We start from the raw sequence: 125,847 nt of genomic DNA on the forward strand, positions 1-125,847 counted from the left end.
AAAAGACTTTTAAATATCCGGATAATCTCAAAAAGCTACACGGAGCTGTGTGATTTTAAACATAGTGTGTATTCTGCCTAGTGACTGGTGAGAAAGCAGGCTCAGGGACACTAGTGGCTGGTTGACACTGAGCTGGCCAGCCCTGGGCTCTAGACCATTCAATGACAGTCAGGGACTCTGTGGTCACAGTGGACCCGGTCCCAGGTCCCGCGTCCCCCACACAGGGAGACTAAGGGGTGGTGAATAAAAGGGATTCTTTCTCTGGCAAGTTTTGTTTCCCCATTGTGATTATGAGATTAGAGAGAAGAAGGACAATAGGAAAATCTTCATTTGAAAGTCGGAGGAGATAAAAGGCAGGGGAGAATTCGAGAAGGTAGGAAAGGGAGTGAGACCGGAAGGCGGAAGGCGGGGTTCCCGGGAGTGGGGCGGCCTCCTCCGTCTGCTGTTACCTCCGCGTGCTCTGCGGGATTCCAGGGGAGGTTGGGGGTGGGGGGACCAGGAAGGGTATGGGATGACACCAAGTGAAACCTGAAGAAACGCAGCCCTGCTGAGAGAAGTGAGCTGGAGAGGGCCGAAAACTGCCTCCCGGCTCCTCGCCTTGTGGCTTATCCGTGGGATGTTTAAGGAGTCAGTCTACCGGGAGAGGAAGGGTGCTGCCCGGCACAGAAGTTGGGGCGCTGAGGACCCCAGCGCGGGTCACAGGACAGTTTGACTTCCATCAGAGCTGGCGCCAAATTTCTCCTCGTCTGCACCACCAGGCCTTGCGTCTCTGCTTCTCCAAGGAGCCCAGTCTTTGGCGCGGATGGAGGCGGCCACTGCTTTACGCTTCTCTGCGCCCCGCTCCCTTCTGTCCTTCATGTTGGTCAGCTGCTTGGGCCTGCTCTCAGGTAGGGACTCCTGTCTCGAGCTCCCGCCAGCTCCTCAGAGGGGAAAGCGCGGCCCTGCAATCTACACCGAGGAAGAGCGAAGAAGGCCTGCGGTTGGGGTCTGGCAGCTCGCATTCTGCGTGAGCTCCTGGGATGTCGACCAGCGCGGTCAGATAGCAACCCAGGGAGAGCCACAAAGGCGGGCTGCATGTAACAATTTTAGGTTTTCCAGTAGCTGCCTTTAGAACAGCAAAAATAAACATGAAATAGATTTTGATAATGCATTTTGTTTAACCCCAAATAACCAGAATATTGTTATTTAAACTTTTAATTAATGTAAAATATGAACAGTGAGCTATTTGACCTTTTTTACTCTAACATTTCCAAATTGTGTGTATTTCACACTTACAGCACATTCCAGCAGGCACTGGCCTGTGGCTGCTATAACGGACAGCCTGAGTGTTAGGGAAAGTCGAAGCACAGGGTCTGCAGGAGGTGCTCTATGGACTCTGGTCCCAGGTCCACAGCTTTCCATATGGGAAGCATGTATGTGCTCCAATAAATATTAGCCTCACTGGGTATCCCCACCAAGCGTCTGTGGCTGCCAGCCAACCTCAGCGGCCTGCCCCCAGAATCCTCTGGTCAGGAAGCCCCTGTGGCCTTAGGAAGATTACTTCTGTCCCCTGGAATATCCGCTTCCTTTCCTGCCTTAGATCTTTGATAACTGTGCCCTCTGATTCTGCTCCTTTATTGAACAGCCCCGTTTACTGTTGTGGGGCCAGCTGGCCCCGTCCTGGCCATGGTGGGAGAAGACACCATGTTCAGCTGCCACCTGTCCCCCGAGAAGGACGCAGAGCACATGGAGGTGCGCTGGTTCCGTGCTCGGTTCTCCCCGGCGGTGCTCGTGTATAAGGGTGGACAGGAGAGGACCGAGGAACAGATGGAGGAGTACCGGGGAAGAATCACCTTGGTGAGCGACCACATCAACACGGGGAGTGTGGTGCTTGTCATACACAATGTCACAGCCCACGACAACGGCATCTACCACTGTTACTTCCAAGAAGGCAGATCCTACGACGAGGCCATCCTGCGCCTGATGGTGGCAGGTGAGTCATTGCATTTTGCTGGTTGCTTTTTTCAGGGTGACCCTTAGGGGAGGTTTCCCTCCTCACTCAGGCCCTGTTGCAGCCCAGCAGACTTCAAACAGGGAAGGTGGTGGGACGCCTGTGTGGCTCAGTGGGTTAAGCATCTGCCTTCGGCTTAGGTCATGATTCCAGAGTCTTGGCTCCTTGCTCAGCTGGGAGCCTGCTTGTGCTTGCTCTCTCTCTGTCAAATAAATAAAATCTTAAAAAACAAAACAAAACAAGAACAGGTAAGGTGGGGGTGCCTGGGTGGCTCAGTGGGTTAAGCCTCTGCCTTCAGCTCAGGTCATGGTCTCAGGGTCCTGGGATCGAGCCCCACATCGGGCTCTCTGCTCAGCAGGGAGCCTGCTTCCCTTCCTCTCTCTCTGCCTGCCTCTCTGCCTACTTGTGATCTCTCTGTCAAATAAACAAAATATTTAAAAAAAAAAAAAAAAAAGAACAAGTAAGGGGGCTTCCTCTTCCTCAAGGACCAAATGAGTGGGTTTGCCCTGCCACACTGTAGGGCATCAGTTCCTGAGAAGCACACACAGCACTCCGCTGTAGCCTTGAGCCAGAGAGAGTGTTTAACTCCTACAGATAATCCTTTTTTTGTTTGTTTTTTAAGATTTTATTTATTTGATCGAAAAGCAGGGGGAGCAGCAGAGGGAGAGAAACAGGCTTCCCACTAAGCAGGGAGTCAATGGAAGGCCCCATCCCAGGACCCTGGGATCATGACTCCAGCTGAAGGCAGACTCTTAACTGACTGAGCAACTCAGCCACCCCGCTCTTCCTCTTTAATAGATACTACAAATTTGTTTTCCAAATTTCCTTTTAAGTGTTTTTTTTTTTTTTTTTTTTGAACTTATTTGACACAGAGAGAGAGTACAAGGAGGCAGAGCAGCTGGCAAAGGGAGAGGGAGAAGCAGGCTCTCCATTGAGCAGGGAGCCCAATGTGGGGCTTGTTCCTAGGACCCTGGGATCATGACTTGAGTGAGCCAAAGGCAGCCACCTAACTGACTAAATTTATAGGGGTACCCAGGTGCTCCTATAAATTTGTTTTCTAAAACGCCAGTGTACACTCTTAGCAATAGCATATGATGCTCCATACATTTTTCGTCAAGTCCAAAGACAAGTGTTTCACATTTGATTTCAATCCATTCTTTCTTTTTGAAGAAAGATTTTTATTTATTTGAGAGAGAGAGGGTACAGGTGTGTGGGGTGGATGGGGAGAAGGGCAGAGGGAGAGGGAGAAGCAGACTCCGTACTGAGCAGGGAGCCTCACTCCGAGCTCAGTTCCAGGAGCCCAAGATCATGACCTGAGCCAAAGACAGCCACTCAACCAGCAGAGTCAAGCAGGTGCCCCGCCATTTCTTCTTTCTAGTCAGTTCCCATGACTGGGAGGATGAAACCCCATCCCAGATCCTTTTCACTCCCTTTCCTGCCTTTTCTCCTCTGCTCTGATAGCCTTCTACATAGTATGCATTTTACTTAGCTATCTTGCTTATTACTATGTCCCTTCTGCTAGAGGGATATTTACTATTTTGCTTCTGTTGTAAGCCCATGTCTAGAACAGAATCTGGGGCATAAGAGCTGCTCAAGAAACAGTAACTGAATGAATGAATGAATGAATGAATGAATCTGTCCCCTGAAAGCTGCAAGTAGTCATCATACCATGCCTGCGCTGGCTCCATTCAGAGCGCGAGATCCAGCCTGAGCCTGAGCCTGAGTCTGTGGTCGTACCGTATTTTTCATCATTGTTGATGTGTGTGTTAGTCAGGACATGCTAGGAGATGCGCTGGTAACAAGCAGCCCTCCGAACCCAGTAGGTTAAAAGAACAAAGGTCTGTTTCTGACACGTGAGACATGTCCTCTGGAGTCAGATGGGACTCTGGTTTTCACGGACCTCCCTCAGGGATCTGGAGCTTTGTCGTTCACCTTAGCAGAGGGAAAGAGAACCTGGCAAATACCTACTGCCTGTGAGGAGCTCTATGTCCTTCTGACTGGTATCGCATTGACCAAAGCAAGTCACATGGTGGTCCTTCCAGTACGGGAGAGGGGAATTATGATCCCAACCACGTTGCCCAGGGAAATGACAATTTTTTTTAAAAGATTTTATTTATTTATTTGACAGATAGAGATCACAAGTAGGCAGAGAGGCAGGAAGAGAGAGAGGAGGAAGCAGGCTCCCCGCTGAGCAGAGAGCCCGATGTGGGGCTAGATCCCAAGACCCCAGGATCATAACCTTTAAAAAGGCCAAAGAAAAAAAAATTCAGAGTGGGAAAATTTCTTTATGCACTCCCTCACATCACAGACATTCGATACATCGTTCAGAAAATACTTAACAGACCGCTTCTATGTTTAAGTCACTGTTCCAAGTAACAGGTCAAAACACTGAAGAAAAGACGCGAAGGTTCCTGTCCTCATGGTGCCCATGTTCTGCAGAGTGCAGAGAGCCAATCAATACAGTATTTAAGAAAAAAATGTATATAATATTTAAACTGTATCCTAGCTGGTGGTGAGCACTGTAGAGAAAATAAAGCAGAGAGGGGCTGAGAGTGCAAGGTGGGGGCTGGGAGAGTAGCTCCCCTAATGGGATGGCAGGGGAGCACAACCAGAACGAAGTGAGGGTGAATTGTACCCCTCGGGGCTCAGAGGACCCTGCATGAAGTCCCAGCACAGCACCCGGCAGCTGGGGTCTGGAGAGGGGACCATAGACTTTCTCATCACACTCTGACTGTCGGAGTGAGAAGAGCCACTGTCCGTAATTGCATGGGGACAACATAGGGACGTCCCTCATCTTAATAGTAATTTTGTCGTTTTTGACCTTTCCCCATATGCCACTGTATTGAGAGTGACTGACACGTCCAGATGATTTCTTTAAAGCATGATAAAGTATCAAGCCCGTTGGCCCCACAGGAAAACAAGAGAATTTGACCAGAGGATTTGGGCAAGGCTTCAGAATAGAAGTGGCATATAAACCGGGATTTCTAGGAGTTTATTAATAATGGTTTTAAGGTATGAATGACCTCACTCTTGAGGCCAGTGTATTATACTTTAAAAGAAATGTTTGAAGGCTGGAAGAGCTTTAAAATGCACCTAAATAAATCAATGGCATTTCAGTCAATCTGACTAATGGAAGTAAGGCTTAGAGGACAGGGGGTAAACATGACCTTGGCCTGGCCTGCCCCAGTCTGAACTGAGTTGTACAACTGTTTATTGTTTTTGTTGCTTGTTTGGTTGGTTGGTTGGTTGGTTCACTGGCTGGTTGATTTTGTCTTTTAATTTTTTTTTTTTTTTTTTTTTAGATTTTATTTATTTGACAGAGAAAGATCACAAGTAGACAGAGAGGCAGGCAGAGAGAGAGAGAGGGAAGCAGGCTCGCTGCCGAGCAGAGAGCCCGATGTGGGACTCGATCCCAGGACCCTGAGATCATGACCTGAGCCGAAGGCAGCGGCTTAACCCACTGAGCCACCCAGGCGCCCCGATTTTGTCTTTTAAGTCTGTTGTCTCAAACTTGCCATGACTGAACCCCATGGAACCCCATTTTGTAGAATTTCCTTCCAACTTGCCGAATTCTTTTGAATCTTAATCACAGTTCAGTTTCTGCACCAGCCTGTCAGTGTGCAGTTGTTTTTTTGTTTTTGTTTATTTCTTTTCGGCAAAAATCAGATGGCGCAGGTAGTGCTGAGACTTACATGATTGCTTTAATTTTGTCTTTTGTCTTTTAATTTGTTTTCATTTTGTCTTTTAATTTTTTGGATCACCGTAACAAAGGAATTAGGTAAAAGAAGTTTGGATGTGAGGCTTCTGTGGCTCAGTGGGTTAAGAGTCTGCCATTGGCTCAGGTCATGATCCCAGTGTCCTGGGATGGAGTCCCGCCCCAGGGCCCTGCTCAACAGGAAGTCTGCTTCTCCCTCTGCCCTTCTCCCCCACCCCCAACTTATACTTGCTCTGACTCTCTTAAATCAATAAAAAGATTTTAAAATTTATTTATTTGAGAGAGTGGGGGTGGGAGCAAAGGGAGAGGGACAAGCAGATTCCGTGCTTAGTGTAGAGCCCCACATGACTCGATCTCAGAACCCTGATATCACGACCTGAGCTGAAACCAAGAGGATGTTTCACTGTCTGCGCCACTCAGGCACCTCAATAAATAAAATCTTAAAAAAAAAAAATGATTGGTTGAGGTTGTGTTGTCCAAAAATAAACAGGAATTTTATTTTGCTGAGCTGTTCTAAGATAAATCTAATTTAATTTCATTAAGAACTTTGGATGATCTCTAGACCCCCTGGCTGAAGGGGCAGAAGTCTCCTAGGTCTTGAACCACTAATCTCTTTTATTAGAGACTTTTTTTTAAGATGTTATTTATTTATTTATTCGACAGAGAGATGCAGCTAGAGAGAGAACACAGCAAGGGGAGTGGAAGAGGGAGAAGCAGGCCTTTCAATCCCAGGACCCTAGGACCATGACCTGAGCTGAAGGCAGACGTTTAACAACTGAGCCACCCAGGCGTGCCTTTTATTTTTTTATTTTTTTAAAGATTTTATTTATTTATTTGTCAGAGAGAGTGAGCACAGACAGAGTGGCAGGCAGAGGGAGAAGCAGGCTCCCCGCTGAGCAAGGAGCCGGATGCGGGGCTCGATCCCAGGACCCTGGGATCATGACCTGAGCCGAAGGCAGAGGCTTTAACCCACTGAACCACCCAGGCGCCCCCAGGCGTGCCTTTTAAAGACAAGAATAAGTTGGGAAGAGCCTGGACTCGGGATTTTCTGTGACGTTCTGCTGACATTGAGGAGGTGATATTGTAATCCTGAGGATCCCAGGAGCACCCAGATCTTTCTAATTGGTAGATGTTGTGGAGAGATATAAGGACATCCCCTGGCTAATTGAGACTCTGGGAGGTATATGTCTCTGAACTGGGGTAGGGATTGGTTCTGCATTCTAGTTCTTTCTATTCTCTCAGAAACCAACTACTCCTGATGACCTGTGGTCACATGCAGCCCTAAGCCGGGAGAGAAGGGACTATGTCTTGATGTCAGGAAGTTTCCCAAGATTCTGCTGGCCTGGCAGACTTCTGTCCTTATCAGATTATTCCCGAGCTTTGGGAGACCAGCACTGTGAAGAAGCCCTCCCAGGACGGAGAGTGAAATCTTCAACCTGCTTGTTTTGGGTCAGAGCAGAGACACTCACCCAGAAGTGAGACAAGCAGACCCTCTAACTGAATGAGTCAATCGGCAGTCACTTGGTCGGAGACAGACAGGTGTGTGCCACTGTGATGGGGTCACGGGTGGAGCACGAAGCCAAGTACATTGTCACCTTGCCCTCCGAGAGCTCCCGATTTATTGGCATATTGGTTTCCTGATGTCCAGCACTAGGGCCTTCTTCCTTCCTCTCCTCCATCCCTCCTTTCCTCCCTCCCTCCCTTCGAGGACGGGGACCTGTGGGAATGCAGGGAATACACCCAACCAGTTCTCTGGCCACTGGCCCCTTGCTGCCTTCCCCGTCCTTGGCTCTCCCCGTGGAGAGCTGATCTAAGACACTTAGGCTGAGACACCATTGCCTCGTTAGCTGCTTCCTGGTGTCTGTCCCCAGGCCTGGGCTCTAAGCCGCTCATTGAAATGAAGAGCCAGGAGGATGGAGGCGTGCGGCTGGAGTGCACGTCCGGAGGATGGTTCCCGGAGCCCCATGCGGTATGGAGGGACCCTCACGGTGCGATCATGCCGGTGCTGGAGGAGGCTTACATGGTGGACACAGAAGGCCTCTTCACGGTCACCACGGCCGTGGTCATTAGGGACTGCTCAGTGAGGAACGCGTCCTGCTCCGTGGTCAACACCCTGCTTGGCCAGGAGAAGGAAACCATGATTTTCATCCCAGGTTGGTTCCCTGCCCTCTGGAGGCTCATCACGCCGAGGTAGGGTCTTTGGACAGACCGGAGCCTAGAACAGGGATGGGGAGATAGAAGCAAGGGGCCCTGAACCCCAAGGCCTCTCCTCCTGTCTTGTCTCAAGGAGAAAATCAAAGTCTTCTCTGAGAGTTGTTTCTCTGTCCTGGTCCTTATCCTGCAACATTTTTTTTTTTTTAAGTTTAAGTAATCTCTGCACCCAGCATGGGACTCGAACTCATAATACCCTGAGATCAAGAGTCCTGCACTCTCCTGACTGAACAAGCCAGGTGCCCCCTGCAGCCATTTTTAAACATTTAGAACAATCATAAATGGAGAGTGGTACAGGCAAGGGAGCCCTACACTCAGGGGGCGGGGGATTTTCTATCTACAGACATGCAAGAATTCATCCAACAAATACTTAAAGTATCACCTGTGTTCAAGGCACTGTTCTCAAGACCGAAAATAAATCAGTGAACAGAATACATAAAGATCCCTACCATCCCTAACATTCTAGGGTGGCAGAGAGCTATAACTGAAATAATTTAACTGTAGATTATATCAGATGGAGATAAGTACTGTAGAAAAACTTAACTGGGGGAGAGGACCGGAAGTGCTAGGGTATAGGGGAGTTGTAGTTATAAAGAGGATGGTCAAGGAAGTCTTCACTTGAAAAGATGGCAGCTGGGCAAGTAAGGAAGGAGCTGTGCAGATACTTGAGTTGCTTGCTTGTCTGCAACCCAGGGAGCAGGAACAGCACATGCAAAGGGCCTGAGGCAGGAGCATGTCTGGCAGCTTTAAGGAAGCCCAAGGGGCAGGTGTGGCATGTGGTCAGGCAGGAAGAGTTGGGTGAGTCTGTGTGACACAGGGTTTTGAGCAGAGAAGTAGCAGAATCTCACTCAGCCTGCTGGGCTGACAGATTGCAGAGGGTATGGACAGAGGCAGGGATTGGGGAATTGCAAGCTTTCAGGCAAAAAGGAGTGGTGGTTCATGCAGGGTGGTGGCTGTGGTGATTCATTGGTGGCTGTGTTCACCCTGGTCCTTCCCATGGTGACCCCAGGGGTCCCTGCTCTTTTGGCTCCTGGGCCCCCAGCCCTGGCAGCTGCTGTGGGATGAGCCAGTGCAGAGTCAGGGTCTCTGTCCCGGGTTTCAGAGAGAGGAACCAACAGAGCGGGGACCCCAGGGAGCACTTCCCATGGGCATCGTGAGGGGCTCTGTCATCGGGGGTCTCCTTTCTCTCACTGAATGGGACTCTTCCGGTTCCCTTTTCAGAATCCTTTGTTCCCAGCACGTTTCCCTGGACGGCGGGCCTCGCTGTTCTCCTGCCTTCTCTGCTTCTCTTCACCGCCGGGAGCATCTGTCTCATCAGGAAACTCCACAGGGGAAAAGAGGATGAAAGAGAAGAGAAAGAAATTGCATGTAAGGAACTGGAGACAGACCAGATGGAAAAAGAGAAAGAACGTCAAATAAGAGGTAAAAGAATAGGAGGATAGGTCCCTGTCCCACAGGGCCACAGTTCTGGCAGCTAGAAGCCTGGGGACAGGGAGGAAATGACCAGAGGCTGCATCAAGGGGACCCCGTGGCATCCGGGGATCCCACCCCCCACTTCTGCCTGCTTGCTCCCATTCCTGCGGACTCAGCACCAGGCTGCCGAACAGACACAAACCTAATAAGTTCCCATAACATCCAGCCACCAGCGCATGGATTGTTTTTGGAATCTCTAGAAGCAGTGTGTGGGGAGGGAAGTGTTCATGAAGGGTCCTCCCTCCCTCGTTTAACACAAACTCAGATTCTCTGATTTCTTCTACTGAAGACATGAACTGGTTTCTGTCTCTTTGTCAGAGCAACTTGAAGAAGAACTACGTAAGTGTACCATTTCCTGAAGTAGTCCTTGCAGGTTTGCGCTCTGCTCGGTCAGCCAGCAGCTCCTGAAGCTCATCTGTCTGTCTGTCCCATTGCAGGATGGAGAAGAACCTTGCTCCATGCCGGTGAGCACCCTGGACAGGCCCTCAGCCCTCTCCCCAGCCAGCAGGACCTATTAGAGGAAGTGGGCAGGGGGCACTGGGCAGTGGAGGGGCTGGGATGCGATCGCTAGCCACACCCCTGCAGCACTGGGTCCCAGCTCCGCCGTCAGGGAACCCAGGCGATCTTAGCATAATTTCATCTGTTGCCAGAGCCTCATCCTAACGAGCACTTTACATCTTACAAGTTCACCCCTTCTGCTCAAAAGCACCCAGAATCCAGGCTTTACCAGTTACCGTGGTACTCCAACCTTTCGTCTTTAGGTGAATTTCAAAACTCCCAGTCAGACATCTCAACAACGTGGGGAGAGGAGAAAGTCACGTTCACACGACAGCAGTGTAGACCAGCTGAGTCGCAGGCAGGTGGTAGTACGTGGGCGATCTGCAGAATGGCAGGGCTCGGAAGCCTTTCCTACATCCAGAGAGGTCAGACCCTTGCAGAAGCAGGCTGTGGAGACGTGACCCTCCCTTTTTCCCTTGGGAAGGGGGTGCCCTTGGGCGTCATCTCAGTCAGGAGTCAGCTGGTGAAACTGGTGGAACCCCGAGAACCCATGAAAGGAACTTTGACGACCCAGGAATCTGCAGGGGAAGTTGGCATTAATTGCTTCACTGGGAGAGGGGGCAGGGTGGGCCTCTTGGTTGGTTTAAGCCAAATTGGAACGTTCCTGACTAAGGAGAGTTCCAGAGACCATATGTCTTGACTGGAAAAGGGAGCAGAGTGGAGAATGTTGAGAGAAAGCGGGAACCATGAATTTCGGTTCCTTTGCTAAACTTCCCACGTTTTTAGAGCCCAGATGATCCCCTACTTGAGGCCAGGCTCCTGTCGGACGGGGAGGCAGTGCAGTCTCAGGGGTTCTGTGAGCCAGCTGCCTGGGAGTTGTGATCAAGGGGCCTTCCTGGAAAAGGCCGCCACACAGGGGTCTCCCACCACCTTTCTGGGACCTCCCTGGGGTCCAGGAATAGCACCATCCCCCGAAACCCCAGGCCTAAACCAGAGACTTATTCTGCAGCCGATGTGGTCTTGGATCCGGACACCGCTCATCCTGAGCTCTTCCTGACAGAGGACCGGAGAAGCGTGAGACGAGGCCCCTCCAGGCAGAGTGTCCCCAACAACCCAGAGAGATTCGACTGCCGGCCTTGCGTGCTGGGCCTGGAGAGCTTCTCCTCAGGGAGGCATTACTGGGAGGTGGAGGTTGAAAACGTGATGGTGTGGGCTGTGGGGGTTTGCAGAGATAGCGTTGAGAGGAAAGGGGAGGCCCTACTGGTCCCCCAGAATGGCTTCTGGACCCTGGAGATGTTTGGAAACCAGTACCGGGCCCTTTCTTCCCCTGAGAAGATTCTCCCCCTAAAAGAGCGTCTTCGCCGGGTGGGCATCTTTCTGGACTATGAAGCTGGAGATATCTCCTTCTATAACATGAGGGACAGATCACACATCTACACATGTCCCCGTTCACCCTTTTCTGGGCCCCTAAGGCCCTTCTTCAGGCTGGGGTCTGATGACAGCCCCCTCTTTATCTGCCCAGCCTTCACGGGGGCACGGGGGGTCCTGGTGCCGGAGGGCGGCTTGGTCCTCCACAGGACGGGGACCCATCGTCCCAGCCACCATGAAGACTTTCCTGGCCTCAGAGCCAAGTAGAGAAACCTTGGCCGTCTCAGCTACCAGAGCCCAGCACCCCGGAAGGACATGGGCTCTCCTTTCCTGTGTACCCATGAAAGGACTGAGGGGAGGGAAGCCACAGCTGGAGGTCAGGGACCAGGGAAGCAGCCAGGGAGGTGAGAGCCACCAAGGGCTGCGGGTGCTGTGGGCCTCACCCTCACAGCCGAGGGGCTCAGGAGCTGATGATCCATTTCCACCCCTCCCCTGAGCTCTCCAGACCACACAGCAAAGCTCTCTCAGCCTAGAACTGAGCTGAAGAAGGATGAAGACACATCTCGGCCTGGCTCAGGTGTCCCCTCAGTAAACTGGGAGTCAGTACTCCATTTTGTGTATGGCCTGAGATTTAAGGTCCCTACTGAGCAGGTGAGTACTGAACCAGGTAGATCCCCAGTTTCAGGTTCAAGGGGAAAAGCAGCACTTTCCAACTTTTTGACCTCAGGCTGCCTTTAGACATTAAAAATTATTGAGGGGGGCACCCTGGTGGCTGAGTTGGTTGAGTATCTTACTCTTGGTTTTGGCTCAGGTCTTGATCTCCGGGTTGTGAAATTGAGCCTTTCGTCCAGCTCCGTGCTCAGAACAGAATCTGCCTGAGATTCCCTCTACTTCTCCCTCTGCCCCTCCTCCTGCTCCTCGCTGTCTCTCTTGCTAAATAAATAAAATCTTAAAAAAAAAAAATAAAAATTATTGAGGACCACAAAGAGCTTTTGCTCATTTGGGTTTTATCTGCCAGTATTTATGGCATCGAAGATGGAAACAGACATTTTAAAATGTATTTATGACACACATTAAATAGCAATAATAAACCCATTATAAGTTAATATAAAAAACATGTTTTACAAAAATTGTTTTCCAAGGTAAAATAAATTGTATTGAGAAGTGTGGCATTCTTTAAGTTTTCTACAAATCTAATATCTGGCTTTTCCTAGAAGATGGGCTGGACCCTCACATGCGTGTCTGCACTGAATGTTGGGGCATCCCAGGCTGGGTCATCTCTAGAAACTTCACTGTACACTAGTGAAAGAATGAAAGCAAAAACAAATAATGTCATTATTATTATGTAAATAGTATTAACCTTGCAGACTCCTTGAAAGTATATCAGGGACTGCCCCCTCACCCCAGCCAAAATCTGCAAATCATAGGTTGAGAACCAGGATAGAGAATCCTGGAACAGAGTCAGGTATCTAAAGTGATGGTTTAAGTGACAGTAATCCAATTGTAAAAAAGTAAGCTGAGAAAAAGAATATTTAATAATTTAAGGCAGGGGCACCTGGGTGGCTCAGTCGTTAAGCGTCTGCCTTCGGCTCAGGTCATGATCCCAGAGTCCTGGGATCAAGCCCCACATCAGGCTCCCTGCTTGGCGGAAGCCTGTTTCTCCCTTTACCTGCTCCCCCTGCTTGTGTTCCTTCTGTCTGTCTCTCTGTCAAATAAATAAAATCTTAAAAAAAAAACAAAACTTAAGGCAGTGACACATGGCCACCTCTGGAAAGTATGGGGCACTGAACTAGGTGAGTTGGTAAGATGGAAGACTGGGTTATCAACGTGAATGTGGTGTTTTTATTTTCAGTTCTCTTGTTAGAATATTGTTTGAACAGGTTTAACCAAAAACACAGGTCTGCAAGTCCAATCGGAGAACCAGGGCTGCTCACGATTAGGCAGGCCAGGTCCAAAGACCTGCCAAGAGGGTCCTGGGCTTCGAGCAGGATAGAAATCAAATGTGAGCTGGGAAAAAAGTGAGAGCCGCTTTACAGAATAATGTAAGTGACAAGAGTAGAGCAGGCAGAATGTCTGGGAGTGTCTTCTTCCTTTGGGGATTTATGTTGGAAAGGGGTCCCAGGTTCCTGTTCCTTAAGGAATCCAGGGTAGGGTCCAATCAAAAGCATCAGGTATTATTCTGTAAATCACCAAAGGTCGGGGATGTTGACACCAGTGAAAACGGAGATTTGTTTGGAAGCTAATGCCCTGAAACATTCTTCTCAGATGTTATCAGGTGTACAGGGGCCTAGGAGGAAACTCAGAATGATGCACTTTCTTGCCTCCCCCTTGGAGTGGGAACAGAGCTGGTTTGGCTCACTCAGATGCAAGGTGAGATACAGAACATGAGTACGTGGGGCCTGGCAGAGAAACAGCAGAGACGGAGACTTCCTAAAATGCAGTCCCTTCAGCTTCCCTTTGTCACCAATAACTCCTGTGCTGACTTTGAGCAACTTACAGCCTTGCAGTGTTCTGGCGTTCTGTACAGTGAAGCTTTGAGCAGGTTTGTGTATCCATCAAACGAGTTCGCTTATGGCCAACTCAACCCTGACCACCTCAGAAAGGTTTTGGCTCTTTCTGAGAGTCGAGTGTATGTTGATGGAAGGAGGGGTGGGGAGTTGGGCTGGGGGGTATATGTGGGAAATCGCTTATAAAATTAATAAAATCACTTGGGATAAGCGTTTAAATTCCTCCAAACTAACTTAAGATAGGAAATGAGAAGGGGGATGAATGGAGTTAGGAGCTGAGTCATACGGGGGCCCCGGGCAGGTGGCCCCCAGAACGTTCTGATTCTTTCCTAGTCCTCAAGGAAGTCCATCACTTACCCCCAGGAAACCCTAACTTTGCCATTAAAAGTGGTCCCGAGATAGAATAGGGGCTGTATTCCGACCCCATCCCTTCCTACCCTAACCGCAAAGCCCAAGGCTCCCAGCATGCCACCTAAGAAGAAAAGGTTGAGCAATCTTTTTTGAGCACTATCTCATAGGAATGCAGAAGCACGATGTTTGCCAAAAAGAACTCTGCAGGAGAAACCGGCCTAAACCAGCCCGTGCCGCGGTGGACCCCGGCGCTGACCCTTCACCGGCTCCTCTCGGTGGATTCCGAACTCTCGCGGCCGAGGGGGTGGAGACCTGACATGCTAATGAGACACGCAGGGCGGGAAGGGGCGGGGCCTGTGCAGCCCAATGCGCTTGCGCAGCTTCCCGGCTCGGCGCCCCATTTTTCCCGCCTCAGCTTTCCTGCAGAGCGCCGTCTGTTCGGGGAGCCGGCGGGCACTTCCAGTCTCATCCCCCAGTAAATGCTGCCGCATTTTTCTCGGCCTCATGTCAGTTTCTGTTTGCGCTGAGAGTCACAGAGCCCTGCGGTCGGGAACTATTCTGGGGACCACGCAGGGACCCTGAGAGGGAGCCCCGGTAGTCCCCGAGGACCTAAAGCCGGCAGACGGCAGATGGAGCCCCTCCGACCCTTGGGACTGGTGAGCGGCCTGGAGCTTTAGTTCGGCTTCTCGGTAAGTTGTGACTCCTGCCTCAGCGACTCTGCCCTCTCAGTCAGGCTCGCGCACTGCTTCGCCTGTTTTTGCCCCTCGGTCGCTTGGGTTTGAATTTTCCGGCGGAGGAAGGTTTTTTTGGTCCCGTGTTCCCGGGCCGAGTGCCCCCTGCCCCCTGCCCCCGGATTCTCCCCTCCCTGATGTTGATCCCCCGCGGGTCATTGGAGGACCCTCTGGTGGGTTGAGCCCGGTCTAAGTGTCCCCTGACCCTTGACTCTCCCCGCGCCAGTGTTGGTCCCCTGCGGATCACTGGGGGACCCTCTGGTGGGCTGAGCCCAGCCTGAGTGTCCCGGGTCCCCTGACTTTCACCTCCCTGGCGTTGGTCACTGGTGAGTTAAGCCCACCCTGAGTGTCCCCTGCCCCCGTGGCTCTTAGCCCCTCCCCAGCTTTCTTTCTGGCTGGTCTGTTTCCTGGGTTTCTTTAAAACCTGGAATTATATCCAGACTCTCAGTATTTTGGGGTTCAGATCTGTGTTCTTTATTCTGTTGTCTCTCCGATCAGGGGTATCGCCCTGAGAAATCTCATTGTTGTCTTTGTGAAAGTGGGGTGTGAGCTTCCTACCATCAGTCTTGTCTTGTCCCTGACCATCCTTTCTTTTCCCTTTTTGTTTGTCTGGTGAACATCTGGTAATTTGTTATTCTTCTAAGAGGGAAGGGAAATTCTTGGTGAGCCATACATACTTGGTTGTGGCATGTGGTTGAAGAAATACAGACCTTGATCCGGATTCAGGGACTTCAAGGACTAATCATTTTCTATACTGGAGAGCCACCTTTTTTTTTTTTTTTTTTTTTAAAGATTTTATGTATTTATTTGACAGAGAGAGAGATCACAAGGAGGCAGAGAGGCAGGCAGAGAGAGAGGAGGAAGCAGGCTCCCTGCAGAGCAGAGAGCCCGATGCGGGGCTCGATCCCAGAACCCTGAGATCATGACCTGAGCCGAAGGCAGCGGCTTAATCCACTGAGCCACTCAGGCGCCCCGAGAGCCACCTTTTTTAAGAAATCAGGCTTCCTTCATCATACTGGCCTTCCTCTACCAAAGGCCCACATGGGACGAAAAAAGGTCCATTATTCTTATAGACCTGAAGTCCCATGGATTATTACATCTGCTAATCAGCTTTCACCTTTTTTAATATGTCACCAGATTTTGTCCAACTTCCCAAGCTGGGCAACACCCTAGAGGTGATAAAGAACTCCCTTCTAGGAAGGGATTAATTTAAATTGGATGGTTTAAAGAAAAGGAAATTATTATTATTATTTTTAACACTGGTGCCAATATAACTTGGGAGGCCAGGAATAGTGGCCCCAAAATGGATCATTAAATTTTAATACTGTGTTGCAGTTGGGGTTGTTTTGGGAAAGATCTCAGAAGTGGAGAGAAATACTAAGACCCCAGATTCAGGGACTCTTGTAGAGTCTCTGAGGCCTTTGTTGCTACCACAGGCACCCACCCACTCACTGCTGGGTTGAAACCAGACATTTTATTTTATTTTATTTTATTTTAAAGATTTTATTTATTTATTTGACAGACAGAGATCAGAAGTAGGCAGAGAGGCAGGCAGAGAGAGAGAGGAGGAAGCAGGCTGTCTGCAGAGCAGAGAGCCCGATGCGGGGCTCGATCCTAGAACCCTGGGATCATGACCTGAGCCGAAGGCAGAGGCTTCAACCCACTGAGCCACCCAGGCGCCCCGAAACCAGACATTTTAAATGATCCCCTGTTCCAGGCAACTGGGACCTAGTGCTCCTTCACTGGAGTCCCCTCCCAACCCCCTCTCCTCCTGCAACTTTGACTCCAACAACCTCCCCTCCTTCTCCACCAGTTCCCCACCTCCTTATTCCTATGGAGCTGCCCCGCCCCTCCATCCTCCCACGCCCTCTCTGGAGTGAGCCCCACGAACACCCACAGCAGGACCACAGACTTGGGCCCCAACAGGATCTGGTTCCCATTAGGGAAGTGCCATTCCTGAGGGAGGGGTTCCTGTCTCTTTCTCCCTCACAGACCTGGGACTATGTAAGGGAAGGTTTGGTCGTTCTTCCAAAAAACCGTCTCCATTTAGGGATGCATTTATTAAGTTAAATCTAACATCCCTCAGCTGACAGATGGCATCACAGTCGTGTCTCACTGTTGCACCCTAGATGAGCAGGACGGGATCCTTAGGAAGGCTGGGCCTTCTGCTGACAGTCAGGGGGGTCTGCCAACCCAGGAGACAGAGCACTTTGGGTAGGAGGAAACCCTGTCCCTCACCGGGACCCACGCTGGGATCCTGAGGGCAGAACCGACAGGGTGCTGGTGAGGCCCTTCATTACCTGCCTTTCTGAATGGTTGAAACCAGTTAGTTACAACCAAGTGTGGGACAGAACTCAGGAGGAGGATGAGAATCCAGCTGTCTTTCTAAACTGGGGCTAGAGGCTTTCCGCGCGTGCGCGCGCACACACACACACACACACACACACACACACACACACACCCCGGGGAGACCCAGAGGCAGCCGAGCCTTTTACCGCGCGCGCGCACACACACACACACACACACACACACCAGGGGAGACCCAGAGGCAGCCGAGCCTTTTACCGCGCGCGCACACACACACACACACACACACACACACCAGGGGAGACCCAGAGGCAGCTGAGCCTTTTACCGCCCCGCCTGCCTCTGATATTAGGGGGAAGCTAGGAAAGTTAGAGGCCCGCTGTCAGACCCTGCTGTCAGCCTTGGTGGAAGAGGCCTTCAGGGTTTTGAATAACTGAGACAGGACAGAGGAGGCCAATACAGACAAAAGGTTAATGAACGACGCACAGATTTTGGCTTCCCTGATACAGCCGCCACCTTGGGGTGACTCCAGGAAGCCCGGAAGACCACAGCCTGAACCATCTGAGCAGAGCAGAAGCTGCCTGGATGGAGCAGATGTGCCTGTGGCAGGTGGGAAGGCCAGGGGAAGGGAGCGGGCCCCATCCTGTCCATTCTCTCAGAAGTGGGGCCACCCCACCACAGAGAAGAGGCGGGAGGACGTGCCCAGCTCCCGTACCCACCGGTCCCCTCACCATCACGCTGGCAGAGCCCAGGGCCACCTCTGATGTGGCAGGTGGAAAACTAAATTCGTGGTGGCTGTGGGAGCTGCTGCCTTTGTCTTGCCTCACCCTGTTGGCCCCTTTATAACTGGGACGGACGGATGGACAGACAGACAGACGAATGGATAGCCAAAGGTAAGACAGCTTAGTCTCCCTATGGCCTGTGAGGCCCGATCCAGTGTTTTTACTTATTCCTTTTTGAGGTCCCTGCTGTTGGGGAGAGATCTGCTAAACAATTCTGGAACCACAATTTGTCCTTGAGAAGGGTCATATTAAAATGGAGATAGAATAGAAACCAGGAATCCATCCATGGGCACTGCCGAATGGTCCCAGGTCTGAGCTCTCAAATATTGCTCTGAACACAAAACCAAGGAGATCCATCTGTGTGGGATACTCATGTCCGGGCTGAGGCAAAAATGTCTCCTCCAGTCAGATAAAGTTAAAACCCAGTGCATGCTGTCCTTGGAAAAAAACCATATCCCATAAAAAGTAAATCTTTAAGAGGAATCCAGCTGTTAATTTCAAAATTTCTCAAATATGGACTATCAAGCCTTATCAAGCCCCATGTGATGCCTCACAGTGAGGCAGCCAGTGGAGAATTTTGCCTTGTACAGGATTTGAGGGCCATAAATAAAGGAGTTGTTCCCACACACCCCGTAGTACCCAACCCATATACTCTGCTTACCCAGGTTCCCAGCTATGTTTGAGTTCTCACTGTCCTAGACCTGAAGGATGCCTTTATTATTATTATTATTATTATTATTATTATTATTCATATTCCTTTATGAGGAGAGTCAATATTTACTAGCCTTTGAATGAAAAACCCCTGGTACTCAAGGGACTGCTTAGTACATCTGGACTTTAGAGATCACCTATTTGGAAAGGTACTAGCAAGAGAGTTAACGGGAATTAAAAGTGAGACGTGGGATCCTCTTACAGTATAATGGTGATTGGTTCATAGCCAGTTTGACCAAGCAGACCTCTGACCAGAATACTCTAAAAACCTTAAATTTTCTATTAAGGGAGGATATAGGGTTACCCCATCAAAACCACAACAGGGCCAACATTTGGCTTCACTCTGATACCAGGCCATGGATCCCAAGAGGACCATCAGCGCCTTGCCTGTTCCCCAAACCAGAAGGTGACTCTGACTTTCTGGATACAGCCGAGCTCTAATTCCTTAATTATGGCCTAAAGGTGGAGCCCCTTATAGGCCTTGAAGAGGGGAGAAAGGGGACCCCTACAAAAGACTGATGTTAGTGGGCCTTTTTTTTTTTTTTAAGATCAGAGATCACAAGCAGGCAGAGAGGCAGGCGTGGGGTGGGGGGAGGGGGGAAACAGGCTCCCCGCTGAGCAGAGAGCCCGATGCAGGTCTCCATGCCAGGACCCTGAGACCATGACCTGAGCTGAAGGCAGAGGCTTAACCCACTGAGCCACCCAGACACCCTATTAGTGAGCCTTTTGAAAACCTTGAAAACTAAGTTGGATGGGGCCCCTGCAGTGGGGCTCCTCAATTTAGATAAGCCTTTTACCTGTATGTCCATGTGAGGCAGGGGATTGCTTTGGGGGTCCTAACTCAAAAGCTGGGCCCTGATCAGAGACTGGTGGCCTATTTTTCTAAATAACTAGACCCAGTTGCACGGGCATAGCCCAGCTCCCTCTAAGCTGACCCTGAGTCACCATCTAACTCCTCATCAGGTTCAGACAGTATTAGAAATTAAAGGGCACCATTGGCTGACCAGAGGAAGGCTAACTAAGTATCAGGCCTGTTTGCTAGATACCCAGATGTTATTTTTAAAGTATGCCAGACTTGACCCTGCGACGCTGCTCCCATCTGCAGAAGATGAGGGTCTGGAGACGATGGCAAGACATATTCTAGCAGACCTGACCTTCAAGACAAATCCCTCGACCATCCAGACTGGTTGAGGCGGAAAGCCCACAAGGGCCACCTCGATGAGATGAAAGGCCACTGAAAGTGACTTGACATTTCTCCATCAAGTCACTTCCACATAGCTCTAAGAACTACCGCAAGACTTCCGAGCCAATCAGCAGTGAGAAACTGTGAAAAATCTCTAGTTTACCTATAAATGACTGTTCCAACAAAGGCCGGGCACTCAGATTTTGGGAAGGATCCCGCTGAGCCTGCCGGCGTTCATAAAGCTGTGTTCTCCCATCTCTCCGTGTGCCGCTTGAGTTTCCTCGGTCGCCTCAGATTTTCCGCGACATTTGGTTCCCTGACCGGGAAACCCAACCGCGCTGGCCCATTGTGCCACCTGTATGGGACAGGAGACGGGCCGTGGAGGGCAATGGAATACCTACCCTAGGGTTTAGGTGCGCCCCGCTGATTTCAGCGGACCCAAGGCTTGGTTCTCCTGGACAGCCGCGGCTTGCCTCCACCCTGCGGGACCAACAATAGGAGACCGGGGACAACTGACCAGATCCACCCATTGAACCAGGTAAGCCCCAGGGCCACTGTCCAAGCCAGACCCACCCCTGAGGGTGGAAGAGGAGACTGATCACCTCCCATCAGTCTGGGATACTCAAGGCGGGTGTCCAGCCTGTTTGAATCTGAAGAAATGCTTGTGTGTATGAATGTCGGTACAATTCCACTGCTTTGGCAGTCTGAGTCTGAGTGGGCTGTACCCCGAGCCTCGTGGAGCATCATACGGCATAACGGTCATCTACTCCACAAAGTAGCCTGTCCCAGGGCTTATACGGATAGACCTTAGCTAAGATGCTCCTAAGTCCCTTAAGGGATGCGAGCAGGACAGCACCTGAAAGTACCCCACCCTTTGTTTGCGACACTGTTCACGATGGGTGGGAAACGCAGCAAACCCACTGTCTTAGATTGCATGCTTAAAATCTTCAGGAAAGGCTTTAGTGCTGACTATGAGATACATATGACCCCGGGAAAGCTGAGAATTCTATGTGAGCTGGAGCGGTCCACTTCTGATGTTGGCTGGCCCTCAGAAGGAACCTTAGACCTCCCCACGGTCCAGCGTGTTTACCGTGTGGTCATGGGAAATCCAGGACAGCCGGACCAGTTCCCATACATCGATTCCTGATTAGAGATAGCCAGGACCCTCCCCCCCGGGTACGGTTCTGTACCAATGGCAAGGGACAGGGCAGGATTCTAGTTGCACAACCGACTAAAGGCATCCGAAATAGGGCTATACATCAAGGGGACCCGGAAGACTAGCTCCCACCGCCTTATGGGCCTGCGACCCTCTCAACTGCCTCAGCCCTCCCAACTGCGCCTGAAGTGGGACCCAACACACCACCACCTTCCGTTTCACCACCAGACATAACCTCTCCGCCTTCTCCCTCCTATGCTGTCAGTCGTCCCACCGATGCCACTGGCCCCACCAACAGCAACAATTTCCCCACCGCCTCCGACTCCCCAGATGCCAGTAACCCCGCAACCAACACCAGCCTCCTCGCTAGCTGTTCCTAATGGGGACCCCTCCCTAGACTCCTTACTAACTGTTCCTGATGGGTACCCCTCCCCAGACGTCGAGCCACAGAACATCACATCACATCGCCTCTGAACGCGAGAAATTCCACTTACTGGATGCCCCTCCGAGAAACTCGAGGTCCTGACATAATTGGAGTAGATGGTACCCCCCAACCAGGCAGACCCATTATCTACTACCAGCCCTTCACCACCACAGACCTCCTGAATTGGAAGCATAACACTCCTGCCTATTCGGAAGAACCACAGGCAGTGATCGACCTTATGGAGTCTGTGTTCCAGACCCACCGACCAACCTAGGAAGACGGCCAGCAGCTCCTTTGCACCTTGTTCAACAGTGAGGAAAGAATCCTCCAGGAGGCACGTAAATGGCTCAAAGAGCTGGCACCAGTTGGCTCCTTAAACCCAGAGGGATGGGTCCAAGAGTCTGCCCTGGGCAACGGGCCCGGCTGGGACTTGAACACAGAGGAAGGCCGGAATGCCATCAAACACCACCAAGACGCTATCCTGCGGGGCCTCCGCCAAGGAGCCGAAAGGCCTCCTAATATGTCAAAAACAGCTGATGTGACTCAGGACAAAGAAGAGTCACCCGGTAATTATGAGCGGCTCTGCGAGGCTTTCCTCATATATACTCCATTTGATCCAGAAGCACCAGAGAATCAACGAATGGTAAATGCAGCATTTATGGCTCAGTTAGCCCCTGACATCCGCTGCAAACTCCAGAACTTGAGGGTTTCGCTGGGATGAATCACTCAGCTATTAGAAATAGCAAACAAGGTCTACCGCAACCAAGACACCGAAGCCAAATGAGAGGCTGAAAAGAAATGAAGTAACAAGTAACTCTGCTAGCCGCAGCCCTTTAGCAAGGCTCCCAACCACGTGAAACAACAGGGCGATCAGAGATGCGACCTCAGCAGCGCAGAACCAGTGTGGATTCAAAAGGGGGACCAGTGTGTGTATTGCAAGGAAATGGGGCACTGGAAAAATGAGTGCCCGATTCGAAAGCCCAGGTCAGTCAAGCCCTCCACCCAACCCAAGACCCAGGCAAACCTAGGTCCTGACTTCACTGGGCTGGCCAGTATAGATTCAGATTCACGGAGACCGGGCTCAGTGATACTACGCCCCCGAGAGCCCACAGTTAATATGAACATTGGGGGCCAATACGCCCCCGAGAGCCCACAGTTAATATGAACGTTGGGGCCAAAGATCACTTCCGTGGTCGACACCCCGTAGTGACCACCCCAGTGGCACCCCTAACAGGACAAACCATAACCATCATGGGGGCCACGGGGGACAGAGCCACAAGTCAACCCTTCTACCAATCCTAGACCTGTAAACTAGGAGGACATGTAGTCTCCCATGAAGTACTATATGTCCCAGACTGCCCAATAGCGCTGTAGGGAAGAGACTTACCTTCAAAATTACGGGTGCAGATTTCTTTCGAGCCATCAGGACAGGCCACCATGAATCTAAGCCCCACTGAGCCCGGGATTATCATGTCCCTAAACACACCCCGAGATGAGGAATGGAGAGTATTTGAACAAGACCATCCTGAAACCAACCCTGAAGCCTTCCAGACTGCAGCCCCCAATGTATGGCTAGAAGATAACCCACCCGGGCTTGCTGTCGGTGGACCTGTTATTATAGAACTACAAATTGGAACTCAACCCCAGCTACAAAGACAATATCCGATCTCTCAGGAAGCTCAGTTGGGCATACAGGCTCATCTGCAGTGACTGAAAGAAGCTGGCACCCTTATTGAGTGCCAGTCCCCCTGGAACACCCCGTTGCCCCCAGTCAAGAAACCTAATGGTGACTACCGACCCGTCCGGGACATGTGTGCTATACATCAAGTTACTTAATCCATACATCCAGTAGTGCCCAACCCCTGCACCCTTTTAAGCCATATCCCACAGGACACTGCCTGGTTCACCTGCCCCGATTTAAAGGACGCCTTCTGCATTTGCTTGGCCCCAATACGGCAGCCCCTATTCGCCTTCGAATGGACTGATACCAGCACAGGGCGCCAGATGCAGCTAACCTGGATCCGGCTCCCACAAGGCTTCAGTAACTCACCAACAATATTCAGTAAGGCCCTGGCCTTGGACCTGGCTGACTTTCCCCAAGACCAGACTGGTTGCACAGTCCTCCAGTATGTGGACGACCTCATCACCAGCCCGACTGAAGAGACCTGCCATTAGGCAACACTTGTCAAAGAGAGGATATCAAGTCTCTTGGGAAAAGGTTCAGCTATGTAGACAAGAAGTTAAATATTTGGGATTCATAATAACTCAAGGGAAGCGAGCCCTCGGCATAGAATGAAAGGCTATAATAACTAGCTTCCTGCGCCCACTACTAAGCGGGACCTACACGAGTTCCTAGGGACCACAGGATTCTGCCGGCCCTTGTACAGTCTGCTAGCGGGACCAGAGACACAACCTTTACAATGGAAAGACACACAAGAAAAAGCCTTTAAGGAACTTAAGGACCTACTTGGAAAAGCTCTAGCCCTGGGCCTATCCGATACCAGAAAACCTTTCGGCCTATATGTCCATGAAAAGGATAAAACAGCCTTAGGTCTTCTAGACCCCTGGAGAAAGCCAGTTGTGTACCTGTCCAAGAAATTAGGTCCCATCACTTCTGGATGGCACCCTTGCCTGCAAGCCCTGGCAGCCGCCATACTCCTTCAAAGAAGCTGACAAGCTGACTCTTGAATAGCAGCTAACAATAAAGGTTCCCCACTTAGTAGTAACTCTAATGAACGGCCAAGGTCAAAAATGGATATCAAATCGCAGGCTCACTCAGTATCAAGGACTACTGGAAAATCCCCACATTACCTTGCAGACTACAGGCTCTGAGTCCAGCCACATACCTTTTGACAGCAGAAGGAGAACCAGAACATAACTGCCTGGAAATCATTACTGAAGTATATGCCACCCGTCCGGACCTCAAGGGACTCCCCTTTAATAACACCAACCCCGCCCTATACACTGATGGCCGCAGCTTCCTGAGTAATGGTTCAAGGAAAGCGGGTTATGCTGTCACCACAGCGACGGAGGTCCTGGAAGCTAAAGCCCTTCCTGCAGGATGGTCTGCTCAAAGGGCTGAACTCTGGGCCTTAATACGGGCGCTTACATTATCGAAGGACAGAAAGGTCAACATATACACTGACTCGATACACCTTTGCCACCTTAACATGTGCACAGGGCAATATCCAAAGAAAGGGGGCTCCTGACATCAGAAGGAAAAACCATCAAAACAAAAAGGAAATCCTCCAGTTATTAGAGATGGTATGGCCCCCCAAAGCCTAGCTGTCATTCGGTGTCAGGGACACCAGAAAGGGGAACATGAACCTGCCACCGGGAACCGCCGAGCTGACCAAGCGGCCAGGGAAGATGCACAAAACGGACAACCTGCCACCTCCCGTCACTCCCTCCGTACAAAATCCCACATATACGGCTGCCGAGGATAGTTGGGCCAAGACTGAAGGAGCAGTCCAGCACCCGCAAGGATGGTGGATCCTCCCTGATGAGCGATTATTCCTTCCGGCGGCCCTCGCTCTTCATGCGGTCACGGAACAACATTCAACCTCGCACCTGGGAAAAACAGGACTCGAAAAACTTCTGGCAAAACACTTCTACATCGCCAGACTCGCAACACTGTGTAAGTCGGTCATGGACCGTTGGGTCACTTGTGCTAAACGTAATCTAAAACTGGACTCACTCCGCCCCCTGGGCTACAGCACATAGGGACGGCACCGTTTGAAGATTTCGAGGTAGATTTCACTGAGATGGTCCCTCACCGAGACATCAAATGTCTCTGTCCTAGTGTGCACCTTTTCGGGATGGGTTGAAGCCTTTCCCACTCAAACTGAAAGGGCCAAAGAAGTCACCAAGGTACCGCTCCAGGAAATTGTCCCCCAATATGGGATCCCGCTCACCATTCACAGCGACAGTGGCCCTGCCTTCATCTCAGAAGTTCTACAAAGACTAACTTCAGCCCATAACAGCTCCTGGAAACTCCATACGGCCTGTCGACCTCAGAGTTCAGGGAAAATAGAGTGCATAAACTGTACCCTAAAGGAAGCCCTCTCCAAATTACATGCAGAAACCTCCCTGGGTTGGACAGAGTTACTCCCCTTATCACTCCTCCGTTCTCACTGCACTCCACAGAAACATGGATACTCTCCTTTTGAAGTACTCTATGTCTGACTGCCCCCCCCTTTTTAATCCCCACCCCTAACAATCTCAATGTCTTAGGGGATACACATCTCCAAAGCCAACTAAAATCCTTAGGACCTCCTTACAAAAGCATATGCCCACCTGTTGGAGCGAGCCCCTGTATCACTAGGAACTCCCATCCATTCCTTTCGCCCTGGGGATGAGTTTGGGTAAAAGATTGGAAACATACACCGGTCCGTCCAATGTGGACTGGCCCACACACAGTAATACTTAGAACCCCTTCTGGCCTCACACCATGGATCCACCATTCATGAGTAAAAAAGACCAATCCAGACCAGACCTCTTGGACTTCACATCCATTGCCATCGAACCCCCTAAAAGTTACTCTCAAAAAGGCCCCCCACAGTACCAAACTAAAAACTGGGGAATCCAGCCTGGAGTAACACTTACTCTCCTCCTGGAGACCCTAGAGACTCAGGCCAGTATCCACGTCTAGACACTGACTAGGGAATGGATGGGGCCATCTGGGGGGCAGGAGGGGGCAAGAAATTGTTAATGCCAACCAGACCGCCTCCCTGACCCAGTGTCCTGCCTTCCAAGTACCACAGTGTCAGCTCCTGCCTTGGCCCTGGGCAAACCCGTGTCGCCCTGGGGACAGTATGTACGTGTGTTCAGGAGACGACAGCGGGATGCGGTGGTAAAGCAGAGGGCCCTTGTTCCCAATGGAGATGTGAAACTCTCGCTCCCTGGACAAAAACTGACTCACGTCTCACTGTTTCCCCTCTTAAAACTGGAAATCCAGCAGCAACTCTGTCTCTTAGTCCATGGGGGTGCAGAAGTGCTTATTGGGATCAACAGAGGTCCTGGGCACTCCGGCTGGATGTCACTGGAAAGGACCCAGTGGCTATACTCTCACTCCGATGTAAGGGGGGACAGACTTCTATTCCCTCCTGTGCTCCCCCTGGTCCCCCTGTTGCTAACTATACTCGCCAACTCCTAAATACCACCTATCACTTTTGGCTTAATTCTACGTCTTCTCCTATAAACACTGCGTGCTGGATCTGCCTCCTCTTAACTGATTCAGGTTTCGTCGGCATTCCTGTTTCCCCTGGATGGTTGATGTCCAATGGATTCCAAAACTTTGGACCAGTACATTTAAAAAGAGTTCCATTAACCCCAGCACCCAGTCTCACTTGTTTCCTCCTCCTGGTCTCTCTCAGACCCAGATAAATGCGGCCATGAATTGACGGCCCCACTCCCTTACTGCACCCCCCACTCCGGCATTTTCCTTTCCTGCCTCGGCCTCCTCTTGAGATGTTGTAATACTAACGAACCCATTTCTGGTTGCACACTTGTCTTCTTGTCCCCTTCTGTTGCACTTTACTTGGACTTGCAGATCCAAACCCGAATAACCTCTGGCATACAGGACTGACGGGCCATAACATTAACTTTCCTGAGAGCCCGATGCGAGGCTCGATCCCAGGACCCTGAGGTCATGACCTGAGGCGAAGGCAGCGGCTTAGCCCACTGAGCCACCCAGGCACCCGAAAGATTTTATTTATTTATTTGATAGAACCAGCAGAGGGAGCAGGAGAGGGAGAGGCAGACTCCCTGCTGATCAGAGAGCCCAATGTGGGGCTTGATCCCAGGACTCGGGGATCGTGACCTGAACCAAAGGCAGATGTCTTAGGGACTGAGCTGCCCAAGATCCCCAATCAGCTGTTTAAACAGGCCACCTGAGCTCAGGAGCCAGCTCAGATTACACCGCGAGTTCCCCAGCCACCTTCAGAACCCCCTGATGGAACAGGAGGAGGCAAGGAGATAGGAATATACAGAACGAAGCACTGGGTGGCTTATGAGAGAGGACAGCATTCTCATTCCCGAAGCCCAGCAGTAAAAGCTCATTCAACATTTCCATGATGTCACCCATTATGGAAGAGACCTCCTATAGGACTTGGTGCAAAAGGTCTTTTCAGGATAGGGACTTAGACTACAAAACAAGTTACCCTCGCCTGTGACTTAGGCACCCAAAGCAAACCACAGACCCATCCAATCAGCCCCCACTTCTAACACCAGCCCAACACCAGGGGATGTATCCTGAGGAAGATGGGAGAAGTAGTCTTTAGTCTGCTGCACCATGAGCCTGCCACAAATACCACCTTGTGTTTGTTGATACTTTTACTGAATGGGTAGAAGCCTTCCCCACCTGGTCTGGGAAGGCAATAGAGATCTATAAATTCCTTTTAAAAGAAAGTTCCCCAGTTTGGGCTCTCTAAGTCTCTCCAAAGTAGGTGACTCCTTCTTTTACAGCTGAAATCACCCAGAGCCTTTCAGCTGCCCTGGGAATAAATTATAAATTGCATGCTCCCTGTCCCCCCTATTCCTCAGGAAGGTTGAAAAGATGAATCATGGGGCGCCTGGTTGGCTCAGTGGGATAAGCCTCTGCCTTTGTTTGGCGCAGGTCATGATCTCAGGGTCCTGGCATTGAACCCCACATCAGGCTCTCTGCTCAGTGGGGACTCTGCTTCTCCCTCTGTCTGTCTGCCTGCCTCTGCCTACTTGTGACCTCTGTCTGTCAAATAAATGAAATCTTTTTTAAAAAAATAAGGAAAAAAAGATGAATCATACCCTAGAAAAGACTGGCAAAAGTGTCAAGAAACTCATGAGCCTTGCGTCCAGTTGCCTCCTACCACACTACCCAGGATTGCCACAGTCCCTAAGACTAAACTGAGACTCAGCCCATTTGAAATGACATGGCACACCCCTCCTCGCCCCCCATATTTTACTGGTTGGGAACATAAGCCAGAGCTTGCATCATTTCATTTGGGCCAGGTGCAAAAAGCCATTGTGGATTATGCTAATCACATGCTACCAGCACCCCCTAGAGGTCATTTAGAAGTGGCCCTTTCTCCTCCCCGCCACAGCCCCCCAACCTGTGCAAATTAATCCAGGGGATCAGGTTCTCCTGAAAACCTTGGAAGGAGGGCTCCCTGGAGGATCAGTTGCTCCCCAAGTGGAAAGTCCCCTATTAACTGATTTTAGCCACCCCAAGAGCAGTTAAGCTGCAAGGAATCCCTAGCCGGGTACATCTTTCTAGGCTAAAACCTTTTTCTCCTGGACATCCTCAGAAATGCCCAGAAGGCCCAGAACCATCGGACTCATGCGAGCCTGTGGAAGACCTCAAATACTTGTTCAAGAAGCGACCCTCAGAGTCAGATAAGTGTTTAAACCTTGGTGGTTTGGTTTGCTGACGTTGCTTTTTGTTGCCTTTGTTTTACTTTTCCCTTCTCTGTGAGTACTGTTTCGGGTCATCTCCCTGGGAAAGACCCCTTTTGCCCCTGCGGGGTCTAGAAGATCAAAACCAATGATGGGACTGATGAAGTGGACTCTTCTCTTGGCCCTTCTCCTGGGGATGAGTTGGGAAGAAAATAACAAAGGCGGGGAAACCTGGAGAGAAAACGCAATTGTCAACTTTTCTAGCATTGTGGCCTCAGGAAATAACCTCTCTAATTGCTGGATCTGTCATCCTCCCCCCCAAGACGCGGTTCCGAAGCTCCAGTTTGTACCTGTCAATGAGGATATTACTCTCACCTTGACTTCTGGTCCTATTAGGAGCACAGCCCTTCTAGTAGTAGAACTCGATGATCGCGACGATATGAAGTGTGTCGGGCTTACAGACTCTTGGAACCAGACCGGTCTCCAGGTTAAGCGGCCTCTTCTCTGTCGAGAGCAAGGACAGCCCTGTTGCCCCTGCCAGACACGCACCTGCCTTACCAATGTGGGAAGCTTGCCCTCCGTTTATCCTATGTCATTTTCCTCTTCCAGCTCTTCCTGTACTCCCAACCAGACCCACTGGTGTGTGGACTCCTCTCTCCTCTCCCCAGACGACCAACCTAAATTCTCCTGTACCTACTGGAAAGGAACAGCAACCCCTTCCTGGAGGCTCACTTATCAGACACCATCTGCCTTCGATAGCCAGGAGGGAATAGAAGAGGATTCAGAGCTCGGTGGGGGGCCACTGGACGGAGGGCCTCTGTCCCCCAGATGCAAGAGTACACCGAACTGGGGTCGCCTTTTACGAAGTTGGTTTAACTCTTCTTCACCCCGCCAAGCTTGTACCCCACCAGGGTATCTGTTTCTCTGCGGTCCACCCCAAAATAAGCTACCCTACGAAGGGAGCCCTAATTCCTCCTTCTCCAGGCCTCCTCAGGCAGTGGCCTACTCGTGTGTAGATAATGTTCACTTCCGGGGAGAATGCACTTTGGGACGATTGGGCCCTAAAGGGTTAGGTGCCACTATATATAACATCACCTCTCAAACCAGACGTAGGAGAGCACTTGGGCTTATCTTGGCAGCAACTGGAGAAGCCATAGGAATGGCTGCCCCTTGGAGGGGGTTTGCTTATCATGAAACAACCTTAAAAAACCTTACCCAGCTCATAGAAAACCTGGCCACAAACACTGGTGACAGCTTAGAGAGACTCCAGGAGTCCCCGGATTCCGTGGCTAATGTACTTGACACGCGGTTAGCTCTAGATTATCTTCTGGCCAAACAAGGGGGGATCTGTGCGGTAGTCAACAACACTTGCTGTGCCTACATCAACAGCTCTGGGGAAGTGGAACCAAATGTCCAGGAGACTTACAGACGAACAAGATGGTTGCATGGGTTCGATAATCACACTGCCCAAACTATGGGACGCAGGCAGAGGCTCTCTGCCTAACACTCTGTGATTCCTCCCTTTCCTGGGCTTTCTTGTGATCGTCATTCTTTTGTTATTATTCAGGCCCTGCCCCTTTAATCGTTTGGTTAAGTTTGTGTCTTCTAGATGACAGCAGTTTCCTGTGGAACTGTGGTAGCACAAGGGTCCCACATAACCGGTCCCAAGAGGAACAACGTCCCTATAGGGCATTAGAGCATTTGGAGAGAGATTTGTCCTCCTCCAACGTAGGAGAGGGACAACACCCTGCTCAGCAAGAAGCAGTTTCAGAAGGTGAGACCTTCGGCCCCTAGTCCCTAGGAATAAGTGGGTAAAATCTCTCAGGGGGGACTGAAATAGAATGGGGGGGGCACCTGGGTGGCTCAGTGGGTTAAAGCCTCTGCCTTTGGCTCAGGTCATGATCACAGAGTCCTGGGATCGAGCCCCACATCGGCCTCTCTGCTCAGCCGGGAGCCTGCTTCCTCCTCTCTCTCTGCCTGCCTCTCTGCCTACTTGTGATCTCTCTGTCAAATAAATAAATAAAATCTTTAAAAAAAAAGTAGAATAGGTGCTGTGTCTGGGACCCTATCCCATCCCAATCACAAAGCCCATTGCTCTGCGTATCACCTAAGAAGAAAGAAAAGGCTGAACCAACCACTCGTTTTTGAGGAGTGTATTTCAGGGATGCAGAAACGAGATGTTTGCCAGACAGAACTCTAAAGAAGAATCCGGACTAAACCATCCTGTGCCACACTGAACCCCAGCGCTGACCTTCCACCTGCTCTTCCCTCCAGACAATCCTAAAGACAATCGTAATACTCGGACAGTCCTAACATTCTTGGCCCAGGGATGGAGACCTGACATGCTAATGAGACACACGCTGCCTGTGAACGGGTGGGTGTTATCCACAGCGCCTGTGCGCAGCTTCCCGTATCTCCCCCCTCCCTGCTGGGAGGTCCCTGCTCTCCCGACTCATCCCCTTTGCAAACTTCCCGGCCTTTGTTCCCAGTGCTGCCTCCCGGGTACTGCAGCCTGAGCCTCAATAAACACTCCCTAAATCTTTTCTTGGCCTTGCGTCAATGTCTGTTTTTCTGAGAGCCAAAGAGCCTTGGGGTTGAGAACAATCCCACCCAGTCCTTTTTCTTGCCTTTCTCCAGTCCCTATTCTCTGGTGATGTGGATGCCTTTTTCACTTCTTAGTAGAGGGAGGGTGTTTTTCATATGGGAGATTTGCTTCCTGCTGTCGGTGGGACGCAGGAGGGTATGAGTGACCTTGAACTCAATGTTTTCTAAGTAACTTTAGATAATCAATATTCCAGAGGGGTACGTCATGGGGGCACCCTGCTCTTTCTCCCTAGATCATTGTGGCGGGGGAACTAACCCTCCCCATCTTAGGTTTTCAGAGGACGCTAGCAAAAAGATTAACAAGAGAAAAACAGCGCATCACATGAGAGGAGCCTATGTGAAAATAACTCTGAATGGCAGCTTAGAATCCCGATTTATTTATCATCTTCAATAAAGGACAGTCAATTTACAGAGAAACGGCAGGACAAAGGAATACAAATTTAGGCCGCAATGGAAGGTAAAAAGAAGGGAGGGAGTCAGAGAAAAGTTTGCAGATTACTCTGGTTCCTCTCTGGACAGGTATATGTCAGTCTCCAGTAAAAGGAGAATTTATATCCAGCCTTTAGGCAAAAAGGGGGGAAGGTAAAAAGCAGTGTTGGCTGTTTTTTTCCTTTGTATTTCTTTTTAAGATTTTTTTTTTTTTTAAATTTTGGGCACCTGGGTAGCTCAGTGGGTTAAGCCTCTGCCTTCGGCTCAGGTCATGATCTCAAGATTCTAGGATCGAGCCCCCGCATCCTCAGCAGGGAGCCTACTTCCCTAACTCCCCCCAACCTCCTTCTCTGCCTACTTGTGATCTCTGCCAAATACATAAATAAAATCTTTTAAAAATTTTTTTCATTTATTTTTGAGAGAGCATGAGCAGAGAAGGGCAGAGGGAGAAGCAGACTCCCCACTGAGCAGGGAGCCCAGTGTGGGGCTCAGTCCCAGGATTCTGAGTTCGTGAACTGAGCCGAAGGCAGATGCTTAACCGACTGAGCCACCCAGGCACACTGTTATTTTTTTCCCCAAACTTGAAAACCTTTAATTTATACAAGTAACTATTAAATACAAAAAGTAGATTAAAACAGTTTTTTTTTTTTTTCTGGCAGAGTTTAAATGCACTTAATGGATATTTCCCCCAAAAAATGCAGTTTTACTGCAGTGTTCAGAACTAAAATACTGAAGTCTTTGCCTCTAACTGCAGTGGCTGCTTCTTAAATTACCTTTAGCTCAGGGACGCCTGGGTGGCTCAGTCATGATCCCAGGGTCCTGGGATTGAGTCCCACATCGGGCTCTCTGCTCAGCGGGGAGCCTGCTTCCCTTCCTCTCTGCCTGCCTCTCTGCCTACTTGTGATCTCTGTCAAATGAATAGAAATCTTAAAAAAAAAAAATTACCTTTAGCTCAGAAGAATTTCTGTGACAAAGTGGCATGTTTGGGGTGGCCTATTCTGCTACCTTGCATCATCGGAATTTCTGGGGTTTCTTTTTTCTCCCTTTCATCTTAAGATTGATTCTCTGCTCATTGGTCATCACATGCCTGAGGCTTCTCATTTGGACAGTATTTTTATTTTGGAATGAAATGGGGCTGGGGAGGGGCACTCAGGGAGGAAGGATGAGTTCGATTGCTTGTCATGGGTGTTTGTTCCTTAGACGTGCTTGGATTCCATACCTTTTAAGATGACTGCCAGTCAAAAGTCATCCCAACCCAGAATCTAGAAATAAGATTCCAGGTTTTTCAAAATTGGAAGGGATTCAGGGTGCCTGGCTGGTTCAGTCAGAAGATCATACAATTCTTGATCTTTTTTTTTTTTTCTTAAAACAGGCAAATTTGCTCTTTTTTTTTTTAAGATTTTATTTATTTATTTGACAGAGAGAAAGAGAGCGCGCACTAGCAGGGGGAGTAGCAGAGGGAGAGGTAGAAGCAAGTTCCCCACTGAGCAAGGAGCCCGATTCAGCACTTGATCCCAGGACCTTGGGATCATGACCTGAGCTGAAAGCAGAGGCTTAACCATCTGAGCCATCCAGGCGCCCCCCAAATTCTTGATCTTGATTGAAGTTGAGTTCTGGCCCCACGTTGGGTATAGAGATTACGTAAATAAGTAACCATTTTTAAAAAATTGGAAGGAATTCTCGAGGTTATAAAATCCCAAATACCTTTAGATCTGAAGGAGAATGTGGTCTCTGATGGAGAAAGCAAAAAGCAGGTGTGACCACTGCTGTCAACACCAGACTAGACCATTTCGTGACTGTGGAGACAAAACACATCCCCTCTGTAATCAGGCTGGAGCACAGACAAAAATACAAGACCACTTGCAAACCACAAAGAGGACCCCAAATGTCTGTCTCGGCTAGCTGCTGCTTTACCAATTACAATTTTAACCCGCTCTGTTCTACTTCCTAATAAAAATTGGAATATTGGATCCCAGTCACCTGGTTTCCAACAGCATCCATCCAGAGCAACCTTTCCAAACCCCCAACCAAACTGAAATCCTGTAAGTTCCTCCCATGCCCTCTCATTGAATCATCCCACCTCCCAGCCCCCCGACTGTGTGCGGGATCCATGCTGCTGGTCACAAGTACCATCACATTCAACTGGGTTCCAGGTGGGCTTTAGGGGGTCCAGCATGACCACAGGCAAGTCAGAACCCCATCAACCTCCCAGCCCTCATTCCCATCCTGAACTTGGCTCCAGACTTTTAGGTAACTTCCCCAGGTACAGCAACATTTCTTAGCAGCCAGAGCCAAAAGGAACTTCCTGCAGATTTCTAAGAACTTAAAATGCATTCTTGTTCATAATTTATTGATCAGTTTTCAGTAATTGGGTATTCACAGAAGGGAACAATCACTCCATTGTGTGAATCATAAGCACATTCCATCCTCCTTCCCACATCTTAAATCTTAATTACTTTAGTTCTGTTTATTTTCCAGAGAAACTCCTAAAAGAGCTTGGAGAATTCTGGGGTTATCCCACATTTTTCTTTAAACAAGGCTTTACATCTCTTATAAAACCTCCGTTACTGCAGAATGGAAAAACCACGATTGTACACACATCAGTGACTCTTCATTACTCTGGGATTCTGGGCTCCTACTTACTGGATTTGAAGCCTCAGGATACATGAAAATGAAAAATACTGATAGCATTTTAGCAATAAGAGCAGAGAGAAGAGAGCATAAATTGCCTCAGCTCTCTCCTTAGGAGACATATAGGCCTCTTGGAAGGTGACCCTAAAATTAGTGATCTCATGTCTCCCAGAGTAACTTGAAGGCACACTCATCCGTAGCTGATAATTAGGAAAGAAGTTGAGGTGGGAAGGGGGTGCAGGCAGGAGGGTTCTGGCCACGGGCTGGGAGTGGAGGCCAGGGAACAGACTGGAAAAGGTCTTTTCATGAGGATAATAGACGATTCTTAGCATAGTGTCTCATTTCTTTGGAGAAAAAAGAGGAGCCTTCACATTCACTGTCTCCCTCCCTCCCTCCCTTCCCCTCCTTACCTCTTCTCAGTCTCCCTCTGTGTGTGTGTGTGTGTGTGTGTGTGTGTGTGTCTGTCTGTCTTGTCTGTCCATAATCACCTGCATACACTTTTCTGTGATATTCACCCTGAAAGAGCCTCAGCCAAAAAGGGGCTAAACTCTGTTTTTTCAGGTTTTTATAGCCTCCCCGCAGAGGGTGAATGCATGTAGCCATGCTTTGGAGGGTTTGCCTACCAGATAGCTGGAAAAGAGGCAGGGGGAACATTCTGGAAAGAACTCAAAACGTGGCCCACGCAACCCTGACCCTTTCCCAGGATCCTCCTCTTTCCCCCTGTTCGGTCCAATTGCACTTGGCCGGCTCCAGAAAGTTCCTTGTCTGCCCCTCCTCTGTGTTTCCTGGAACTCTCCATTTCGAAAGCATTTCCAGGAATATGACTCAAAGATGTCCCCACTCAACCAGACCTCAGTGTCTTCTTCTCCCCAGGGCACACTTCATCTCCATCCGCCTCCACGAGCCCCTCTAGTACACAGAAATCCGTCCGTATCGTCTCCAGGTCTCCCCACTTCCTTTCTAGCCGCCCTTCCTCCATGCAAAGCCTGGTGTGGCAACTCACGTAACTTGAACACAGGCTGGGTAAATAGGGGATGGGATCACTGGTACAATGTGGACATACTATTAGGTCACTTCTGATTATCACCAGCGTGCCAACCATGCGTGCCCCAGGAAAGAGCGTTTGACCACAAAGCTCCCTCGCAGGCCACTGCATTCAGTACGACACCTGCTCGGTGCCCATTCGCTCTCATCCTTTCTCCTAGCTCGGTTCAGCAAAAGAAAGAAGCCCGAGACCCTGAGCCAGAGCCGCCCCTCAGGGCCATCTCCAGAGTCATGGAAAGCCCAGAACCAGAGCCGCCCCTCAGGGCCATCTCCAGAGTCATGGAAAGCCCAGAACCGCCGCCTCACCTGCGGCTTCTGAAGAAGGATCGAGGTAAAGCTCTGCAGACCAGCAGCCGGGGTCGGACTCGGATCCTGCTCCAGGCCGACCGGATCCGAATCTGCTGTTTAGAAAACCCTCCAGGGAAGCATAGGCTCAGGTAAGTTAAAGATTCATCCGGTGTGTCTCGAGGTGGAAACGGTACCTGTGATCTCTGTCAAATAAATAAAATCTTACCAAAAAACAAAATAAATAAAATAAGCAAATCTCATATAGAATGAAGCAAAATGCTGTAATTTACTTTAAATTTATGGATAATACCCAAGATAACACCCGAGGTGGGTTTTTTTGTTTTTGTTTTTTTTTTTAACCTGAGTTGGGCAGTGCTGGGAGCTCCTTCCTAAACCCCCTTTGGTTATGGTGCTCAGATGGGGCCCCAGGAAGGTGCAACAAGGGAAGGAAGGAAGGTCTAGAAGACTGGCGGCACATGCTTGCTTCCGGAAGAGGTTGCCCTTAAATGGGCTTTTGAGAGAAGAGCAGGAGTTTGTCTGCAGATAAGAGGAAGCAGATGCTCTAGGAGGAGAGGCAACAAGCAGGGCCATCTGGAGGCCTGAAAAGGTGTTGTGGGTTGAGCCTCGGGTGGTCCTCAGAGGGGAGGGGGAAGAGGCCGAGAGGAAGGAAGCAGGGAGACCGCTAGACCCTACAGCATTTTCTTCACTGTCGTGTCTGAACTTGGTGCTGGGGTCACGAAGGGAACCTGTAGGGGTTTTTAAGCGAAAAGTGACGGGATCAGATGAGCACTTGGGAAGAGTCATCCTGGAAGTCTGGCAAGTCAGCTGGAGTACTGCTCTTCTGTTAGTCTTACGCATAGTCTCAATTAAAAGGCAAAGTACAGATTAGGGTGGTGATTAGGTCAGCCACAAGGCTGACATCTTTTTTTTTTTTTTTAAGATTTTATTTATTTATTTGACAGAGATCACAACTAGGCAGAGAGGCAGGCAGAGAGAGGGGAAGGGGAGCAGGCTCCCTGCTGAGCAGAGAGCCCGATGCAATGTGGGGCTCCATCCCAGGACTCTGGGATCATGACCTGATCTGAAGGCAGAGGCTTTAACCCACTGAGCCACCCAGGCACCCCAAGGACTGACATCTTTGATTTATAAAAAGTGCATACAGATTGACAAGAAACAACAGTAGAATCTTTATGGGGCGAAAATGGACGATTTTCCTGAAAAGATCACTTCCAGAATATATTAAATGGTTAATATGAAAAAGAATCAGATTCAGCCTCACTGCCATATAAATGCCTATCTATCTGACCGGTTTCACCCCTCGCATTAGAGATGTGGGCTGTCCTGGCCATCAGCATTGGCAGGAATTAGATGAGAAAGAAATTTCCATTAAGGGTGTGATCAGTTCAGGAGGGAACTTGGGCAAAACACTCCTGATTCAGCTTATAGACCTGATGACTGTATTTCTGGGAATTTATCAGAAAATTTGTCAGGAAGTTATCAAAGATGTGGACAGAGACTTATGTATAAAGTGCACTAGTTATAGTGGGCAGAAAAGAAGAAAAAAGAAAAGGAAAAACCCACCCAAAAACTCACTAAGATGTCCCACCCTCTTGGGAATTATAGGAGTTCATGATATGATATGGAGTAGGCTTAAGCAATGTTTCCAATTATGCAAATCTTCGTCAATTCTGCCAAAACGTGAATTGAGGCTATCATTAGTTGGTGACATTATGAGTGATTTCTACTTTTTTAAAAATGTTTTTCCAGGATTGGGCAGCCGGCTTAGTCAGTAGGGCATGCAAGTCTTGATCTTAAGCTTATAAGTTTGAACCCTACATTGGGTGGCAGAGGTTACTTAAAAATAAAATCTTAAAGGGACACCTGGGTGGCTCAGACAGTTAAGCATCCAGCTCTTGATTTTGGTTCAGGTCATGATCTCAGGGTCACAAGATGGGCCCCGAGGTGGGGCTCCGGCTGCTTAATGTTCTCTCTTCCTCTCTCCCTGCCTACCCCTCAGCTCTCATTCTCTCTCTGTCTCACTCTCAATAATAACAATAATAAAAATAAATAAAATATTTTAAAAATCAACATGTTTTTTCCATATTTTAAAATTTTTCCATACCAGCAAGAAACTGAGCCCCAAATAAGGAAATGCAGGCCGACTTGCTTACAGGGAGGTAACTTCCAGGCCTTGGAAACTGAATCACACACGCATTCCCAGCCTGCCTTTAAATTTTCACCTCAGGTCCACAGTAGGATAACAGTTTGCCATCTTCTAAACCCCTGTGGTACTGAGCACTTTACTTGCGTAATCTCATTAATCCAGTGCATTTCCAAAGAGGCATTAATAATGACATTCCTAATTTAGAGGTGGAAGAAGTGAGCTTGAAGAGGTGAATGAACTGGTTTAAGGTCTTAGGATCTCTCTCTCTCTCTCTCTCTCTTTTTTTTAGATTTTATTTATTTGACAGATCACAAGTAGGCAGAGAGAGGAGGAAGCAGGCTCCCCGCTGAGCAGACAGTCCACTGCGACATGGGGGCTGCATCCCAGGACCTTTGGATCATGACCTGAGGTGAAGGCAGAGGCTTTAACCCACTGAGCCACCCAGGTGCCCCAAGATCTCCTTTTAGTGTTGTCTTGACCCTCTTCCTTTTTCACCCGACGGCCTTTGTTTTAGTCCAGCTCATCCACATATATTCTGGTCTTTGAGCGGAAGACCACAAATGCAGACCCCTCATCTCTCTGGGAACCCCCCCACCCCCCAAAGTAAATGCATCTGGGACCTGGGGGCAGGCTTTGCTGAGAGCACCTCCCCCTTCCTTCTTCCTGCCCTTTAACTTTGCCCCTGGGGCCAGGAGCAGCTCTGTCACGGTCGCCAGGCTCCCTGGTGCCTCTTCCTCCAAGATCCGAGGTCAGTACCTGCGCCTGCCCTGGCTCCCCTGAGAGAGCCAGCAGCCAGGAGGGCATCTGCTGTCCTTCCTCCCCAGTCCTGGGCCCTCTAGCCTGGACCCTGTGCTCTCTCCAGCTCCCCTTTCTTGTGCCTTCTCCTCTCGACTTTCCTCTTTTCTCTTCCAGTTCAGTCCCCTGGCTTCTGTCTGCCTGCATTGCTTCGTCTTTATGGTCATTGCAGAAATCGAATGTCAAAACTACCGTGTTTGGGGAAAAAGAGGCTTTTTGTAGAGCGGTGGTTCCAAGACTTGTTCATTGACAGGCAACCCATTACTGGGTACAGGGCCTCGCAATTCCCTTCTCCTAGGATTGTCTTGGGGTTTTAGGGCCTGTGATGTGTTGGTGTACATGCTTGACCAGACCGGGTGGTGGGTGTGCGGTGCCAACGTCTGGACCGATGGAGAGTCTGCAGTGGGAGGAGGCAAGGGGGAGGCTTCGGGTGCAAAGATCTAGATTGTCCCAAGTTGGAAAGAGCTGGAGGGAGGACGCAGCAGAAGGGGGTTGAGGAAGCTTCGTGATCTGTGCATTCATCTCCTAGGCTGAAGTTCTGACAACCGGAGGCCACCAGCACCGTGGGGCCCCAGGAGGGCTGGAGATGGCGGTTTCCCCGAAGTCCTCCCTCCATGGCTGTCTGCTCATCCTCGCTTTCCTCGCGCTGTCCAAGCCGGACTCTGGTGGGTCCCGCCTGGGTCTCCCTCTCTGCGCCGCCTCCCCAACCCAGGCTGAAACCTCTCCTACAGGGGAGGCACCCGCGTGGCTCCCGCTAGCGCCCTCCGCGGGGGGTCCGGGTGGACTCGGAGCTTCGGTCACGGGGACCGACTCGGGTCGGTGTCGGTGCTCAGCTCTCTCCGCACACCCCATCTGCCCGCCTGCTTTTCGCAGCCCAGTTCGACGTGATCGGGCCGCCGGAGCCCATCCTGGCCGCGGTGGGTGACGACGTCGAGCTGCCGTGCCACCTGTCCCCAAACGTGAGCGCCGAGCGCATGGAGCTGCGGTGGTTCCGCGGGAAGGTGGCGGCCGCGGTGCTGGTGCGCCGGGACGGACGCGAGCAGGACGGGGAGCAGGTGGCCGAGTACCGCGGAAGAGCCACGCTCGTGGACCACGACATCGCGGCGGGGCGCGTCGCCGTGAGGATCCACCGGGTCAGGGCCTCGGACGACGGCGAGTACCGATGCTTTTTCCGGCAGGACGGAAGCTACGAGGAGGCCAGCGTGCACCTGAAGGTGGCCGGTGAGCGCGCGGGGTTTGGCTTTCTCTGGTGACTTCAAGGCGGGGTACCTTTTCTTAGGGCCCCGTGACTTTGGAAACCACTGGATTCTTTGCCTAAATCCCTCTTAGGATGGAAAGGGTTGGCAGGCCTGGAGTGGTTGGTGACGGGCAGGTTGAAAGTGGGCGCAGAGCATTCCCCATGTAATTAGTTAAGTAAATGCAACATCCTCCGGGAGTGCGCCTTAATATGCTTGACCCAGTGTCGGAACTGAACACCTAAGTCGTGTCCGTTTTACACCTCCCGTGAGGCTGTGGTTCGCATCCTTTGAAGCTGCTTCATGGATTCATACCTAAGGTCGGATTTCCTGAGGTCCTAGAGCCGGGCTGCTCCTTAACATTCTTGATCCCCCGAGAAAAGTTTTTGGTTTTTGTTTTCTTTTTGGCATCAAGCCCAAGTTCGTGGTGGAAACCATAATGGAAATGGTAAGCATTCAGGAGGAAAGCCTGCATTGAGCTCTGACTTTCCCACTTACTGGTGAACGGGAGCAAACAAATCTCTTTCTGAGCCTTGTTTCCTACTGCAGAACTGGGCGCGCATCTATCGAAGATTTTGCAAGAATGAAATAAAGTTAGACAATACCTAAGAAACTGCCTTGTCGAAGCTTGCAGAAGCATTATACACTTGTGAGATATTACTGTGCCTCAGACTGCCCCATAATTTGCAGCATACAAATGCATTGCCTTTTATATATAGATTAAAATAAAGGTAAAGTTTAAAAAATACTGGGGTGTGATTGGGGTCCCTGCCTCAGAACAGGGTGTCCCGTGTGGTGGCAAAATGTATAACTCACATTTCCTTTTTAGGGAATTAGCTTAAAAGTTGATTATAAAATCCTAAAGATGTAGTGGTATAAAACTGTCGTTATCTTTATGAGTGATAGATATCTTTATTTTTTAAGATTTTATTTATTTGACAGAGAGTGAGAGAGCACAAGTAGGCCGAGCAGCAGGCAGAGGGAGAAGCGGGTTCCCCGATCCCATGACCTTAGGATCATGACCTGAGCTGAAGGCAGCCACTTAACCAACTGAGCCACCCAGGCGCCCCTGGGTGATAGACATCTTTGAGATTCTGCTGAAAGTAGGAGCCCTTTTTATGAAAAGAATCCACATTGTCATGTAGGCACACACCCTGGAACTTGGATTTCAAATAACAGTGTGGACACGTGTTTGAGGACTTTTCTCTGCAGCTTGATGTTTTTCTGTACTCTACAGAATTGTAACAAAATAATCAGGCTGAAGACAGAAGGGAAAAACAGCTTTATGTTGATATATGTTAGACATAACTGCGTGTGGGGAAGACGAGGTTGAAACCCATTTAAGAAAATTCCTGTATCAGTATCGCGGGTAAAGGAAACTTAGACCGTCAGCTACAATCTCAATGCAAAGAACCTCAAATCCCCTTTCTCCTCAAGGATTCTCCTTCTCTGATCATCCTCAAATACCCACTCCTAGTTCTCCTCCTCAAAGTCATTTCATAATACCTCCAACCACAAAGCCCTCTCCCCTCTCTGGAGCTCCCTTACCTGCCTCTAAGCCATTGAGCTCGCTGCTCCTGCTGATTAGAAAAGCTCCCCATGTCTGTCCGTCAGACTCCTGCCTTCACTTCAGACCCTAACTCCCAATATGGCATCCCTCTGTGATAAGGTTATGAAATGCCTTTTACTGATCCCACATCTTCTGTGTGTCGTGAAGTAGGGGATAAGGCCCTCTCACTCCCAGTCCCTGTGCGCTTCTCTTTCTCCGACTGTGTAACCCTGTGATTATAAGGCTCCCAGAAGGGTGTCTGCTGAAGGACTAAGGCCAGCTTCTCTTGCCACAGCTCTGGGCTCTGATCCTCACATCCATATGGAAGTTCGAGAAAATGGAGAGATCCGGCTGGAGTGTACCTCAGTAGGATGGTACCCAGAGCCGCACGTCCAATGGAGGACGTCTGGGGGAGAGCAGTTTCCATCCGCCTCAGAGTCTAGGAATCCTGACGAAGAAGGCCTGTTCACTGTGGCAGCTTCGGTGATCATCAGAGACCCCTCCATGAAGAATATATCCTGCTCTATCCGGAACCTCCTTCTTGGCCAGCAGAAGGAAGTAGACATTTCCATACCAGGTCAGTGAAATCGATGCTGGGGTCCTATCGGACACAGTTTCAGGGCCCCTATTACCTGGGACACCTGCCCAAGGCCTTCATGGTAGTTGTCTGCTGTCCCCCCACCAAGCTCCTGACCTCTGACAATTTCATTAGAAGAGAGAAGATTCTAAATGCATAACATCGGCCTCGATCTCAGTGAAATTCTGGATTTTCCATTTTAGGAGATATATCTTAGATACAGAAGCTTTGTCTCTGGGACCTTCTGCCCTTGAGTAACAAGAAAACCCATTTCCACCCTTGCCCCTCTGTCTTCCTTCCCATGCTAGAGCTCAGGCTAGTTTCCAGGGTCCGCGGGAAAGCAAATATTCTCATTATTCACCCCAGTGCTATCTCTGGTTCAGGTAGGAACCTCTCCTTATTCTTTGGTCATTTAGTCCCATTCTGTCACACACGGAGGTCACATTTTCCCTTCCTGATTTACTTCCTACATCCCCTTGGCTCCCATCCTGCGCTGATAGTTAAGAGAAATTTCCACATTAACATGAATTGATCCATTACTTTCTTTATTTCCCACGTCCTCTCCCGAAATGACGCTTTTTTTCTTGCCCATGATCAAAAGTTTATGGGAAATCAGACACTGAAATAGGTAACTGTTGTATGCCTTACAGAATTAAACACAATTACATTTTCTTAGAACATTAACTGGAATTACTGAACCAGTAAGGCTTTCGGGAATATAACAGAAGTTCAAGAGGTTGTGGGGACCATTAGTGTTGCTTTCTTCTAAGTGAACACCCTTCTGCGAGTCTGGCCTTTCCTCCTGATGCCTGGCCCAGCACTGTTGATCAGCCGATACGAAGAACCACCGTCTGAGCACGGCTGACATCCAGGGTAGTCTTGTAGCAACTCGACATTTTCCATCCATAAAATAGGAATTTGGGCTTTGAACTAGCCTTTTCTTTTTGTTTCGTTTCTCTTAGGGTTTTATTTCTCTGACAGAGAGTGAGAGCACAAGCAGGGGTGGGGGCAGAAGGAGAGGGAGAAGCAGACCCCCTGCTGAGCTGGGAGCCAGATCCCAGGATCCTGAGAGCATGACCTGACCTGAAGGCAGATGCTTAACCAATTGAGCCTCTCAGGTGCCCCTAGCCATTTCTTTTTATGTTTTTTTTTTTCTCTAGCCCTTCCAAGGGCAGGTTTAGTAAATCCCTAGCCAAAGGCCTGGCCAGTCCCCACCTCTAAGTCCCCACCTCACCCCTAGTGGGCAGCATGCCAACAGGCCCAGAATTTTTCAAAAAACTTTAGAGCAGCAGCCTTGGAAGTTCTGTTGTTTGCGCTGCGAGGACTGGGAGAGGACCAGGTCATCATCAGAAGCAGAGCTGGACCTGCTCGGAGTCGCCCAGCACTCGTCCTTCTCGGGACTTTTGTTTCAGCTCCCTTCTTCCCACGGTTGACTCCCTGGATGGTGGCGGTGGCTGTCATCTTGATGGCCCTAGGATTTCTGACAATTGGGTCCATAGTTTGCACTTGGAGACTCTACAAGGAAAGATCCAGACAAAGAAAGGACGAATTCAGCTCTAAGGGTAAGTCACAGGCTGTTTGTCAGGCGTGCTACCAAGTGGGGTTGGATCCAAGTCCTTTGGGATGGCTGCCAATGGGAAGATCCTCGATTCCAGAATTCTGAGAGTCCAGGGAGGGGGGATTATAAGGCACCGGAAGCCACTGATACCCAATATGCAGGTCTGGGGTGTAGAAGGAGTCAAAGGCAACGCTACCTGAGATATCAGACTGCTGTTCCCTCACTGCCTCCCCCCCACCCAGACTCCCTCCTCACTTCTAACTCGGTTTCCCAGTAAAGATAAAAGATCTGATCCCAAGCCAGTAGGAACTTCCTGCACATTTCTTAGGAAAAAACCCATAATCCTTGTTCCTCATTTATTGACAAAGTTTCAGTAATCCCGAACTGACCTTTTACTCCTTTGTGTGTCCCTCACACCACTTTTCTCCCCCCCCCATGTCCGCTCTCGAAGGTCATTAAGGTATTTCTGTTTGTTTTCCAGAGAAACTCCTGGAAGAGCTCAGTAAGTTCTCTCTTCTTGTCATGAATTCAACAACGAGGTGTTCTCTCTCTTGTTAGAAAACCCGGCACTGACTCTCTCTCTTTCATTGCAGGATGGAAAAAGGCTACGGTGCACGCAGGTCAGTGGCTCTGAACTTCTGAGACTTCGCAGGGGCTCTGAGGCTCTATCCCTCAGGGATTCGAAGTCCTGTCATACTTGGAAATAAAAACACTAACCCATTGTTGTGGTGAGGATACATAGGGGAAAGATGATGGCGAACGGCCTCCACATTTTCCTTGAGGCCCATAGAAGGCCCTTGGAAGACATTTAGAAGACAAGCCCCTCTGACAGGGACCCATTAGGCATTGGTGACAGTCAGCTCGCACATCACCCCATGACTGTTGACGGGTGACAGGAGGAGGCCAAACAGCTCTCCTCCTGAGGGGGCCTGACAAATTCTGGAACAGTCCTCTGTTTTTTTTTTGGAGAAGAAAGAAGAGGTCTGTGGCACCTCACGCTCGCTGATGCTCAGACTTGTTCTCGTCTCTCTCTAGTGGATGTGACTCTGGATCCAGACACCGCCCACCCCCACCTCTTTTTGTATGAGGATTCCAGATCTGTCCGGCTGGAAGATTCACGTCAGGAGCTGCCTGAGAAACCAGAGAGATTTGACTCCTGGCCTTGCGTGTTGGGTCGTGAGACCTTCACGTCAGGGCAACATTTCTGGGAGGTGGAAGTGGGAGACAGGGCTGACTGGGCAGTCGGGGTGTGCAGGGAGAATGTGGTGAAGAAAGGGTTTGACGCCATGACTCCGGAGAATGGGTTCTGGGCTGTGGAGTTGTACGGGAACGGATACTGGGCCCTCACCCTGCTGCGGACCCCTCTCCCCCTGGCAAGGCCCCCCCGTCGGGTTGGCATTTTCCTGGACTATGAATCAGGTGACGTCTCCTTCTACAATATGACCGATGGGTCCCCTATCTATACTTTCTCCAATGCCTCCTTCTCTGGCCCCCTCCGGCCTTTCTTCTGCCTGTGGTCCTGTGGCAAAAAGCCCCTGACCATCTGCTCAGTCACTGATGGGCCTGAGAGAGTCACCGTAGTTGCTGATGCCAAGGCTTTCACTAAGGAGATCCCGCTGTCCCCCATGGGGGAGGACTCGGCCTCTGGGGATACCCTCCATTCTAAACTAATCCCTACCCAGCCCAGCCAAAGGGCACCTTAAGGGATATCCCAGCCCAACTGCTTTCCTTTGTCCTGAGCCCTCCCCTCTGTCCCCCCGGCACACCAGCTGCCAGGTCCACCCAGGCCCTGTTTCTCCCTGTTGAGTAGGAATCAGGTGGTCTCAGGGAGGTAGTGTTGTTGCTGCTAGAGAGTGTGGGGTGTAAGGCCTTCCTCCTCCGTTTCTGTGCTGATACTCAGGGCAGGGACGTGACTCCAAAGCTGCTTCTAGCATTCTCCTATTCCCAGAGACCAAATCCTATGGGAGGAGAGAGCGCAGCGATCAAGATGGGGTTAGGCTGGCATGGGGTTATGCCAGAAACATCTGGGTCTCTAGAATAGGGATGTGTAGAGGAACAGGTTTTAGGCAAGCAGGGAACCCAAAAGGTTCTGGGAAGAGAAGATTCAAGGCTGAAATCCCATAAAAGAACTTGGAGAGACATCACAGTGGAGGACTGTGAGGGGAACCCAAGCCAATGATGAACACCTGGCTGGCTTCTAGCCTTTCTGGGCCTATATGTCCAGCCGTCGAAGACGCATGCTGGAGAGTAGAGGAAACTGGCCCTACTAGTGTGGGATCTGAGCCATTGGCACGGGGGCCCGGGAGGGGATGAAATGAGCGAGGCTGGGGGCCAGACTGAAACTCTGATCCAGGAGAAAACTTCAGATGAAACGCAGTCTGGGTGGCTGGCCTTGCCCCTGATCCTGTCTGCCTCAGCTGGCCTGTTTCCCCCTGACCACAGGGGTCCTTCCAACCTCACGCCACAGACCCCACGCAAGTTTCCAGCTCTCTTCCTCTTTTTGATAAAGAATCTGTCCATCCCAGAGGCTTTCCGGGACCCTCCTCAGTGACCTCACCTCTTTATCTGCCAGGGTCGGGCCTCGGGGCCCTTCAGCCCTCCACTCAACCTCTGGGTTAAACCCCCAAATGCACCTTCAGTTCACTCCCCCCACCCTGCGTCCCCAGGACTGCTTCTCCCCAGGCCCCAGACACTGCTCCATCCCTGGGTGGGCCCAGTGAGGCCGAGCACACTCGCTCAGTCTGCACTTTCCTGACTACACGTGGCTCATCATGCCCGCAGACTGCAGATTTTTCCAGGCTCACACCTGCCATTTCCAGAGGTTTTTTTTTCCAGTTTCCAGAGTAGATGTTGCCCATGGTCTTAAGCTAATAAATAAGTCTGTTGATTGCTAAAGGCGGCATCGGCAACTTTTCTTTATCCTGACAAGTGGAAGTGACATAAAAACAGCAAAGCAGCTGCGTGGGAATGCAGCTGGCTGGCCACCGCGGGGCTGTGTGTCCAAGACTCCCCTGCAGGCGGGGTGGCGGGGTGGTTGGGGGGACCCCACCTCTCCTCCTAGAAAGGTAACCGGACCTGGTGTAGGTGAGTGAGGCTACCTCAGTACTTTTCCAGGAGGAGGCAATAGTGGGTAAATTTTAAATGGTAATGCCTTGTAATTGGAAAACTAAAACAAACAAACAAAAAACTCTGGTGATCTTTAGAAACCCCTTTTCTGAGGATTCCTGTTTGAAGAGCCTTCGAAGTTACCAAGATGACATCTGTTGGCTTGGGAGAGTCTTAGGCATGAAGAGGGTCAGGAGAAGAACAAAGCAACTAAGAGGGCCCCCTTTAACTTGGCCCGAGGGCCTGCACCTGGAGAACCAGATAGGGCCCCCTTCCTCTGTCATTTCATGGATCCCCAACACCCAGGGTCCTCTTTCCCATGCCCCTGCCTCAAACACATCTCACCACACGCTGCCCACCCCATGCCACCCGTCCCTCAGGGTCCCCTGGGAGAAAAACATTATCCAGCTTTAGGTGTTCATTTGTGTTCAAATTATTCTTTTAGAAAGTCAAAGAAAAGCAAAGTTTAAATTTCTTTAAAAATACTTAACAACCTCGGGCAGTTGCTCTGGTGAGGTAAGGTATAATGTGGAACCTGAAATGTACACGTGAAATCACCCAGAACAGAGGGGACTGCCCCAAGAACCCCTCTCTGAGAACAGAAAGATGATCACAGGTTTTAATGGTCTCTGTGACTCCTCTCCCCTTCCCTCTTAAACTCCCCAAGATCCATGATTTCCTTGACCATTCAAGGAAAATGGCCACCGGACAGAGTATTGAGGGGACAGTAGATTCAGTGGAAACATTTGTGTCCCTTTCCGCCCCTCCCACCTTCCCCAGGATTATCCTCTTCGCATGAGACACTAATAAGGAAGAACTTACCTGATGAAACTTGAGGCTCTCTTTCCAGCTGGCACCAGCTACCAGGGCCTAGAGGAAATGATCAGTGTCGGCAGGTCTGGCTTTATTTCCCACTTTTCTAAAAGAGACGACAGTGGTCATTCCTGGACCTCTAAAACCCAGTAAGTCTATCTGCATCCTTGAGAGAGATACTTGTCTTCAGAAAACACTTACATACCATCTCCTCCCATACAACCACTCCAATTATCCGATTTTAACCTTCTCTCCAGATTGTTTCCATCTTTTCTCCCAGAGAAGTTGGGCTCTGGCGTTTCAGGTACCGGGGAGCACCTTCCTCGGTGATAGTCATCGTGGCTATCGGCAACGAGTCACGTGCAAACGACGGCACAGGTGGGCGCGCACACACGGAGCCTACGCGCGTCGCCTGCAAGCGCGCTTTGAGCCCCTGCACTCCGATGCACACCTGTTGGGGCCAGAGCCCTGTAGCACAGAGGCCGGACACTTCTGAACGTGGCTCTTCCACCTTGCCCTTAAAAGAAAGATTCACCCTAAAATAATGATCTCAAACTTGGGTGCACAGGAGTATCCCTTAGGGATGGAGGGGAAATCTTACCAAATACCATTCCCAGGTCGCCTATCCACAGGCTTTCCCGTTTCACCTCCTGCTGATGGCAGAGCGGGGCGTCTGTGAAGAGCTACAGGGCTGTTGTGCTTTAAGCGGGTGCCTTGCACGCTTGGGCACGGCTGGGAATTACGCGGAGCGCCTGCTCCCGCGCACGGCTGGACTCTCCCCCAGGCGTCCGATTCGGTAGGTCGGGATGGGACTGGGAATTTGCCTTTAACTGGTTCCCTGGGGATGGGGATTTGGTGCATAATTGGAGAGGTGAAGCACTGGAGTTCTTCCACGGAATTTAGACGTAGCCGTGAAGCGCCCAGGAAAGCACGTTCTCGGGTGCACAGAGGCGAGACGACGGGTCTAAAATCCGCCCGGCGGTCAACGACTAGTTCGAGCTTTGTCTGAAACTCGCGCTTCCGGTCGGTGCTCTTGTGGGCACCGGGTCCTGACCGTAACGCCGGGCGAGAAAACCCGAAGCAGGTCCCATCTGACCTTAGGTACGTTCGGAAAGTGGCTGCAGAAGACGCCTGGTGTCAAGGGCGCCCCCCGCCGGGTTTATGAGATACAGAAACTACTCGCTTTTTGTTTCCTTTTGAAACTATTGCAGTAAAACGTCCGTACAGCAACGCCCGCAAATCCTCAGGGCATAGAGCTAAATGCACTCAGAACGAGAAGCCGGACCAGCCGGTTCCCGGGATGGGGGTCGGGAATGGGGGTGAGGGGCTAAGCACCGGCTGGGAGGTTTACAGGAGAGGCTTGGGAGGAACCTGCGAGCACCTGCGGGCCGGGCCTCAGCCGCCCTCCCCTGCAGCGGCCTATCGCCTCCGGGGACAGCGAGTGTACTTCGGCATCGCGGGGCCTTTCACTGTCTAACTAGGACGCCGCAGAGAGGAGGGAGAGTGCCCTGCCCGCACCCAGCCCGCCCCTCCCGGGCGCCTGCGATCGAATCCGAGGTTGCACGGCAGGTGCCCTCCGGCCGCCCGTCAACCGAGCGCTCCGGGCGGCTCTCCAAGGCGTACTTTCCCTCCCTCTTTCACCGGAGTTCTCGTGTCTTGAGCAAGGGGAATAGTGTGTCCTCAGACCCAGAAATAAATTTGGAGCAAGCTTTCCACCCGCCGGGTCAGGATGGCCGAGCGGTCTAAGGCGCTGCGTTCAGGTCGCAGTCTCCCCTGGAGGCGTGGGTTCGAATCCCACTCCTGACAAGCGGTCATTTTTCAATTGTTAAACTACTGAACGTATCCCACCACCTTTTCCTATATTCCCCCACCGAGGAACGATTAATTTTTAAAAATTTCTTATCATCGCTCTAGAATTAAGCACTCTGTACCTGGAAGACTTTAAAAAACTAGTAATTTTCATCTCATCTCCTCTTTCTTATATTCGAGAAATTGAAGGAATGTCAACTCCTAAATTACACTGATGTTCCCAGGGCCCCTCTTTTGTTTTGTTTACTTACAGATTTCTTTCTAATACCCTTTTCTCGATCTCATTTCCCATCCACCACCCCCATAAGAAATTACTGGAGAAAGGTCATCTTTTTCTTTCTAAATGTGTTTGCAGAACATATATTTTTTATTTTAGTGCTTGCCTTTTAATTCATATAAATGACGCTGTTTCATGTATCCCATTCTATTTTTACTTTATTCCTGTCCTACTAGGGTGTTTAGGTTTATTTATGTTGCTAGACTCATCGCTTTTAATTGCTGCACAGAGATCTGCAAGCGTGTTTGCCTACTCACACAGGGATGACTCCCAAATCGGGCCCCACGCCTTGTCACCACAGAAAAAGGTGCCATCAGTGAATATTTTCGTAGTACTCCATTATGAAGCTTTCCTTACATACAGTGGGAGCAAATGGCAGGTCACGAGGACCTAGCAGTTTGCAAACTTTGCACTTCATAAAAGGATCCAGGACCCAGGGAATGTGATTTAGAAACAGAAATTCATGTTTGGTGACATCTTCGGAAATACTCCTCAAGTTCAAGTTTCCTGATGTCCAGCCTGTTTATCTTAAGCATTAATAGCTAGTTACAAATATTAGCATACAATGCTTCTATTTTGAACTCCAAACTTGGGGATATTATTATTCTTACCTGATTTATTGCAAAGCCATAAGTAATGAAAAATCTCAGGTAACTAGAATCTCCTCTTCACCGTTCCTTTTTCAAAAAGAAATCCAATATAATACCTACTTACAAAGATGGAAAACAGGGTGAATCTGTTTTATGATCACTGATATTCAGAATCATTCAGCCTTCTCCTAAATTCCTCAAAATTCACAGAAACGTCCATACATACACTGAAAGAAAAGTGAATTGGTATTTTGTAGAAAGATGATCATCTACGATTATCATCTTTCTAACCTTTTTAAGGTTAGAAAGGAACGCCATGTGTTCAGTCCATTTCTGCCCATTTCGAGTCCCCACTTGGGTCTCAGCAGCATAGGACAGAGGAGGAAATGGCAAATAGGTGCAAAGCGGAGAGGCATTTAGAGATATCCAGAGGCCCAACAGGCTGATTCACTGCAATTCAGGCTACATGGGCTCACCCCTGACTCTGCCACTTCTGAGCTGTATGACCTTCCAGGCTAGTGACTTTGTACCCCTGTGCTTTGATGCCTCCTCTTTAAAGTAGGGGAAATAATGGAACCTTCCCTTAGAAGGATGCAGCGGGCATTGCGTGACTTAGCATATATCAAGTGCTTGGCAAATAACAAACGCCTGGAAAAGAATAAACACCAGATAAATGGTACCTTTCCCCCCAGTAGGGCTCGCTATCTCTGGGGCCTGTGTGGAGCTCTGGAGATCCAGAGACAGCCCTTGCCCCAGGAGGTAGACAGGTTGGCAACAAAGTCAGATAAAAGGCAAGTGGATGAGTGTTGCTATCCAGGGTCAAATGGGAAACACAGTCCCTTCTTTCTCCATCTCCTCATAGGAGAACCACAGCAGTCCAGCTAGAGACTCGACTTACTTCACAACCAGTAAATTCAAATGCCACACTTACTGCTTTGGTAACACATGGTCTGTTTGAAAACAAAACAAAATCCCATGAAGCAAAAACAAAACAAAAACCCATGAAACAAAACCAAACCAAAACAAAACAAAAACAAAAACCCCATGAAGTACATGATACTTAACTGTCAGGTCAAGTGCATCTGGGGTCTTCATGAAGCCACACATGGTGAGGATACTCAAAGGCCTTTGGTCATGTCCACACAAAGAAGAGTTTGAGGTGCAGACACACCTCCTCCCCTCCTTGCTTCCACTTACCCACCCTGGGCATCCTCTTTGTAACCTCTGGTCACATGTCGTTCCCTTTGCCTGGAGCACTTTGTCTACCTCTTCTCCCCAGGCTGCAGAAGTTGGTTAGAAGTCTCACCTGGAATATTCCATTGCCTCAGTAACCAGTGCCCTTACCTCAATGGTGCAGATCATGCAATCTATTGAGGGCCTCTGGGTCAAAAGCATCCCAGGAAAGGCATTCCTGGACCCTGATGGAGCGGGAGAGTGAAGCTTAAGTCAGATTCAGTAACGAGGTAAAGTCATGGTCTAGTGTTGGCTTCTGCCGGGTGACTCAGCTGTCCTCCACATTTGATAGACGTCTGTACTCGAGACCTGGAAGAAAGGCTTTCATGAGCGGAGGATGGGAGGATATAGTGAAAAATGCCTTTCCATTGCTGTCTGATGCCTATAAAGAAAAGTGGGAGTTAAGTGGCAGAGTGAGTGGAGGAATTCTCCCTAAGAATGGAGTTGTTTCCTGAACTAGTCCTCAAAGTCCTCGGACAGTTTGTTTCTACAGATAGGACAAAAGATCATAGTCAACCCTTGACAGTCTACATAAAATAATGTGCTCTGAAGGTAAAAGCCGGCTGGTGGAACTTTCTGCACCCAGTGGTGGGGAGCTTGGTGGTGGGAGATGAGCAAGGGGGTTGCTAACAGCTACAGTGAGGTTCCATTTCTCTTGATTTGGTTTCTGTAGGGCCCTGGCTGCGAGTAGAATTCCAGACTACTTTTCCACTTCCCTTTTTTTTCCCTCCCCTCCTGGAGAGTTTGGGAGTAGGCGCCTCAGCTCTTCTGGATGTCTTCAAATCAGCCTGGAAGCTGCCGTTTTCAGGTCTGGCTGTTCTAAGGGACTAGCCACTCTGATGATACAATCAAGTAGATGCTTCTCCCTGATGACTGCTTTTCTGAAATCTTGGTGACAAATATGTGTTCCTGTTTGATTTTCCCTTCCAAAAAACTCCGGGCACAAAACCACCTTTTAAATTACTTACTTAGGGCTTGTGTTATGTGGCTGGGTTTTAGTGGCTGCAAACAACACATTTATCAATCATGGCTGAGGTTGGCCTTTCTAAAAATACCGCCTGCAGATTGTGAGTGCACATCCTCTTGGAATTCCCTCAGGAAAGAGAATAGAATGACCTGAGATGATGCTGTTGCTTGTAGTTTAAACCTGGTGATTTTGCGTGCTGCTTTCCCCGGTTCCTTTAGTAATGTGCTAAAATGTACTACATGAGAAATAAAGATGTTGACATCAAGAAAGGTAGAAATTCTCTCTCCCTAAAAGAGCGCAACTTCATCTTTATGCCTTCTCTTTGCAATCAAAGGGACTACCGTTAGACCCGTATAAAACGCTTGAATTAAATTCCGTAGTGGAATTTACCCCTAATATTACAAACTTTGAGGGCTCGTCCTCTTTGTTGAGGGTGGGAAAACCACAAAAGGCCCCGCTGGGATTCGAACCCAGGATCTCCTGTTTACTAGACAGGCGCTTTAACCAGCTAAGCCACGGAGCCGACACGACTACTTGGGTCCAAATCTACAGTGAAAAGGAATGATCTTTGTTTTCGTTGGGTGTATTTCTGGGTTTTTTCACCATTGAGGGTCAGGAGCAGCCCAGGTGCTTCTCCAGACCTTAAAGATGAAGCAGTTCCCGCTTCGCCCCCGGAAGACCTAAGAAACCGCGCAGCTACAGGAAAACTGAGTCTCCTTCCCCCGGCGCCAGAGGCGTCTAGTCCCAGAAACTGCCGGGAGGGCGGTTCTCCTGCCTCCAGGAGAGTGTGACCTGCGGCCTGAGGCGGGGAACGCGCTCTGCTCACCCAGAACACTTCCAGCCCTGAGAATTGGTCCCTCTGGAAGCGAGCTCTCGGTCCTGTAGTTCAGCGTTTAATTAAAAGTCCAGTCATTCCTTACCCCATTTCTTTCCGTAAAATTGCGTTTCACCGGCTTGCTTCTTGCTTATAATGTTGGCTGATGGAATTCCAGAGTCACACCTTAAAAATACAAGACTTCATATTTAAAACCCAGTCTTAGACAGAAAGGAGCGACCCCCCCCCCCCGCAACTAGAGAGGGAGAGAAGCCTTCTAGTTCCAAAACTTGTCCAAAGGATCTGTTTGATAAGGTGTCAAATTGCGAGCATTCAAAGAATTTCTATATTGTCATGGGGAGTTGTGTATTTGTTAACTGTTTTTCTACCCTGTATCAACATTTGAAGGATTTCGCTGTCACACTCTAAAAGGCAGCAGTTGGCCCTTAACCTCCCCCTACATGCATGATGGGGAGTGAGGGGATGAGTGTGAAAACCCGACCCTACTAGATTTCTTATTTCAGTAAAACAAAGTCTCTGAACCAGTTTGAGACTCCATAAAGTAAGCACCTATTTAATACTGGAAGATTAACCATCATATTATTATTAGTGTGCTTGGAGTCAGTATAATCACAAACAGCACAGTCTCTTCTCCAACAGCTTTGACCTAACTGTGGCAGGCAGAAAGACAGTAGAGCCAACAGTATTTTGTTTGGGTTTTTCCTCTGGTGAGTAGCTGTCAAAATGTGCATAGCAATTCTTGGAAGTCAGCTGTTTAACAAGCCAGACACAAATCTTCCGGGGGGGTAAAACTAAGACTTAGAGCAATCGTTTCCAGAAATCTGGATGTGAATTCTACCTTCTACTCAATTCCCAGTGTGACTAGCAAAGACCACGGAAGGGACTCACACTGGCTCTGTTGAACACATCTGAAATTGAAGAAGGTGCAGATCTCCGTGTCATAGACTGCTGACAACAGGCGAGGAGCAGATAGTGCCATTTTCCATACACTTGAGAGAGAAACCAGAAGGACAGTGTACTGAGACACAGAGGACAGAGGGGAGTCCAGCACTGTGATGGTTAGCCTGATGTGCTCGCTCGGCTAGGCTATGCTATACAGTTATTCAGCTGAACACCAATCTACAGATTGCTACAAAGCTATTTTGTAAATATGGTTAATATCTACAATTAGTTGACCATAATATGTATAATATAATATAATATATAATACTATACTATCTACAGTTAGTTGACAGTAATATGGGTGAGCCCACCAGCTGAACCAATTAGTATTTCCAACCAGTTGAAAGGCTTTGAAAGTAAAAAGGAAGTTTTCCTGAGGAAAAAGAAATTTGGTTTTAAGACTGTCGCATCAGATCCTGCCTGACATTTTCTAAAGTACAGGCCCTCCCAGCAGAGTTCAGACTTGCCAGTCCTAGAAATACTATTCACTCGTTCATATTCTCTTACTAGTTCTGTTTTGTTCTGGACTCTGTTTCTCTGACTGGTACTGCCGCTGAAGAAAAGACTGGAAACTAGAAACTCAAACTTTCAGAAAAGAAGGCATAGGAGAAAGCTCTCCAAAAAGGAAATTAAAGCCTGCCTCAGCTCAGGCCGAGTTGTGAACCTGGCAGAGAGGTTTGAAGCAGCAGGAGAAGCTTTCAAAATCTGCACAACAAAGGGAGGTGTTTGTAGACACTGAGGAGAGCAAAGGTGGACCTGGCCTCCAGTTCTCTGAGCTGAAGCCCATTTGAGAGGTGCAAGATGGAATCAATGGCTCCAATGACACCTTGGGATCTGCCCTGCCCATGCTGGGTATGTGATTAGCATAAAATAGAACCAAGAATTACCTGTTTGCTTCACTTCTGAAAATTCAAGCATAATTGTTCATGTGTCCAAACTTCTCTTTAGAAATCTCCTTTTGCTTCTTATAAGAAGGGGATAGTCTCTGAACTGGGATGGGAAAATACATTTTTATCTTGACTAACTTGTTACTGAAATTATGGGTTTTCTTCGACTATGAATGTAGGCAACAGATCACAGTTGTATTTCAGCCTTTTTGACTTTATCACTTTTGGAAATCACAAATATTTTACATCAAAGCACAGTTGTTACAAATTTCTTTAAATACCATTTATGCTCATGAGTGCTTTGAAATTACAGTATTTATTAGACCTCCTGCTGTATATTGTCATTTAGTGCATTAATAAAGGAGAACAAGTATTACCAGATCATACATTTTTAATATTTTAATAACATATTCCAATACAATTGATTGCCCTTTGACATCTTCTGTATTTATCTTTTTCGTTATATTTAAAAGTTATTTTGTGAGGCAGCCCATAGCCGCCAAAGTGCCCTAGGGGTGCAGTACAACACCTCGTCAGAAGTCCCCTGCTCTACTGTCCTGGGGGAAATTCTCAAGTAGATAGACTTTAATGTTATGCAGAAAGAGTAGCAACATGTATGACCTTCCAAAGGGCTACTGACAGGAGCTGAAAACAACTATTTTCTAAACTCATCGCGTTTGTCCTCAATATCAGGCAGTTTCACTCGGTCTGTAAACAACCCTCAGCATGTTCTTAGCGCTCCCCAGGCGTGGAGATAACAATTACTTCTCCGAAATACAGAGGTCGACTTCGCACACGGAAGAGATGCTTCTGTGCTTGCTGAGAAAGCGGACGCGCAAGAGCATCCATGTGCGTGCGGGCTGACGCTGCTTCCCCAGCCTTCCCGGCTTGTTAGCTTTCCTTCAAGGGCTTATCTTGATTATTTTACTTAGGTAGTGCTTCGTGATCGTAAGCTTCGCGAAGGGCGGGGATCGTATCTCTTTTCTCCTCGGATCGGCTTCCAGCGCCTCGAACTGCAGGTAACACAAGTGGGTGAGCTAACGCGTGGATGCGGGGGCGGGGTGGGGCGGGCAGAGAGGACGCGGCCTCCCGGCGCAAGCAGAAGGCTGTAGGGGACCCGGCGGCCTGGGCAGCGGGGAGCGCGGCCCCAGTGCGAGCGCGCCTCGTCCAGACCCGCCGGCGCCTGCGTCCTCACGAAGGCGGACAGGCGCCCCCACATCCTCGCGCGGGCCAGTGGCGCAATGGATAACGCGTCTGACTACGGATCAGAAGATTCCAGGTTCGACTCCTGGCTGGCTCGGGGCGCGCGGTGCTCTTTTACTCCTTTCCTCTGCGCACACCGCCGAAGAGCTCCATGGAGTCCGAAAATTGGGGCGAAGGGAGGTTTACCTGCAAGTTCTCCGGAGCAAGAAGCCGCCGCTTTTAGCACAGATGGGGTCGTCACTCCCTGTCGAGCCGGGTCCGCGTCGCTTAGCTGCGCGCGGAATATGCAGGGTGCCGGGGCATGCCCGTTGCGGTCGAATTTCATAAAGACCGAGGACTCTCTATTGTTTTCCTCCAACTGGTCATTTTCAGAATAAATGGTTAAAGATTTAGTTTTAGGTTTGTACACTGCAAGGCCTTGATCTGCGTCCAGTGGCGTGCTTTGTGTGAGCGCTCGAGGTGCAAGGACGCCCACACATAAAACACATTCATCTGCAAGGACGGGAGGGCGTGTTTTGCAGGGACAACTCCGTTCTGGGGCAGTATCTCGCCGTCGCGTTTCCGTAGTGTAGTGGTTATCACGTTCGCCTCACACGCGAAAGGTCCCCGGTTCGAAACCGGGCGGAAACAAACAGTACCGTCATTTTTAACTAATTAAAATTTTTTCTTATGCATTAAAAATATGTATATATACATACATTATATATATATTATATATATATATAATATCTCCATAAATACGTTCCCGCCTCTGTTGTCTTGTGACCCGGCCGCGGTGCGGAGGCGGCACCGCCCGAGGTGGGTCGGAGTCCCGCGGCCCCGGCGGCGGCCTGACGTATCGCGAGGGGAGAAGCGGCTCTCCCCCGCTCCGACGCGAGGCGGCCGGCAGCCCGCAGCCCCGGAAGCGGTTCCTCGCCGCCCGCCACCTTCCTGTTCCCGGCAGGGCCCGCTGCGCGCGTCTCCCCTCCGCCCCACGGCCCGCGCCGGCCCTGCCCCAGCTGAGGGCACCCGCGCGGCCCGGGTCGCACCTGGGCGCCCGCGCCTCTCGGACGGCCGCGGGACTCGGGTAAGCAGCGGAGGCCTCCGCGCGCGCCTCCCGACAGTGGGGTGGCCCGGCCGCCCCCCGCGTGCTGGGGACCCTCGGGCGGTCGGGCCCGGTCGCGGTGAGGGCCGCCGCGGCCCGCCCAGCCCGCCTCTCCTCAAACGGTACCGCTGGCGGCCGGGAGCGCCAGTCTCTGGCAGCGGCGCCCGCGGCAGGCCCAGGGCGGAGTTGGGGGCGGCGGGGGCGCGGGCCCGCGGCTGGGAGCGGTCGGGCGGGTGGGCCGGCCTGGCCTGGCCGCGGCCTCGCCGTCCCCGCTGCCCTGCTCCGTGAGGCCTCGCCTTCGGGAGAGCCCACTCGGCGGACGCCCAAGGCCCGCGGCTTCCGCCACTTGGCCCTGTGCGCTCCCCGCCAAAAGAAAGAGAACAAACCCAAAGTTAAGAAACGGACCAGCTGTGGATTCCGCGTGTTGCCTCGAAGCTTGAGGAAAGCCCCTGCAGCCCCTGTTGAAATTCAGATCTGGAGCCCTGTGTGTGGCCTCCGACCTCTGGCGGACACACGGCCTGCTTCCGTGGTCACTGCATCCATCAGGGGCTTCCCCGGTGCAGAAGTCTGGCTATTCCCTGACAGCCTCGGGTGTGTCCTCAGGGTTGTCTTGGATGTATTACTACGACTACTCCTGCTGCCGTGGTTTTCATTCCTGCTGCTGCTGCTGCTGCTGCTTTGAGGGGTTAGCCAAGCCTCGTCTCTCAGGCCCCATTTCTCTACGTTCCCTGAAATGAATGACTGCTATGAATATGGTGCTTTTACGGCCATGAAAAAAGAAAGGGCAATCTTTGCCTCATGAGCTGTGGTTTTGTTTCTCTTCCCCTCTCTCCCCAGCTCCATCTTCCCGTCCATTGTCCTGCCTTCTCAGAGAAACCCTTGCTTTTACCATCTTGTTAATTTCCTTGTTAGCGAGACAACGGTTAGCTTTGGTATGTGCTCCCTAGAGTTGGATCTGAGACATTTTCATTTGAAGTCTCTTGTCCACGGCCCAGAAATACAAGTGAGTTAATGTGGTGCCCTGAAGGGACGCATGGGTCTCAGGGGCCTGGGAGGTGCTGGGAGATGTGTCCTCTCCCTTCCCTCTGTGATGCCAGTGGGCCGGAGTCCTCTAGCTGGGAAACGGAGTGTGCCCCAAGCCCACCAGTGGCAGATGGGTGACCGTTTCACTGAAAGCCTATGGCTCTCTGCTGCTCTTCCAACTAGGTATTTATTTATTTATTTATTTATTTTTTAAAAGATTTTATTTATTTATTTGACAGAGAGAGATCACAGGCAGGCAGAGAGGCAGGCAGAGAGAGTGAGAGGGAAGCAGGCTCCCTTCAGAGCAGAGAGCCGGACGTGGGACTCGATCCCTGGACCCCGAGATCATGACCTGAGCCGAAGGCAGCAGCTTAAACCACTGAGCCACCCAGGCGCCCCCCAACTAGGTATTTAATGGCAAAATGCAGAAGGAGACCTATGGTTTCAGACACTCTGCCCTTTCTCACCTCTTTCTACCACCCTTTCCTCCCCCAGTCTCCCTCAATGCCAAACGGAGGCTGCCCACTGTGGCTGACGCTTCCTTTGGAAGGTGGAGAACAAGTGGGCTCTAGATTGTGGCCGATACGCCACGAGAGCTCTTGCTCCTGTGGCACTCTGCACCCTACCTACAATCTTTTATTTTGTTATAGGCTTTATCCTCTCTTTCCCAAGCTTGGTGTTAGCAGACTTCTCCCGGGTCTTCCCTGCAACCCCGAGGCACAGAGCGAAGAAGGTGGCCTTCTGACTTTGGGGGTGGGATCAAGGCTAGAACCCAAGTTAGAACTATTTCCCAGAAATCCGGGTCAGTAACAGTCCAGGGAACCAAAGGATGCTGCTGAAATGTGCCTTGTACCCGTTTGCTGGAAATGGGGTGGGGTGTGTGGGATGAGGTAGGATTTTCTCCATGGATACTGGAGTCAGGCCTATAATGAAAAAGAAAAAAAATATGGGAAAAGGATTTTGAGAGCTATGCAAAACCTCAAAATGAATCTAATCCGAGATGTGTTGTAGGTCCCTAAGGTCTTTACATTCCTCCCTCCTGTGGTAGTCCGCTAGGGATGCCACAACAGAAAGCATGTGGTGAGCCATGGAAATTTATTTTCTCACCGTTCTGAAGGCTGGAAGTCCCGCATCGAGATGGTGGCACTTTGGTTTCTTCTGAGGCCTCTCTCCTTAGCGCACAGATGATCAGGTCACCTTGCTACCTCTTCGCACGGTTACCCCTCTGTTTGTCTGTGACCTCATCTACTCTTATATTGGATTGGGACCCACCCATATGACCCCATTTTTCCTTAACTATCTTTTTAAAGTCCGCATCTCTAAATACAGTCACAGTCTGAGGTCCTGGGGGTTAGGACTTCAGCCTATGAATTTGGGTGGGTGTTTGGGGGCACAAATTCGCTCACATCTGGGGACTGAGATCGACGTATTAGATATATTATTGACAGAATTTGGAGATCTCCCAGCAGTTAACCTCACAGAAGGCTGTAACACACCTGCATCTCCTCATTTTACTCATCATTTGCTATTTTTATTGCAGATGAAATAGACTCTTTGCTTTTTATTTGACTTTTGTGTTTTTAAAGCTACTTCTACCAGTTAATTTAAACTTCGTGGGTCTGTTTCTAATGAAAACGTGCAGGTCTTCGTAGCTAACAAAAGTATTTTTTAAAAAGGCTGGAGCAGATGTTCCCTCTCCCCTGAGGCTGCTGAGGGAGAGAAACTTTCCACATTAGAAAACAAGCAGTCTGGTTAAATGAAGAGTTAAATTGTGAACTTTCACAGGAATTTCAGTCCAGTTCTTTGCAATGCGAAGATGAATGATTCAACGCTTTCACTATTTTGTTTGTTCTGTTCTCTGTTAATATAATTCTGTCCTTGGAAGTGTTATTTTAACAAAGAGGAATTGTTAAATTCCTAAAACTTTAAAAATTGTTGCCATGTCTCGATAATTTCTTGCCCTGGTGATTGCATTGAAAGGCCTATCTCTGTGTTCCCAAAGTTATATAATTACTTATATGTTTTATCTGCCCGTTCATAGTATTTTTTTCTCTCACATGCATGATGGGATATTTGTAGTGCTGTGACTTCTCTATTTTATTGCCTAACAAATTATTTCCCCCCCTTTTTAATTCTTAAAATATGTTTTTTTAAAATTAGTAGACTTTATTTTTTTAAGACCAGTTTTAGTTTTCCAGACAAATTAAGCAGAAAGTAGTTTCTCCTGTTCTTAAAGTTTCTCTTATTAATAACAACTTACACTGGTGTGGTACAGTGGTTATAACTGATGAGCCAGGGTTTCCACATTATTCTTAACTGAATTCGTTGTTTACTTTAGGCTTCACTCTTTGTATACAGTTGAGTTTTACTAAATGCATAAGGTCATGTATCCACAATTATAGTGCGTACAGAATAGTTTCATTGTCCTTAAAAGGTCCCCGGTACTCCACCTCAAGGAATTTCTTTTCAGTTAACACCACCCTATGGTGAGAACGCTGCCCTCCCCATCCCTCCTTGGCCTTCACGGAAATGAAATGTCTTTTATCCCACTGGCCCTTTTTCCTTATTTGTGTATCTGTCTCCTAATTTGTAAGGTCTCTGGAGAGTCAGCCCGTGGTCTCCTGATAAGCTTCCTAAAGGTGAGTTTCAAGGAACTAATCCATATTCGTGTACTTAGATACAGCATCCAGACAGCGGCCTGTTTTTCTTGAATTTATCTTTATTGTTACCTGCTGTGTTTCGGCCTTTGACATGTGGAGATCATGACCCCCCTGCTTGGGATGGACTGCAAGGGATCTAACATGAAGAAGACTGAGCCCAGGAAACAGACTGTGAGCATGCCCACACCAGGACTTGGGCTAAGAAACACAGTTTTGGAGTGAGATGGAAGGAGAATGGTATGGAGTGTCCATTCTTTAGGGAAGTGTGTCCTAGAACAAAAGCTCACCCTTTGGTTTCCTCTCTCATTCTCTGGTAACAGAAAGGTCTCTAAAAATATATGCAGAAGGTTTAGAGTGACATTTTCATTTTCTATTCAAGCTGGCACACCTTTGAGAATGAATGGGAGCATTATAAATAATTATGCCAGGGCAACAGGTATAAACCACGTCACCCTAACACTAGACAGATGATTTTCATGCCATAAAATCTCTCTCAACGTTGGTCTGCTCATATTAAGAACAGCTGTCTTTTCCTACCTGTTCCTTTGTGGGCACACCTTTACCATAGCTAGAGTTGCCCCATGTGATCTCTGGTGTCTTTCTCAATTATTTTCCTTCAAAATTATTTTCTTTATTGTGTCAGAACTTGGACTAAAAAAATAAAAGCCTTTTGTTCTGTAAGGATTGTTCACACATTTCTTTAGTGATACATTTGGGAGAGAGAAAAGGGGGAATAAATTAGGCATAAATTCGTCCAATGTCTCAGGAAGTATGTTCTCGGCAGAGAGCGGGCAGAGTCTCCTGGGTCGGAATGGCAAGCTGCCTCTGTGGCAACAGAGACTTTTCAGCCCTCAGGAATTTAGAATATTTAGAGGCAAGGGAAGAGCACAGTAAGGGAAGAGAAGGGTCCAGCTAATTTCACATTAGCTTTTCAGTGAGTTGCTTTCAGCAGAGAATATAAGTGTTTCTCCTCTCAATTTCGCTCTGTCCCCAAAGTTTCTTACAAGGTTACCAAGGGAAAAATACTGACTGATTCAAGGTTGCTTCTCCTTCTTTATACAAACACATTTCTCCCTGTATTGCACATGAGAGAAAGAAAAAATGCAGAATGTCCGGTAATATTAGTCATGGTGAAAAAAATGGGGAGAAAAATTGATAAATTTGATGTTTTAGCACCATTTGTAGGTGCTCACTTTTGTTAGCCAAGGAGCATGTTTGCCCACTGTGTATCCACATAGTGAGGTCCGGCAAAAACAAGACAGAACAAAACAGGACTCCGGAGCAATTTAGGGACAAGATAACACTTTTTTTTTTTTTTTTCTTAAAACACTGTAGAGTGGGACAGGGCATACGGTTACAGAAACCCCCAGGAAATGGTTTTGAGGGTGGGGCAGAGGTGTGAGTAGCTAGGCCTGGCTTAACGCTGTAAAAAACTTTACACCGTGCTTGTGCATGCCAGCCATCGGCCCAGGTCCTAATGACCCAGACTAAAAATAAATCACTTTCCATTTTGTGTGTCCCTGAACCTGTCCTTTGGGCTACATACTTTTTAAAAGTAGTTTTTATTAATTCTTGGGCAGAGACATAAAATGTCTCTAGAATCTAGAGAATAGTACACCAGCCATGTTGCCTTCCCTACTCCACCTCTGTTCAAGGGACAGAATGCTACCCCTACCCCTTTCTCTGGCCCCCCTTCCTCTCTCCGACCACCATCCCTTTCTCAACCCCCTATGATGTGACTACTGTCCCAATTTGTATCTTTATCCCTTGTTTGTTTGTGGGTTTTTTTTTTTTTTCAGTTTTACTACATGCTTATAGCCTAAACAGGTCATTTACTTTTGTACTTGGAAATGGATCTGTACTACACGTATCTTGCAACCTGTCATTTTTGCTCAATAGTGTGTTCTTGATGATTCATCTGTGTTTTTGCCTGTCACTGTTATCTATTCATTTCTGCTTCTGAATAGCATTCCCTTTCAGAGATGCTACTAAACGTATTTACTCTCTTATTGAAGGCCAGTGGGTGATGTCGTGTTTTGAAATTAGAGTCACCGTGCTCGCTTTGGCAGCACATATACTAAAATTGAAATTAGAGTCACCATAAGCATTCTTGTAGGGATCTCCTCTGCATGTCTCCAAAAATGCCTGTAGGGAAACACTCAGAAGTAAAATTGCTTTCAGAATGTTTTCAGATTTAATACACTAATTTATACACACAGAAACACACATCCCAGCAGTGTATAGCATTTTAATTGTTTCACATCTGCTGAGCCCTTGATTTTGTCAATTTCGTTTCCACCCATTCGATGGGCATAAAGTGTTAGTATGCATTTCTCATATTACTAATGAGGTTGAGCATTCTTTGTTTATTCACCATTTATGCTACTTCTATGAAGTACATGTTTACACTTTTGCTCATTGTTTTAAGATTTTCCTTTTGTCCTTTTCTCATATGTCTGTAGAAATTCTTTATGTATCCTGGATTCAAATCCTTTGTCAGTTCTGTGTGTTAGGAATATCTTTGTCCTGCTTATAACTTATCTTTTTACTTTTTCATACTATCTTTGATTTACACAAATTATTCATTTTAATATAGCCAAGTTTGAATTTTAATGTAGTTAAATTTGTCAGTTTTTCCCATTTGGTTGACACTTTTTGTGTTTGTTAAAGAAATCTTTCTAGGAGCAGTGTGAGGAAGACAGAAACCGCCCCCTCCCTGGCCTGGCCAAGCCACCTGCCCAACGCTGCTGCCACCATGCCCAAGAGAAAGGCCAAAGGAGATGCGAAAGGTGACAAAGGGAAGGTGAAGGATGAGCCGCAGAGGAGATCGGCACGCTTGTCTGCTAAACCGGCTCCTCCAAAACCAGAACCCCGGCCTAAAAAGGCCCCTGCAAAGAAAGGAGAGAAGCTACCCAAAGGGAGAAAGGGGAAAGCAGATGGTGGCAAGGAGGGGAACAACGCTGCAAAGAACCTAGATGCTTCCACAGTCCAGTCACAGAAAGCAGAAGGCAGTGGGGATGCCAAGTGAAGTGTACTTTTTTGATAGTCTGTACTTCTAGTGACTCTACTGTTTGAAATACTATTTTTCTTTAATCAAGTTTTATAAAAATGTAGAATTTGGGTGTTGTTTTTTTCCCTCCAAACTTACTTTGTTAGCATACAAGACGCATTGTTGTTGTCCTTTGTGGAAAGTGCAAATACCACTAATAGAATGTCTCAGAAGCTGGCTTGAAATGGGGGAAGATGGGATCTTCTGTCCTTGTTTTTGAAGATTATTCCTGGTTCCCAGGAGAGATTCTCTGACATTCACGCATGTCAGCCACTTTGGCTTAGAAGCCTTACAGCACAGAGAAGCAAAACTTCATGTCTTCTTTCCTGGTGCCATCAGCATATACTTGATCTCCTGAAATAGTTGTGATGTGGCCTTGGCTCCCCTAAAATCCAGTGCTGGGTAACAGTACTCAGGCTTCCTGGTGATAACATCAAGATGGTGTTGCTCAAAAGAGCCAAGATTCCTGTTTGTAGTTTGTAGATCATTGCATTGATGATCTTAGAGTTTTTAGTTCCTTTCTTCCGTGTCCGAGTTGACCTGTGAAAAGATCTTACATGCCTCTTGTGAAATATCCACCCCTTCTGAGAACTCCCGCCTTTTCAAACACAACAGAAGACTGTTGACTTTGGGGGGAGGTGAGTTTGAAAGTTGTAAAATGTTGTGGATTGTCAACCCTGTCCTCCTGGAAATAACTGGTTTTGAAAAGTATCTGATAAAGCTGAATACAAATTAGCTTGGTGGTAGGAGGATCATTTCCTACCTAAAGTCATAGAGATATTCTTTCCTGCATTGTAAACCTTTTATAGTCTTGCTTTTCACATTTGTCTTTAGTCTGCTCTGAACTGATTTTTGTGAAAAGTAGGAGATAGACGTTCAATATAGTATTTTTTCCATATGGATAAGTGGTGGTTGTCCCAGCACCATTCTCCGAATACTTTATTCTTTCCCACTGATCTATAACACCAGCTCTTTCATAAGTAAAGTCCCTGTGTGGGTGGGTCTGTTGATTAGTTCTTTTCAGTCAATTTGTCTAACCTTGTGGCCGTACCATATAATCCTGAGTACTACAACTTTAGAAACAGGTCTTCATATCTCAGGACAAATCCCACCTCCAAAAAAATCACCACCAAATTTTTCTTCCTTGGGAGTATCTTGGCTCTTCTTAGCCATTTGCTCTTCTATACAACTTTTAGAATTAGATTGACAAGTTCTAAAACAACACAAAAATGTTGGAATTTTTATTGGATTTGTACGGAATTTATAGACTAAATAATACAATGTTGAGTCTTCCAATCCATGAACATGATACAGTTCTTCATTTACTTAGCCTTTTTAAATGTCTTTCAATAAAGTTTTATAATTTTCTCCATAAATGTCTTTTGTTAATATTTCCTAGGGACTTTATACTTTTTGATGCCATTCTTATGGTGTATTTTTAGTTACTACATTTTCTGTTTTAAGCTAAAGTTGACGTTTATATCCAGCAAACTTGCTAAACTCTCATTAATTAATATGTCTGTATGTTCTTTTGGGTTTTCAACATAGGTAAACTGTATATTGTGTATGTGCAGACAGTTTTGTTTCTACACAGTTTTATTCCCATTTTTACTCTTTTTAATGCTAGGAATTGTCCCACTGCTGGGGGCATAGCAGTGAAAAAACAAAGTCTCTTCTTTCACCAAGCTTATATTCTGGTTGAGCCTGGGGAGAGAAGTAGAAAATACACAGATTTATGGGAGGATGGGCCTTAAGTAAACAACTAAAAGTGGGTGCAATTTCGATAGGGTGGTTAGGGAAGTCCTCGATGATGAGATGATATTTGAGCAGAGCCCTTAATGAAATAAAGGAGGGGATGTCAATATGTGGGGAAAACACTCCAGCAGACAGGAGGTGGACATGTGTTTGGCTGTTTGGCTCACTGAGGAAGAACAGGAAGCAGAAGTGAATGGGAAAGAAGATGGATAAGGATGAAAGCTGATACGATTGCAGAGATAGCTAGAGGCTAGGAAATGGAAGATGCTCCAAGCTGTGATTTTCCCTAAAGTGATGGGATACCATTAGAGTTTCCAACACAGAACACAAAGTGTTGAGGGTGGGGGGTGGACAGTAGGCTGTCAGGGGAGGGCAAGAGTTGAAGGAAGAAGACCAGTTAGATGACTGTCACACTAAATTGCAAGAAATTCTACTTTATCCTGTTGTATTACTGTCCTTCCCTCTGTTTAACTATTCCCACTCCATTTTCTTTGGCAAACAGCAAACATGTATCTGCTTTCTCTTTGCTAAGCAACAGGTCAGGACCAAAGAAAAACATCCCTGTCCTCAAAGTCCAAAGTCAAATGCAATAAAGTCACCACAGGGTACTGTGCTTAGTGTTGTGGTAACAACCGCAGGAGCCCTGTCCCTGAGGTCAGAGCATAAAGGGGCTTTAGTGAGAACTTCCTGGGTCATTTTGATACTGAAGCAGCAAGATGAAAACAGGAGTTGGTCAAGCAAGGAAGGAGTTCGGGAAAGCCTTCTAGTAAGGGTAAAAACATCTGCAAAGATGTTAAGAGAATATGGTGCATAGAAGATGTTGAATTGTTGAATCAGAAAAGATTTAAATGCATAACCAAATTCTAGTAGGTTTTTAAAAAAATAATAAGGTATTTCTTAAGTGCTCATTGTTTGCCACTGTTTCTGTCCAGTGATGCATATAATTTTGTTTCCACGACCCTATGAGCTGAATATTACTATCCCCATTTTACTTTACATTCAGTGAAACTGAGGCAAAGAGAGACTAAATAATTTGCTTTGAGATCAGACAATGAATAGAAAAATCCAAATTAAGACCCAGGTCTACAACTCCAGGGCCTAGAGGATTCCTCATTGTTGAAAGATCAGCGGTATAAATTTCAAATGTAATCCATCCAGTTTCTGAGTAAAGGAATTAGGAACAATGAAATGCAAGAAATAATAATGCTGTGGCTAAACAGTTGTAATTTCCAGTGAAGAAGGATAGTATTGAAAGGACCCTAAATTCCAGGGGGACGTGGTCATATGGAATTTAGGCAGTATTTCTCTAGCAACATAAAGCAAGAAAGGCTTATTTTTTCTGTACAAAGATGCTAGTATTTTAGACAAATATTTCTAAGCGAGGAAGAGCAAATTAGGAAATAATAAACTACACTATAAACCTCCTTGTCCACTTTTCCGGTCCACTTGGCACTTACATTCCCATCTGTAAATTCATAAATTAACATCCCGATTTATGAATATTTTGAGAATTTGGGTGTCTGATACCAAACAGACTGAGTGATCCATAATTAAATTTCTGGCCCTCAAAACTGAGGCATGGGTTCCCGGAAGAGCTGGAAAGACGTGGGAGGGAAACTTCTTTTCCTGTATTCACCCTTGTCCCGCATAGTTCTGTTGGCTGGTGAGCTGCGGCGGCCCCTGGCCTCGTCATGAGAAGGAATTCAAGGACAGACTCGCAGCACAGCGGACGGGCGACACACGTGGGAAAGTTTATTTTAAAAAAGTACAATCTCCAGACTTGAGAGCACACAGCTCAAGAGAGAGAGAAGGAGAGAGAGCGAGAGCGCCAAGCTGTGCAAGCCTGGGTTGTGTTTCTTTGACAGACAGTTGTTAACCAGGGGGCGGAGTATCCCTCACTTGGGGCGGGAAGCAGAGTTTCCCGCTTTTTTCCTCCTCCCTCGCCCAGGGGTTTCCGGTCGTGGCGCCGCCATCTTGGGCCTGCCTGGTGGGATCCGGCTTCTGGCGGACGCTGCCCAGACGGGCCCCCGGCCTTCCCCACGGCCGGCCGGGGCCTCCTCCTTGCCGGCCTCTGGGCCTCCCGCGAGAGCCTCACTGCCCACTGTAAAAGTCCTGTCCCGCAGAGGCATCACAGGGATCTCTGTGGTACCCGCGCCGGGCCTCCGGCGGCCCCATCAGGCCGCTGCACGTGCGGCGTCCCCGTGAACGCCGAGGGCCCGACCGCATCCGCCCGGGGCGCGGCCGGCGAAGCACTTCCGGCCCTTCTAGGACCTTGGGCGGCGTCCGCGGTCCCTACCCGGGAGCGAAGGGAGGCTGGGGCCGTGAGGATCCTTCCCTTATCACTGCTCGGACCCCGCGCAACCCTGCTCAGGCGTGGGGTCCTGGGCGCTCACCCCAAGTCCCCTTCCGCGAGGGGATGGTGGGAACCCGGCGTGTCTCGCTGCGCGGCCTCCGCCTCTGTTAGCTTCCCCGGGGCCCGCTGGTCTCCTGAGGCGGCCCGGGGAGCCCTTCCCGCGACTCTTTCTAAAGAGCCATACGAAACCCCTCGAAGGACGAAAGAGCCAGTCGTGCGACACAGCAGTTCCCGAAGGAGTGAAATAACTAGTGACACGGTGTGAACGCACTGTCCCCTCAACGACGAGACCCGTCTCAGGGCGCGTCACTCGAACAGTGAGTCCGCGACGTTGACGTGCTCTGGGGGGGGGGGGGGGGCGGGGTCCGGGGCGAAGGGCCAGGAAAGAATTCTTGAGACGTTTTGGGTGCCAAAAGGTGTTTCTGTGACAGCACAGGGTCGGGACCGTGGGCAGGAGGAGCCGCAGCTGTGATTGTGAGGAGGGACCGAGGAGACACGTTAACGTTTGTAGAGGGCGGGAAGGGAGAGCTAAGGGAAGTTTCCGGAATTTCTGGGCGCTGAGAGCAGGGTGCCCTGGGCCTTGGAGTCTGGCTGTTGTTAAGGTAGTTTTCGGTTGTTGAAACACGTGCACATTAAGGCAGCGCGAGTTCCTTGAGGACTGTCAGGTGCTGCGGGTTGTAAGGAGATTCATTAATGAATTAGTTTCAGCCACATCCTCTGTTGCCTGTGTTGCCCTCCTCGATGCGAAAATGTCAGTCATTTTCCTTGGTGACAAAACCACAGGAACTTCGGACCGTAGTTTGTTCCCTACATTCTTACGGGAAGGGTATGCCCCATTTCAGTTCAAGGTTTGAGATTTTGAGAAAGTAGATATTTTTCCCATCCAAGTTCACCACTCGCCAAGCTAAGAAAACCAGCAAAGGTGCTGCCCACAGTGTCTGGCTCCTTGAGGGCTCCCCGACCCCCAGAGATGTAGACACTAGTGATTTAACTATTACTTTTCTTGGGCATGGTGACATTTCTTATAGGTGACCATATGAAGTTTTGAGGGATCCCCAAAATAAATCAGAATTCACCCCTTAATTCGGTCATTTTTTAAAATTTATTTTTTTTCCTGAGGTACAGTTGACATACAATGTATTAGTTTCAGCTTGTACAATGTAATGATCCAGTATTTGGGAACATTGTGAAGTGACCACCACAATGTCTGGTGAACATCTGTCACTTTACATAATGCCAAAAAAAGTTTTGTGTGTGATGAGAACATTCCAGATTTACTCTCTTAGCAACTTTCAAATATGTAACACAGTATCGTTAACTATTTTAATTTTAGTTACTTATATATATGACTAAATATATGTACTAAATATATAACCCACCTATATTTACGTATATGTATGAATTGATTTAGATAGGGGTGCTGAAGAATGTTGTCCACACCCTTCCTTCCCTGAAGGAAGAGAGCGTGGGGTTGATGAGTGCTAGGAAATGTGAAGGGTCAGAAACTTTACCCAAACTTTGCAAGCTAAATTTGCCACACACGGTTTCCCAGATGTTGATGTAACTCACAAGACTCCTGGGTTAGGGACAATGGAAAGTCTATTATTCTAGTAATAGCACTAGCCAGACTATCAGCATTTTTTTTCCTCTAGTTTCCTGGCTTTAATTCTCAGAGGGAAAAACCATGACATCTCTGCATTCAGTGGGTTCTAAGAGAGAAACCCTAAACTGTGGATCCCCGTTACTTTATAATGAGCAGTAGGCATGCCTGTTGTCACTCTGGAGAGACTGTCTTCCGGGGGTGTTTGCTGTATAAGCATCCTTAAAAAGAAAATCCAGAACAAAGAGCATTCAATGCCTTGCTAGCAATACATGCAGAAATGTGAGAGATTCATCAAAGAAGGATTATGGCCCAACAATGAGTTGCTTTCACTCATTGAAGTTTTTTCTTTTGTTTTCTTTCTTTCTTCTTTATCTTTTTTTTTTTTTAAGAAGTGTGGCTTGGGAAATTGAAATCTGAATGTTTGCCTAAACTCACTTGCCAAATAGAAGGGACCCAGGGACACTCCTAGTAGCTGTTTCCTCTGGGCACCAACCTCGGGCTGCTGGGTTTCTTGAGTGGAGGCTGCCAGCCACGCATTTGGCTTTGTCTGGTAAAGCAGATGATTAGCACTAGTTGAGTTTCAGGTGGTTGAAGGTTTGTGGAGACAGGTTTAGAGATCGGACAATAGTGTAGAATGGAATTACAATGTGTCTGTTTCCTTAATGCAGTGTCAGGTTATAATGATGTGATATGTAAGTCCCTTGTCTCCTGGAACTGGGGTAACATTCTTGGCGAGTCTGTCATTTGACCAATTGCAGCCAGGCGGGCCCTTGTTGTTGGAGCACAGATAACAAGCAGCACAGCGGGGCTGGGTTTTCAGCTCACTGAGATCCAGAATGGAAAAGTGGAAATGGTTGTCTTCTCCTTCTGTCCCACACTTCCCCTCAAGACAGAGAAAAGAAAGGGAATCTTTCAACACTCATCTAAGTAGGCATACTGATGTACTGATAAGTCCTTTGTCTTCTTAAACAGTGTAGCTGCTCAACAACTGATTACTGCTTAGCACATTCTCCGAGACCATGCTGGAATCATTTTGGAATTAATGTGACTCCCTCCCACTGCTTATTTTAAAAGGTTGTGAGAGACAGTTGCCCTGTTGTGATTAATTAAAGTTAATGGAGGTTTCTTTCCTTTCGAAAAAGCTCTGAGTATTGTAGAGAAACCATGGGGTCACAACCCAGTGGACTGCCTAACAGGCAGGAAAAGTTTTCAAAAAGTGATGGCCCTTCAAGAAGATATTTCTCCTGTGACTCTAGTAGCAGTAATAATAATGATCATATTGGATTTTTTTTTTTTTTTCCCTGCAAAATGCTATCCTTTCTCTGAGGATTGAGCTCAAGGCCCTCATATTATGAGCCCAACATTTGGGCAATTGATAAGGAATGTTCTGTCCTTTTTTCTCAGAAGTTTTGTAGCTACTTTGATGATTTTTCATAGCAGTGTAAAATCCACTTTCTCTGTTATCTCTGGATCCAGTGGGATGAAAATTCTGCTTTGGGCAGTGACCAAATGAAGTCTCAGTCAAGGGCTGCTGCGTCCTGTCTCCTCAGTGGTTCCTAGCAGGGCAGAGATGGTGTCTGTACCAGTGTGCTCAGGGGACTTGAGGTTTTGGGTCACTCAAAGAAGGGGACTGGGATTTAGGGAAGGGGCAGGGCAGGCATGTTGCTCGGCACAGGACCCCATCGCCCTGTACTATATGTTACATTGCATCTTTATGACGACGCTAAGCCCGGTGTTTCCCGATGAGGGGAATGTGAAATCAGTTTAATGATGGGTAGCTCCCAGCATGGTAAAGAATGGGATGGAGTCTGAAACATCAGAATGCAGTGCACGTGTGCGAGTAAGTGGTAATTCAGGCAATTTTTGTTCCTGCTACATTTGTGTGTCTGGGTGCAGATGTAAACTCAACTTCAAACTGGACATGGGCCAAAAAGTTTGGAAGCTGCTGACCTGAGTTCAGAGTGACCCCTGTGGTTTATCTGGGTATCCCCGGGGCTGAGCAAAGCAGAGGGTCAGAAAGGAGCACCTCAGTGTGGGCAGAGGGAGCAGTTCTGTGTTTTTGTGGCTTTTCAAATAAGAGTTTGACTTTTGATAATTTGTGGCCATTGTTAATGAAACTTTCATTTGTGCTCTAGACAAAATGTTAAAGCGCTGCGACACCTTACTAAAAGGCTCTTCTATTTCCTGAACAGGTCCGAGGTTGTGATATCTGTGCCATGCTCAGAATCCCCTCTCATTTTTTAGTTAGCCTGTGATTTGAGGTTATCTTTCCTGTTAACTACTTACTGGGTTAAAAATGTAAGAATAGGCAAGAAAAGCACTAACGCCCGAACAGGGACTTGAACCCTGGACCCTCAGATTAAAAGTCTGATGCTCTACCGACTGAGCTATCCGGGCCCACAAAGAAGACGCCTTACATATCAGCTATAGTCAATTTATCTACAAACTTGCAAGGAAATTTATGAGTTTATCGTGTGATTCTGGTTCAGAGCCACTCATTCAGGAAATGCTTATAAATACATCAGTCAGCATAGAAACTCAGTCACAAGGAGGGAGCTCTTTAATACTGAGATCTGTGTTATATTAAATATAATATTGCCCCAAATTCTTTTTCTATATAAAGTATAGCTGTACACTATATGTATAGGTCAATACTATATATACAGATATATACTATACCGTACAGAATTCAGTGCAGTCAAGAACTACAGAATGCTGGCCTTCAATTCCTAGGCTCCCCAGAGACCAATCTCAAATATTCTACATTTGGGCTCAAAGAGAGCATTTTCCAAAGGAACCTGAGCCATCGCCAGTGCTTCTAAGGTTTAGACAACACTTTGGACACCTGAGTACAGGTTGGGAATGGAGTGGTTTGATTTTGTGTGGGTCTCGGCTGTCTTTATTTATTAATTTTTTAATTTAAATACATTTTTAATTTTTGAGGAGTTTTAGATTTACTAAATTACAAAAATATACAGAGTTGCCATATACCCATTGTCCTTGGTTATTCACATTGTAAATCATATATGCATTTTAAGAATACTAATGAGAATACTGTGCACATGTAATTACAGATATATTTCTCAGCTTAGAAAGATAATTCCCAACATTCATTTGTCCCCCAGGGTCCTATCTCTTCATCTTTCCAGGTAAACACTGTCTTGAATTTGGGATTTATTTTCCATCTCATGTTCTTTATAATTTGGCATCTATTACAGTGTTTGTAAGTTTCTGAACAATATACTGTGGAAACCTCCATGATGAAATGCAAACTTAAGGATTTATTAAAAAAAAAACACACACAAAACCCATCTCAGGTTTATTTAGGCATCTCTGTTTACTTAATCATCTTCTCAGTGGCCTTCAGTACCAGCACATTTTGGGCATGAAATTCTACTAATCACTGACCACATGCCCTCAAACACTAGGGTTCCCTAACATTTGCAGGCCTGGGACCAAGGGTCCAAAAGAAAGCAGGAGACCTGCTGCTGACCTACTCCTTCCTCCTCTTCCCAGCTTTGTGCTCCAGAGACTCCATCCTTTTGGAAGCCAGCTTAGGGGTTTGGGGCTGGGAATTCGGGATTCTGGGAGTGGACTAGAGGGCATTGGGGTGACTAACTCTTTCTAGTTTCAGTACTGGACATCCTGAGTCCCAAGGCAAACTGTGACCCTAGAAGACCTGCTTCATGTGGGTAAGAGGCCCCCGTGTTACTGGCATCTGTTTTACCTAGGTGGAAGACTTTTCTTAGGTCATTAATTCCTCAGCCAATTTATGTTCAAGTCAGTAAATATCCCATGTTGTGAGACATTTCTCGTCAGTTCTCTACCACTTGTCTCTCAGTTCAACTGCAACTTTCCTGTGATCTTATCAGCCTATAGACAGCCTAGCATGGCTGTAGTACCCCTCACTTGTCTTTAAAGTAAAAGAAAAAAAGGAAAGAAAGAAGCTCATTTTATTTTCAAATATTTAAATTTGAGTTAGATAACATATAGTGAGAAAGAAGCTTTTGAATAGTGTCCCCCTCTCCCTTTTCTCATCAGATTTTTAGGTATTCTGTTCCATCTTTTGGTCTCCAGGTTAAGTGCTTGACAAGGGTCCAATGTCTAGAAGGCTTACTTTACTTGGAACACTGATGTTATCCCTTTAACCATTTCATGATTTTGCTAAATAAGTAAAGGAAAATGTAACTAGCATTCAAAAAATTTTATAGTTGCTGGGGACAAAAATAGGATTCAAAGAATTGGGAAGAGTTACAAAGATATATGTTATAGGGTTGGGGATGTAGCTCAGTGGTAGAGCGCATGCTTCGCATGTATGAGGCCCCGGGTTCGATCCCCGGCATCTCCAAACCGTTTTAAGCTACACAATCAGAAACTATGTTTTTAAAATGTGGAATCATTAGACTTCTATCCTCCTATTCATCAATTTCCTACAGTATTCTTCCACCCACTTCATTTAGAGTTGTGTACAGAGAGAGGGAAACATTTGGGGATATCTTTATCTGAAACCAATAAAACTGGAAACGTAGATAAAAACACCCAAAGGAGAGATGACGGAAGCAGAGCAGCCTGGAAATCAGCCCAGGACCCATTAATATCAGGCAGTTTGTAGTATCTGGCTGGCCTTAAGGCAGAGATAATCTTGGCCTGAAAACACGGGGGGGGGGGGGGGGGGGGGGGGGTAAAGGGTTATTGCTAGAGTCTCGTTGCTGGATCATGGCACGAAAAAAAATAAGACAACTATTGGGAAAAGGAGGAAGTCTAGCTGGGTGGGTCAAAGTAGAAGTCAGCAGCTCGGATGATGTACTGTGCCCCTCACAGATTAAAAAGCAACAGTAGCAAGAATACCTTCTTACTAGAACTTTGGAGCCAATTTTCCCGTGGTTGGCCGGTTAGCTCAGTTGGTTAGAGCGTGGTGCTAATAACGCCAAGGTCGCGGGTTCGATCCCCGTACGGGCCAGTGATTTGTTTTCTCCTTAGCCGCTTTTGGGTGGAAAAGGGAAGACAGTTTAGTGTGTCCCCACAAGGAGCTTTCGGGTGGAAAAGGGAAGGCAGTTTAGTGTGTCCCCACAAGGAACGTTTTGCCACAAGTCCAAACCATCCTAGGAGAACTCCGGGAATCCCTCTTAAGCCAGCGTGCCCGGGAAGCAGCCGAAAGGCAGCAGACTCCTGAGGGACGATTAAATCCGTTAGAAGGAAACATGTCACCTGTTTGTGCGGAGTCCTAAACACTGCCCTTGAAATAGTCCAGAAACAGGTTTCCGCCATGCGGACCCCTGTGAGATGAGAAGACAGGGCTCCTTTTGCTGACTGCTTGGCTGAGGGTTTGGGTTTGGGTCCAGCAGCACGCAGGGCAGGGGGAGTCCGTCTAGAGGCAAGCGTGTTCTCAGGGAAGGGAGGACTCAGCCCTTGCGCCCCGTCTCCGTGCGGATGCCCGCAGCCCCGCGGTTCTGGCCGTGTCCTGGGTCAGCCTCCTGTCTCACTGAAGCCAGCCCTCGGCTCCCTAACTCTGTGTCTCAATCTTACTGGCACAGCCGATTTCCTTTCTTCATTCGCGACCCCACTGATTTCGGTCCCGTTGAGGGGCTCCCACGCGTCCGCTCTGGGCCTGGAGAACCCCGGGATCCAGCCGACAGCTCCCCGGCAGTCGGGGGCGCGCGAGTGGCGGGCCGGCTCCCGCTGCCGGGCTGGGGGGCCTCTCGGGCCTCGCCCCTGCACGCCAACAACGTGCAGGGGACCAGGAGCACCGGCGGGTGCTGTCTGGACAGCCGCCGCCGTAGTCTTGTATGGAGCAGGGTCCGCACTTTGCGAAGGCGTCGCGGGCCCCTTACAAGGATTGGGTGGCGAGAAGAGTCGGGGAGGTACTGGGAGCTACGTTCTCCCAGTTTCAAAAGCAGAAGGGGAGAAGGGAGAGTCCAAAGTCAGTTATGGTTGTATGCACCTAAACATGATTAAGATACACACACATTTTTTTTTTTAATTTTTTTTTTTTTACTAAATATTTAATCTATTCAGAGAAAGATGTGGTATGTGTGGCTCGTTGGTCTAGGGGTATGATTCTCGCTTAGGGTGCGAGAGGTCCCGGGTTCAAATCCCGGACGAGCCCTTCTTTTGTTGCCCTCCCATCGCTCAAGTTTTACTAACTCAGCGTTAAGTCCTAAACACAAGACAAACGCATACAGCCGCCATCCCATCCAGCGGCTGTACCTTCATGTGGAAGTGTGTGGGCTGCACGTGCACTCCATGCCAGGAACTGGCGTGGTGATGAACTTAAAAGGGACAAGCACTTCTCAGTTTTACCTTTTATTCCGTGTTCTATCAGCGCTAAAGTGATTTTTGCAAAGGCTGATGTTTCTGGTTCTTCTAGATGTTCCAGCACCACGGTTGTGATCGTGTGAAAGCACAGGAAGACGATGGTCACCTCTCAGTTCGATGTCATCCACCATTCATGCATCACTTTTTTATGGAAAAATAAACCTGAACTATAGAGTTGGGGTTTTGGCAACCTTTGTACAAGGGATTTCAGCTTTCCTTGTTAGCACAGTGTTGACTGTTCCCCCATCTTTTGGGGGATTGGGGTTCTACTTCCTTATTGGGAAGGGGAGCTTTCCCCTCACCTCCTGCAGGTTTGGTTCTCATTAAGCACATATTTAGCATCTATTATATTTAATGAACTTCTGCAGTCAGTGGTAGACAAAACTAAAAAAAAAAAAATCACTGGGTCCTGTGTCAGGGGTTGTCAAATATTTTATATTGAAATGAAATTGCACCTCCCCTCCCTTCTCTGTGTAAGCCTTGATGGCAGAGAAGTACAAAACATTTCGGGTAATGCTTATATGCTTTGTTTTTCATATCATCCTCAGAAGACAAGATCAGACAAAAATGTAGAATTCTGTGTTCCTAGGGGGTCAAGAGGAATTTGTATGTCCTCATAATAGATTGAGGGAAGCATATTTCTAGCTGCCCGGCTAGCTCAGTCGGTAGAGCATGAGACTCTTAATCTCAGGGTCGTGGGTTCGAGCCCCACGTTGGGCGCTTACTTTTGCCCTTAACTGAATTTGTGTACATTCAGAAAGGAGGTCCCACACCGCTGTCAAACAAGAGGAGTTTTGGAGATCAGCACTTCTGAGGTGTGGAATTAATGGAATCACGGTGAGTGGCCACAGTTCATTGGCTCTGCAGAACTCCTGGGACCCGCTCTCTTAATCTTGCAGATTGGGCTCCTCGCCCCCTGGTGGGAATGCATTTTTTTTTTTTTCCTGGCCGCTTAGAGATTTTAATACTACAAGTCTGTGGTAGGCGACTGGCTCTGTACATTTAAGCTCCTCAGATGATTCTGAAGTACTACCCCCCGAAAAAGGGTTTAGGATATGGGGAGAAGGATGCAGAGATGTTGGATAAGGTAAAGTCTGAAGGTGGAGAAACAGTTCAACCACAGGGACCAGTTTGATGGGCAGCATTGTCCACGCAGTTTCGAGAATGGTGACTCCACTTTCTGGCCCAAGCAAGTGTCATTTTCCCCTTTCTTTTCTTTCTTTTTTTTTTTTTTTTGGCGGGGGCTTCCAAGGTAGAGTTCAGTGATTCATCAGTTGCATGTAACACCCAGTACCCATTACATCACCCACTTACCCCCATACCCCTGCCCCAGCAACCCTCAGTTTGTTAACTAGAGTTACGTCTCTTATGGTTAGTCTCCCTCTCTGATTTTGTCTTATTTTATTGGGGGTGAATTTTCTATTACCACTGCCTCACACACCTGTTCAGTTCCTGTTCACCACACCTGGACAGCAAAACAGACCTCCCAAAACAATGTTCTTTCCAACCTTTCTTCATATATGACAAGTGGAAGAACCAAACAACCCACAACAAATTGTAGTTGCCTACACAATGGAATCTAAAGACTTAGGCTTGTTTTTCAAAATCCAAACTGCATTTCTACCTCCAACTCATCTGAACTCTCCACCCTCTCGAAAAAAACCTGCCCTGTCCAAACCCTGATGTTCGTTCACATCGTGCCTACCGTGTACCCTTTTTCCGCCTACAGATCTATGATGGTTGTGGACGAGATCAACTCTGCTCTGCGCAGGGGCGCTACTATCCCAGATATGAGTGGACTTTGCTGTTACTGAGTGGCCTGAAAATCATTCCTATGGTCAAACTGACCGAGACTTGTTTTGTGAGATTTCCCTGTCCCTCTGTGAACATTCCACTGTGCCGGTCTCCCTTCGGCATTCCTGTGAAGCCATCGTGGGCTCACTAGCATTGACTGACAAAATGCCCCGGCCATAACGGAGAAAGCACACACAGCACACACATACGTACCTCTTCCTTGACTCTAAAAGCCCAATTAGCCGCATGGGGTCCTCTCTCATCGCTAACACTGTCCTGATGTTCTCTTCAGGCCTCAGGACCGTGCAGCGGAGCTGCTGTAACTTGGGTATCCGGATCTGGCTGTGCATGTGAATCATCTGGTGAGTTTCAAAAATTTGGTTCCTGGGGGCACCTGGGTGGCTCAGTGGGTTAAAGCCTCTGCCAGGGTCCTGGGATCGAGCCCCACATCCTCCTCTCTCTCTCTGCCTGCCTCTCTGCTTGCTTGTGATCTCTGTCAAATAAATAAATAAAATATTTAAAGAATTTAAAAAAAATTTGATTCCTGGGCCCCATCTCAGCCGCTGTGAAGCTGAATCTCTGGTAGTTTAGAAGCTGGTGCTTTTGAGGTGCTTCTTTCTAATGTGATGGACATGGCAACTTGGTGGCCTCGTTAGGCTGGAATTCCACAGGGAGCCAAGGTCTTACGGGAAACAGTGATTCTAGGTGTGTAACATGAGCTTTTGGGTTCAGAAACTTGATGTTACGGGTTTTTCTGCCCCTCTCTCTCTCCATCCCTCTTCCCAGTTCAGGTAAACTCTGGAGGGATGAGATGCTGACGACCCAAATGAAACCTACTTGGCCATTTATTCATCCCACACATGTACTGCTCGCTTCTGTGTCAGGCATTGTTTTGGGTGTTTGGGGTTTATCAGTGAACAAAGCAAAGGTCCCTGCCCCTTACAGTCCATGGGGGGAGGCAGACAGTAACAAATATACATACAAGTCAACTCAACTTGAAGTTAGATGTGGTCAGCGTGCTGCAGAGAGCGGAGGCTTGTTGTGGTAGCAATCAGGGCTGTCGGGTTAGCTGTCCTGAAGGGGGCATTTGAGCACAGAGAAACCACACTGCTTTTTTCAAGTTTCTAAATAGAGGGATCAGGCAGAACCGAAGGCAGGAGCACGTCTGCAGTAGTGTGGCTGGAACAGAATGGCTGCAGAGAATGTTTGGGGAGGAGGTAAAAATGTGTGAGACCTCACAGACTTTGTAAGGATTTTGAATTGGGTGAGACAGGGTCTCTGAAATTTTTGTGCAGAAGGGTAATAGGATCTAATCTACCTTTTAAAAGAGTGATTCTGGCTGTTGTGTTGAGGACAGAGCTCAAGGGGCAAGTGGTAGAAACAAGACACCGGTTGGGAGGCTTCTGGCAACCAGTGTCGTCAGACCAGAGTAGTCACAGAGCAGGAGTGGAGAAGTGAGTGTCCGGACATACGCAGAAGCGTATGTCTGGAAGGCCGTTCCAGGGCTTGCCTAGTGGCCATGAAGGATAGTCAGGTATCACTAATTTAGAGTGCCAGCTTGATAAACTTAGGCCAAGAAACAAACTTAGGCGGCCCTGTGTGTGTTTATAACTGCCCTCATCTCAGAGGCCAAAATTCCTATGAAACGTTGGCTAGTGTATAATCAGAGCAAAAGGAGTCAGACACCAACATTATTTATGCTGTTGTGAACACCTGATACTGCTCACTGTCCGCCCCCCAGCCCCAGACTACCTTGAAGCCTGGCATATCTGGGCACGATGACATCACCACAAATTAGCATTCTCCATCCTCTCCCAACAAAACCTTCTTTTTTTCTTTAGGCAGGAGCCTGAATATTGTCATTAATAGATCACTTCCGTGTGAGGTTATATTTAGTTCTGAAACTCTTCTGTATTTTGCCTATTCAGCTCAGTCATACCTGTAAGTTAGGTACAGGGAATCACATGATTTAAACTAGGCAGACTCCCTAGTGTTTGGAGATATTGTCATTATATACACAATGAAACCAAGAATCAAGTCAATACAAAATGCATGAACAAGAAGTAACTTTCCTCGAAGGGTACACTGAACCTTGTTTTCCAAGTCTCTTTTAACAGGGCAGGGCAGAGTTCTTCAAATCAAGTTTTAGTAAGCACCTTTCTCATGCTGGATACCTAAAGTGGAAACACACATACAACATGGTCTGTGCCACCTCTTTTTTTTTTTTTTTTTCTTGGACAGACAGAGATCACAAGGAGAGACAGAACGGGAAACAGGCTCCCTGCTGAGCAGAGAGCCCGATGTGGGGCTTGATCCCAGGACCGTGGGATCACAACCTGAGCTGAAGGCAGAGGCTTAACCCGCTGAGCCGCCCAGGCCCCCCTGGTCCATGCCTTCTTGAGAGCTGTCTTCCACTTACTGGGTGAATGTAACTGACTCAGAGAGAATTAAATCCTCCACTGTATTTCAGCTGTCTGGCCCTAGGAAACGAGGGGGCTTGGTGTGACTGATTTAAAAATAGACGATGGTGACATGATTTGGATAGTTAAGAAATCACCAGCATTTACCAAGTAAAATCAAAGGAACAAAGACCTTATATCTGATTCATATATTCTGCCCACCGGACAGGACAACTGTTGAGGATTTCCGGACCACATGTTGTGGATCTCCCTTTCCTTACCTGATAGCCTCTGCTTGATGCTTTGATTTCCAGGGTGCCAAAGAACTGTAATGGGTTATCCTGGGTACAACAAGTATTACTAGTATTAATAAAGCACATAGCCTTCTGTCAATAAACTTATTGGATTTCTGGATTATAAACATCTTTTGGGTGGCTTGGAACATACGGCTTTTTCCTGTTTTTACAGCTCCTTGGCTATATTATTAAAACTGAGTTGACATATTTCAAAATTGAATTTCTGAAACTAAGACCTGTGGCATCATCTCCATGGCCAAGGCTGTCCCTAAGCTTGGTCCTGAGCACCAGCTAACCTAACTCCCTTGAAATAATATTTTAAGGCAAAGGAGTCCTTGATGAAAGGAGGTTAGAAAGGGCCTGGGGAGGGGCCGGGTCGTCTTATGCTGGGGCTGCCAAAGCAAAACACCATACACTGGGGGCTTAAACAACACAATTTATTTTCTCAGTTCTGGAGGTTGAGAAGTCCAAGATCAAGGTGCCCGCTGATTCATTTGCTGGTAAGAGCTCTCTTCCTGGCTTGCAGAAGACTGCGTTCTCATTGTGTCCTCACATGGGAAAGAGAGGGTGAGTTCTCTTCTTGTAAGGACACGAATCAGAGTGCATCAGGGCTCTACCCTTATGACCTCATTTAACTTTAATTACTTCCTTATTCCAAACACAGCCACACTGGGGGTTCAGTGTATACTTCAATAAAGCTTTAACATACAAAATTTGGGTGGGGGCACAATTCAGTCCATAAGAGGGGGACAAAAAACCCCCACTCAAAACACAAGGTGACATTTGGAACTCAGAAACTTCCTAGCACATGGTAAGTACTCAGATATTTTTTGAATGAATGATTTCAACTTTAGTACGCTCAACACAATCTTTAATACATATAGCGCTGTATTAGAAATACTAATAAATTTTAAAAGCCATCTTACAGGGGCTTTTTCTCAGGACAGTTAATCTGGAAGTAGAACACACAGACTCTGTTCATGACTAAAGCTTGAACGGTATTGGACTGAGTCACGGATGAATAAAAAAAGCCAGACCTCAGTAACATGAGGGGCTGCTGCCCCAGCTGTGGAAGTCTAGAGAGAAATCTGAACTTGGGAGGTCAGTCTCTGGGAAAAAGCAACGGGAGGCAGAAGCACAGTGTTGGGAACGTAAGGTTCTGGTCTGGCCTGTCCAGGGAAGGAGGGCAACAGCAACCCGTGCCGCCCGGTGTGCTTCTGAAGCCTGGCTCGGTGGGCCGGTGGGCGGAGTGCAGGGTAAAGGAAGGCAAGGGCTTCATCCTGTTTCCGGGGCAGACTAGGAAACCTGTTAGAGGCCCAGCCATAGATCAAGGAGAAAGGAAGCATCTTACTCGAGAGTGGTTATCTGTACCAGCGTCCCAGAGGATGACCCCCCCAGGCATTCCAGAAACAAAAGACAGTATTTCCAGAAGCGATAGAGAGGAAAACGTAACGTCAGAGACTATAGCTCAGAGAGCTGCTGCACACATGACCGGATTCCATGGTAGCGCCTCTGGGAAAGGGGCCTCAACTGTCCTGTAACAAAGAACAAGGAAAGCAATCAGTTCCTGGTGTGGTGTAAAGATTAAATTAACATGCTTTCTTTTCTAGTCCGTCACACTCTTTCGAGTCTCATTAAGGATAAGGCACTGCCCACTTTGCTTAATGCTTCTATGAATAATCCTAGGATCTGAGTGGAAGAAACAGTATCCAGAAAAAGTTAGCTATGTCTGTGAAGGTCCCTCCATAGGTCCCCTTCCAGGAACATGTATTCTCATTTGAAATATATCAGCTTTCAATTCGGAAATAACAGACTCAAAGTAGGCTTCAGAAAGGGAAAACAGTACGATAAAAGGAGGTCAGAAAAAGGATACCTCTCCGGACGCCTGGGTGGCTCAGTGGGTTAAGCCTCTGCCTTCGGCTCAGGTCATGGTCTCAGGGTCCTGGGATCGAGCCCCGCATCAGGTTCTCTGCTCAGCCAGGAGCCTGCTCCCCTCATCTCCTGAGCCTACTTGTGATCTCTCTGTCTTCCAAAAAAAAAAAAAAAAAAGTGGGGGGATACCTAGGAAAAAAAAGTGGTGGTGGGGGACCAGGAGTCAGGATAGGCCGGAGGGAGCCGTGTTGTAATAAGGCTTCTTGAGGGAGAAGTCCCTGCATTATTGGGGGGAGGGCACTGTATGAATATAAGAGGACTGGGGACAATCAGATAATGAGTTCTCACATGAGTTCTCACATTCAGGTTTCATTAGCTTGTCTGCAACCCAAAGTTGCACCTTCTCTGTACCTTCTCTCCAGAGCATCAGCCAGATGCCCCGATTCTCCTGGTGCCTGTAGTTGCTGTGTTCACACCAACAGGTGAAGGTATCACACCGGTCATCTGGTGTCAGGATAGACTGTGACTGTGTTTCTTAGCAATAAACTCTTGGACAAGTTACCTCGTTGAGAATATTAACTCCTACCTCATACAGAGTCACAAGAGCTACCTATGACCATTCTTTTAGTCACCAAAACTTCCTTATGAAGCACTAATAACAACAATGACCACTTATAAAGCCCTCGCCGCACTGAAGGCACCACGCTCTATGCTCAGGAGCCAACTTTTAAACACATCAGCACAGAAAGTTCCTGACCTTAGTCGGTAGAGGGTATGTGATGCCTAGTACCTATCCATACTTGGACAGGTTAGGTTCTTTTTCCAGATGGTTATCTAATGTCTGACAAAGTTTTATAGACTTTTCCTTTACTTTTATTACATTTTCCTACATTCCTAACTCTTTTAGCTTTTCCCTTCTTCAGTCTTACACTTTAGTCTTACACTTACGAGTATAGAATACCGCTTCCGGAAATCAGGGAGGAAGGAGAAGTTACAAAATCAATTAAAAAAACAAAAAACTCAGTGGAAAAAATGTAAAATTTTACTTTGAGAAACTCCTGGAAATACTTATGTCTGTTGATATTTTAAGCATCTCATGACAGTCTTCATGTGAGAATTTGCAACCAATCTATACAGTGTACCAGACGCCAAATGATCTACTGTAAGGCAGGGCCCATGTGGACAAAGATTGGTTTCGTCTGGCCTTGGCCAATCATCTTCACGACTTGTGTTTCAGCACGTACGCATCATCAACTGGAGTCGAGAGCTCAAGGAATTCCAGGACTGTTTCTGAAAAACAAATGTTTACATTAGTAGAATACACTTTTATTAAAGTCTGGCCCAACCACAGAGGTTCCATTAAGTTAAATACCACACATCCCGAGCTAAGCCTTCAAAGCTACAGCCATTAACTCCATGACCTAGTCAGACTTATTCTTTGAGCTCTTAAATTCTGACAGCTCCCGAGGACAGAGACTGTCCTGTTTATTGCCGTGTGTTCCAAGCACTTAGCACACACAGTACCTGGATAGTCAGTGCCTGATCCTGTTTGTAAATATAAAGGTCACTGTTGTGTATCTACCGCTGCTTTTCATTAATTGAGTCTCAGAACTCCGGCAGCTGACTTCTCATTCAATTATGACTACTGAGTACGCCCCCCCCCCCGCAAAAATCAAGTAGCTTTAAGACCTTGCTTATACACACACACACACACACACACACACACACACACACACATACATGATCTTGGAATAAATGAAAAATGTCTCTACTTTTGTCAAAAGTGGTTTTTATCAATCACCTCTTCAAAATTCCTGTCTAGAGAATTTCATTCCATCTAGGAGGGTTTCCTTAATTAATCTCAAATCTGTCATTTATGTAGTCTAAATTCCATGTACCTGTATTTTTTGTGAAACTGAACCCTGTTGTTTTGAGTAAACAGTTACCCTTATGCTTCATATGGTATATTCTTGAACTTTTCCACTCTGAATTACCCAAAGGTGGGACCTAGATGAAAACCTGTCAAAGCCCCCTGTGAGGGTTCCCCTGCTTGAGCCGGTGGGGTGGGACTGAGGAGTGCACCCCATACACTCTGCTTTACAAAGGCTTTCATTTCAGACTCTCAATAAAACCCCTAAGGATAGGTATTATCTGTATTATCATGACCCCATTTTGCAAGGGCACAAAGAGGTTTGAGGGGTCACACAGCCAGTAAGAGACAGGATTCAAAAGTGGCCTAAGTATTCTAAACACTAATAATGAAGTAGCAGAAAGAGAAATTAAGAAAATAATCCACTTACAATTGCACCAAAAAGAATAAAATACCTAGGAAGGAACTTAACCGAGGAGTGAAAGACCTGTCCTCTGAGACCGTGAAACTCTGATGAAATAAACTGAAGATGACACAAACAGAAAGAGAATCCACGCTCACGGACTGGAAGAATTAATAAATTTTTAAAAGATTTTATTTATTTATTTATTTGCCAGAGAGAGAGAGAGCGCGCGCACACAAGCAGGCAGAGTGGCAGGCAGAGGCAGAAGCAGGCTCCCTGCTGAGCAAGGAGCCAGAGGTACTTGATCCCCGGGCTCTGGGATCATGACCTGAGCCGAAGGCAGATGCTTAACTGATTGAACCACCCAGGTGTCCCTAATAGGCTAAAATGTCTACAATACCCAAAGTAATCTACAAATTTAATGCAATCCTTATCAAACACCAACAGCATTTTCCACAGAACTAGAACAAAATACACTAAAATTTGGGGCACCTAGGTAGCTCAGTGGGTTAAAGACTCTGCCTTTGGCTCAGGTCATGATCCCAGGGTCCTGGGATCCAGCCCCACATCGCGCTCTCTGCTCAGCAAGGAACCTGCTTCCCCTCCTCTCTCTGCCTGCCTCTCTGCCTACTTGTGATCTCTGTCTGTCAAATAAATAAAATCTTTTTAAAAAATACACTAAAATTTGTAGGACCATGTGGTTCTATACTAATTTTAGTGCATATTTTATATGTGTATATATATATAACATATAATAACATGTACTTCAAAATTACTACAAAGCTGTAGTAATCAAAACAGTATGATATTGGTACAAAAATAGACACACAGATCAATGGAACAGAATAGAGAACCCAGAAATAAACCCACATATATATGGCCAATTAATCCATGACAAAAGAGGCAAGAATATACCATGGGGGAAAAGTCTCTTCAGTAAATGGTGCTGGGAGAATTGGACAGCAAGGAAAACAATGAAACTGGACCACCTTCTCAGACCATACACAGAAATAAACTCAAAATGGAATAAGGATCTGAATGTGAGAAAGGAAACCATAAAACCCCTAAAAGAAAATACACGTAGTAATTTCTCTGACATGGGACTGAGCAACATTTTTCTAGACATATCTCCTGAGCTAGGGGAACAGAAGAAAAAATAAACAACTGGGAACACACTAAATCAAAAAGCATTTGCACAGTGAAGGAAACCATCAACAAAATGAAAAGGCAGCCTACTGAATGGGAGAAGATATTTACAAATGATGTATCTGATAAGGGGTTAGTAACCAAAATATATGAAAAACACAACACCCAAAAAGCAAATAATCTGATTAAAAATAGAGGAGGGGTGCCTGGGTGGCTCAGTGGGTTAAACCTCTGCCTTCAGCTCAGGTCATGATCCCAGGGTCCTGGGATTGAGCCTCGCCTCTCTGCTCATCAGGGAGCCTACATCCCCCCCCCCACACCTGCCTCTCTGCCAACCTGTGATCTGTCAAATAAATAAAATCTTTAAAACAAAAAAATCCAACTCGACATTTTCTCAAAGAAGACTTACAAATGGCCAACAGACACATGAAAAGATGCTCAACATCACTCATCAGGGAACTGCAAATCAAAAGCACAATGAGATATCACCTCACACCTGTCAAATGGCTAGAATAAAGAAGACAAGAAATACCAAGTGTTGGTGAGGATGTGGAGAAAAAGGAACCTTCATGCACTGTTGGTGGGAATGCAAACTGGTACAACCACTGTGGAAAACAATATAGAGGTTCCTCAAAGAATTAAAAATAGAAATACCATATGAACCCGTAATTTCACTGCAAGAAAATGAAAACACTAATCTGAAAAGACATATCCACCCCTACATTTATAGCAGGATTATTTACAATAGCCAATATATGGAAGCAACCCAGTCCATCAACAGATGACTGGATAAAGAAAATGTAATATACAGGGACACATATAATGGAATATTACAAAGTCATGAAAAAGAAGAGGGCGCCTGGGTAGCTCAGTTGGTTAGGTGGCTGCCTTTGGCTGAGGTCATGATCCCTGGGTGCTGGGATGGAGTCCTGTGTCTGTGTCGGGCTCCCTGCTGGGAGTCTGCTTCTACCTCTGCGCCTCCTTCCTCTCAATCTCTCTCAAATAATAAATAAGTAAAGTCTTTTTTTTTTTTTTAAAGAATGAGATCTTGTAATTTATGACAGCATGGATGGACCTGGAGAATATAATTTTAAGTGAAATAAGTGAGAGAAAGACAAATACTCCATGATTTCACTTATATGTGGAATCTAAAAACAAAACAAAAAAGCAGACTTAAATACAGAGAACAAACCAGGGGTTGCCAGGGGGAGGTCGGAAGGGGAATGAGTGAAACATACAGGGAAGTAAGAGGCACAAACTTCCAGTTATAAAAGTAAGTCAGGGAGATGAAAAGTACAGCATAGGGAATGTAGTCAGTAATATCTGACGACAGACGGTCACACCTGTCACCCTGAGCAATGAGTAATGTTGAATCATGTTGTACCCCTGAAAGTAACACTACACTGCTAATTATACTTAAATTAAAAAAAAAGGGGGCCTCAATGGCTCCAAAGCCCTTTTTCTCTCCATTACATCATACACATACTAAATAAGCTGCCATGTTGCTGTAATTTCTACCAGCGAAATTCGTTCTTTAAAGTTGTGTTAAACCGGCCCTGCCTACAGGAAAGGTCAATACATGTATTTTTGGAAGTGTTACAGCACAGCGGCCGCGAGGACACAGGTCACCGAGAGGCGCCGCGCACTCCCCGCACACCGCACACCGCACTGCGCGCCTGCCCCGCGGGCTCTCGCCCCAGCGGCCTCCTCACCGCGCAGCGCCGCCCGCGGCGGTCGGCTCCGGGTTCCTACTCGCAGGGCTTCCGGCCAGCAGGCGCGCAAGGAGCCTCACCGCAGAGACAACAGAAGGAGCGCCCTGTGGCGCGGTGGCGGCCGCCGCACTTAAAACGAAGGGACACTTACCTGGCCGACAACGCGGAGTCCCTCGGCTCAGCCGCGGGGTCTAAGCGCCGAGCCCACCGAGCTCAGCAGCGCGGCGCAACCGCCTCACTTCGCGCCCCGTGCGGCCGCCGCGCGCCCCGCCCACCACATGGCCCCGCCCACCCGGGGCAGGCCTCCAGCCGAGGGACCCGCCCCCCCACTCCTTCCGGACCGCTGTCTGCTCCCCCCCGCGGCTGTAGAGGTCGTCCGCTGTCCCGCGCGGAGCGAGCCGGCCGCAGGGGGCGGGTGAAGAGCGGGAGTGCGCCTCCGGGGGGGACCCCAACACGGCCGTTCGGGCGCGGCCACACGCAGACCCCCTCCGGCCGAGGGGCGCTCCCGCGTGCCTCCGTTCTCTGGGGGAGCCTGCGAACAGTCCACCTCCGTCTCCAGACTCCCGCCGCTCTCTGGGGAGCCCAGGAGTGCGCAGCGCCCACGCGCACCTGCGGCCCCGGCGTCCCGCACAGCCTGCTGCTCTCTGATCCCGCGCGGGACGTGGGACCCGAACTCCTCCCCAAGCCTGCGCCCAAGAATACTTCGGAAGGAGAAAAAGGGACACCAGCACTTTGCTGCTTCTTCCCTTTTTCACACTGTTATATTTTATTTTGAAAATATATAGAAAAGAATTATATATAACAACATAAGTACAATTAATTATACACAAATTATGTAATTTTGTCTGGTAGATATATTTGGATGTGTATATCTGATATATTGATACCAGAATTCACCCGCAAGAATGCAGGTTATACACACACACATGCCAGAATCCCCCAAATCTACTGCCTGCCTCCCTCCCCCTCTTCCTCTCCCTCAAAGCTCCCTTAAAGTTCTGTCTTTTTAATCTCTGTCTGAATCTTCTCCAATGTGGAGTGGAACAAAATGAAGGACTTTTTCTTCTTTTACATTTGTGTGTCACGCATATAACTTTTTGAAAGGTGTACTTTGACAAAATGGGGAATACTACCTACATCTACAAAATAACTCAGTCAATCGGGCTTGGAGAGCAGACAAAATTTTATATTTAATTCATTCAGACGGACCCCTCTTCAAACAGATGTTTTTCATAAAGATTTAAGGAGGTTAATGGCCAAATTAAGTGAGGAACGATTTGTTTTCAATTCTTCTTCAGAAAAGAGAAATCTTTCTTTTTGCCACAGAGAGTCTCAATATCCTGCCTACGCAAGGAGGATCGTTAGGTCTATGTGTATGGCTCCATTATAGGACAAGGTAACGATGTTTAGTGGAACGTGAAGAATAAAACATATTCCTGATGTCGGATGCCACTTCGGATCGATTTCATTAACAAAGAGAGTAACAGACCTTTTGAGATTCAGACATTCCCGTCTGAACTAAAAAACTAGACTAAAACCTCACATTTTGCAAAATTACTAGTATTTGAACGGCATTACTTTCTACCTTGTGTCAAGACACAGAATTTTAAAACATTGTTTTAGCTCCCTGTGGATAGGTTCTGCCGAGTTTAGATTTAGTGTGATGGGTTGGCTTATCTACAAAGACTAATGTCAATTAAAGAACATTTAAGTATGGTTTTGGAGAGCTTAATCCTATACTTCTTTCTTCCTCTTCCTCATTCTGTTAATTATCCTGTTAGAATTGCAGATTGAAGTACTTACAATCCTATTTATAAATTGAGTCAAATTGGGTAAATTCATTCCTCATAATAAAAAATGCTCATTGCTAAGTTCTTAGCAGTTCCTGTGTCTCCTTATTTTTTATTATTATTATTTTTTTCCTTTTCGAAAACCAGTGGATGGTCCCGTTTTTCTTCTCCAGGGCTGTGACCTTTGAGTGTCAGTTCCGACGGGGTGCTGGATTACTTGAAAAAAAAAAAAAAAAAAAAGTGGGCGCGGCTAGGACAGACCCGGGAACAATACCGGTGAGTCACCAACCAGCACCGACACGCTCCCAAGCTTGCGCAGAAATGGCATCCTCTGCGAGTGAGCTGAGCAGTGTGATTCCTTCGATAGCTCAGTTGGTAGAGCGGAGGACTGTAGTGGAAGCTCCTCAGGCATCCTTAGGTCGCTGGTTCGAATCCGGCTCGAAGGAGTTCGTGTTTTGCGTCATTTTTAATCCCCACCCTGAAAAGGCGTTATCTCGGCTACATATATCCTTGATGTACATCTACTAAGGCTGTTCCCGAAATTGGCGACCCCAATTTTTTAAATTATTAATTTCTGTAACAATGACTAATACGCGCGATCCGACGTCCACCCCATACTTTACATACAATACAGCCGGGGGCCGCCGAGATATACCGAGCTCAGACGAGGCGGAGCAGAGGCGGCCCCACTGGGCGAGGGGTATGTAGACCCGTCTCCGCACCCGCACCCGGGTTCCGCAACCCCGGGGAGGAAAGACGCTGCCTGCGTAGGAAGGACACGACCTGCGGGTAATTGGTGGGACACGCGCGCCCCCTGGTGGGCATAGAGTCCCGGGTCTCTGGAAAGGTGTTTTTGCCTGGGAAGGACGCTGTCTGGCTTGCCTCAGGGCCGGTTGAAATTCAGGGGCACTGCTCCCCCTTCTCGGTTTAATTCTGTAACAGTGGCTTTCAATCTTGGCTGAGAAAAGTTGGTGGATATAGAATTGCCTGGGCAGATTTTACAAAAAGCGCTTTTGCTTGGGCCAGTTTGAAGGTGGGGCCTAGGCGCTGGTAGTTTGAAAACCTTCCAGGTGACATTTACTGGGCCGCAAGGTTTGAGAACCACTGATATAAGAGAAACAAACATTTTAGAATTAACAACGACAGACGGGGGGATGGGTAGAATTTTTTACCCATTTTGGGAACTAGCTCAAAAGATAGAGATTTCTCTTAACAAAAGAAAGCATTTGCTAATTTGGGGCCAATCTCATTAAGATGTATTACTCCCACTTCTGCCCTAGCTCAAAAATGTGATACCAAACACCTGTGGAAGAGTCCTCAACTACAACAATAATAGATCAAAGTAAAAAGAGTTGTGTGAGAATTTTGTGCCTGGCAACTTTCTGTATTTTCCTTCCTGTGCTTCCGAGCTTTCATTCTTTAAGGATTCGCAGACTCTGGTCTATGTCAGAACACAGACCCTCAGGCGGGGAGTGGTTTGAGACCCACTCCCTAAAACGAATTGGAAACTTATCCCTATGAAGGTTAGTCTAAACTGGTAGCTCCTGATTAACTTCCCGCTTTTTGAAAGCGACCTGGGACGACAAAAGAATAAAGAAGAAAACTGGTCCATTTTTCTTTTCAAAGAAAAGAAATGCAAAGTTTACCAGATTGCCCTGGGCTGAGCTTCTCCCCAGGGCACCATAGAGGTCTCCATCCTCGCATAATTGGGCCACATTCTGCCATAGTCCAGGATCAGAATCAGCATTACCACCCGCACCTCCGGAGGCGACCAGAGACGACCCCAGAGGAGGAAGAGGGCATGTATAAAACACGAGCCTCAAACATACCTACACATCATATGACTTCACCATCATTAAGAAATGGGAATCATTCGTTCCAGTTTGAAGAACTCGAGGTTGCCCTCAATAGGTCGGATATGTGAGAAATAGATTCCGAGAATAAAAATGTAATATTAATGCATAAATACTTGAAGTGTAGATTTGTAAATCCACCTGGCAGGGACCGATATTCAAATCTGCAAAAACGTGAGAAATGCTAAAGAACTCAGCCGCGCCTATCCCAGCACTGTCTGGGGACGCAGGATGGAGAGAGAGCGTGGCTTTGGAAGGAAACGCCGTCCCTGTTCGGACACGGGCCTTGCTCTCGGCTCTAAGGGTTAGCTCGGTCGGTATTCAGAGCAGGCGCGCAGGGAGCATAAAAGTGGAGAATGCGGGCATCGATCCCGCTACCTCTCGCATGCTAAGCGAGCGCTCTACCATTTGAGCTAATTCCCCGCTCCGGCGCGCGGCCGCGCCTCTCTTGCTCACTCCGCTCCCTGCGGTCATTCCGGGCGCGTCGCCCGCTGTTTGCAGTCGGCCTTGACCAAGTGAACGAAGCGCGGGGCCGCAGACAGGAGCTGTTGCGTCCCTCCGCGCCGCCTACCACCAGTTTTCCTACGGTTCGGGATCTCAGCCCGCAGGCGGAGTCCGGGCCAGGGAGGCCTCGGAAACTCTCGTCTTAGACTCTGGGCAAGAAATCAACCCGGAATCCGCTCGGAGGAAACAGGGAACCGGAAGGAGATGGCAGGTGCATCCAGGAGGGAAAACCGAGCTTCTCAAGCAACGAGGTTCGGCTTTGGCCTTCGCATTGGTTCCTGACAATCCCTGCACCCCTAAATTTCCCACCAGTTGACTCTGCTGGCTCCAGAAGCAGATTCTCCAGAGTCCCTACAGACACCCCTTAAGATCAGCTGCCTGCCTGGCTTTAAAACAACAGAACACACCACCACCACCACCACACCACCTGTGGACACATGGCCAGGAGGGGGCGCGCGTCCCAGTTGAATTTCTCCTTCCATTCTGGCTTCTGGAGTCTCGAGTCTGTTCAAAGGGTACAAGTTATTTTCTATTTTTCTAAGGCAAACATTACTAGGATGCTAAGATAATTGTGGCTGCAGGCTTAGATCCAGAGTCTTTGCAAAGAGACAGTAGTCGTGTCTTTTTCTTCTGGACCTGTTGGGTACCAGGTACGAGGTACTGTGTGCTAGGTGCTGGTTGGGAGCCAGGAGCCCATCCCCTGCAGGAAGTCCATACGAAGGCCTTCAGTCGACGTCTACACCTTCAACTATTTCTTAGCCTGATACCCCATATTTAGAGACTTCCTCTCTTGATTTCGTGTTATTTTTTACTCTCAATAACACTGAGGCAAGTGATCAAAATGCAAATGCAGGAGAAACGTCTCATTTAAGAAAGTGAGTCTGTGTCTCTATGCAGAGCAGGCCTTTCCAAGACCCTTAAAACACCCTTAACATTCGCTCTTCTTTTTTGCCTTTTCATTGCAATCAGGGCTGCTAAAAATGGATGAATAACTTTCTGAGGGGAGAAACCTTCCACCTACTTGCCTCCCCACAACTTAGACAATAGAGTTCAGGTGTTCCTGGGTGTAGAAACCACCATTCATTCCAAATCTTGGTGCAAGGACAGCTTTACCCGGATTCTCTCCATCATCTAGGGGCTTTCCCCCTACTCTTCCCGGGACAGAATTTGCCGAGCGACAGAAGTCAGCTTGGCCTCCACTCATTTTTTTCCTCCCTGTTCATTTTCATGATTTCCCCTAAGGGGTGTAGGTGTGGAATTTTAGTGACAGAACGTAGCCCAATTCCATAGCTCAGATCCACGGATTGGGCATGACTGACTGAAATGGGAGTGATTGGTTTGTCTGGAAGCTTTCGACCCTGCGCTGGGAGTGCTGGTTTCCAGGATTGCTAGACTGGAGATTACATTTTCCAACACTCAGTTTCCACAGAGGCTAAATGAAAATCAAGACTATTATTTTAAAATTCACATGGAATACTTACCTGGCAGGGGAGATACCATGATCACGAAGGTGGTTTTCCCAGGGTGAGCCTTATCCATTGCAATCCGGATGTGCTGACCCCTGCGATTTCCCCAAATGTGGGAAACTCGACTGCATAATTTGTGGTAGAGGGGGACTGCATTTGTGCTTAAAAAATAATAATAAAAATAATAAAATAAAATTCACATGAAGTTTTACCAGTTGTTAAGCTATTGACTCAACGCTAACTTCTCTGGTCTGGTCTGAATTGTGTCCCCTCCAAATTCTTAGGTTTCAGCTCTAACCCCCACCCCCATTGTGACTGTATTTGGAATGGGGAAGTAGTTAAGGTTAATAAGGTTGTAAGGGTGGGGCCCTGAGATCACAGGATTAGTGTCCTGATAAGGGCGTGACACGGGAGAGCTCACTGTGTGTGTGAGGCCAGGACACGACCATCTGCAAGCCAAGAAGAGGGCTCTCACCAGGAACAGAATGACCTTCACCTTGGTCATGACTTCCAACCTCCAGCACTGTGAGAAAAATTAATTTCTGGTACTTTTCCACAGCAGCCTGAGCAGACTAAGACAATAATCCTTTTTAAATCTGCTGTGTGATGAAGGAGATGAGACTGTAAACCACATTACTGATGTCCTGCTTAGCCCACTGTTAGGCTTTGCCAGAAGGGAAGCTAGAAGAATGCAAGGCTGGAGAAGGACGGGAGGTGGGCTTACTCATTCCTGTTTCCCTTCTGGGGATTTCCTGTTTCTTGAAGCGTTGCCCCAGTAACCAGCACCAGCCCGAAATTCCCCACTTCTTGGCCACTTTGCTATTTCCCGCTTGGTATTCAAGGCATGGGAAGGACACCCGATAATGTCAAGAGAAACTGTCCACTTCTTAGGATCCTTTTTCTCTAGCTGCAAATTCTCTATTAGGTCGGGAACATTGAAAGAAAAGTTACTTGGCGCTATGCTCTTAGCTTCTCATGAAAAGGGATTTAATTACTGAGTTCCAGGACAACTATGCGCTTCAACACTTCTTGTCGGAGGCACTGGTGACGGCCGTTTGAAGAAAAATTTGGGATGTTTTCAATAATATGGTTTTGTAGAAATTGTAACAAGCGCACGTTTTATAGATAAATTCACTTAATTTTTCCTTAAATATATTAGAGGAAAGTCCTTTTTGCTCCAGATAGTGTAGCATGTTCTCCCTCTGTGTCTATTTTGTGCAGTAGGTACAAGGAACTGATCAGTCTCTGTTGAACCTCTATGTTGGGTGATTTGATTTGGAAAAGGAATATTTATATTTCCATTTAAGAATTTTAAGGACTTGTGTTTCATTTTAATTGCTCTATTATAGCTATGCAATATAATATGAACCACCCGAATCAATTATCCAAATAAAAAAATTTGCACACACAGAACACTTCACATTTTTCATCATTATAGTCATGAACACATACGATTTCCCATTAGACTTTCAGAATGGAGTACTGCAGTGTGCCAAAATGCAGGGGGCATTGCTCTGTTCACAACTCCGAGATCTTCTCCAACTTAATTGTCTGTATTAAGGGCAACTGTAACATTTATTGAGCAATTTTTGACACTTTTTAGAGAAGGAGGAAGTAACCAGAGAGGAGGGAAGGCAAGCGGGTGTAATTCAAGGCATTACTTTCAGCTATATTATTCCTAGGGTAGAAGGATATGGGATACACTTTGGGTTTTTTCTTGAAATAGACAAGTAATATCCTAACGTCTTAGAGGTACAACTCAATGAATTTATAAACCCACGGGCCAGCTTAACCAGATCACCATATCAAATACATTCGGTGTCTAAGCAGACAGCTTAAGGTTGTACTTTTTCTCTAAAAGTGAATATGAACATTACTAACACAGAAACCATGCCGACGGACATTATTTTAGGAATCCTATAAGAGTCTCTCCCACGAGTCCTTCGATAGCTCAGTTGGTAGAGCGGAGGACTGTAGATGTTGACAGTTGGGCATCCTTAGGTCGCTGGTTCGAATCCGGCTCGAAGGACGAGACTTTTGGAAGCCCCAAGGCTCCTCCAACGAAGCCACCATAAAATTCAGATCCTTCGGGCGGACAAGTGGTTCTTTCCGTGGACACGAGGACGCGCTGAGCTCACTTACTTGCGGAGCGGGCGGCCACGGTGGCTGGCGGTGGAAGGGAAGAGCCACCGGCCCCGCGGAGGACCTTGCCAGCGGGCTTCGTTCACCTTTTCCCGCGTGAAGCGCAGCCTTGCACACGGCCACCCGGGCTCTCGGCCTGCGCGATTCACGCACGCAGCTGCCGGGACCCGCACCACACCCCGCACCCGGAGGGCGCACGCGAGTTGCAGCCGGGAGCGCCCCGCCCCCAGGGCTCCAGACCCCGCCTCCGGGGAGTTGCGTCCTCCTGGCCGCGGGGATCCCCGGTCACCCTGGTGATTCCTGAAGAGGCCTTTTATTGGAAAAATTTCAGACCTACCCCAAGGTGGGCAATAGCATCATAAACTTCACCGGACCCGTCGCCCACATACAGCCACCCTGTTGGCACCTTCTACCCCAAATCCACACCCCGCCCGCTCCCTGACCTTTCTGCACAGATCCGAGATGTGGACAGGACCAGCCCATCGCCTCTGCCCGCTCTGCACACGCCAGGAGTGGAGGACAATTCACATACTGGGGAGGTCCCCGGGCTGGGACGGCCGCAGAAGACAAGGTCGAACGCGTCCGCGCCCGGCCATCAGGACTTAAAGGTGGGGAAAAGACAGCGGCCAGGTTTCCTGCAGCTTTCAGCCACGAAAGAAACGCGGCACACACACGTGACCCAGTCATTCACTTCTCAGAAAACAGCACGCTCAGTCTGTTTACTCAGAGTCTGCTGTGCCACTCCGCATTTAAAAATGATCTTGAATGGTAGTTTTCAGGAGCAGCGAGGAACTAGGAGGGTTTGAAGACTCCTGCTATAATCTCGTCTGTCTTTGGGAAACCTGTTTCCAAACACTCAACGGCTAGGAGAAGCTACCAAGAAAAAAGGAAAGCAGTGTGAATTCTGAGAGGAGGACAAGGGCGGTCACTGTGGCTGACGTGGCCTGTGACACAGAGCCAGGGGAATGCCTCTGCCCAAGCATTTAAATTAAGTCCTTTCTGCTGGAGCTCCTGCAGTTTCCGTGGTATGCTCAAATCCCAATCCAAGATTTGTATTCACTCCAATAAACTGATTCTACTTTTAGCTCAACACTTATGAATTCCACGAAGAACCTCAGTCTTTTATTAGCAATTATGTCAGAAAACTTTCCTAGAACCCATTCCTTGGAGTGACTGAAAAAAAAAATACATCTCTTAATGTAATATAAAATGACACTAGGCTAACAGGTAGGCTCTAGGCAAAAATTGAACGAGCTTTTTCTTCACTCACTGATAAAACATGGACAATTGTAAAAAAAATTTTTTTTTCAATACTCTTACCATATATCTTGGCACAGAAGTTCACACATATTTGGTTGGTATTTTCCTCGGAGAGGAATAGGGCTTCTTAGTGGATTCAGACTTTCAAATTTCCTGTGTATATCTACCTGAATAGGTTACCTTACAGTGTAGTGACGAGCATTCCTCCCGCTCCCGCAGATCATGGTGGCTCATAACCAGGAACTCTTACTTCTGTGTCGTATAAATCATGGTTTGGCTGGTGGGTTCCGCTCCGTTCTGGGACACTGACTTGTAGATCCTCTACAGCTCAGATCGTAAGTTATTTTGTCAGGGTAAGGGTACAGAGGGGTGTGGTGGATGGCTCTTTGGCTCTCAAACTTCCAGAAGGGACATCTCATTCCCAAAAATGGCACTTAGGAGAACTACAGCTGTTGGATATAATAGTGAAAACACCAGCTTGAAAGTATCGGAAAATTTAAAACATGGTAAAAACAAATTTGTGTAATGGTATAATATGTTAAAAATAATAAGCTCCATGAGCAAAAGGAAAGCAAACAAGTTAACTGGGAATCTGACAAGGAGACAGTGCGCAGCAAGACACGGCCTGCTCAGGAAGACATCAAACTGATGTTGAACTTTTGTGTGGCTGACCTGTTTTGTTTCGCTTTGAACGACCTCTCTGGAAATGTAATTTAAACACAGCAAAATTCCTTCCTAAGGAGTCTGATGAGTCTTGAAAATTATACGCAATCTTCTAACCGCCACAACACTCACGACAGAGAACCTTTCCATCTCTCCAGAAAGCTGGCCTGAGCCTTCAGAAGCACTGACCTGCTTTCGGCCACGGCACTTCTGCCTTTGCCAGATGGTTCTAGGACAGACTCCTACAGGCTGCAGCGTCAGGCTCCTTCCGTTTAGTGCAACGCTGTGGAGACTCCTCATTGTCATGTGTGTACCCGCAGTTCACTCCTTCTTATCGCCCAGTCCACTGTAGGGCTGTGCTGCTACAATTTGTTTTCCATTCAGCAGCCGACGAAATTTTTTTGTTTTTATTATTAATAAAACTGCTCGTTATGGACTGAATTATGTGCCCCCCCCTTCATATATTAAGGCCCTAAACTCCAGTACCTGAGAATGAGACTGTATTTGGAGACGGGGCCCTGAAAGAAGTTACTACATTCAAATGAGGCTGGTAGGGCGCCCGGACCCAATCTGACTGGTTTCTTTGTAGGAAGAGGAGATTAGGTTACGGAGACATTAGGGGCGGGAGTGTACAGAGGAACGAACCATGTACAGAGGAAACAAGAAGGCTCCTTCCTTCAAGCCAAGCAGAGGTCTCAGAAGAAATCAGTCCCGCTGACACCTTGATCTTGGACTTCCAGCCTCCAGAAGTGGGAGGAGATAAATTTCTGTTTAAGTCTCCCAGTCTGTGGTATGTTGTGATGCCGGTCTTCGCAAATTATTACACGGCTGTAAGTATTTTCGGTATAAATCTTTGTGTGGCCATGTGTTTATTTTCCAGTAAATGTACAAGCGTGGGACAGCTGGATCCTATGGTAGGTGTATATTTACCTTTCAAAGAAACTACCAACTGTGACCCAGTTTGGCCCAACCATTTTACAGTCTTACAGCAAAGGACGAGAGCTCATTTCTCTACATCTTGGACAATACTTGGAACTGTCTTTTAAATATTAGCCATTCAAATTTTAACTAACAAAACACATTCACATGTCCTACCCACGTTTATGGGGCAGGGATTATTCAGATTATTTTGAGAGGTGGGTGAAATCTTGGAGCCATCTTAGAATTTCGCCTCCTACGATGTTTAGAGGCATCTCGTGTGGTTTTAATTCACATTTCCCTCGACTAATGTTTACCTTTCCAGGTAATTGTCAATTGTATATCTTCTTTGGTGATGTGTCTGTTGAAATCCTTCCCTTTAAAAAAAAAAAAGTTGAATTGTTTGCCTCCTTACTGAGTTCTAGTAATGCTTCACACATTCTGGATATAAGTCTTGTCTATCAGGTGTTTGTCCTGCAAATATTTTCTCCTAGTCTGTATGTTGTTTTTTTGTGTGTTTTTTTTTTTTCATTTTCTTAGCAGTATCTTTTGAAAAGCAAACATTAACATTTTGATGAAGGCCAATTTATCACTTTTTTCTTTTATACACTGTATGTTTTGTGTTCTTTGGTGTTCTAAGAATTTTTTGCCTAAACAAAGGTCAAAGAGATTTTTTTCTGGAAGAAGACATTTAGGTCTCTGGTCAAACTTGAATTATTTTATGTGGTATTGATGTGGGGTCAAAGTTTTTTTTGTTTTATATATGAATATCCAGTTGTACCAACATCAGTTACTGAAAGTCTATCTTTTCTTTATAGAATTACCTTGTTGTCTATGTCAAAAATCAATCAACAGTATTTTTAGCAAATGGTGGTTGAACTGAATATCCACATACCAAAAAAATGAATCACAACAGTTAACTCTAAATTATCATACACCTAAATGTAAAATGCAAAACTATAATATTACTAGAAGGTAACAAAGGGAAAAATGTAGGTAGCCTTGAGCACAAGGATAACTTTGTGTGTTTGTGATAACTTTTTAGATGTAACACCAAAGGCATACATCATGAAAAAAATTGATAAGTTGGACGTCATTAAAATTAAAAACTTCTTCAAAAAGACACTGTCAAAAGAGTAAGAAGAGAAGCCACAGACTGTGAGAAAATATGTGCAAAAGACATGTGTGATAAAGGACTGCTCTTTGCTATACAAAGAGCTTTTAAAACAATAAAATAAACAATGTGGACAAAAGATCTGGACAACTCACCAAAGAAGATATACAGGTGTCAAGTAAGATCCCCATTGTATGTAATCAGGGAATTGTAAATTGAAAAACCAACGAGAAGCCACTACACACCTATTAGAATGGCCAAAATACAAAACACAGCACCAGATGCTGGTGAGGATGGGAGGCCAACAGGAACTCTCATCCTGAGGCTCGTAATTTGCATTTCCCTAATGAATAATAACATTGAGGATCCATATCATGGGCTTATTGGCCACCTGTACATTTTGTTTGCTGAACTACCTATCCAAATAATTTATTTGCCTATTAAAAAAATGGTTCACTATTGAGTTGTACGAGTGGGTTATACCTTCGGGATCCAAGACCTTCATTACCTCTCACTTAAACACTTACCTAACTGTTTTGCATGTATTTCCCCCTGACCTGTCACTTGCCTTTTAATTAAGTTCTTTAGCATCTTTTGAGGTTTTTTTCTTAGACTTCAATGAAGTCTAATTTGTCATTTTTCTTTGTAGTTTATGCCTTTTGTGCTCTAAGAAATTTTTTGCTTAACCTAAAGCTACAGAGATTTTTCTCCTAGAAGTTTTATAGTTTTAGTCATTATGTTTAAGACTTCATCCATTTTGTGTTCTGTCCATTATGCTGTGAAGGGTCTGAGTTTATTTAGTAGCGTGTGTCTATACACCTTGTCCAGCACCATTTGTTAAGGTCGCTCTGTTCAACACTGAATTATCTTGGTGCCTCTGTCAAAGTCCACTGATTATGTGTATGTGCTGGTATGTTTTTCTGGACTCTCTCCAGCTGTGTAGTAAGTCGTATAACCAGGTAGAGTCAAGTCCTCTAACTTTGTTCTTCCCCTTCACAATTGTTTTGGATATTTTGCATCTCTTGTAGTCTATATAAGTTTTAGAATCAGCTTGTCATTTTTACAAAACCACTCATTGAGATTTTTTTTTTTAAACCTGTTGCCATAGTTCTTTCTTTCTTTTTTTTTTTAAAGATTTTATTTATTTATTTGACAGAGATCACAAGTAGGCAGAGAGGCAGGCAGAGAGAGAGGAGGAAGGAAGCAGGCTCCCTGCAGAGCAGAGAGCCCGATGCGGGGCTCGATCCCAGGACCCTGGGATCATGACCTGAGCGGAAGGCAGAGGCTTTAACCCACTGAGCCACCCAAGTGCCCCCACTCATTGAGATTTTGATTGGGATGGCGTTACATGTATAAGTCAATTTGGAAGACTTTGCATCTGAAAAAATGTGGAGATTCCTGTTATAGAGTGTGCTGTTTTTATTGTACTTTTTGTTAAATTTATCCCTAAAAAATTCACTTTTATACCCTTCCGAATGGTATTGTATATTTCAAGTTCAATAAGCCAGAATACTTATTAATAAATAGGATTATAATTTATTACATCTGTGTCCCGTAGCTTGGGTAAACTTGTTATTTGCAGTAGATTCTTCAGCATTTTTTTCACAATCATCTTATCATATGTGAACAGAGACAGTTTTGCCTTTTCTTTTCAAATCTATGCTTTAATTTGTTTCTTGACTCGTACTGCCTAGAACCTCCAGGGCAATACTGACTAGAAGTCAAGGTCGGATATCCTTGTTCTAGACCTGATCTTAGTGACAAGGCATTCAGTCTTTCACTACTAAATACGCTAATGGTAGGGCTTTTCAGTCTTTTTTTTTTTTCTTAAGATTTTATTACTTATTTGACACAGACAGAGAGCCTACTTGTGTAGGCAGAGAGTCAGGCAGGGGTGGGGGGAAGCAGGCTCCCCACTGAGCAGAGAGCCCGATGTGGGGCTGGATCCCAGGACCCTGAGACCACTACCTGAGTCAAAGGCAGAGGCTTAATCCACTGAGCCACCCAGGCGCCCCTCAATATGTCTTTTATAGGTAGATTAAATTCTCTTGTGTTACTAGTTGGCAGAAACTTAATCCATGAAAGCATCCTAATTTTGTCATGTTTATTCTGTATCTGCTGAGATAATCATAGAGGTCTCTTCTAGCCTGATAATAGGATTAAATTGCTTTCTAATAAATTCTTACTTACACTTTAACTTTTCACCTGGTTTTGTTTTTTGGAAGCTTCTTTTCCCACTTGAAAAATTCAGGCAACATTTACATAAAATGCCCCTTTTTTGTGCCATGAGTTCTGACAGACGTATACCGTCACACGACCACACCCACAATGAAGATATGAAACAGTTACATCACACGCCCAGCTTCTCCGAGCTCCTTTTGTAGTTAACTCCTCCCCATGCAATTCCAACCTGCTAACTACTGGTGTTTTCTATTCCTTTAGTTTTGTGCTTATAAGAATGTTCTATGCAGCCTTTTGCATCTGCCTTCAGGATAAGGAAGATGCATCCGTCATTACATCAAGAGTTTGTTCCTTGTGACTGCTGGGCATTCCGCTGGAATACGGTCTACAGGTTTCAGCAGCCGGCGAGTTCGAGCCAGTTAGCTAGGGAAGCATTTCAGACTTAAATCAACTCTGCGGCACCACGCGACTGAGACAGAGCCTCTGGGATCTCAAATGAGCACTTGGACATTACCTAGCACTGGCTAATGAGAAACATATGGAAACTTTCTCAGGTCCCATTGTGCCCTTGATGAAAATTGGGTGGGAGGGGCGGTGGGTGAGGGGACGGGGCGACTGGGTGATGGGCATCGAGGAGGGCACTGGATGGAATGAGCATGTTGCATGCACCTGACGAATCACTAAATTCTATCCCTGAAACTAATAATACACTATATGTTAACTAACTTGAATTTAAATAAACTCTAAAAAAAAAGAGAGAGAGAGAGAGACTGGTAGATGGAGCAAGAGGAAAGTTTTGACTGACCTACTGGAAAAGCTAGAGAGTTACACAAGAAAAAAGACAGATGCTGAAGATGAGTAGACACTTGGAAAGTCAAAAGCCAATGAGCACCGGCTAAGAGAGAGAGTTTGGAAGTTTATAAAAGAGAGAAAAGAGAAAGAAATTTGGATTCGCTGCTGTGTTATGGCAAGGGAGACTTCTGAGAGGAGGAGAGACGTCTGAAAGGAAGTGTTGTCCTGTGTGATGGATACTGTGTCCATCTGTGTGTGTTTGAAGACACTTAAGTAAAATTTAAATATTTTTTTCCATTAAAAACAAGAAAGAAAATTGGGGAAGCTTTTATTTGAGAGACACATGAACTGAGATCCTAGAGTTTGGCTGCTTTCCTGTCTGTGGTGTTCCAGGCTCTGCCAGAACACTCAGTATGTGGAAGCGATGGTTGTTTCTCTAAGGCTTTTCTACTTTAGCTTCTCACACTTCCCCCAGATTAAGTCAGATTATGGCAAAGAAATGTACCAGCCCATATATTCTTAGTTTTTCATGAGAGATCTGAATAACTGAATTAAATATGAATTCTGTGTTGCAGATTCCTCATGGAAATCACTGGATAGGACCTTTTGAAGAAAAATTTGTTTTTTCAAGACTACAGTTATGAAACATTTTGATTTTTAATAAACAATAATCTTTTTTAAGTTCGCCAGAAATCGTTCCTATAGATACATCAAGAAAAGTCTGTCCAGGTGGCTTCCTGCTTTCTTCACCGGCGTTCAGCCAGGAAGCCAAATGCCGTTAGAGATGTTCATTAGCAGCAGACAGCATCCCTACAAACACATGCCTACAGTACTTTTTTTTGATTGGGTAGGGGTGTTTCATTTATTTGCCCCACTAAATATAAGCCACTCAGCTCCTAAACACACACGCGCACACGCACACACACACACACTGCCTCTCATGTTTTGGGTGGAGTACTTCTGTGTCTGTACGTTATTTTCATTGTCTTTCAAAAAGAGTCGCAATGTTTCCAAAATGAACTCAGCATATGTCCACTTCAAGACAATAGATTCCTCTCCAACCCAGCTGTCTATGTGTAGGATAAATTATCATTTATCCATCACTTTAATAGAGAGGCGGTGAGTAGAAGGGACAGAGAGACAGCAGGAGAAATAAGGGTGATGGCCCTATCTATATCCTACATAAGCAAGCAGGACATGGACCGTGGATGGTATTTTCTTTTTTAAAGATCTAAATCAGAAAGTAAAACATACAAAACTTATGTATGTATATGTATTTGTATATGATTACCACTCCTACCAGTTTTAGAACATTTCTAGCACCCTAGAAAAAGCATTTGCCTGTAATTTTTAAAAGATGATTAAAACTACGGGGATAAACATCATTAGAGGTATTTTAACAAGCCCTGCTATGAATCCTTCGATAGCTCAGTTGGTAGAGCGGAGGACTGTAGATGTTTGACTGTGGTCATCCTTAGGTCGCTGGTTCGAATCCGGCTCGAAGGATTCACCCTTTTGATACGTTTTCATTGACACCGCTTGCGCGGACACTTCACGCAGGAAAAAAACAAAAACAAAAAACTTGAACAGTTGGGAACATTATCAATTTGTGCTCACAGACGAGCTTGTAGGGCTGAAAATAATAAAAAAATAATTAAATGATCTATAGGCACATACACGAGAAGCCGTGCCTTTGTAAGATCTGGTCTCCAGGGAGACTGACTTCTCATGGAGTTTAGACAAGGGTCATGGGATGCGTGGAGAACCGGAAGGACCTCTTGGCCCAAGGTTTTCATTTCATTTTGGAGGTCCCATGGTCTTTCTGTTATATTGATATTTAAGTGAATAAACACTTTATTAATGGCAGTTTCAAATACACACAAAGTAGAGAAAACAGCATCAATTACCGGCAGAGGCGTCACACCTGTACACTGGCATCCTCTATTCTCCCACGTGCCCCCTTCCTACCCCCGACCTTTTGAAAAAATACCAAGATGCGCTCTCGTCTCATCCATCGTCGCTCAGTGTTTTGAAGACATGAGGAATTCAACGCGGGCCCGAGTCTGTTCCTCTCACCGCCCCCCTCACTCCTCCAAAAAAGAAGTTCACTTCCATAAAATTAATGAAGCTGGTGTGAGAACTCGAGGAGGCTGGTTTCTTAGGCTTGTCGCCCACTCCACGGAAGAGCGAGGCGCCAGGTTCCGGCAGAACTATACTGGGAGGCTGCCTGGCCGGAGCTGTCCCCTGGGATGGGAGCCGTGGACCCCTGGCCCGGTTCCTTTGCACAGCCGCCAGTTCGAGCAGGATAGGAAATTCTGTCCCGCTGCAGCGAGGGTGGATTTATACTCTCCTTACACTCGTCCGGGGCCCCTTCCAGAGAGCCGGCTGCACGGTCGGTCCGCATCCCTGGCCGCTGGTTTTTGCAGGCTGCCCAGCCGCAGGTGCCGGTGGGCGGAATCGCAGCGCCAAGAGCGCGCGAACGGCGCCCCCTGCCGGGCGGGCTCCGCTTTGCGTGAACGTGAAGGGGCTGCGCCCGGCGCCCGCGGCACAGAGGCCTCAGCCGGGGCGCAAGGACAGCCCACCCCGCCGCCCCGCCGGGCCGGCAGCAGACACCCGCTCCGGGAGAGAGGGGTTAAGCGCGCCGCCCCGGGGGCACCTCAATCAGGCCGTGTGTACACATGACAACAGGTGTTTATAGTATCAGTACGCATCACGGGTCAATGCAAATCGCGCTTTGAAAACAAGAGAAGTAACTTTGGCCCATTAAAATTTTTTGGACATCTTATTCACAAAATCAAATTTAAAGTTAATATTTTAAAGTAAATAAAAGGTTTTAAACTAACTGTGGTCACAATTGAAGTCTTCAAAATCTGAATTTCCAAAACTTGTATTTGCAAAGTTAAACTACATTTTCAAAACCAGAAACACTCAGAACTCGAAGTTTTGAAAAATAATTCAAATTTCAAAATTCAAGACGATTTAAAAACTGAAGTTCAAGTCCACTTTAAAAGGTGAATCACCCCGCCACCGGAGTCGCACCCGGGTCCCTTGGATAAAACGCTGTTTTGGTCGCTGAGACACAGAGAAACCTCTCCCAACTTCCCCAAGTTTTCTCACATTCCCAGAAGGGCCCGCCTCCCGCGTTTTTCCCATCTCGCCGAGGCGTTCTCTAGAGCACATTCACTTGCGGACCTACCTGCTCGACTCCCTTCGCCCAGCTCCGAGCCCCGCCACTTCGGCCATTCTGAGCCTAAATCCCGCCTTTCGGCTTCAAATCCCGCGGCTGACCCGGTCCCCACTTCCGCTCTCTCCACCCAATCCGGTCCTTCCTCTCATCTCCGCCCTTTCGGCCCCGCCCCCTCCCTGACGGCAGTCGCACGCGGTGTGCGGCAGACCGCGCGGAGCTTTACGGCGGTTGTGCTTCGCCGCCGGCATGGAGGGAGAGGAGTTGGAGAAGGAAGATGCGGAGCAGGAGGCTCTGGAAGGGATAGATGGGAAACCAGAGGCGGTGGAGGAGCAGGAGGAATCCGAAGAGGCGGTTTGTGGCGCCAAGAAGAGGGTGGTGCCTGGTATTGTGTACTTGGGCCATCTCCCGCCCCGCTTTCGGCCTCTGCATGTACGGAACCTTCTCAGCGCGTATGGCGAGGTCGGGCGCGTCTTCTTCCAGCCCGAGGGTAAGTCTTTTTCGCAGGCTCTGGCTGTGCGGGGAGGAGGGTGGTGCTCGCCGGCGAGTGGACTCGCCTGTTCGGGCCCGAGGCTCTGGGGGGGCACGGGACTCAAGGCAGGCGCCTGGCCCTTTTGGGGAAGCCGGGGTTGGGTGTGGGTAGCTCAGTAAGCACAGATGAGTCTGCTCCGCACACTCGCTATACACGGCACTAATTGAATTGGGATTGGGGGCGTGTCCTTGTGCAGAGCCGATCTGATGCAGGAGTTGACGTCTGAGGAAAAGACTGAGTTAGACGTAGGGAAAGGTACGTGTACAGGGAAAGGATGGACCTTGGAGTTCTCTTCCGGACAAGGACCTCGAGGTGGGATCCTGGCCCGTGGACTAGTGGGAGGTGAAGTTGATCGGGTGCCACGCCGGCTTCCTAAACCACTGCTTTGTTTTTGGCACAGACGGGTTCGTGAGGCGCAAGAAGAAGGCAGCGGCAGCCTCGACCGCGGGAGGCAAAAAGCGGTCCAAGTACAGCAAGGACTACACCGAGGGCTGGGTGGAGTTCCGGGACAAGCGCGTAGCCAAGCGCGTGGCGGCTAGCCTTCACAACACGCCCATGGGGGCCCGAAAGCGCAGCCCCTTCCGTTATGACCTATGGAACCTCAAGGTGAGGGGTAAGCTTCTCTGTCGCATCCCATCCTTCCGCCTTCCCAGCCCCAGCCCGGGCATCTCATTTCCTTTTGTTGACCCCACTCTCTTTCATCTTCTCTCCGTTCCTGACATGTCCTACCCAGATCTTTTCATGTTTTCCTGTCCACAGTACCTGCACCGTTTCACGTGGTCCCACCTCAGCGAACATCTCGCCTTTGAGCGCCAGGTGCGCAGGCAGCGCCTGAGGGCCGAGGTTGCCCAGGCCAAGCGTGAGACTGACTTCTATCTTCGAAGTGTGGAACGGGGACAGCGCTTCCTTGCTGCTGAAGGGGACTCTGCCCGCCCGAATGGCACCTGGACCTTTGCCCAGCGTCCTACTGAGCAAGAGCTGAGAGCCCGGAAGGCAGCTCGGCCAGGGGGACGCGAGCGGGCTCGCCTGGCAAATGCCCAGGACCAGGCTCGCTCCAACCGAGGGCTGCTTGCCAAGATCTTTGGAGCTCCACCGCCTTCAGAGAGTGTGGAGGAGCCCTGAGTAGTCAGGGACTCTTGAAGGGCAGAGAGACCCTTTCCATCTCCTAGCCCTGCTTCCTGTCCACCTGATAACAACTACTGACAATGATTATATTATCTTTCTAAGACCAGGAGTCTGGTGGGTGCTTAGGCATAAATGTCTTGTGGGGCTCTGGTCCCCCCTCCAACTCCTGTTGCCTGGCTGAGGTGCCTAATTCATACTAGCAAGAGTATGACTACTGCAGGATGCCAGTTTTGCTTGATTCTTGACTGTCTACTTCCGGCCCAGTGAGGTCCTCTAAAAATCCCACTTTCTGGGCCGAGGAAGAGCCTTTCCTTCAAGCTAGAGTGATAATGCCCACTCCAGGCAGCTGTTCCACCAACTACAGATGAAGGGAAGCTGCAACATCCTTTTTATTTGAGAAGATTAACAGGGCCTGGGGGTAATGGGGTGGGGCTGGGTTGGGAGCCACCTTCCAAGTAAATGTATAGAAAAGAAATATATATTTATATGCCTTTGTAGTTTACTGGGGCATGGGGGGGTGTTTTATAAATTCTGACTTCTATCCTCTCATGTCCCGTTCATTCCCCTTAACTTCATCTCTTGGTCTCATAGCCACCATTCCTCCCCAAGCCTCCCAATTCAGCCTGGACCCTTTTCTATCTATCAGATTAACTTCTTAGCCCATTTTGTCAGTTATCTAGTTCAGCCTTTACTAAGTCACTATATGAGGACATAGGAATAGTAGGTAATAATAACAGCCCTTGGCTTCAAGAGTTGTCGCTAGAAAGAGACATATAAGAAATAAATGTACAGATGGGGCGCCTGGGTGGCTCAGTGGGTTAAAGCCTCTGCCTTCGGCTCAGGTCATGATCCCAGGGTCCTGGAATCGAGACCCACATCGGGCTCTCTGCTCCGCAGGGAGCCAGCTTTCTCCTCTCTCTCTGCCTGCCTCTCTGCCTGCTTGTGATCTCTGTCTGTCAAATAAAATCTTTAAAAAAAAAAAAAAGACATGTACAGAGGTAGTGCAAGCATCACGGTAGATGTATCTAATGGGGAAAGTAGGGGCCCTGGGAGCGTATGGTGGACTCTCCAGGAAGGTCGGCAGTGCTAACTATGCAGCTGATTCCTGATCACAGTCTTCAGAGATGGGTCCATTTTCACCAGGCTTTCCAGATCATTCCTGAAAAGCGAACAGAGGTCTGACTGAACCTGGTGTAGTCCTGTTGGAAACAAAGGTTGGTGGGTGAAGTGTTGGGTTCAAATCACTGTAAAGGTAGACAAAGCCCGGGAGGTAGTTGGGCACAAACGATGCTCCACAGATACACTTCGGGAATTAGGGCTCAGATGAGGGAGGGTTCACAGGCAGTATGCAGAGCAGGCCTGGAGGCCACAAAGAATCTATGTAAGCCACTAAGAGAAACTGAAAACAAGTGTCACAGTAAATGAAAGTTCAATAAATAAATAAATAAATATATAAATTAAAACCGGTCAGGGGTTCCTGGCTGGCTCAGTTGGTGGAACTTAACTCTTGATCTTGGGGTTGTGAGTTTGTCCCATGCTGGGTGTAGAGATTACATAAAAAATGTTAGAAAAGGGACACTGGGTGGCTCAGTTGGTTAAGAGTCTGCCTTCAGCACAGGTCATCCCAGGGTCCTGGGATTGAGCCCCACATTGGGCTCCTTCTCCACCAGGAGTCTGCTCCCTCTGCCTCTCCCCCTGCTTATGCTCTCTTAAATAAATCTTTAAAAAACTGGCCAATATCTAGTTCATTAGACTTATAGGAAGTAGTGGAGTGATTATAATAATTTGGGTTTTGCTTGTACTGTTTTTTTCCCCTAATGTCCTCAAAATTTACTGATTCGTTCTTTGGGTGAAGTGGATTAATCCATTTATTTGGCTCTAAATAAAATCGTGGTCATGTTAAGATTTTAATTTGGTAGGTGCACTTAATTTGGGAGAATAAAAATGACCAGTAAAAAATGATGGTTACTTGGTGTAACATTTCGCACAGTGCCTATACCTCTCCTGCCTATCAAAGCCGTGTAATTTTATACCCTCAGTCTTAGGAACTCCATGCCCTTGTTTATGTTCATTTCTTGTGAGTTTCATGTGGATTGTTTCCTCCAGTCATGACGTCTTCCAAGTGAGCCAGAAAAATCCAGTATCGGAATTTGATAAGTTATTCACATACTCAGAATTCTAAGTTCCCATTCCCCACTTTGCTAGATAAAGAAAATATTAAGATTAAGAAACTTCTTATCCCTTAGGTTGCTAACAACTTCTAAAGTAAAACACATAATAGGGCTTAATTTTTTGAACAAAATAAAGTTGTTGGGGTGTCATTAGGCCAGCATCAATATATTCGAGGTCAGCACCGCAGGCTCCAATTCAATAGTTCTGCACAAAGCTCATCCCCGCAGCCTGGAAACGGGTAAATCAAAGGTGGAGTGAGAAATGGAAATAAGAATGGCTGGGAGAAAATGAGTTTCCCAAGGACTGTCAGCCTGATTCCCTGGAGACAGCCTTTTGAGGGCAGGAAAACACCTTTTTTACACTTAAAATGTTATTCCTCTTTGAAATGTTGCCATGAGTGACCCTGACATGGGTCAATTTTAGTTGTACAACTATAATAATTGTATACCTTTCCAGAAGTGAACTTGCAGAGTAATTTTGGTAGATAATGTCAAAATGCCTCTTACGCAAAGTGTAAGCAACCATTTTTGGGATTCCCCCTATAAGCAAGGAAACAGATGATTTAGAAAAATACCAGTCGCTAGAAACCAGCTATCCCACACAGAAGCCTCCAGCACTCTTCGCAGTCTCTTATGGATGTCCCCGCGGTCCGACTCCGGGAGAGGGTGGGCCAGCTCCGTGTGGAGGGCAAGCTTTGCGCGGCTTTGGCCAAGTGGTCGCTGCTGCTCTTGGCGCTGTGCACGCTGCGGGGTGGACCAACGCAGATGAAGGGGAGGGAACCTGGAAACAAACTGAATAGAATTAGGTACAAAATGACGGGGTTGGGCTCATGTCTGATGGCATACTGAAGGCATTCGGTACATTTTTAATCACGGAACAAGAAAAAATTAGGCATATCCCAAAGATGATCTGGAGAAGTATGTTAGCTAGAGCTTCATTTAATTTGGGAGAATGGTCAGAAACAATATCGTCAGACAAAACTTAGGAAGGAAAACCGCCAACCTCTAAGCAGTGCCCTTAAATAGAGGGGACCGTCCCTGGGTGGGCTCGAACCACCAACCTTTCGGTTAACAGCCGAACGCGCTAACCGATTGCGCCACAGAGACGAGGTTGAAAGTGCTTCTCTTGCCAAACATGATCTTTTCATTTTTCCAGTCTGACCTGTGAGTTACACTTTACAAATAAAGTTTTCGTTGGATATATGTATTGAAGAAATGTCCTCTCGTGATTTTTGTTGTTCTTATTCTTGTTTTCAAATAACATAGATATTATTAAGAGAGGAACCTTGGAATGTAGATTGGGTGGGAAGCAGGGCAGGGTTTTTACTGCTGTTTACCCAAATATATGTGAATATAATAATTTGAAAAAGGACATCTAGCCAGAATTTATTTTCAGTCCAAAAAGAGAGTTTTTACTGACGCTTCAGTTGGTAGAACAGCCCCCATAAGGATTCTGTATAGATGAGCATACATTAAATGGGAAAGATACCAGGAAGAGCAATGAAGGAAAAACAAACCATCTAGGGGAAAATCTAGAGGATCATCAATGCATCCTTAAATCATCAGGTAAAAGTGTGCTTCCTGGGAAATAGGATATTCTCATGTACCAAAGTAGCAGCGCAGAGCTATCTTGCTCATTGTAAAGAGAAAAACAAATCTTTACAAAGGAGAAACTTGTGTCTCCACTGAAACTAGGGATTAAATTTGGCATCATTAACAATGGGAGAAATTAACATTATGTGCTTCCCGATGAAGTCACAGGAAGTCCACCGCACACGATATTCTGTCAAAAAGGATTAACGTGGATGTCATTTGCACTGTTAGACAACCTCTAGCCTTGTTGCTTCATGTAGCTATTGCTGTGGAACAAGATACTAAAAAATGTTAGTGGCTGTTTGATGGTTCTTCCAGAGAAGCAGAACATGTATGGTAAATCTCCTTCTCTCATTTCTCTACCTCAGTCCCTCTCTATAGAGATCTCCCCTTTTCTGTCTCTATCGATCCATCTCATCACTTACTGATCTAATTGGCTTATATGTACAGTGGGCCAGCAAGCTGGAAACTCAGGCAGGATATCTATGTCACAGTCATGAGATGGAATTCCTTCTTCAGGAAGAAAGGTGTGAAACATTAAGAATTTAAAATGTTGGTTGAGTAAAATAAGATCTTGGAGATTTCAAAGTCAAAAATCCACTTTTAAAAAAAAATTTCATCTATTTATTTGAGAGAGAGAGCATGAAAGGGGAGAAAGTCAGAGGGAGAAGCAGACTCTCCAAGGAGCAGGGAGCCCGATGTGGGACTGGATTCCAGGACTCTGGGATCATGACCTGAGCTGAAGGCAGTCACTTAACCAACTGAGCCACCCAGGCACCCGTCAAAAATCCACTTAAGCATCCTTGGCATAAACTTGAGTATTTTGGAATACACGATACATGGAAAGGTTTGGAAGGTAGTGCAAAATAGACATGAATATGTCCTAGAAAGAGACAGCACCAGCTGGGAGCAGGGGTAGGGGCAAGTGATCAGAAATATTATGATATAATGTAATTTTCTTTGCTAGGAGAATATTAAGTAGCCAAATGTGCTATTTTGTCTTAGATAAAACCTAGACTTGGATACATTGAGTGACACGCCCAGAGTAACACACGGTTGGATTTCATTATGAATGAAATCCCAAAGCTGAGCTCTGAACTGTTAAGCTCTAGTATATTTCCTACTACATCTTGACAGTGAGGAATACTTCGAAGAGAGTTTCTGATCTAGGGTAAAGAGAATAGTGTTGTGTAGTTAACATACTGGCTAGTTTCTAGCTGTACTTCAAGACAACAGATCTGAGGAATGGAAGCTGAAACACCGACTCTCTTAGTTTAAAATGTGCTTTAGAAGTATCTGATTATTTTGACCCCACACCAGAGAGAAGCCAGTTAAGTTCTTGTGATACGTCAGCACTATTAACAGTCAAAAAGATGCAACGACATTCCTAAGGGGAAAGGAATTTGGGACCAATGAGATCAGATGTCTGTAATTCTCCATCATCATCTCCCAGCAAAAACCCTTCTGTTCAGAAGCCAGTGGAACCTTGGTGAATTCTACAGTCACATTCTTGAAAGTCGCAGTTTCCTGAAAAATCAAACAAATCCAGAAATGCCTCACTGAGGTGTTACAAGCCCAGAAGTGGAATGTAGAACAAAAGAAAACAAAGCAAGATATAGTTATGACAGGATAAAATATTCGCAGTCAAGAAAGCCAAGTCTATTCATTCTTACCTTGTGTCTAATACTGTGTTTGAGTCCGTGTGAAGTACAAAAACAAAGAATACCAGTCCACAAGTGACAGGAAATTGTTCATGTGAAATAACTTCAAAAGCATAAAGCACATGAAGAAATCGTGAACTTCTCTGCTACAGAGAAAGGGTACTGAGGGCATTCCAGGAAGGATGCCAGGGTACGCAGAGAGCGAGGGAAAGAGTTCACTTAATGGTTCTCCTCTCCAGATGAACAGTCCAAGCAGCTAGAGAGTCTCTAAAGCAAAGGGGTGTCAAGGCCCAGCTCACTGAAATTCTGATTTAACTGTCGAAACTGTCAAACGGAGGGCCAAAACATCAGTGGTTTTTGTTTGTTTGTTTTTGTTTTTGTTTTTTTTTTTTTTAGAAGCATGCTACGTAATGCCAATGTGAAGTCACTGGTGAGAATCCTGATTTTAAAGAAAAAAAAAAAAGCAGGACTCAAGTTGTACTAGATTCACTGGTGAGCTCGTTTGCGCAAACTAAACCAGAGACCACAGTGGCATAGTGAAAAAAACATCAACCACGGGCTCAGATACTGATGCTGATTCTTTGTTCCGTGACTTATTGGCTGTGTGAATTCTCTTTGCAACTTTTTTTAAAACTTTATTTATTTGTTAAGATTTTATTTATTTATTTGACAGATCACAAGGAGACAGAGAGGCAGGCAGAGGGAGAGGGGGAAGCAGGTTCCCCACTGAGCAGAGAGCCCAAGGGAGGATTCCATCCCAGGATCCTGGGATCATGACCTGAGCCGAAGTCAGAGGCTTTAACCACTGAGCCACCCAGGCTCCCTTTAACTTTATTTATCTGAGAGAGAGAGAGCACGAGTTGGGGCGGGGAGCCACAGAGGCAGGGGAGAGAAGCAGACTCCCCACTCATCAGGGAGTCCACCAGGAGGTGGATCCCAGGACCCCGGGATCCCAACCCCAGCCAAGGGCAGATGCTTCACTGACTGAGCTCCCAGGGGCCCCCCTGCATCTCTTAGGAACAGCTCTTTCTGAACGTTCTCCTCCAGGCCTTTGCTTACGTCTCTGTTTTGACTGATGGTGTATGGATGAGAACATATTCTTTACATCCATTCCAAATCAAATCTTCCTCAGGAGTACAGCGGTCTTCCAGCTTCCCCAAACAAACGATCTCAGCATTTTCCAGGAACTTCCTTTCTACTCTGTATCTCCACTTTTTTCATCGAGTCACACTTCTTTCTCAGAACCCCTGTTAGGGTACAAGGAATGGGCTGGTCGTTCACCATCCCTCCCCCTCTGCCCCCCCCCCCCCACGTTTTCCTCAGGAACCTCGGTCTCCTTTCTGGCCCTCTGGGTGTATCGCACGATACACCAGCCCTAGCACCACACCGCAGTCTCGCCTCCCACTCTGCCTGCAGTGCCCTAAGCTCGTACCCGTGATTCAAGACCCTCTGCAAACTCCATGTGCGATATGGAGCTTCCCCTGCCTTCTCCAGCCTCTCCCTTCTCAAAACTCCTTTAACGCTTACCTTGCCCATTTAATCACACGCTTACATATACGTTTAAAATGTATGCATAAGCACACGTGGATGTGTGTGTACACAGAGACCCAAACGCTTCTGTAATGCTCGTGCCAGGGGACGAGGGCTTGGTCCGATGCACACTTTCTACTGCCGGCAGGGCCAAGAACAGAGCTGTGCGTGTGACCAGCCCAGACGATGGACGGCCGCGTGTAAGAGAAGGACAGGGAGGGGAAGCCCCCAGAAGAGTGGTTAGCGCTCCTTTCAGATACTGCGTCTACCACAAAGTATTATATCTAGTTAGCCACCAAAAAACAGAGCTCAAGTTCCAGTGCAGGAACTTGGTTAGTCATGGGTAGATTGGCTGGTTATTGGCTAGTCACTGCAGAGCCAGAATCGAGGAAGAATACCAATGTTTAGGAACTGAAAATAATACATAAATCAAGGAACAGATAAATCTACTTATCCCAGCTTACCTGGTCCTGGCTATCACAACAGTATTCTTTTTCAAAAGCTAGAGCAATTCTAAGGCGTTAGTGTCCCGGTAGCACAGGGCTAAGGGAAGAAGAAAGGCATGACATAGTCTTCCCTGCTGGCGCCTCCAGCCTTCAAGCCAGAAATGTACTCATTTGCTTGATACATATTTACTGAATGTCCTTCACGTGCCCTGGGCTCAGGCGACACCATGACGCATGGGCACTTTTCCAGACTTCAAGGATCTTACGGTCTAGAAGAAAAACTACAAGAACTTGGGTGAGGCGAGAGCTGGGGTTGGTGTGATACATGAGGTTCACATACACCGTATGGGCGTGTGGACTGATATGTGTATATATTGGTATATATATACAGTTTAACTAAGCCATATACAGGACCAGTAAGGCTTGGTGAGTGTGGCATTGGCTCAAGGCGGCCAGTCCTACCCTACACCTCCCCACTTTCCCTCTCCCACAGCTCACGCCTTTGTCTCGAGGTCTTTGGCGCTGTCTTCTCATGGACCCTTGTGTTCTCTCACTTCTGCTTTGTTCCTAAAAGGATGGATCCAAAAGTTCTCTGACTCTGGAAGCCTCAGGGTCTGTTTCTGCTTGTGCATTTCTGCTTTCTTTCCTGAGTCCGAATCTGTCTGGGGCAAACGGCTGAGTCTGTCCAGGACCGTAGCAAAAGCACTAAACCCGCCGGTGGATGTGGTAACTGTGAGACGTTCTGTTTCAGAATATTCCAGCTAGACGGACGGTCTGCGGACTGGTAGGCCGTGGGTGGGGCCGGGTCGATGCTGTAAACTTCGGGGAAACTGAAAGTGAAGAAATCACAGAAGGTGAGGGGTAAAGTATGTTAGGGACCGACTGGTTTAATTCCATTCATTTTACTGAAGACGATGGGGACCAAAAATGTCTTCCTCCCTGTCATGCGGCTTCTAAGTGGAAGAGCGAGTGTGACCTGCCTGACTTCCTGATTCAATTTCAGTGTTCAGTGTTCCTTGCACAACACGCCACGTTTCCAGAGTTGCTCCCCGAAGTCGGGCGACATGAGCGTTAGGACTGTTTGCCGTGTTTACCCCAACCTCCTATCATAATGGAGGAGAAGGAGCCGTTTGCTGCTATTTCTGCAGCATCTAAAATAATGTACCGGCACTCAGTAAATATTTGTGAAATGGAAGAAAAAGTTCTATCACCGTGATAGGTCACATTCAATCTGGTTAAAGCCTGCGCTTGAGGCAAACCCCTGATCAGATACCACTGCCTGCTGCTTTTCTCAAATGGGTGGTTGGCTCATTTTGGATGGTTCCCTACTACCAGACTGCAACGCGCTTTGAAGGAAATAATAGCTTCTTACGTGGTAAGTGCTTAACAATGGTCACTTCTTTCCACCTCTCTCCTAAGGGAGGTTTCTTTCCCTGCAGCTGTTTAATTCCTAATTAACTTTACTAATACTTTACGAACACTTCAATACTTTAACTCCCAAACTCTCTAGTAGGATAGTGGATGATGTGTGAAGAGAATTTCCACATGGAAACCTCACAAGAGATGTATTAGACAAACTACCCACTTCAAGCTCTAAGTTCAGCGGTTTGGAGCAGAGAGGCTGAGAGGCCCTGGCCCTCCTGTGGGAACTCCGATCGAGATTCTGTCTCTGAGAGGGGGAGCTTCCAGAAGGGATTTTTTAAATCACGGGTTCAGTTGGGTGATGCCTCCCTCCTCTGAGTTCTGCCTGGGGACAGTCTGTATCACAATTAAGTTCTTCATTGGTATCTTATTTTAACAGCATTTTGTGTATAAGTTTTATCTCCCCAATAAAAGTAAACTGTGTAAGTCTTGAACACTGAGGAAAAATAAGCGCAGAAATAGGAGAAGAACATGAGAGACACAGCACCAGAGAATCTTCTCAGGGACGTTTACTTACTTAACAGCCTGCCCACCCCCCCACCTTTTTTTTAAAGGACAACCTAGGGACGCCTGGCTGGCTCAGCCAGCAGAGGGTGCCTGGGTTATGAGTTTCAGCTCCACAGTGGGTGCAGAGATTACTAAAAACAAAATCTTTTTAAAAAATAGGAAAAAATAAAAAAAGGAGGATCTAGTTATCAGCTTAATTTCATTGGCAAAAACATAAGAACGTTACTACATCAAGGCCCTAGAAGCTACATGAAGAACTGTTTTTCAAATAATGGATTAAAAGGTAAAAACAACCCAAATACCCACCAGCAGATGAGTGGATGCACAAAATGTGGTATATCCATACAACAGAATAGTAGTCACCCTTACAGCGAAATTCTGACACGTGCTGCACAGGGATGGACCTTGAAGACATTGTGCTAAGTGCAATAAGCCTGACAAAAAAGGATACATATTGTATGGTTCCACTTATCTAAGGTACCTACACCAGGCAAACTCAGAAAGAAAGGAAGATAAAGGTTTCCAGCAATTGGGGAAAAAGGAAATGAGAAGTTACTGTTTGGTGGGGGCAGAGTTTCTGTTTGGGACGATGAAAAAGTTCTGGAAATTGATAGTGATGATGGTTGGACAACATTGGGAGTGTACTTAATGCTATTCGTACACTTACAAATGGTTAAAATGGTAAATTTTATGTTATATTTTATCATAATTTTTAAGAAAAATGGATCTTGCATTTTCAATTTCAAAAACATGTTCACTATTAGATATTTGGGAAATAAACCTATAAACCAACAGAGATAATCACTGTTATCATTTTAATGTGTATATTCCCAATGTTTTCCCTCTCTCTGTCTGTATATATTAAAATGGAGTCATATAGGGGTGCCTGGGTGGCTCAGTGGGTTAAAGCCTCTGCCATCAGCTCAGGTCATGATCCCAGGGTCCTGGGATCGAGCCCCATATCGGGCTCTCTGCTCAGCAGTGAGCCTGCCTCCCCCTCTCTCTCTGCCTCTCTGCCTACTTGTGATCTGTCTGTCAAATAAATAAATAAAATCTTTAAAAACTAAAATAAAATAAAATGGACTCATATAGAACATATCGTTGTATGACCTGCCTTTCAGTTTTAACAATGTATCATGTAGACCCCTTAGTGTTAGACATGTACTTTTTATGAATAACTGTGACAAGCACCCTTGTCTGTGTATTTTGTCACACTGCTTATTGCTTCCTAATGGTAAATTTCTTAAAATAATTTAAGATCAAATCCAATAGGATTTGAGGGTTGAGGAAAACTAAGGGATCAATTCCTTGGACATCCAGGGTAGCTATAACTCTAGCATAGACAGAAGAAAAATGATGAACAACTTAGAAAAGATGTTGGGTTTTAAATACCATGTCATATCAACAGTGTCCCGTGCTTTATGGTATGGCTATGCTCCATGCTTTGACCAACTCCAGTAAAATAGTTGTATTTTAAAAGTTCTGTTCTGGCGGCGCCTGGGTGGCTCAGTGGATTAAGCCGCTGCCTTTGGCTCAGGTCATGATCTCAGGGTCCTGGGATCCAGCCCTGCATCGGGTTCTCTGCTCCGCGGCGAGCCTGCTTCCTCCTCTCTCTCTGCCTGCCTCTCTGCCTACTTGTGATCTCTCTCTCTGTCAAATAAATAAATAAAATCTTTAAAAGTTCTGTTCAGACTATTTTTTCCCTGAATTTTAACATTTAAATAATGAAATGATATAAAATACATAAATTAGAAAATGCAGATTTTATTTATAATTCATAAAAATACTACTATTTTATAATTTATAATTCATAAAAATACTACTACAGAATATTATTGTATTCGTCTACAATATTAGTTTTCTTTGCATTCACAAACATACCATTTTTTACAATAATGTACATACTACTTGTTACTCTTTACACAAATATATTTTGGGTATTTCATCAAATGGTATCACCTTAGCTTATTTAAAGAGAATATTTAACTTAGCATTTAAATTATTTTCAATTTTTTGCTATATCATAAGCAATTTATATGATAAATATTTATATGATGAATATCCACATAGATATAGAGACACAGATTTTTATCAGTATATTTATGGAAACATCCTTAATGTGAAATTACTGGGTTAAAGAATATATACATTAAATATGAAAGCTACTATTCTCCTAGTTCCCAACCGTTTCAGGCATTAAGTTTGTTACTCCAATAAGACTGTATATAAGTACATAAACATTTCATATTTATACTCATACTAGTAATGTATAAGAGTGTCAGTCTGTTCGTAGACTGGGAAGCTTATAAACAGCAGAAATTTATTTCTTACAAGCTGCAGTCTTGGAAGTCCAAGATCAGGGCACCAACATGGTAGAACTCTGGGGAAGGCCCTTTTCCTGGTTCTGTTTAAAGCGGCAGTCTTCTTGCTGTGTTCTCACATGGCCGAAGGGGCAAGAAGGCTCTAGAGTCTTTAATATAAGGTACTACTCACCTCCCAAAGGCCATACCTCCAAATGCCATCACACTGGGGACTGGGTTTGAAACCCGAAGAAATTTGGGGAGATGCAAACACTCAGTCTACAGCAGAATGTCGAGTTTTCCTAACTGCCACCAGCGTGGCTATTAGTTTTGTAAACTCTTCACTAATATGAAGAATTACCAAAAGAGTTGGATAATTCAAAATAACCAAAGTATTTTATATTACACTGAATATTAAGATGACCCACTTTCCAAGTGTGTATCGGCCAGCTGTACTCCCTCAGTGAACTCCCTGCTCACATCTCATCCCATTTTTTTCTAAGTTATTGATTTGTAGATGTTCTTCTATAGCATGAGTAAGTACCCTTGTCTATGACATATGGTAAGCATACTTCCTTTATCTGGCTGATGGTGTGAGTAGGTAACATAAGTTTCTAGTTTTTATACCGTCTGACACCGATAGGCCTATGAAGAAAGGCCTTCACAACAAAGGATTATTTTTTTAATTACCCTAAACCCCTAAACTTTATTTTGGCACAACCATGATCTTCTATTTTACATTAAGAAAATACTTAATTTTTCCAGTTAAACCTCTCCAGACTGTTTTTAGATTTGGGATGCTAGGAATTTAATGCTGTTTTCTCCCAAATAAACTATCCTTTCTCTGTGATTTAAATACCAGTTTGAAAATAAATCACTTCCTATATAAATCACTGATGTGTTTCCGGACTTCTTAGTCTACAGCCTTTGGAGGAAAAATAACCCTTGCTCTCTTGTAAGAATGGCAGTAAAATTTTCTGAGTAGACGGAGAAGCAAGCTGGGAAACCTATGAAGAGCAGCTCTGGGTGCTTGTTTCTTGAGACACATACATCTCTTTCAAGATTCGTTTTTGTTGCTCTGGGATTTTGCTTCTTTATGTCCTCTCTTTAGTTCCTATAGAAGCTGGAGGTTCCGACCTAAAGAAGAGAGCTCCCTTCAGCTTTCTGTCTAACTCTGAGGCTTACCTGTAACCCCCAGGCAAGGGGACAAACAACAGGTCAAAAGAAGGGACCTCCTCCCCCGGTACTGACACACCCCCACTAGTACCCAAACACAGTCCCGATGTGATCTCTGAAGATGAAAGATACTCAAATAAACTCAAATAGAAACATTAAGTTCGACATATGCCTCAGACATAAAATGAAACCTGCCAGAATCCAGCCTTGGAGCACAGCAGAGAAGGGGACTTGCTCTAGTCCTGATTCCATCATATGACCCTTGAAACTGTCTTTAATAAAGGCTTCATTTCCTCGCCATCTGAGAAATAGGGATAATCACTGTGATCCTGCCTTAAGTCACAGAGTTCCTGGGCGCACTGAGACAATATATTATAAAAAGTATAAAAGATGTAATTTACTAGGCAAATATAAGGAATCACTGTAAAATACTAACAATAGGCTTTTAAAGCTTCAGATGGCCTTAAATACTCTACAGCAGTACTGTCTCATAGAAGTACAATGCAAGCCTCTGGGGCACCTGGCTGGCTCAGTCAGTAGTTGAGTGTCCCTCTCGATACCGGCTCAGGTCTTGATCTCACTCACAGTCCTGAGCTCCGGCTGGTGTTGGGCTCCATGCTAGGCACAGAGCCAACTTAAGAACTTAAAAAAAAAAAATATATATATATATATATATATATATATATATACACAAGCCTCATATGCAATTTAAAATTTTTTTAGTAACCACATGAAAAGAAAAACTGAGACAGGTGAAATTTGAGTAACATATTTAACACAATATATCCAAAATATTACCATGTTAATATGCAGTTGATATAAATTATTAAGGAGATTTTACATTCTTTCCCAGTGTGTCTCTTACAGGTATATCTAGATTTAGACTAAAATTTTAAGTGTTCAGTAGCCACGTGTGACCAACTAACTAAATAGTGCAAATATGTGGTCTAATTTTGTAGAGTGGAAAACTGAGGTTCAGAGGTATTAAGGGATTTTCTTCAAGGTCATCTGATTTTCTTAGGGTAGAGTTTGGTTTAGAGTTCCAACCCTTTAACCTACCTGTACTTCATTTTTGCACTTAGTGTGGGAGGGATTCAATTTTTTTTCTCCCAAGTTTTATCTGCCTAATCTAACACCATTTCCTGAGTGAATGAATCATCCATTCTGCACTAATTTAAAACAACGCGTTTAAAGATAGTAAATCCCTATATATAGAGTGCAGATCTGTTTCTGGACGTTGCATTTTGTTCTACCATCTTTGGAGGAAAAGGATCTCTTGGGTGTGTGTAGTGAGTACCTGCCAGTGGTTTTCCATAGAATTTACAACGACAAAACAATGCATAACAGATAAAGTTTATATACGAACACAGAACCCTGTAAAAGCACATTTCGTATATGTGGGGTTCTCATTACAGAGCCTGCTGCCAGCTCGGGAGGCCTCCATTCCCCGGGACACAGGTGCAGACACACACAGGAACCCACGCACACGTAACAGCCCAAGACGCAGATTCAGGGTGTAGGCGTGAAGGTGTGTGTGGGGGGGGAAGGTCAGCGCGAAAGGACGAGACAGAAATCCGAACCGCAAGTCCCGGACTGCAGCGACAACATGGAGCCTGTAACCCAACCGCCACAGAACCTCCGGGGGTGGCCGGCGCGTCCTCTTAGGAAGCCCAGCGGCGGGGACGCGGCGTAGAGGTGCCTAGCACGCGTGAGGGCGTCGGGCGCGGCTGTAGGCCGTGGGGCGTGGCTGTAGGCCGTGGGGCGTGGCTAGAGGGCGAGTGTGGTCCGGGCGCTGCGCGTTTGACGGGGGCGGGGCGGGGCTTGAGGGGCGTGGGGCGTGGCTAGAGGGCGGGGAGCGCGGTTGGAGGGCGTGAGTTTAGGAAAACAAATGTCGGGCGGACTCGGGGGGAAAAGCGGGTTATGGTGGGTTGCTGAAGACGATAAAAAGAGGCAAGCAGCTGAGCTGAGAAGTGCACATCTTCTTGCACTTTGGTCCAAAGATGAGTGATCTTGGAGAGCAGCTAAGTAGAAAACTGAGAGAAGGCAGATCGTAGCATGATAGGAAATGAACACTTAGAAATGGAAGCAGTATAGATTTTAAGCTGGTAAATTCTGGAAGGGGAAAAACTAGCAAATTAGGGACAACCTAAACTTTTTTTACACAGGGAACGAAAGGATATCCATACATATTGAACATATGAGTTAAAATCTCAATGAAGGAAATGAATTTTAAGTTCTACAGACAAATGGAAGAAGTTTCCAGACGTTGTAGAATGTGCTTGGCATGTTAAAGGAATCAGGACATTTATTCCTCTGGGAGAAGAAAGGCAGGATAGACAAAAACATTCGTTTGGAAGTGGTCAGGAGGTCTCTGACTGCGAGAGATTTTTTTCAAGGTCGGTGATCCTGGGGCGCTGAAGGCTAAAGAAGGAGAGTGTGGTTTTAAGACGTCGGTCCGAGTGACAAGCGGCTAGTGTTCCATTTAACTCCCTTTATCAGTGCCCTGCCCAGTCGGGAACAATTGGTCTGGTTGAATCTGAGGCCCCGCTGCTCAATTGACTGCCTCCACGTCTCCCAAAGCAGCTCCAACGTCCTCCACCCGCAAGACTGAGGCCCCCCGTTTAGAAGAGGAGCTGGATTCAGTGAGGAAGGTCCCCTTAGAATTTCACACACAAGACTTCTTGTTTTCAGGTATACTAACCCAAGAGTCTGAGCCAGGAATTAAGGAGGGGAGCACAGATTTTGAAAACCGGCACAAAAGATAAGGAACAGGAGCTGCTCCGGGAGTCCTCCCTTTTCCGCAATAGGCTCCAAGCACTTCTTCCGTGTTATCCGTCACCAACGATAGCGGAGCCCCTACTGCTGTTTCGTGTGCCAGATGCAAGAAGGATTTCCTCTGCAAGGGTAAGTGCCTTCAGCTTCTGGCCGCCCTTTCTGAAGGCCGGATCTCTGCTTGGGTCAAGTGATGGCACAGCTCCCGTGTGGGGGATGAAGCCAGCCTCAGTGTGTGGGGGATGAAGCCAGCGAGAGCCTCAGTGTGTGGGGGATGAAGCCAGCTAGCCTCAGTGTGTGGGGGATGAAGCCAGCGAGAGCCTCAATGTGTGGGGGATGAAGCCAGCCAGCCTCAATTTCATCCCAGGCTGTTTGGTTTTGCTCAAGGAGTGAGGTAGAGAACTCTTTCAGGAAACAGCCGCGGCATGTGTGTGGGCTGGGATGCCCCTTGGCTTTTATACTTCCTCAGAGACAGCACTTCTCTTTCACTACGTGTAAGGCTGTGCCTGTTTTCCCCAGGGATGTCTCTCACCACAGCCCACGTAAATGTGCGCATGGAGCCTGGCCGTCAGCCGGAGGAGAGAAGGATGAAGGCTGCAGGCCTTGTTTCAGGCACACCAGTCTACACGAAGGGCAGAAGGAAAACAAAACCAAGTTGTGCCATTTTCCATTCCCCCTTTTCATCCCTCCTCTTCTGATATATTCCTCGTAAAGCCACTTAAACCCCAGCGACCTCAGGGCGCCTGGGTGGCTCAGTGGGTTAAAGCTGTCTGCCTTCAGCTCAGGTCATGATCCTGGGGTCCTGGTATGGAGCCCCACATCCAGCTCTCTGCTCAGCAGAGAGCCTGCTTCTCCCTCTCTCTCAGCTACTCCCCCTAGTTGCTCTGTCAAATAAATAAAATCTGAGGAAAAAAAAGAAAAAGACCGGAGAGACCTATTCTGGTTGGCAGAGCAAATGGAGCGGAAGTGAACTTGATAATGGGAGGAAATTCGGAGCTACCATTCTGCCCTTACCTTCCATGCTGGGACTCCAGCAGATAAGGTGGGAAGTTGCAGAACCACAGCCATTTGTGGCTTTTAGTGAGAACTGTGAATTCAAAATTTTTCCTGATTTTGAAGATGAAGGTTACTCCACAAACAACTGATGTTTTTGTTGTTACTGACTTTTAGCCCCAAATATCAGTTCAGGCTATCACTCTTTCCTGTGCTATTTTAGGTGATGCAGTGCGGGGACTCCAAAAGGATCCAATATCCACAGCAGAGCACAGACAATATTCCTTCCAGGTTTCCATTTACTTCTCCGCCCTGGCATCAAAAACTCCTGGAATTCTAAAGACATTCTAATGGCTATCACCTCTACCAGGCCTAAGGGTCACATGAACATCCACTTTGTTTCACTGAGGTATGACTGAAAGAGTGGAAGGCCGAGTGTACTCCATAATAATTTATGTATGCGCTGTGAAAGGGTTCCTGGCTATCTGCTTTATTCTCATGCAAGAGCAGGAGAAATGCTTGTTCTCAAGAGAGTGGAGACAAAAATGGAGTTTCTCAGAATAAATGTTTATTTAAGAATTAAGGAAAAACAAAAACATTAAAGCATAGGAATACATTGACTGAATACAAGTGTCTCGTTTGGTCTGAAATCTTGAAAAAGTTACTCTAACTACTTACCTGAGGTAGATTTAGGTCGGCACTGTCTCAAGAGAACCTCCATCCATCCCAGAAGTTCCCTTCTAGTTTTGGCTACAGGCTCCCAAGTGGTCCTCTCCAACCTCAGGTTATGCTCTATGAATAACACCAACACCTTTTTCCCCACGGTGAAAGCCCTCACACTCAGACCTGTCTCCTACCCCGACTGTTTTCCATTGGAGGGATGGTCCATCCTTAATTTACTTAAAGACTAGAGACAATTACCAGTAAGATTAGTTGAAAGAAGGGGCAAGTCATTGCCCTACCAACGATACAAACTCCGTCCCCTTCTCCAAGTTCTAATGACTAACAGGTAGCCATAAGGACTAACTTTCGTCACCACCATGCCATATACCCAATACTATTTTAAGTATTACAACCACCAAACATATACTAGTGATCGGTATGACCCGCACCAAAGAGAAACAAATACATCTTCCGTGTGTTAGCACACTGGGCAACTTTTCATGGTATTAAGAGCTATTTTATGAAAATTACTAAAACACAACAGATCAAATAAACTTCCAGCATTTGTTTTCTAAAAAGAAAAAAAAAAAAAAAAAAGACCAAGAAAACCCCACCCTAGAACCAGATTCCTTATTATCACTATAAGCTATATCCACTGACCCGAAGATTATCAAGTTCATCAACCAGTCGTTAGGATCAAAGCTTAGAGCCGTACACAGGCAGCAGTTGGCCACTTCCGTAAGTTTGATGCCAACACTCTCTCGAGTGCAGGGATTTGTTAAAATAAACCAGAGAACCCAGACTAGCAACAGAATATTTACTCACCAGTCTATCGTCCCAAATACTGTAGGAATCTTAAGCATTTATATTAATGTCTTTTAATCTGAGGGAAGGAAAAAACCCCTCAGAATTGTCCATCTATAATCACTGGATTAATTATAGTATTTCTAGAGAATGTTACAGATAATCACTAATTATCCTGTTAAATCGGAGATAAGTGCTTATCCTTAAATGTCTGATGAACCTGCCCACTCCTTTTCCCTCCTAGCATTCAGAATCCTATGTTCCAAGCCACAGATACCTTATGTTGTGGTGACTGCAATCCTTTCCCTGGCAATAAAAAGTATTTTCTTTCCTTGGAAGAACTGAAATAAATGAAAAGCAAATCATTATGGGGCTTGATTCGCTAAAAACAGCAGGATAATGGAGTGAAAAGAACGCCAGCTTTGGAGTCTGGGATACTCAAAATCACGAAGTTTTAGCTCCTTCACGAATGACGCATCCTTCTGTGTTTTACTCTGTGCCTCCTCAGGCTTAAACTTTTCTTTTGGTTTCCCTTAATCATTCTGCAAGGAGCTGAAGAACATTTTATCAGTGAAAGAGACGAGTTAAAGTCATAAAAATACGGGATGCTAGCTAGTGACATCAGGACACAACTGTTA

At 47.1% G+C, this 125,847-nt stretch overlaps 5 protein-coding genes, 1 long non-coding RNA gene and 15 other non-coding genes across 28 annotated transcripts; 16 read left to right on the forward strand and 5 right to left on the reverse strand.

Moving 5' to 3' along the window:
• Positions 1-306: 306 nt before the first annotated feature.
• LOC123942345 (butyrophilin subfamily 2 member A2-like) lies at positions 307-12,140 on the forward strand. The gene is made up of 8 exons (XM_046006238.1): positions 307-373; positions 759-887; positions 1,625-1,972; positions 7,577-7,858; positions 9,138-9,338; positions 9,708-9,728; positions 9,827-9,853; positions 10,897-12,140. The coding sequence occupies exons 2-8, from the start codon at positions 803-805 to the stop codon at positions 11,520-11,522; spliced, it is 1,590 nt and encodes a 529-aa protein (XP_045862194.1). The 5' UTR covers positions 307-373; positions 759-802; the 3' UTR covers positions 11,523-12,140.
• A 2,389-nt stretch (positions 12,141-14,529) lies between these two features.
• LOC123942346 (endogenous retrovirus group V member 2 Env polyprotein-like) lies at positions 14,530-35,728 on the forward strand. Of its 3 annotated transcripts, XM_046006242.1 has the most exons (4): positions 14,530-14,802; positions 28,691-30,552; positions 30,674-31,152; positions 35,648-35,728. In XM_046006242.1, the coding sequence occupies exon 2, from the start codon at positions 28,927-28,929 to the stop codon at positions 30,280-30,282; it is 1,356 nt and encodes a 451-aa protein (XP_045862198.1). In that variant the 5' UTR covers positions 14,530-14,802; positions 28,691-28,926; the 3' UTR covers positions 30,283-30,552; positions 30,674-31,152; positions 35,648-35,728. The 3 variants fall into 3 exon arrangements, with proteins under 3 accessions (XP_045862198.1, XP_045862195.1, XP_045862197.1); XM_046006239.1 differs by lacking the exon at positions 35,648-35,728 and having other exon boundaries at positions 30,674-31,321; XM_046006241.1 differs by lacking the exon at positions 35,648-35,728 and having other exon boundaries at positions 31,053-31,321.
• Positions 35,729-35,758: 30 nt separating this feature from the next.
• BTN1A1 (butyrophilin subfamily 1 member A1) lies at positions 35,759-46,453 on the forward strand. Its single transcript, XM_046006318.1, has 8 exons — positions 35,759-35,923; positions 39,263-39,398; positions 39,607-39,954; positions 41,813-42,094; positions 43,507-43,656; positions 44,134-44,154; positions 44,246-44,272; positions 44,688-46,453. The coding sequence occupies exons 2-8, from the start codon at positions 39,320-39,322 to the stop codon at positions 45,353-45,355; spliced, it is 1,575 nt and encodes a 524-aa protein (XP_045862274.1). The 5' UTR covers positions 35,759-35,923; positions 39,263-39,319; the 3' UTR covers positions 45,356-46,453.
• A 2,840-nt stretch (positions 46,454-49,293) lies between these two features.
• TRNAL-CAG lies at positions 49,294-49,376 on the forward strand. Its single transcript has one exon. It is a non-coding gene; the product is annotated as a tRNA-Leu (tRNA).
• Positions 49,377-52,895: 3,519 nt separating this feature from the next.
• TRNAT-AGU lies at positions 52,896-52,969 on the reverse strand. The gene has a single exon. It is a non-coding gene; the product is annotated as a tRNA-Thr (tRNA).
• A 3,368-nt stretch (positions 52,970-56,337) lies between these two features.
• On the forward strand, positions 56,338-56,410 carry TRNAR-ACG. Its single transcript has one exon. It is a non-coding gene; the product is annotated as a tRNA-Arg (tRNA).
• Positions 56,411-56,870: 460 nt separating this feature from the next.
• On the forward strand, positions 56,871-56,943 carry TRNAV-CAC. Its single transcript has one exon. It is a non-coding gene; the product is annotated as a tRNA-Val (tRNA).
• A 194-nt stretch (positions 56,944-57,137) lies between these two features.
• HMGN4 (high mobility group nucleosomal binding domain 4) lies at positions 57,138-65,497 on the forward strand. Of its 3 annotated transcripts, XM_046006314.1 has the most exons (4): positions 57,247-57,379; positions 61,015-61,059; positions 61,180-61,317; positions 63,751-65,497. In XM_046006314.1, exon 4 carries the CDS (start codon positions 63,836-63,838, stop codon positions 64,106-64,108), a length of 273 nt encoding a protein of 90 aa, XP_045862270.1. In that variant the 5' UTR covers positions 57,247-57,379; positions 61,015-61,059; positions 61,180-61,317; positions 63,751-63,835; the 3' UTR covers positions 64,109-65,497. The 3 variants fall into 3 exon arrangements, with proteins under 3 accessions (XP_045862271.1, XP_045862270.1, XP_045862269.1); XM_046006313.1 differs by lacking the exon at positions 61,180-61,317; XM_046006315.1 differs by lacking the exons at positions 61,015-61,059; positions 61,180-61,317 and having other exon boundaries at positions 57,138-57,379.
• Positions 65,498-72,164: 6,667 nt separating this feature from the next.
• TRNAK-UUU lies at positions 72,165-72,237 on the reverse strand. Its single transcript has one exon. It is a non-coding gene; the product is annotated as a tRNA-Lys (tRNA).
• A 1,879-nt stretch (positions 72,238-74,116) lies between these two features.
• On the forward strand, positions 74,117-74,188 carry TRNAA-CGC. Its single transcript has one exon. It is a non-coding gene; the product is annotated as a tRNA-Ala (tRNA).
• A 538-nt stretch (positions 74,189-74,726) lies between these two features.
• TRNAI-AAU lies at positions 74,727-74,800 on the forward strand. The gene has a single exon. It is a non-coding gene; the product is annotated as a tRNA-Ile (tRNA).
• Positions 74,801-75,874: 1,074 nt separating this feature from the next.
• TRNAP-AGG lies at positions 75,875-75,946 on the forward strand. Its single transcript has one exon. It is a non-coding gene; the product is annotated as a tRNA-Pro (tRNA).
• Positions 75,947-76,802: 856 nt separating this feature from the next.
• On the forward strand, positions 76,803-76,875 carry TRNAK-CUU. Its single transcript has one exon. It is a non-coding gene; the product is annotated as a tRNA-Lys (tRNA).
• A 4,211-nt stretch (positions 76,876-81,086) lies between these two features.
• Positions 81,087-87,912, reverse strand: LOC123942408. Of its 4 annotated transcripts, none has more exons than XR_006818402.1 (3): positions 87,799-87,912; positions 83,563-83,806; positions 81,087-82,179 (listed from the first exon to the last, which is right to left on the reverse strand). It is a non-coding gene; the product is annotated as an uncharacterized LOC123942408 (long non-coding RNA). The 4 variants fall into 4 exon arrangements; XR_006818403.1 differs by lacking the exon at positions 81,087-82,179 and adding an exon at positions 82,620-82,670; XR_006818405.1 differs by lacking the exon at positions 81,087-82,179 and adding an exon at positions 82,625-82,666.
• A 1,882-nt stretch (positions 87,913-89,794) lies between these two features.
• Positions 89,795-89,883, forward strand: TRNAY-GUA. The gene is given in 2 exon segments: positions 89,795-89,831; positions 89,848-89,883. It is a non-coding gene; the product is annotated as a tRNA-Tyr (tRNA).
• Positions 89,884-91,640: 1,757 nt separating this feature from the next.
• On the reverse strand, positions 91,641-91,713 carry TRNAA-AGC. The gene has a single exon. It is a non-coding gene; the product is annotated as a tRNA-Ala (tRNA).
• A 1,554-nt stretch (positions 91,714-93,267) lies between these two features.
• On the forward strand, positions 93,268-93,426 carry LOC123942776. The gene has a single exon (XR_006818470.1). It is a non-coding gene; the product is annotated as a U1 spliceosomal RNA (small nuclear RNA).
• Positions 93,427-95,200: 1,774 nt separating this feature from the next.
• On the forward strand, positions 95,201-95,289 carry TRNAY-GUA. The gene is given in 2 exon segments: positions 95,201-95,237; positions 95,254-95,289. It is a non-coding gene; the product is annotated as a tRNA-Tyr (tRNA).
• Positions 95,290-103,747: 8,458 nt separating this feature from the next.
• TRNAY-GUA lies at positions 103,748-103,836 on the forward strand. Its single transcript is given in 2 exon segments — positions 103,748-103,784; positions 103,801-103,836. It is a non-coding gene; the product is annotated as a tRNA-Tyr (tRNA).
• A 1,869-nt stretch (positions 103,837-105,705) lies between these two features.
• ABT1 (activator of basal transcription 1) lies at positions 105,706-108,054 on the forward strand. Its single transcript, XM_046006253.1, has 3 exons — positions 105,706-106,004; positions 106,447-106,652; positions 106,806-108,054. Exons 1-3 carry the CDS (start codon positions 105,764-105,766, stop codon positions 107,166-107,168), a joined length of 810 nt encoding a protein of 269 aa, XP_045862209.1. The 5' UTR covers positions 105,706-105,763; the 3' UTR covers positions 107,169-108,054.
• A 2,321-nt stretch (positions 108,055-110,375) lies between these two features.
• On the reverse strand, positions 110,376-110,449 carry TRNAN-GUU. The gene has a single exon. It is a non-coding gene; the product is annotated as a tRNA-Asn (tRNA).
• Between the last annotated feature and the right edge of the window lie 15,398 nt (positions 110,450-125,847).

This window comes from Meles meles, chromosome 5 (genome assembly GCF_922984935.1).
Source record: "Meles meles chromosome 5, mMelMel3.1 paternal haplotype, whole genome shotgun sequence".
NCBI classification, from domain to species: domain Eukaryota; kingdom Metazoa; phylum Chordata; class Mammalia; order Carnivora; family Mustelidae; genus Meles; species Meles meles.

Bases quoted from the DNA above. Each gene is read 5' to 3' on its own strand.
- LOC123942345 (XM_046006238.1), top strand. From the start codon at position 803: ATGGAGGCGGCCACTGCTTTACGCTTCTCTGCGCCCCGCTCCCTTCTG. The intron at 7,859-9,137 runs GTTGGTTCCCTG...TTCCCTTTTCAG, and splicing joins AACCATGATTTTCATCCCAG to AATCCTTTGTTCCCAGCACG. The intron at 9,854-10,896 runs GTGAGCACCCTG...CTTATTCTGCAG, and splicing joins AAGAACCTTGCTCCATGCCG to CCGATGTGGTCTTGGATCCG.
- HMGN4 (XM_046006315.1), top strand. From the start codon at position 63,836: ATGCCCAAGAGAAAGGCCAAAGGAGATGCGAAAGGTGACAAAGGGAAG.
- LOC123942346 (XM_046006242.1), top strand. From the start codon at position 28,927: ATGATGGGACTGATGAAGTGGACTCTTCTCTTGGCCCTTCTCCTGGGG.
- BTN1A1 (XM_046006318.1), top strand. From the start codon at position 39,320: ATGGCGGTTTCCCCGAAGTCCTCCCTCCATGGCTGTCTGCTCATCCTC. The intron at 39,399-39,606 runs GTGGGTCCCGCC...TGCTTTTCGCAG, and splicing joins GCTGTCCAAGCCGGACTCTG to CCCAGTTCGACGTGATCGGG. The intron at 42,095-43,506 runs GTCAGTGAAATC...CTTTTGTTTCAG, and splicing joins AGTAGACATTTCCATACCAG to CTCCCTTCTTCCCACGGTTG.
- ABT1 (XM_046006253.1), top strand. From the start codon at position 105,764: ATGGAGGGAGAGGAGTTGGAGAAGGAAGATGCGGAGCAGGAGGCTCTG. The intron at 106,005-106,446 runs GTAAGTCTTTTT...TTTTTGGCACAG, and splicing joins CGTCTTCTTCCAGCCCGAGG to ACGGGTTCGTGAGGCGCAAG. The intron at 106,653-106,805 runs GTGAGGGGTAAG...TCCTGTCCACAG, and splicing joins ATGACCTATGGAACCTCAAG to TACCTGCACCGTTTCACGTG.